The following is a 144,179-nucleotide window of genomic DNA, read 5'->3' as shown; positions in this document are numbered from 1 at the left end:
GAAACGGCACAAGCACCATGAAAGCACTGAGGATCCTTAGTTCAGGCCCTGGGCATCTCTTCCCTGGAGTAATGCAACCTAACTGACCTCTTTGATTCTGGTATCTACCCTTGCTAATTCATCCCCACATGGCTGCCAGATAAACAAAATGCCAAATCCAACCAGATCACTTAACTGCTTTGAATCCTTTAATGTGTCCTCTCTCCTTCTAGTGAAAATCTGAATTTATTAGCACAGTGTACCCTTCGTTCTCCGGTCCCTGCCCGCCTGGCAGGGATCCAATTGTCATCACTCCTCAATGGCACCCTTCATGCCAGTCGTTCGGGACCAGCTGTCCCGTGGCCACCCCTAGCCCCTACCCCAACATCTCAAAAGCCTCTGCAACGGCAGTGATTCTCTTGACCAGCTTTGGTACAATCTGATTGCATTTACGTATCTCTACATTTCAGCCTAAGCTGCCCTTATCAGCAAGGATTCCAAAATCTTCCTCTTAAGGCCTCTCATCCCCCACAACTCAACTGCACACAATTGCCTAGCAACCTGGGGCTTACTCTGTTCAAAGAGATTAGTGTGTAAGGAAAGGCAAGTAAGGAAAGACCAGAGCCATGCAAAAGAAATCTGGACAGCTTTCCTGGAGAAAGAGAATTTCCATCAGGATTTAGAAGTGTATGAGAACTTTGTCAGGTAGATTGTGTTGGCGACGGGGCTGGGAGGACCCCAGAAGTGCAGCACCCATCGCTAAGAGGTGGGAAAAAGCAGCGTCCCTGGCTCAGAGTGCAGTGACTTAAAGGTGATAAATTCCAGCCTGGTAAGGCTTTCAGGAAATGGTTGCACTCATTCAACGTTGATATTGTTCCAAATTGGTACAGTTCTTGAGAGCCATAAACATGTTCATGTCTTTGACAAGTAATCCTGCTCATGAAAATTTATGCTTAAGGAAATAATTCAGCAGAACACCAAACGCTCTTTGAACAATAGTGTTCATAGAGCTATTCTTTACAGCAGAGAACATTTGGAAGCAATCAAGAGTGCAACAACAGGAGATGGTTAAATAAAATATGAAATATCCATATAATGAAGTGTCAGGAAGACATTAAAAATGATACTTTAAGTTTTTATTAATCAAAAACAATTCAGCAAATATTGATGGAGGGCACTGTATTAATCTGCTAGGGCTGCCATAACGAAATACCACAGACTGGGTGGCTTAAACAACAGAAATTTATTTTTCCACAGTTCTGGAAGCTAGAAGTCGGAGATCAAGGTGTTGGCAAGATTGGTTTCTTCTGAGGCTTCTCTCTTTGGCTGTCTTCTCCCCATGTCTTCATGTTACAGAACAGAAAGAGTCCGTCCACCCAGCCCTAGCTGAGCCAAAAGCTAAACCCCAAGAATTGCAGTGGAGAAAGATTGGCTATTTTATTGTGAATGGCACCACCCAGGAGAAGGGGAAGCTAATGCTAAAAGCCCGAACTCCCCAGTCCAAGGTTCGGGGTGAGTTCTGCAGGGTATGTGGAGGTACATGTATGTGGAAGTGCTGGTGGGGCAAGTTTTAATTGTAGGGCCTTAGAGCTTGGCCATTTATGGTAAGCGTTGTCAGCACAGGATCTTCCTGGACAAAGGACCCTTTGCTTCTGAACAGGTTTCCGTGTTCAAGTTATGTCCTGGTCCTTTGGTTCCGTGGGGGCGGGGGGCAAGACTTTGGGTGTAAGTGCAGCTGGAGGTCAAAGTTCTCTCCTCTGCATGTGCTTCAGCTGCATGACTTGTGGTTTTGGTCTGTTGTCTCTGAAAAACAACTCAGTATCTCATTAAACAGGATAGGACCATTTTGAGCTGGTTCATGTGGTCTTTCCTCTGTGTCTGTGTCCTAATACTTTTTTCTTTCTTTTTTTTTAGACACTGGGTTTTTGTTTTTGCTTTTCCCCCTCTTGGTTCGCCTCCCCCCACCCCCGCCCCCACTCCAGTTCAAGCTGTTGTTTCTGAGTCTAGTTGTGTAGGACACAGCTCCCTGGCCCATGCTGGTATTATGAGTCTTGCGCTCCCCCCAGCTGAGGCAGTGGGTCACCAGTCGTTGGTTGGCTGCTCACAGCAGCTCATGGCAGCTCTCATCAGCTGCCAGCTGTTCATGCTGGCTGCCAGCCACTCACGCTGGCGGCTGGCCACTCACGGCCTCTCATAGCAGCCCACAGCAGCTCACGATGGCTGCTGGCCACTCACTCTGGCTGCCGGCCGCTCGTGGTGGCACACAGTAGCTCGCAGCAGCACACGGCAGCTGGCAGCAGCTCCCGATCGCGGCTGGCGCATGTAGGAATCGAACCGGCAACCTTGGCATTAGGAGCCCGGTGCTCCAGCCACCTGAGCCACTGGGCCAGCCCAATTTTTTTTTTTTTCTTAGAAGGACACCAGTCATGTTTGATTAGGGCCCACACTTATGACTTTATTTTAACTTAATTACTTCTTTAAAGATCCTATCTGCAAATGCAATCATATTCTGAGGTGTGGTTATTTAGGACTTCAACATACAAATTGGGGCAGGGACATGATTCAGCCCATAACAGGGCTTATTCTTTGTCTGGAACTATGCTGTGGGTTTGGGGGACTGATATGAAAAAGATTCAGCCAGACTGGTTGCCAAACATCTATGGACAAGGAAAAGACTGACTCTTTTTTTTTTTAATTTTTTTTTTAATTTTATTAGTTTCAGGTGCACAAGACAAAGCACAAGACGTTTATCATTTATATCCCTCACACTGTGTGAACCCCTCTCCCCCCATCCACTATCCCACATCGCACAGAGCCATTACATTTCCACTGTCTCTATTCCTAATGCTGTACTCTGCTTCCTGTAACCATATACATACATATATATACATATATAAAATTATAGTTGACATTCATTATTGTTCAGCTTCAGGTGTACAGTGCAGAGATCAGGCATCTACATCCTCCCTGAGGTGGTCTCCCTAATGAGACAAGTGTCCATCGGATACCCTACAAATTCTTTACATTATTGATTATGTTCCCCAAATTAATTTTCAAAACCCCGTGGCCGTCTTGTGGTTACCGACTATTTTCTAAACCCCTCAGTTTTCCCCTTATCCCCACCCTCCCGCCCATCTAGCAACCCTCAGTTTTTCCTCTATGTCTCCAAAACTGTTTCTGATTAGTTCATTCACTTATTCTTGTCTTTAGATTCTGCATATAAGTGAGATCATATGGTATTTGTCTTTCTCTGTCTGACTTATTTCACTTAACGTAATGTTCTCTAGGTCCACCCATGTGGTTGCAAATGGTAAGATTTATTTCATTTTTTATGGCTGCATAATACTCCGTTGTATAAATGTACCACAGTTTCTTAATCCAGTCGTCTACCGATGGGCATTTCAGTTGTTTCCATGTCTTGGCTATTGTGTATAGTGCTGCAATAAACATAGGGGTGCATAAAGATTTTTGAATTGGAGTTTTGGATTTCTTCAGATAGATACCTAGGAGTGGAACTGCTGGATCATAAGGTAGTTTCATTTTCAGATTTTTGAGATACCTCCATACTGTTTTCCATAGTGGCTGCACCAATCTGCATTCCCACCAACAGTGCACCAGCGTTCCCTTTTCTCCACATCCACGCCAGCACTTGTTGTTTGTTGACTTATTAATGATAGCCATTTTGACTGGGGTGAGGTGATATCTCATTGTGGTTTTTATTTGCATTTCTCTGATGGTTAGTGAGGTTGAGCATTTCTTCATATGTCTGTTTGCCATCTGTATGTCCTTTTTAGAAAAATGGGAAAAGACTGACTCTTGATGGAAGGATTGAACTCTGACAGGACAAGAGGATGGGGTGAGCAGTTTATGCAGGGAGCCATTAAGGCACAGGCTGGAAGTGGCCTGCAGATCACATTTGGCCTCTGTGAAGTGTTTCTTAGATATTGTACACACAGGACTTGATGGCTAAAATTATAAAGTGTCTTTATTATGTTTCCCACTCCCCTTTAAAATTTACTCAGCTGGGAAATGTCCTGCTCGGCTCCTGCTCAGAAACTCACACGGCCTTGTGACTCTGATCACTCTTAGGTAGTAAGTCTTTTGAATCATGTTAAATTGTCAAACTGTCCCAACTTAGAAGATAATGTAATAAGCAAAGCTTCCAACTTAAGTTACAACCTCTTGTCTGTCTGGGCCTTCTCCAGGTGGGCCGTCTGGGACAGGGCCTGGGTGATGCTAACCTTTCCTCTCTATTCATCAATCCTCTCTCTGCTTCTCTTTCTGGCCCCTCCTGGGTTGGAGTTGAGGGGAGGAGAAAAAAGATACACTGTTCCTATATATACATTTTCTCCATGGCTAGAATATGATTCACAGGCTCTTGGCTGGGAAGTGGAAACACTTACTTGGCTGTGGAGGGTAGAATGGCCTAAAAGTGGCTTTTCACCAGGGTTTGACCCATCAGCCAAGAACAGGGAGAACAGGGAGACATCACCTAAGATCCCGCAGCTGCTAAAGAGGTGAACAGCCTGGCCTGTGGTTTCTTAAGTGGCCGTCTTAACTTCAGTCTGCTCCAATCATTAATTATCTGTGACTGCAGCTAGCTCATATGAGAACCAGTCAGAGCAAGAAGCAAAGTCAACTTCAGCTGACGCTGCAATAGAAACTGAGCTTCTGGATGCACATTTGACTTGACATTCTCCATGGAAGTGGTAGGAGTGGTCAGAGGTGGTGAACCTCATGACAGAGAAACCTCGTCTGAGTTTTCACAGTAGACATGCACGAGGCCTGGATCTGCAGACCCCAGAGATGTGGCATTACTTGCTCAAATGGGGCAGCATCGTGTTAAGGACACAGGCTTTAGGGCCACACACCTAAATTCTGATCCTCTGTTAATTAGCTCTGTGGCATTGAACAAGTCACCTAGCCTTTCAGTTTTATTTTATCTAACAGATAGTAAGTTCTTACTCACAGGGCTGTCATTAGAATTACAACCTATAACATACACAAAAGCATCTACGCAGTACCTGGTACATGAAACTTCCTAAATTAATGTTATTTTCCCCTCCTTCATTGATTAATGTTGAAATGCACTCTTCTCTCAGGTCTGAATGAAAGACCACAATCATCTGAGATGTGCCTGGGCTGATTCCCCAGCATGCTGAGAGTTTCCAGGACCTGAAGTTAACCTAGGTAACACCAGAGGGAAGGTTATATAGTTAGGGTCCTCAAGGTGGTGACAATGCTCCAAGAATCTCTCTGCTTTCTTTCTGAAACCTCTAGCTACTCCTGGTGCCCTGGGCCCGCCCAGCTCTGGGTCACAGAAGGCCCAACTTCTAGGCAAATGGAGTCTTAATAGCCATTGGTCAAGACCTTGCAGCTGTGGCCCTAGTGACCTCATTGGAAAGAGTTCATTGCCCGTCCTCCTCCACAGGCCACCAGCCAAGTGGCTGGTTTCCTTTGGGCTTGTGGCTGTTTCTCATGTGGGCCTAGTTAGGTGGGGTCACATTCTACACTCTTCCTGTTTCTGTGAGAAAGGATAACACTCTAGGGTAACACTCCTGGTCTCTTGCCCCAGCCCTCGCTCACTCCACCTGAGGAGTAAGGGAGCGACTTACCAGATTAGTGATTTAGAAGCAGGAACTCAGTATAAGTGGTGAGACCCTCCCAGATTCTGTCTTGTGATCTGCACTCTGAACTGCTCTGTCTACTCTGTAGTGAGCTTAGGAGAACACGATCTGGCTCTTCAGAACAGGCTTGCTGTTTGGGGGTGGAAGTGGCTCAAAGTATAATTTTCAAAAAAGTTAAAAACACTACTTCCATACAAATATGGAATGAATATGTCAAAGATCTGTTTAACTCATTAACAAGGAAAGGCTAAAGCTGGTCCTTAAGTGCATTTGGTGAAGAGATTTATAGTTAGTCAGGAAAGGAATGCTGAAATAAGTTTATTGTTAGGTGCAAAACTGGCTAATATCCTACACTGGAATAAACCTATAGCCTTTGTAATTATCTTCTCTATCAAACAGAAATCACTTTCATCTTCAATGAACATGTAACGTTAATGAAACTACATAGTCAATAGAAGTCAAGCAAAGACTCATTTCTCCTAGAGCATTAAACCTGTCTTGGTGGGTCTGTTAGATCATCGTTCAGTATAACATTGAGAGAACAAGCACTCATCTGTTTGCAGTATTTCAAGTTTTTTATAATTTTGAGTGATTCTTAACAAGGAATAAATTCAGTACTGGGAGAGGGGATATTAGCAAGCACATCTGAACATTTTGTTAAAATAGTTATTTCCTATCTCCACTTTGTAATTACTGGGTCTATCTCTCATTAGTTTATTTTTATTTGAGTAGAGAAAAGAGGGGTGTTATTTATTGAGCCTCCAAAACCCCAGGGGGCATCCTCTCCCTTTGGCAGAGCCTGCCTTTGTCCTGGGAGTTGCTCCAGGCTAACTCTGGTCTGGTGATGGCCCAGATCTCCTTGCACCCTCCCCCTGCCACGCAAGGAGGCACAATCAATTCAACTGTCAGACTATGAAACACAGGAGGAAACAGACTTATTTATATTCTGCTATAAATTTGCTGAGACGTCAGTTTAATAAACAAAATAAATACCTCTTTTCAGCATTTTCTCCCATTTTGAATATGTATGAACTCTTAGAACTTTGGGAAGAGGCAGGTTTCTGGGGACAGTTCCTGGATGTACAGCCCCCTAGGCAGAGAATGGCAGAGAGCTTATCTACCTCATTCTTCAGCCCCCCGCCTTCCCACACCCATCCTGGGCCTCTTAAGATGCTGAAGAGGAAATGAGATTGGGTGAATAGCCATCTTATATAATCAATCAATAAACACTTAGTGAATGCCTACTCTTTGACCACCACAGGGACAGGACCAGGATGTATAGTCTCAACCCTTCACAAGTTCATAGTCCCCTAGGGGAGAAACCTAGAGACAAGCAAATTACAAACGCAATGTGATCAACACAGCAACAGAATCATGTATGTGGGATAAGGGTTTATCTATAAAGCTGCTTGGGGTAAAAAAAATACAAACTGTGCAACGTACTTAGGTTCAAATTTCAGCTTTATCACTTAGTTGAATGTTTTTGACAACTTATTTATAAAATGGAGCCAATGCCTTCCTTACCGCTTTTGTATCAGAAAGAATGTATTTAAAGCACTAAATATAGTAAGCAGCACCTAGTTGGCACTCAAGAAATTATAGCTATTAATGAGAGGCATTGATTTTCTTTTTAACTTAGCTACAATAAATAGCTCACAATAGAATTGCCCTTTGTAATATATAAGGTACTTTCAAATCCATTATCTCAACATTGGGAAGGAGGTATTTTTGGTCCCATTTCACCGGTGAGGAACCTGGGGTTTAGAAAGGTAAAGAGCCATGGCCAAGGCCACAGTAGCTCTTGTAGAAATCCTGGGAGAGAATAAATTTTGGTTTGGACAGAGTTAATGAGCCACTGTCCCCCAGAGGGGCAGGATATTCTGCCGTAACTGCTTTTTCAGGCCCAACTGCTGAGGGGAGGGATCCCCAGGAGGAAGGAATCAGTACGGCCTTTGCTAACATGTAGGGATGGTGGGGAGGCGGTAACCATCACGTAGACCACTTGGGGTATTGCAGTCAGAGGATGGAAGCAAGTGGGGCCCCTATCGTTCTTTGTGGGGTTTTTTACAATCTCAGAAAAGAGCTCTAGACAGGAAAGGCCAAGACTGTGTAGATGCCAACAGACTTTGGAAACTGTCACTTCTCCTTACTTGATAATTTTATCTCCCATCCATTCCTCTGAGAGATGAGTAGTAAAATCCTAATAAGGAAAAAATCACCTATCTGCATATTTTGGGGGCAGCAAGGAAACAAACTGGGGAGACAGCATCTGACTTCACGGGAAAAGGAGAACCTCAGGAGAGGCGTGGGTGGCGGCAGCTTTTCAGGGGAAAAGGAAGCAGACTGAGTCTCTGGCACATTCCAGAGGCTGGAAAGAGGAAGTGAGAAGAACACAGGAACCAGTGGGATCAAAAGTCCTCCTTAGGCTTCCCAGTGGAACAGCCAGATGGACATGCCTATGTGGAGCCAGACTGGAAACTTGGTCTTCAGAATCCAGACTCTTGTCACCACACCACACACTCCTTACAAATCTACACCCCAAATCCCAACATGACGGAAGGGCTCAGAGGCAGAAGACCCCTGGGAGCTTTCAGTGAAGTTCCGACAGGGCAGAATAGGTGGACATTGGCTGGATGTGCTGCTGGGCTGAGACAGGAGAAAAGCTGGAGAAGATGGCGTAGAGGCTGTCCTGCTCAAAGAATCAGGTTTTCTGTGGCCTGTGCAGCAACCCACTCAGGCAGCAAGACCTTGGAACAAACAGCAGTATGGGGAGAGGCCGGCGTCCTCCTATGCTGCTCATTTACACAACTTCTTGGCCTCAGTGTCTTCAACTGTAAAATAATTCCAATTCTAATTATTTTCATAGTATTCTGAACAAGAACCAACTAGGGTAATAGATATAAAAGAACACTGGAAATAGTAACAAGTTCTGAAAGGCTAGAAGAGAATTTTGTGTATTTTTGATGATGATTTTTATCACAATTTGACCTTCTAGCGTGGCTTATGCCATTTATTGCTGACTTGAAGGTTTAGCTGCTCGACTATATGTCCTCACCTAGACTGCATGATGGTGGAGAGAACCAGAAATCTTACTTCTTCATTTCTCTTCCATTCCTGTCCCCCCCCCCCCCGCCCCCACACACACACACACAAGCAGCTCAGCAGGGCAGCTGTGCCATGAGGTCTGACTGATTGAGAGCTTGGCAGCACCGACGTGCTGATACAAAACTTTTCTTCAAGCACATAGTCACTGCACCCTTGTCTGTTTGGGCACCTGGGGGTGGGAGTGGGGCAGCAGGTTAGCAGCCAATTTCCATGCCAACCAATGTTAGTGGCGCATGCTTCATTTGCAGCCTCATGGATTTAAGCTAAACGTTGGAAAGATTGATTAAGCTAGAAGGCCTGAGGAATCAAAAGGAAGAGACTGTGTGAAGTCTTGAGGATTCTCTTCTAAGATATTTTGGTCTTTTCATGAAGTATTTTAGAGTAGATTACAGATATGATTTTTCATCCCCAGATACTTGAGTTTGCAACTCTAAAAATTAGGGCATTTTTTTTTCTTTTGATTCACTTTTTAAAAAAAAATTATTAGCTTCAGGTGTACAAAACAACATAGTGATTAGCCATTTATATATCTCACAAAGTGATAATCCCAGTAAGTCTACTACCCATCTGACACTGTACAACATTATTGACTATATTCCCTATGCTGTACTGTATATCCCTGTGACTATTTTTTAAATTATAGTTGACATTCAATATTATTTTATATTAGTTTCAGGTATACAGCATAGTGGTTAGGCATTTGTATAATTTATGAAGTGATACCCTCAATAAGTCCTGTATCCATCTGGACACTATACGTGGTTTTGCAATATTATTGACTATATTCCCCGTACTCACTTTACATCCCCATGACTCTCCTGTAACTACCAATCTGTACTTCTTAATCCCTTCACCTTTCTCACTCAGCCCCCAACCGACCTCCCATCTAATAACCATCAGTTTGTTCTCTGTATCTGTAAGTCTGTTTCTGCTTTGTTTGTTCATTTATTTTGTCCTTTAGATTCCACATATAAGTGAGATCATATGATATTTCTTTCTCAGTCTGACTTATTTCACTCAGCATAATATCCTCTAGGTCCATCCATGTTGTTGCAAATGGTAAGATTTCATTCTTTCTTTTTTTTTTTTTTTTTATTAAATTTATTGGGGTGACAAATGTTAGTAAAATTACTGTTTTCAGGTGTACAATTCTGTATTACATCATCTATAAATCCCATTGTGTGTTCATCACCCAGAGTCAGTTCTTCCATCACCATATATTCAATCCCCCTTACCCTCATCTCCCACCCCCCACCCCCACCCCCCTTACCCTCTGGCAACCACTAAACTATTGTCTGTGTCTATGAGTTTCTGTTTCTCATTTGTTTGTCTTGTTCTTTTGTTGTTTTTGGTTTATATACCACATATCAGTGAAATCACATGGTTCTCTGCTTTTTCTGTCTGACTTGTTTCGCTCAGCATTACTCTCTCAAGATCCATCCATGTTGTCACAAATGTTCCTATATCATCTTTTCTTACTGCCGAATAGTATTCCATTGTGTATATATACCACAACTTCTTTATCCATTCATCTATCGAAGGACATTTTGGTTGTTTCCATGTCTTGGCCACCGTAAACAAAGCTGCAATGAACATTGGAGCACACGTGTCTTTATGGATAAATGTTTTCAGATTTTTTGGGTAGATACCCAGGAGAGGGATTGCTGGGTCATATGGCAATTCTATTCGTAATTCTTTGAGGAACCTCCACACAGCCTTCCATAGCGGCTGCCCCAGTCTGCATTCCCACCAACAGTGTATGAGGGTTCCTTTTTCTCCACAGCCTCTCCAACATTTGTTACTATTTGTCTTGTTGATGATAGCCATTCTGACTGGGGTGAGGTGATATCTCATTGTGGTTTTGATTTGCATTTCTCTGATAATTAGTGATGTTGAGCATTTTTTCATATGTCTATTTGCCATTTGTATGTCCTCTTTGGAGAAATGTCTCTTCAAGTCCTCTGCCCATTTTTCAATTGGGTTGTTTGTTTTTTTGTTGTTGAGTTGCATGAGTTCCTTGTATATTCTGGATATTAGCCCCTTATCAGAGGCACTGTTTGCAAAAATCTTCTCCCATTCAGTTGGTGGCCTCTTTGTTTTGTCAATGGTTTCTTTTGCTGTGCAGAAGCTTTTTGCCAGAGCAATCAGGCAAGAGAAAGAAATAAAAGGCATCCAAATTGGGAATGAAGAAGTTAAATTATCACTCTTTGCAGATGACACGATGCTATATATAGAAAACCCTAAAGACTCCACCAAAAAGCTATTAGAAACAATCAACGAATACAGTAAAGTTGCTGGCTACAAAATCAACGCACAAAAGTCCATTGCCTTCCTATATACTAACAATGAAATCTCAGAAAAAGAAATACAAAAAACAATTCCTTTTGCAATTGCAGTAAAAAGAATAAAATACCTAGGAATAAACTTAACCAAGGATATGAAAGACCTATATGCTGAAAACTATAAGACATTTTTGAAAGAAATTGAAGAAGACACCAAGAAATGGAAAGACATTCCGTGCTCATGGATTGGAAGAATCAACATAGTTAAAATGGCCATATTACCCAAAGCAACATACAGATTCAATGCAATCCCCATCAAAATCCCAATGGCATATTTTAAAGAAATAGAACAAAAAATCATCAGATTTGTTTGGAACCACAAAAGACCCCGAATAGCCAAAGCAATCTTAAGAAAAAAGGACAATAATGGAGGTATCACACTTCCTGACTTTGGCTTGTACTACAGGGCTACAATAATCAAAACAGCATGGTATTGGCAGAAAAACAGACACATAGACCAATGGAATAGAATTGAGAACTCAGAAATAAAACCACATAAATATGGACAGATAATTTTTGACAAAGAAGCTAAAAACATACAATGGAGCAAAGACAGCCTCTTCAATAAATGGTGCTGGGAGAATTGGATAGCCATGTGCAAAAGAATGAAACTGGACTGCTATTTGTCACCATGTACCAAAGTTAATTCAAAATGGATCAAAGACTTAAGCATAAGACCTGACACAATAAACTGCATAGAAGAAAACATAGGTACTAAACTTATGGACCTTGGGTTCAAAGAGCATTTTATGAACTTGACTCCAAAGGCAATGGAAGTAAAAGCTAAAATAAACGAATGGGACTATATGAAAGATTTCATTCTTTCATATGGTTGAGTAATACTCCATTTTATAAATGTACCACAATTTCTTTATCCAATCGTTTATTGATGGGCACTTCAGTTGCTTCTATATCTTGGCTATTGCAAACAGGACAGCAATAAGCATAGGGTGCATATATCTTTTTGAATTAGTGTTTTGGATTTCTTTGAATAAATACCACAAAGTGGAATTGCTGGGTATAAGGTAGCACTATTTTTAATCTTTTGAGGAACCTCCATAGTGTTTTCCATAGTGGCTGCACCAATTTGCAATCCCACCAAGAGTGCACAAGGGTTCCCTTTTCTTCACATCTTCTACAATACTTATTGTTTGTTGATGATAGCCATTCTGACAGGTGGGAGGTGATATGGCATTGTAATTTGCTTTTCTCTGATGATTAGTGATGTTGAGCATCTTTTCGTATGTCTATTGGCCATATGTATGTCCTCTTTGGAGAAATGTCTATTCAGATCCTCTGCTCGTTTTTTTATTGTATTCTTTGTTTTTTTGGTGTTGCATTAAAATTAGGGCCTTTTTGATAAAGATGATGGTGGTGGTAGTGGTAGTGTTGGTGGTGGTGGTGGTGGTATGTGCGTGTAAGTGCAAACAACTCTTTTCAGGAGGAATTAGATAACACTCTACTCAGAGGCAGGGGAACACACCATATGTGTATATGTTCTCTTCATATTCCTCCTAGCTTTTAGAGGCTCCCATGTCCCACTCAACCTGGTGTCCCCAAGCCATCATAGAAGGGAGGTGCTGGAGCTAGAGAGGGGAGCAGATGGGGAAGGTAGACTCAGGAGGAAAGCCCCTGTTTCTCTGACTCCTGTCATGCGTCGCCTTTCCCTTAGGCATTCAGTATCCATCACCAGCAACTCTATAACAATCTCTCACTGAGAACCTGAACAAAATTGAGTGCTGAGCATGGGATCCAAATTACAAATCAATGAAATCCAAATTAAATATTGATTCCTCCCCTTTTCTTTCAGGAAAGCTTCTTTAGAGCAATTGGCTTGCTGGTTTGGTTTCTTACTTTTTAATTTTTCATCCTGATCTTTAAACACTCCAGAGCTGAAAGACTAATCTTGCAAGGCAGAGCTCAGTCCGCCACTCCCATCCCACCCTCCTCCTGACCTTCCTCCCTCCCACTCTGGTGACTTTCCTCTCTACAGAAGGAATGCCAGGAAGTGGGAGATGTGGCTCATAGAAGGATGACTGGTGCCATCAGCCCACGAGGCTGTGGCTGGGCAAAGGGCAGCTGTCCCCACACTCGCCCTTAGGGGCTCCAGGCATGGAGGTTTAGTCCCGGAAGGGAGCATATGGCACCATCTCAGGCCAAGTAAGAGACGCAAACTAAGGCTCACAGGGGCTTCACTTCATTTGGATTCGCAGGGCTTCTCTCTTCACACTCCTTCACAAACTCTTCCTTGATCTATTCCTCCTGAAACCAAAGACCGGGGATAGGTGGGCCTGCAAGGGCTAGAGAAATACATTTAGGAGGTCCTAAGCCTTAAAAAATATTATGGTGCTTTCTCAACTGCCCTCGCAATCCCATGTAACAGAAAATTAAACAAGATAAATTAAGAGCAAGGATCTCCAAAAAATTCTGATTTTCCCGTACTGATGATTGGAATGTGAAGAAGGAAGTCACTTCAATTTTTTTTGCTACGCCTGGTTTGCTGGAGTTCCTGTAAGTGCTGCTGTGCTGGGTGTGGTAGGAAGGCAGGCCTATTTCTGAGGAGAGACTGCAATCCTTATACCCCTTGCCCGGTGGCCTGTGGTCCTGGGGGCTTCCTGGCCTCCCTGGAGAACCTGTCAGTCCCAGGCTCTAGGCATGGAGCACACCCCCTCCCCCACCCTGCTTTCTTTTCTCCTATGTGCCAGCAGCTTCCTGGGCCTCCAGCACTTCCAGTAAGCCACTGGATCTGGCTGAAGAAAAAGAAAACATCCAGGTTTCTAATCCCAGAGGACCAGTCTGGAGCAGACGCTGTTCCGGGATGAGCTTGTTAGCAGAGAAATTTAATTACTGCCCTCCCACCGGGCTGAAGTTTCTATTTCCATAGTGCCTCCCTCCTGAGCACCCCAAAGTTCTTTATGAGGAGGTCTGTAAGTCTCCAGTGAAGGTGCAAAGAATGGAAATATGTGGCTGGCCCAGAAGATTGCAAAGTTGTCTCAGGAGAAGCCAGGGCACCAGCACTGTTCTTCCTGCAGCCCTGCTCCATTCACCTCTACTGGCATTTCCTCAGTCTCAGACTCTGGAGTGGGCCAAATCTGGATTTGAATGGCAGAGAATGTATTCATTTACTAAACACTGACTGAGACCTACTGTGTGCCGGGTATGTTCAGGTAGAGGAATATGGAGATAAAAAACACACCCTGTGATCTTAAGGACACCTAGCTGGGGAGACAGATGTATAAGCACTTATAGTACGATCAGATAGGTACATTCCCTTACAAAACATAAGAGCGACATCTAAACCCACTGGGGGCTGGGTGGGGGTGCTGGGGGTCAGGACTGATTCTGAGCTGATTTCCATGGATAAGTTAGCCAAACTTGGGTGACCGGGAAGTGTGTTCTAAGAAGAGGAAATGCCAGAGACGAAAGGAAGGGAGGCTTGAGAGGAGCTGTGTCATCGGGAAGGAGGTACTGTGCTGCGAGAGATGACGAGGACCTGCAGGAGGCCTGGGGTCTGGCTGCCGAGTGTGCAGCCCGGTCCCGTGCTCTTGGTAAACCTGTAAGGCTCGACCCAATGGGACCAGCTTCAATGGGACTTGGGGAGATGATGAGTAAGTGAGGAGCCCTATAGAAAACGCTTAACACAGCGCCTAGCATGTAGCTAGCAGTCTATACAGTTTGGTTCATGTTATTACCAAAGACTTGTATAACCTTGCAAAAGTTAACAGCTAGCTCTTACCCTCAGTTTTCTCATCTGTAAGGTGCACTTGTTCACAAAGTCTAATCAATTGTGAATAGATTGAGGGACTGACGTACTGACTTTGACTCTCCAGCTCCCAAAGCAGAGCCCAGTATACACATGTTGGTCTCTTTTCCTACCCTTGCTTTCCATTCTTCCAGCCCCACGTAGAACCTAAATATGTGAAAAACGTGGTACCTATTTGTTTTTCTTTCAGTTCAGCATACGATTTGCTTTATACTCACCTTCCAAAAATAGATCTGACTTCAAGTTCAGCCCTCTTTCCACTAAGCTCCAGTTGCCACAAACTATTTTTTGTCTAACAGGGATGAATAGATTTTTGTGTAACAAATTAGCAAGGCATTTAAAAAATATTCAATGGTAGTAAGAATACCGAGAAATGGGCACATTTATACGTTGTTTTAGATGTAACATATACTGCTAAAATTCCTTAGGCTAGCTAACTGATAATATGTATAAAAAAACCTACAAATGTTTAAGCTATTTTTTCCCCCAGTAATTCTTGATTCTGACAATCAAACCCAAGGGAATAATCCTAACAACACAACAAAAAGTTTGTTGCACAGATACATATGTTGCTACATTGCTGATGCTAGGGGAAGATTGGAAACACTCTGTATGCTCGGTCCTAAGAGATTAGTTAACTACATTATGACAGAGCCCAAACTTTGGCAATTACAAGGAACCTAGAGGAGTCAAATTCAGAGAGACAGAAAGTCAAATGGAGGTTGCAGGGTCTGGGGGAGGGGAGAATGGAGAATTATTATTTAATGGGAACAGAACTACAGTTTGGGAAGGTGAAAAAAATTATGATGCTGGATGGTGGTGGCTGCACAACAATGTGAATGTGCTTAATGCCACTGAACTAGACACTTCAAATGGTTAAAATGGTAAATTTTGTGTTATGGATATTTTCAGAATAAAAACATACACAGAATAAAATACATTGAAGACTAAAAAGACATTTAAAAATTATCTTTTCTAAAACCCAAATAGAACTTTTCTGGTCTAGACTATGAGATTGAGGATGAGACAGAGGAGAACATTCATGCATTAATTTGTTCGCTTGTATCATGAGACAAGTGTGTACGCACCACGCACTGCGCTGGGTGCAAGACACAAAGACAAACAAGAGCGACCTGGCCCCTGACTCACTTTGTCCTCAATATTAATCTGAACCGGGGAGCTGCAGTCCTAGGGGAACCAGTTAAACTGAGACAATACAAACTGATGTCTTACGTGCCCTGAGTTTGCAGGTTGGGGCTGGGTCCTTTGCGGAGGAGGTGGCTGGGTCTCAGGTGGATCAGGTGGGCATAGCCATTTCCAACGAACCCCTCTGTATTGTCTCATCCCCAAGAAAACTCCTCCTTTGGAAGATGGTGGCTTCCAGGTAACTTAACTTTAGGCTTTTGAAAGCAGGTAAGACGTGTGGAATAGCCGGCACGTAAGTCACCAGAGAAACAGTCGGGGGTGGGGGCGGGGGCAGGGGCAGGAAGGGGGCTTCTGGATTGCTGTCATGGCCCCATAGCCATGAGGAGGGCATGGTTACTGCTCATGACTTAGCCAGAATTGAGGAGAAGGGACGAAGGGGTGCTCTCCCACAGGCAAGGGCCTCATTCACGCTCGCCAATAGATGGGCGGGTAGCGCTACGTGTCGTAATTGGGAGGGGTGAGGAGCGAGAGTGTGAGGCGATATGAGCCACGCTGCCTAGTGCTCTACATAGCCACCAGCTGTTTAGGGAATAGCCACTACATGCCAGGCACAGGGGTTTTGGAAGCTCCGTGGAAAAGGGGTTAAGTGCACACACAGTATAAAGGTGAGCCACCTAGTTCAAGTCCTGGATCTGCCACTGTGGGCAAATTATTTAACCAGCTCTGTGACTCAGTTTCCTCATCTGCAAAGTGAGGATAATATCTACCTTGTGGATTGTTATGAAACTGTTAAGTGAGTTTATATTTGCAAAATGCTTAAAGCAATGTTTGGCACATAGTAGGTACTATGCATTGTTCAATTAAATGAGATTCAGTAAATTATGGGCCCCGTGGAGCTCATGGAGCAAAAAGTTCTTGAAGCCTGAACATCAAACTGCAGGCTCAGACCTGGGAGTAGTCCTGGCCCTCTGTCCCAGTGTGGAGCTCTCCACACCCTCTCTCTTTTCCTCTCCTTCCCCTTAAGATCCCCTTTGTCTCCTCCTGTCCAGGCACAAACTTTTATTCAGATTCCTGAAAGGAGTGGGTGTTGGGGGCTGCCAAGCTCACAGAGGCTGGGAGCAGGGTAAAGCCAGGCTGCCTGCTTTGGCTGGCAGCCCCTGTCCTCCTGCTGTGCTCCAGGTGAGGGCACACTGATGTAGATGGGGATGGAGGCCAATTCACATCATCAGCCACACTAACCCCCCTCTTTCCCTTAATGGTGATTATTGCACTTAGTAGAGGCTCAGTGGCCCATGGCTATTTACTCTCCCCACTCCAGCATTTTAGTCAGGGATTTGCAGCTATCATTCATTGGTAAAACAAGCCTCTGAGGACCCTAGGACAGGTGCAGAGCTGGGCACTGGTACCTTTTCAAGCGGAAGAGGAGGCCCCCAGTGTTCCAGAGTCTCACAGAGCATGTAACCCAGAAACATCTGCCTCAGCCTGCTGGAGGGAAGTGGGACACGGAAGGGCCATGGCACCACCCTGGGCTTCCCTCTACAGACGCTGATTGCCAGATTTTTCCAGCTAGAGCATGGCTGGCATGGGCTCTGCTGGTGACACCACCACCCACTCCCCTAACCAGAGTGCCTTCTCTTCCGTCCTTCTCTCTCGGTCATCCAGATTCCTCACCACACACCGCTCCCAGCTGGTGCCGAGGGGTGAACTGAATAGGGCATGGTGTCTGCAGAGGCGGGAGCAGCCTCAGAGGACGGCCACGACACGCTGACTGTTTCTCTGGGGTTAGGGGTGAGAGCAAGAGTGAGTGAGCATTTGTTTATCCTCTGCCTACTATGTGTTAGGCATCATATCAGGAGCTTTGCCGATATTATTTCCTTTAGTCCTCTCATCAACCTTTCCAGTGGCACAGTATTAAACCCACTTTACACAGGAAACGGAAGCTCAGAGAATCCAGGTGACTTGGTCACTCAGCTAGGAAGGGGCAGAGGTGGGATCGGACTCAGCTCTGATGGGCTTTGTAAGTGAGGAAAACCCCATTTCACAGGCCAGTGGTGGCAGAATCTTCTAGATGTTCACAGATGTCAGTCCTGCACAGTCCAACCCCACTCTGTGCATGCACTGAGGGCCCTCGATAAGCTTTAGGGCCATCATGTACTTGAACCGAGGAGAATGAAAACTGTGTGGTGCAAGAGACACATGCCTGGGTTCTGGGGTTGGGTAATGGTCCTGGGCTGGGCCCAGAGCTCTGGCTCCTGGTGTGCCCTCCATGCGCTCTCCTCCTTTGGTGTGCTGAGGGTAAGGCTACCCTGGTCGCTGAAGCCCTTGTCCATTGCTGTCCAGAGGGCTCTTGTGGTCCCAGGGTCCTGCTGCCGTCTGGTGCCTGGAGTGCTTCCACTGCCCAGAATGCCATCCTGTCTTCTCGGCTGAGTTTGTGCAAGTCATAGCCATGTGCAGCCCCTTCAGCAAGTGCAGAGGGGGGAGTGGCCAATACAAGTCAAGTGAAAATACAGTAAGTCAAAAATATTTAACATTATGAATTTCATACACCTACAAACAAATGGATGCGTAATGTGAACATTTTTCAGTTCTATCAGAAATATTAAGTGGATTAGGTGTTAACAGTTAAAAATGATTGCAGGCCATTGTGGTTGACACTGGTGAATTCTCGGTCCTTCCTAGGCCTCATAATGGCCCTCTTGTATCGGAGGGGCCAGGATGGGCAGTGCCCCCGGCACACTTGCTGAGTGTCTGTACAGGAAATGTGTAAAAATCCTGTTGTGGGTTCTCGTCCTAGGTACAGAACTGTGCTCTAGTGCTCTTCTGATACACAGTGCCTCTACTTTCCAAGAGAGGATTGGATGGAGGATGCAGGCATAAGTGCCTCCAGGCTCCCCTGTGCCCCGGGAAGGTGGGAGGGGTCTCTTCTCTTCACAACGGGAGAGTTCCCAGACTCTCCTCTCTGTCTTCTCAGAGTTGCCTGGATCTGGTGCGATGGCAGGCAATGCTGTTAATCCTGAGCTCCTGCTCGAGTGGGAGTGGCCCAGACCCCAAGCCCATGTCTCTTCTGGCATTGGAGCCAGCCTATTTTTTATTTAAATTAGTCTGCACCTCTTTCTAGGCTACTCACTCCACCTCTTCCCCTGAATCTTTCAGAAAACTGCAGACACTCTGGGCCCAGTTCCCCACTCAGGGTGTCCGGTGTGGGTTGTCCCAGCTCCCAGTCCCCACCCTGTGACCAGCTCATGGCATCTGGAGTTCAGGCCCAACCACCGCAGGCCAGCTTGACCAGCGCGCCAAACTTCACCCTGCTTTTGCACACCAACCTCCATCACTGCCCTTCTGGAATCCCCGCAGAGGCAGCTGCCCAGCCACCCAACCACCCAGTCTTGCTCTTGGTGAGGATGCATTCCTCCCAAGGATGGCACAGCTTGGGCTGGAATCCCACTGATCGGTTGAGTGCTGTCATGCAGAGTGTCATGCGGGGGTCTCAGCTCCCGCTCACCACATAAGAACGCAGGATATGGCGAGGCCAAAAAGGAACACCCACGGAGCCATAAGTAGGGGAGTCCTATCACTATAGTCCTGCTGGTGGCTGGGTTGGAGACACAGGAAGCAGGAGCCACATGATCCACAACCCACCAGCCACTTCTCTGTCAACCAACCTCACTTGCCAACTGCAATCCACCATGCTAAGTGCAATCCGCACTTGCCAGCCACCATCCACTGCTAGCATAGCCATGGCAGTTATATTAGTGGCCAATGGCTCACTGGTTACAGTTGACGGCCAACTAGCCACAGCTGATGGCCATCCAATCACAGTTGATGGCCATTTACTACCTGAGCCAGCACCTTTCCACGTGAGGCCGAGAGCCTGGAAACTGCACTCCTGGCTCTCTCCCCACTCTCCACCCCTCCAGGATCTCGCCTCACAATCTACGCGACAAGCTTTTCCGCGAGGGGCCCGGTGCGAGGAGCCTGGAGGTAAATGCAATATCCTAGACACAGCCAGGCTCTCTGGGCACAGCCAGGGCCTCTCAGGGCACTGCTACTCTCTCTGGGCACAGCCAGGGTTCTCAGGGCACTGTGCTGAAACAATAGTGGTGTAGGGAAGATGTTGAAGAAAATTTGCCTTCATTGGTTGACATGAGCTTTTGTCTATTAGCTTTTATCTGTTCCTGTATGTGAGGTGATTTCTGTGCTGTGATCAGGGGTTGAGTAAATTCCCCCTTTGGTCTCATTCTCCCGAGCAGGGGAGACATGAGATCAGGTTTTCTATTTGGTCTCATTCTCTCAAATAGGAGAGATATGAGATAATGTTTGTTGTTCTGTCCATGTTGTGAGGTGATAGTTAGCTTAGGGTTAAAGAAATTCTTCATCGGGAGTTGAGAGAATTCCCTCTTTGTTCTGTCTGTTTCGCCCACATCAGCAGATGCAGTGAAGAAGTAGCTAAGTTATATCAGGACGACGTGACAGGCACGTTGCCAGGCTTTGGAAGACCTTGGGCTGATGGTCCCCAAAACAATAGATATTGCTTGTCCAGATGAATTGGCCCTTTGTCCGGATGGACAGCATTCATATCAGTAACTGCCGGACCCTCCCGGTACCGGCCATTCCCAGAGGGGTCGGCAGGAACAAGAAACTTGACTCTGGGGTGCACCTAAAGTGATATATAAAACAGACCTCAGGTGGATTGATTGACTGATTGCTGTTTTAAGAGATTGCTATTCAGAAGATTTGCTGCTTCAGGACTGCTTTTCAGAATTGGATTGTTTCAGAGTAAGAGATTGGAACTTGCCTCAATGGACAGTAGAGACTGTCCATTGGTGAATTTTGTTGGTGAATTGTCATCATTCTAGCATCTTTGGGAACTTGCATGTAAATTGACCAGAAGACGTCCTAACTTCTAACAACTACAGCAATGACAACAACAGCAACATTCTTCAGGTTGAAAACTTACATGCAGCTTGCAGCTTACAGCATCAGAAGACGCCTGGACTTCTAACAACAACGCCCACAGCAGCAGCATTCTTGGGAACTAACAAGCAGCGCTGTGGGAGACGCCTGAGTTTCTCTCAGCTACAGACCTGGCAAGGTTTTGATTTATGACTTTCCAGTGCTGTTCTCACCCAGTTTGGTGAGCTTTTGACATCTACTGTAATAGTTACTATCCTGTAGAGCTTATTACTGCTTTTGGATACTCCTTACTGATGTTATTTGTGTATTTAGCCAAATGATTTTTGATCAATAGCAAACAAGTGTTGGGATCTCTTAAACTTGTAAATATGTGTACTCCTCTGACATGACATTGTTATCAATGTATATAGTTTAGTCTTAACCACCTTTACTTTCTGTCATTAGCACATTCTATTAATTGCCTTTGTCTTTTGCTATTGCAAATTGCTAAATAAATTGATTAGATATTGATAAATTAATTAATTGGCCCCATTCTGGCCTGTGTCCCTCTGCCATCTTTTCCCCCACTTGTCATTACAAGTGGCTCACAGCCAAGGTGCTTACATATTCTCGATGGTAGCCGGTTGAGACAGAGGAAGAAAACATCCACTGGTTCCACTGCATGGTGGTACGTTCCCAAGCAAACAGTCAAGTGGTCCATCAAATCAGGGATGGAAGGCTATTCCCCATAGTCCACAGTCATTCGCCAGGGCTGTGTACTGGCCCCACAACGTGTGCCCTCTCTGCAGAGCAAGGGCTCCAAGTCCAACCCAACCTGGGAGTGAGGGATGACCTTGACCTCATCCACATCTCCCACGGAGGACTCAGCAAGCGTTTCCTGCTGGGACTACAAGTCCCACATCCCGGCTGCCTCAGCAAGCACTTCCCAGCCCACCGGGCCACACAACCTTAGCTTTCTCCGGCCTATGCTGGTTGGGGAACTGTCCATGTCTTCCCACCCCTCCACGGGGGTCCAGCTCTCCGGCAGCTGCTCCTCCTGGTCTTCCTGAGACTGAGTGTTCATACGCACAAACTGCTCCGCTGCCCTTCGGGGAGCTTTGGCCAGCACCGTACCCTGCTCGCTGCGCCATTTGTCATTCAGGGTGTCATGCGGGCTCTCTGGTCCCACTCCCCACATAAGAATTCAGGATATGGTGAGGCCAAAAAAGAACACCCATGGAGCCATAGGTAGGGGAGTCATACCACTATAGTCTCGCTGGTGGCTGGGTTGGAGACATAGGAAGCAGAAGCCACACGATCCGCAACCTGCCGTCCACTTCTCTGCCAACCAACCTCACTTGCTAACTGCAATCCACTGTGCTAACTGCAACCCACACTTGCCAGCCACCATCCACTGCCAGCGTAGCCACGGCAGTTGTATTAGTGGCCAATGGCTCACTGGTTACAGCTGACAGCCAACTAGCCACAGTTAATGGCCATCCAATCACAGTTGATGACCATTTACTACCTGAGCCAGCACCTTTCCACGTGAGGGCGAGAGCCTGGAAACTGCACTCCTGGCTCTGTCCCCACAAGTGCCATGCAGCAAAACATACCACCCTTCTGAGCCTTATGTTTTCCTTCTCTGTAAAGTGGAGGTAGCACCTGGGTGAAGGTATCGCTGTCATGAGATGGCGGGTATACAGCACCTAGCACATGGTGGGTGTTCATTGGCACAGGTTCCCCATTCCTTTTCCTCTCTGTAGCTAATTTGTGCTCTTCTAGCTTCCAGTTGCAGCAGGGACATGATAGTCCTGGGAGTCAGGCAGTACCTGGGAGACTTGGTGCAGGCCAGGGCTGCTGTCAGCTTGGCCTCCCCTGTGTCACCTGAGGCCTCAGGCCTCAGTTCCCACTCCGCACTCCTAAGAAGTGATGTATTTGGATCCGCATAGACCCAGGAGGTCCTAATGCACCCGAGACATAGTGAATGAGTCACAGCCAGTGGACAGGACAGGAATGAAAGGAGCCAGCACTGTGATCTTGATCTTGGTGTGATAATGACCGCAGTGAGCTTCTCCCATGAAACTCAGAAATGTATCGAGAGGCAGGCTGCTCTCAGTCCTGCCCTCCTCACTTGGGATCCCAACACAAAGAGTCTGTTAATTATTACCCACACACACACACACCTGCTGCTCCTGAGCTCTTCCTGTGGCGTCAGAGGGAAGTCTCCTGGGAAGGTAATCTTTAAGGAGAGGAGGGTCTGGGAGCCATGCTCCAGGAACTGTCCTGCAATCTCTCAGAGGCCCCAGAGCAGCCCTACACCTTGGTCACCAGAACTGCTGGCTGGACCCCAAAGGGGGCTCAAAGAGCGAGTTCAGGGCACATTATACTTCTGTTTTTCAAGCTCTGTGTGCTAAATAATGATAAGTACTATGTGTGTGCACATGATTTAGTTTAATTCTCATAACAACCTTGGGAGGAAGTCACATCCCCATTTTACAGATGATAAAAGTAAAGTACATGAAGAATAACTTACTTTGTAGCAGAGCTAAGATGCAAACACAGGTTCATGTCCATGAACTAAGCAGACCAGGCCTTATTTTGAGATTGCAGTCGAAGCCGTCTTTTCTCCCTATTTACTCCTACCGGGAAGGAGAGCAGGGGCGAAGTGTACATTCGTTGGGTAGAGTTAAGGGGACGGGCAAAGGAGGGGAGACATCCTGAAGAGACATGGGAAGAGTGGCCCCTAGAGCCTGGAGGGAGCTGGAGCTACAGGAGGGCTGCCTGGCAAAGCTCTGGCCCTCCCACACCTGACCTCACTGGAGGCTGGAGGTTTAGGGAGCTTGCTTGGTGCAGCGTTAAGAGTCGGTCTTCCGGATACAGGGTACAGAGGAACGTGGAGCAGGGTAGGGAATGTGAGGGGCTTGGGGGGGACAAGTAGACGCTAGGCAGTGCAGGATGCCTCTGGAGCTTTCTGAGAAACCCATTCTGCCTTGATGCTCCAGGACCCTCAAAAAAAGGTGGGCTGGGAAAGCAGATAGTGATGGCCCAGGTGTGAGAGTTGCAGGGGATGGTCTCTCTTCTTCGCCTCAGGAACTCAGGGGATACCCTAGATTTGAACAGGGGCCTACCTGGAGATCAGCAGGGGTGCCAGGTAGAGATGGACAGGAGTCAGGGAGAAGATGGTGACTCTGAAGAAAGGAGTGAAAGAAAGAGAGAGCAACCAAGGCAAGCCCACCCAGGAGAGGGACCTTCTTGTTTCTCTTTTTTTTTTTTTTTAATTTATTGGGATGACAATTGTTAGTAAAATTACATAGATTTCAGGTGTACAATTCTGTATGACATCATATATAAATCCCATTGCGTGTTCACCACCCAGAGTCAGTTCTCCTTCCATCACCATATATTTGATCCCCCTTACCTTCGTCTCCCACCCCCCACCTCCCTTACCCTCTGGTAACCACTAAACTATTGTCTGTGTCTATGAGTTTTTGTTTCTCACTTGTTTGTCTTGTTCTTTCGTTGTTTTTGATTTATATACCGCATGTCAGTGAAATCATATGGTTCTCTGCATTTTCTGTCTGACTTATTTCGTTTAGTATTATACTCTCAAGATCCATCCAGGTTGTCACAAATGTTCCTATATCATCTTTTCTTACCGCCGAATAGTATTCCATTGTGTATATATACCACAACTTCTTTATCCATTCATCTATCGAAGGACATTTTGGTTGTTTCCATGACTTGGCCACCGTAAACAAAGCTGCAGTGAACATTGGAGCACACGTGTCTTTATGGATAAATGTTTTCAGATTTTTTGGGTAGACACCAAGGAGATGAATTGATGGGTCATATGGTAATTCTATTCGTAATTTTTTGAGGAACCTCCACACCGCCTTCCACAGCGGCTGCACCAGTCTGCAATCCCACCAACAGTGTATGAGGGTTCCTTTTACTTCACAGCCTCTCCAACACTTGTTACTATTTGTCTTGTTGATGATAGCCATTCTGACTGGGGTGAGGTGATATCTCATTGTGGTTTTGATTTGCATTTCTCTGATGATTAGTGATGTTGAGCATTTTTTCATATGTCTATTTGCCATTTGTATGTCCTCTTTGGAGAAATGTCCTGAAGGGTCCACTGCCCATTTTTCAATTGGGTTGTTTGCTTTTTTGTTGTTGAGTTGCATGAGTTCCTTGTATATTTGGATATTAGCCCCTTATCGGAGGCACTGCTCGCAAAAATCTTTTCCCATTCAGTTGGTTGCCTCTTTATTTTGTCGATGGTTTCTTTTGCTATGCAGAAGCTTTTAAGTTTCATATAGTCCCATTCGTTTATTTTAGCTTTTACTTCCATTGCCTTTGGAGTCAAATTCATAAAATGCTCTTTGAACCCAAGGTCCATAAGTTTAGTACCTATGTTTTCTTCTATGCAGTTTATTGTGTCACGTCTTATGCTTAAGTCTTTGATCCATTTTGAATTAATTTTGGTACATGGTGACAGATAGCAGTCCAGTTTCATTCTTTTGCACATAGCTATCCAATTCTCCCAGCACCATTTATTGAAGAGGCTGTCTTTCCTCTATTGTATGTTTTTAGCTTCTTTGTCAAAAATTATCTGTCCATATTTATGTGGTTTTATTTCTGGGTTCTCAATTCTATTCCATTGGTCTATGTGTCTGTTTTTCTGCCAATACCATGCTGTTTTGATTATTGTAGCCCTGTAGTACAAGCTAAAGTCAGGGAGTGTGATACCTCCATTATTGTTCTTTTTTTCTTAAGATTGCTTTGGCTATTCGGGATCTTTTATGGTTCCAAACAAATCTGATGATTTTTTGTTCTATTTCTTTAAAAAATGCCATTGGGATTTTGATGGGGATTGCATTAAATCTGTATATTGCTTTGGGTAATATGGCCATTTTAACTATGTTGATTCTTCCAATCCATGAGCACGGAATGTCTTTCCATTTCTTGGTGTCTTCTTCAATTTCTTTCAAAAATGTCTTATAGTTTTCAGCATATAGGTCCTTCACATCCTTGGTTAAGTTTATTCCTAGGTATTTTATTTTTTTTGCTGCAATTGCAAACGGAATTGTTTTTTGTATTTCTTTTTCTGAGATTTCATTGTTAGTATATAGGAAAGTAATGGTCTTTTGTGTGTTGATTTTGTAGCCGACCACTTTACTGTATTCGTGGATTGTTTCTAATAGCTTTTTGGTGGAGTCTTTAGGGTTTTCTATAGATATAGCATCATGTCATCTACAAAGAGTGACAATTTAACTTCTTCATTCCCAATTTGGATGCCTTTTATTTCTTTCACTTGCCTGATTGCTCTGGCAAGGACTTCCAACACTACGTTGAAAAGCAGAGGTCATAGGGGACAGCCCTGTCATGTTCCTGAACGTAGAGCAAAGGGCTTCAGTTTTTCACCATTAATTATGAGATTAGCTGAGGGTTTGTTATATATGGCCTTTATTATGTTAAGGTATTTTCCTTCTATATCTATTCTAATAAGCATTTTAATCATAAATGGATGTTGTATCTTGTCAAATGCTTTTTCTTCATCAATTGATATAATCATATGATTTTTGTCCTTTATTTTGTTTATGTGATTTGGATTTGCGGATGTTGAACCATCCTTGTGCACCTGGGATGAACCCCACTTGGTCGTGATGAATAATCTATTTAATGCATTGTTGTATTCGATTTGCTAGAATTTTGTTTAGGATTTTTGCATCTCTATTCATCAGAGATATTGGTCTGCAGTTTTCTTTTTTTGCATTGTCCTTACCAGGATTTCATATCAGGGTAATGTTGGCCTCATAAAATGAGTTAGGGAGTCCTGTTTCTTCTTTAATCTTTTGGAAGAGTTTGAGCAGGATTGGTGTTAGATCCTCTTTGAAGGTTTGGTAGAATTCTCTAGTGAAGCCATCTGGTCCAGGACTTTAGCTTTTGGGAAGGTTTTGGATGACTGATTCAATTTCGTTACTGGTGATTGGTCTGTTTAGATTTTCCAGTTCTTCATGGTTCAGCCTTGGAAGGTATATGTTTCTAAGAACTTGTCCATTTCTTCTAGGTTATTGAATTTGGTGGCATATAGTCCTTCATAGTATTCTTGGATGATCCTTTGTATTTCTGTGCTGTCCGACATAACTTCCCCGTTTTCATTTCTGATTTTGTTAATTAGTGTCTTCTCTCTTTTTCTCTTTGAGTCTAGCCAAGAGTTTGTCAATTTTGTTAATCTGTTCAAAGAACCAGCTCTTTGTCACATTAATTTTTTTTATTGTCTTTTTGTTCTCTATTTCATTTAGTTCTGCTCTGATTTTTGTTATTGCCTTTCTTCTGCTGACTTTGGGTTTCACTTGTTCTTCTTTTTCTAGTTCTTTAAGGTGTAACATGACGTTATTTATTTGGGAGTTTTCTTGTTTCTTGAGATAGGCCTGTAATGAGATAAATTTCCCTCTTAAAACTGCTTTCGCTGCATCCCAAAAATTTTGGTAGGATGTATTTTCATTGTCATTTGTTTCTATGTATCTTTTGATCTCTCCTCTAATTTCTTCTTTGACCCAGTCGTTCTTTAAAAGTATGTTGTTTAATCTCCATGTATTTGTGTTTTTTCCTGCTTTCTTTTTGCAGTTGATATCCAATTTCAAAGCCTTGTGATCAGAGAATATGCTTGGTATGATTTCAATCTTCTTAAATTTGCTGAGGCTGATTTTATGTCCCAATATATGGTCTATCCTTGAGAATGTTCCATGTACACTAGAAAAGAATGTATAGTCTGATGTTTTAGGATGAAGTGCTCTATATATGTCAATTATGTCCATTTCATCTAATGTGTCATTTAGGGCTGCTATTTCATTATTTATTTTCTGTTTGGATGATCTATCCATAGCTGTCAATGATGTATTTAAGTCCCCTAGTATAATTGTGTTTTGGTCAATTTCTCTCTTTAGTTCTGTTAGTAGTTGCTTGGTATATTTCGGTGCTCCCTGATTGGGGGCATAAATATTGATGACTGTTATGTCTTCTTGTTGTATAGTCCCCTTTACCATTATGAAATGTCCATCTTTGTCTCTTGTTATCTTTTTCACCCTGAAGTCTGTTTCATCTGATATTAGTATGGCTACACCTGATTTTCTCTGGAAAATTTGCTTGGAGTGTCAATTTCCACCCTTTCACTTTGAGTCTATGCTTGTCCTTGTAGCTGAGATGTGTCTCTTGGAGACAACATATGGTTGGGTTTAGTTTTTTGATCCAATCTGCTACTCTGTGCCTTTTTATTGGTGAGTTCAGTCCATTTGCATTTAGGGTGATGATTGATATGTGAGGATTTCCTGTCATTCTATCTTTAGTTTTCTGGTAAGGCTGTGTCTCCATTATTTCTTTGCCTTTTTGTTGTTGCCTATTATTTCTGCGTGTGGTGGTATTCTATGATGTTTCCCACTGTTTCTTCTTTTATTACAGTATATATTTCAGTTCTGGATTTTTTTGAGTGGTTACCCTTAAGTGTATATAAAAGACAGTTTGATATTTAGAGTATTCCATTTTCTTCAGCACGCTTACTTTCTCCATTCCCATATCCCGGTTCAGGCCTTTACTCTCCCCCTTTTTATGTTTTGGTTGCCACAAATTGTCCCTGTTGATGGTGGTCGAATAGCCTCCTTTAGTATTTCTTGTGGTGCAGGTCGTGTATTAGAAAACTCCCTCAGCTTCTGTATGTCTGGAAAGGTCTTTATTCCTCCTTCATATCTAAAGGATATCTTTGCTGGATATATTATTCTTGGCTCATAATTTCTCTCTTTCAATAGTTTGAATATTTGGTTCCACTTCCTCCTGGCTTGTAGAGTTTCTGCTGAAAAATCTGATGATAATCTAATGGGCTTTCCTTTGTAGGTTACTGTCTTCTTTTCTCTGGCTGCCTTGAGGATTCTTTCTTTGTCATTGATTTTAGACAGCTTCAATACAATGTGCCTTGGAGAAGGCCTGTTGGGATTGAGGTAATTAGGTGTTCTATTTGCTTCTTGGATTCGAGGATCCAGTTCTGTCCACAAGTTTGGGAAGTTCTCATCAACAATTTGTTTGAATATATTCTCCATTCCCTTCTCTCTTTCTTCTCCTTCTGGTATGCCCATTATTCTTATATTGCTCTTTCTGATGGAGTCAGAAAGTTCTTGTAGAGTTCTTTCATTTCTTTTAAGTTCTCGAGTTTGGGAAGTTCTCATGGACAATTTGTTTGAGTATATTCTCTGTTCCTTTCTCTCTTTCTTCTCCTTCTGTTATGCCCATTATTCTCATATTGCTCTTTCTGATGGAGTCAGAAATTTCTTGTAGAGTTCTCTCATTTCTTTTAAGTCTCAAGTCTCTTTCTTCTTCCATCTATGTCATTTCCAGGTTTCTATCTTCGATGTCACTGATTCTTTCCTCCCTCTGGTCAACTGTACTACCTAAGCTGGTTATTTCATTCTTAATTTCTTCTGTTGAGTTAATCTCCAGAAATTCTATTTGGTTCTTTTTAAAAATTTCAACCTCTTTTGTAAAATGATCATGGTGTTCTTTGATTGTGTTTCTGAGTTCATTAAACTGCCTTTCTGTGTTTTCTTGCATCTCGTTGAGTTTTTTCAGAACCACCATCTTGAATTCTTTGTCATTTAAGTCACATATTTCCATATCTCTAAGTTCCTTTTTTGGAGACTTTTCACTTTCTTTCTGAGCTGTCTTGTTGCCTTGGTTATTCATGGCAATTACTGATTTATTATGTCTCCTCCTAGACATCTACAAGAGTGGTTTCTGCAACAGGTTGATAGGAAGAGGTCTTTCTTTTGTTTTCCAGTACTTGTTGGTAGAATGTTTTATTTTTTCTCTGACTGCAGTCTTTTTTTTTTTCTCTCTCTCTCTCTCACACGGTAGTGCTATGTTTTCTCTGCACTATTCCAGCTCTCACACAATGCAGGGGGGGGGGGGTTCCTGGGAGACAGGTTTCTCCTCTGTTAATTTTCATCTGGGTCACAGGGCGCAGTGTCCATGTGGGTATGCGGAGAGCTTTTGATGTTCCAAAGCTCTTCCAGCTCCAGATGCAGAGCCCGTATGTTTCAGCAGTTCTGTTTACTCCTGCAGGGATCCACCCAGATAGGTGGGGCCAGGGGCGGGGTTAGTTGTGAGAGGTGGTCCAGAGCAATGGCGGCGACCACCACCACAGCTGGTCCTTCTTCCACAGGCTCCCTAACCTTTGCCAGAACTAGTTGGGCTGCAAATCTGTGTCTGCGGTCCACAGTTATCAGAACAGCAACTATTCTGTTCTTTTGATCTGACACTGCTACTGTTCCATTTCTAGCACTGGTCAGGTGGGGGCATGGCGAGCTCTGGGAGGTTAGGGAGGGGTCGGTTAGTCTCAGTGCCTAAGGCTCTGTTCTCTGCTCAGCAGTGAGGGCTTAAATCACCGTTTTCAGCCTTTTCCCTCAGTCTTTTCTCTGAGGTCTCTGCCGTGAGCATTGGGTTCAGCCGTGTTATATGCTCACCCTCACCCCTGTGGGCCATAAGCGGAGCCCTAGCAGTCCGAGTTCTTCCCTCTCCTGCAGCTGCTGGTAGTTCCGGGATGCAGTGAACTCGGAGCAATGAGCTAGGTCTGCGTCCTGCGCCCACGCGGCTCCATCCCCGCACTTCTCCCTTCCCTCCTCCCCCGCTCACGCAATTCACCCATCTTTAGGTGAATTCAGTAGTGGGCCTCTTCGTCCTGCCTGTCTGCTGTGCTGGGAGTCCTTTGTGGAGTTATAGTTGTTCGATTAGTTGTGAATTCCAGGGGAGATTTACAGAGGCTCACCTCACGCCGCCATTTTGATGACATCTCCTTCACTCTGATCTTTATTGCTGTTTTCCCGAACATAAGACCTAGCCAGACAATCAGCTCTAATGCGTCTTTTGGAGCAAAAATTAACATAAGACCCAGTCTTATTTTAGTATAATATAAGACCAGGTCTTTAATATAATATAATATAATATAATATAATATAATATAATATAATATAATATAATATAATATAATATAATATAATACCAGGTCTTATATTAATTTTTGCTTCAAAAGATGCATTAAAGCTGATTGTCTGCCTAGGTCTTATTTTCGGGGAAACATTGTATTTCTTCCCTTCAACTCACTTTGGCCTTTTTTGCTGTTCTTTTTCTAGTTCCCTTAAGTGTAAGGTTAGATTGTTTATTTGTGATTTTTCTTGCTTCTTGCTTCTTGAGGTAGGCCTGTATTGCTATTAATTTCCCTCTTAGGACTGCTTTCACCATGTCCCATAGAAGAAGACAGCATATCATTGTATTTTCATTTTTGTTTGTCTTAAGGTATCTTTAGATTTCTTCTTTCATCTCATTGTTGACCTATGCATTATTTAGTAGCATGTTATTTATCCACCATGTGTTTATGTGTTTTTCAGTTTTTTTCTTGTTACTAATTTCTATTTTCATCACTGTGGTCATAGAAAACATTTGTGATTTCAGTCTTCTTAAACTTATTGAGACTTGTTTCATGGCTTACCATGTGGCCTATCTTAGAAAATGTTATATGTGCACTTGAAAAGAATGTATATTCTGCTGCTTTGGGGGTGAAATGCTCTAAAAATATCGATTAAATCCATCTGGTCTCATGTGTCACTTAAGGCCTCTATTTCCTTGTTTATTTTCTGTTTGGAATATCTGTCCATTGGTGTCAATGAGGTCCCCTACTATGATTGTGTTACTGTCAATCTCTCCCTTTATGTCAGTCAGTATTTGGTTTATATATTTAGTTGTTCCTATATTGGGTGCATAGATATTTACTAGGGTTATGTCCTCTTGTTGGATTGATCCCTTTATCATTATGTAATGTCCTTCTTTGTCTCTTATCATAGTCTTTGTTTTAAAGTCTATTTTGTCTGATATAAGAATTGGAACCCCAGCTTTTTCTTCATTTCCATTTATGTGAAATTCTTTCTCCATCCCTTTATTTTCAGTCTGTGTGTCTTTCAACATAAAATGGGTCTCTTGCAGACAGCATATGTATAGGTCTTCTTTTCTCATCCATTCAGTTACCCTATGTCTTTTGATTGGATCATTTAATCCATTTACACTTAAAGTGATTATTGGTAAGAAATCCAAAACACTAATTTGAAAAGATATGCATCTCTATGTTCATTGCAGCACTACTTACAATAGCCAAGATATGGAAGCAATTGAAGTGCCCATCAATAGAAAATTGGATAAAGAAATTGTGGTATTTTTATACAATGGAATATTACTCTGTCATAAAAAATAATGAAAGTTACCATTTGTGACAATAGGAATGGACCTAAAGGATATTATGCTAAGTGAAATAAGTCAGACTGAGAAAGACAAATACCATACGATCTCACTTATATGTGGAATCTAAAGAACAAAACAAATGAACAAACAAAACAGAAACAGACTCAAAGATACAGAGAACAAACTGATGGTTACTAGATGGGAGACAGGTTGGGAGAATGGGTGAGAAAGGTAAAGGGATTAAGAAGTACAAATAAGTAGTTACAAAAAAGTCATGGGGATGTAATGTACAGTATGGAAAATAGAGTCAATAGTATTGTAAAAACTATGTATAGTGTCAGATGGCTACTAGACTATTTGGAAAGATCACTTCATAAATTAATATAAATGTTTAACCACTATGCTGTACACCTGACAGCAACATAAAATAATATTGAATGTTAACTATAATTTTTTAAAAATAGTCATGGGGACATAAAGTACAGCATAGGGAATATGGTCAATAATATTGTAATAATTATGTACAGTGTCAGATGGGTAATATATTTATTGGGGTTATCATTTTGTGAGGTATATAAATGTTTAATCACTATGTTGTTTTCTACACCTAAAAGTAATTAAAAAATAAAAGTGATATTGATGAGTGGTCAGACAATTAAATTTGAGAATTCATCCTAGAAAAAGTGCTACATACCTCACTGCTGAATATCCCTATGGTCACTTTCAAAGTACTCCCCTTGGGAAGCGATGCACCAACACCAGTGCCGAGTCCACCCTTCAAACAATTTTGGAACTCTTTATCTGGAATGGCCATCAGAGCTGTTGTCATATGACACTTGATGTCCTGAATGCCATCAAAATGTCTTCCTTTCAATGTTTCCTTTATCTTCAGGTAAAGAAAGAAGTCATTGGGGGTCAGATAAGGTGAGTAGGGAGGGTATTTCAATACAGTTATTTGTTTACTGGCTAAAAACTCCCTCACAGACAGTGCCGCATGAGCTGGTGCAAGAGCCACGAATTGTTAGCAAAAAGTTCCGGTCATCTAACTTTTTTATGCAGCCTTTTCAGCACTTCCAAATAGTAAACTTGGTTAACTGTTTGCCAGTTGGTACAAATTCATAATGAATAATCCCTCTGATAGCAAAAAAGTTTAGCAACATCATTGCAAAAGTTCACAAATTTATTTGTCAGACCTTGTAAATACATAGTTATTGCCATTTATTTATTTATGTTTGTGTTCTTCTCCCACCCCCTTCTTCTTCTTAAAGAAGTTCCTTTAACATATTTTGTAATGCTGGTTTAGTGGTCAGGAACTCCTTTAGCTTTTTCTTGTCTGGGAAGCTATTTATCTCTTCTTCAATTTTAAATGATAGTCTTGCTGTGTAGAGTAGTCTTTTGTAGGTCCTTGCTTTTCATCGCTTTAAATATTTTGTGCCAATCTCTTCTGGCCTGCAAGTTTCTGTTGAGAAATCAGCTGACAATCTTATGAAAGATTTCTTGTAAGTAACTAGTTGTCTTTCTCTTGCTGCTTTTAGGATTGTCTCATTGTCTTCACCCTTTGCTATTTTAATTATAATGTGTCTTGGTGTGGGCCTGTTTGAGCTCATCTTTTTGGGGACTGTCTGTGCTTCCTGAACTCGTATGTCTATTTCCTTCACCAGGTTAGGAAATTTTTCAGTCATTATTTCTTTAAATAGAGTCTCAATCTTTTGCTTTCTCTCTTCTCCTTCTGGTAACCCTGTGATGCAAATGTTATGCTTGATATTGTCCCAGAGGTCTCTTAAACTTCTTTCTTTTCCTTTTCTGATTGCATATTTTCTGCTATCCCATCTTCCAAATCACTGATTTGATCCTCTGCTTCATCTCGTCTGCTGATGATTTCTTCTAACGCATTGCTTATTTCAGTTATTGTATTCTTCACTTCTGACTTGTTCTTCTTTGTGGTTTTTATGTCCTTTTTTATGCTTGCAATCTCTGTTGAAGTTCTCACTAAGTTTCTTTAGCATCCTTATAACTAGTGTTTTGAACTCTGTATCTGGTAGGTTGCTTGTCTTCATTTTGTTTAGTTCTTTTTCTGGAGCTTTCTCCTGTTATAGTTGAACCTTGATTGCTATTGGCATGGCAGTGGGTGGGGTTGACTTTTGGTCTGACTGGCTGTAAGTTTTGGCCAAGTCCATAGCTATCAGGCTGTTGTGTGAGGGGCTTACCCTGCAAAGCAGAATTCTCCCCAATGGGCTCTGGTCCCTGTTGAGACCGCCCTTTGGATGTGTTGCTTGTGGGGCTAACTAGGTGGTGCTCTGATGTGGTCTGAAGCTGACCTCCAGGAATGTTGTTTCTGGGACCTCTTAGGAGGGGCTCTGGTGCAGGCCCATGCCAGCCACTGCCTGTGATCAGCTGGGGACTCCCTGGTGGGAGCTACAAAGTGATCTGTAGTTAGTCGTTTCCTGTGCTGGACCTGGAGGCACATGGCAGTGGCCACACTGCAAACTGAGGTCAGCTGCCACCAGTACCGGGCCTGGAGTAGCTTCACAAAAAGCCCAGGACACCCCAAGGTCTGCTTATGCCTATCAGCTTCTGTAAGGCTCAGCTGGTGATTCGAGCCTCGGGCAGTATGCATGTTGGGTGAGGTGGGTCTCAGGGAGTCACCAGGGATGACTGGTGCTCACCAGATTAATGTACATTCTGGTTTGGTGCCAGTGCTGAGACTGGAGCTACTCAGCAAAAGTCTCAGGGGACATCGAGGCCAGCCGCCAACTGCCTGGGGCCCACAGACCCCGGAGAGTTTTCCAAGAAAGAGTGCAACACGGGCAGGGCTGGTTGCTTGTCATTGCGTAATTTTGGTGGGGTGGGGTCCCAGGGAGTCATGAGGGTGGAGCAAGTAGAGTTCACCAGGCCAATGCAGATTCAGATTTGGCCATGTGCAGGAGGGCTCAACACAGGGAAGGTGTCGCCCATCTGCCAGCTGCACAGGAGCAGAACTCTACACAGGGAAAATGGTGACTGTCCCTCCAGTCATCTTCCTGAAGTCACACAACTCAGTCTTTCTCTGTAGGTCTCTGAGGCCTCCCAAGTCGCAGTCCCTTTGCCAGAGCCCAGAATGAGTGCCTGCAAGTAAGTGAATCTGTGCATGGGCCCGTTAAGAAGGCCTCTGGGTCTTCTGCAGCCATCCCATCTGCAGCTGTCCTGTCTCACCTGGACAGTCAAAATCCCCACTGTTTTTCAAAGCCAGATGTTGTGTTTGGGGGGGTTCTCTTCCCAGCAACAGTATTCTAGGCTAGGTAGCCTGGTGTGGGGATAGGGTCCCTCATACCTCCAGGGGAAAACTCTGCTGCTGAGATATCCCTCTGGATGCTCAACTGCCACATGCCGGTGTGGGGCTGGCCCGTTCAGTGTCTCTGCCCCTCCTACTAGTCTTGACATGGCTTTGTCTTTATATCCTTAGTTATAAAACTTCTGTTCAGCTAGACTTCAGATGGTTCTCCAGGTTGATTGTTCTATAATTTAGTTGTAATTCCAATGTGGTCATGGGAGGAGGCAAGCACAGGATCTATATACTCTGCCATCTTGGATTCTTCTCATGTAAGATGCTTTATATCACTTTCTATCAATAGTCAATCTCAGGCTTATTGACACTATGGACTGGATAATCCTCTTGTCAGGGGCTGTCCTGGACATTATAGGATGTTATCCCCAGCCTCTACTTACTAGATGCCAGTAACAGCCTCCTAGTTTTGACAACCAAAAATGTCCCCAGACATGGCCAAATGTCTCCTGCAGAGTAAAATCACCCATGATTGCGACTCACTGCTTTTTATGATTCTGGACATTTGCTAGCAACTTACTACATTATGGTTCCAATCTCCCCTGCATCCCCTACCTCCATACCTTTCAGCCAGGATTCCTTGGCTTCAGCACTGTGATGATGAGTCCATAAGAGCAACAGTCCTCTTGTCTCAAAAGTGAGAAGGGAAAGTTAATAATATATTGAATTCATAACACATTTTTTCAGTTTTATCATTGCTCATATATGGGTGCTAGAAAATAAGATTGCCCTCTGAGAGTTAAAATAGTAAAACTCATACAGTGAATATGGGAATGAACTGAGATGTTGCTGGAAAGTGTGACTGAAGAGTTTGGAAATGCCCTAGATTTCAATAAAAATAAATTGGGCGTAACTTCAGAAAGATAAAATTGTAATTTGTTGAGGGTAAATTTAATCAATTGCACCCTATTCAAAGAAAGACTATGTAATAAGGAATGGCCCAGTTCTGTTTTGGTTTTACTCTTATAAACTGCTAAGGAAATATCCTTGTACCCATCTATTATTTATGATTATACATGGATAAGTATTCTATAGGATGAATTCCTAGAAATTGAATTATAATATAATAAAGACTATACATGAGCTTCTAAAAACTTGGTCTAAATTTAGATTTCCACTCCCACCAATGATATATGTGATTACCCATTTGCAAAAAGCATTAATTAATACTATTTTGCCTTCCAACTTTAGCCAATGTAATGGGTAAAAAATAGTAGTAAATCAGTCTGATTTTAGTTTGCTGCCTAGATAAGTTTCTAAGTTTTGTATTATTTTATAAATTACTCTTTTAAATAATTGAGTTGCTTGTCTCATTGATTTGCAGAATCTTTTATGTATAACGGAGAGTAAGTATTCTCTGTTCCACATGTGGCACATAGTTTCTTCTGGTCTGCTTGTCTTTTGATTTTGCTTATGACGTCTTTCTTCAAAAAAAGTTTCAATGTTTCTATACTGTCAAATCTGATCATCTTTCCTTTTATGGCTTCTGGTATTTATGGCTTACTTAAAAAAAAACTTTCCCTATTACAATATTATTTTCTTGTACTACTTTTATAATTTGGGTTTTTTTTCCTCCTTAAATTTAGATCCTTAATTCACAGGGAATCTTATTTTTGTATACGGTGTGAGGAGTAAATCTAATTTTATTTTCAAATTAATATTTAATAATCTCAATACCTCATCCCCAATGATTTGAAATGCCACCATGATCATTTGTAAACTCCCACTTATATAGAATTTCTCAATTATTTATTATATTTCATTTATTTATTTGTATGCTAATACCATACGAAGGCGTTATGGTGTGTTTTGAGATCTTCTGTCATTATTCTTCTCTTTAACTATTTCTTGGTTCTTCTTGCACATTTTCCCTTCACAAAAGCTTTAAAGTCTGGCATTGTATTTTGCATTGTAAACAAAAATATTGATGCTTTGCTTCCAGGCTATCTAGCATTCCACTTTTAGGGTGCAGCAGTTGTTGGCAGAGTCTCTCTGCCATGTTCATTTGCAAGAAGCACAAAAGTGTGTTTTTCCATTGAAACCTGGGGTTTTCTGTCTGTTTTAAGGAATTCTATTGGTGATTACACCAGTGACCAAAATGTTTTGGGTCAGCCTGCTTCTTAAACAGTTAGCCTGCTAGATGGTTTAGAAACAGCACTGCAGTTGGTCTGGGGTGACTACATCTGCAGGGACTCTATTTCTCAGCAAAAACTTGGGCTACACCTAACTCTCCCTTTTGTTGCTTATTTATTCTACTTCAGAAGGAAAAAATGGTTTGCGTATCAAACTCAGTGTTTGCTCTCAAGTTTGACACCCAGATCTCATTATACACTTGTCTCAGTCAAAGAATGTTTTTTTATATATATAAATTTTATTGGGGAATATTGGGGGACAGAGTGTTTCTCCAGGGCCCATCAACTCCAAGTCGTTGTCCTTCAATTTAGCTGTGGAGGGCGCAGCTCAGCTCCAAGTCCAGTTGCCATTTTCAACCTTTAGTTGCAGGGGTCGCAGCCCACCATCCCATGTGGAAAATAAACCAACAACCTTGTCGTTGAGAGCTCGCACTCTAACCAGCTGAGCCATCCAGCTGCCCCAAGAATGCCTGTTAAGGTCCAGCGCATCACGATATTTATTTCCAGGGTACACACTGAGACGCTCTCTAGAGGGGTCCAGGTTCCCTGCATCTCAGTTATGCCAGTTTCCAATTAGGAGATTCCTCTCTTTTCTAATCAAAGCATTTAACATGAGCCTCAGAAGGGACATGGCAGAGAATTCACCTGTTACAGTTTGGCAAGGTGAACTAATAATCTCTTGACACGGCCCCTAGCCGAATCAGAGCTCCTGACACTGGCGGAGCAGAAAGGGCCTCCCACAAAGGGATTACACAATTGCCCTGGAGAACATAGACTGGAGTTTGTCCCTTTCTTGCCTTGCTCTAAGCAAGGCTGTAAGAAAAAACTAACATAATCAGTTAGTCCAGAGTTTTGCAGTTGTGCAGTCCCCCAGAGGTTTGACCTTACTAAGCCAGACCATGTCAAGGTTCTAAGAGCCTGAGGGTGACAGTACCAGAGGCCACTGGTCACCTGTCCTGGAAAGAGAGGGTGTTCACACTCCCATCCACCTCAGCATGAATCCGTATCCCACCTCAGCTCCATAGCCCATTCATAGTTTCACTGTCAGTCCACTGATTACAAACCCTCTTCCTTATTTTATGTCTTAACAAATCCAAGTCCCACAGATGTGGTGTCACGAATGGTATAAGTGTGCTTGTACCACAGTCCAAGACTGTGCTGTGCAGATATCACTGTTTCCATCTGCAGTGAAAAAATTTTGGAAGCACTGTAGTAAATAGTCATTTGATTGAAAGAAATAAAATTCACTCAAACTTAGCAAAAAGGATGGGGGTTGCTTTCATAAAACGAAAAACAGGAAACACAACTGGGCTTCAGAAAGGATGGGAACTGGCAACTTGTCTGTCCCTTTCCCAGTCCTACTTGCATATAGACCGTTTCTGTTCTATTTGCTTATTAAACCAAGCATAGCTGCCTCAAACCTGCCTCCTGCTTCCAGAAAGTTTAGGATCTCTGAGCTGCCATTACAAAATCTAAACAGTTGACAGAAATAATTTAGGGGTGACAGAATTCTTCGAGTGCAGAGGGGGACAAAAGATCATTCTTCCACTGGCAAAGAGAAAGAACTGTCTACTTGCACAGTTTGGGCCACGGCTCTCTAGGGAAGGCAAGGTACTCGCTGGTCCCTCCTTCCAGACAGCTTGGCACTAAAGCTGAAAGCTGACTCCTCTTTCCTGAAAGTCTGATAGGAAAAGGCAAGGGGTTTGCTTTCAGGTGCCCCTGCGTCTGGTGTAACCCAAGACCTTAGAACCCTGGCAACTAAATTCCAGACTTTTGAGGGTACTAAACCAGGGTAATGGGGCTTGAAGGGCTAGAGCCCAGGCAGGACATGCTGTAACAGTGTGGATGCCTGAGCGCTGAGTTCCACATGACTGTTCCTGATGGCACCACCTGGCATGCCTTCCCTGACATCTGGGGCATGGAACAGGAGAGCCAGGACTACCTTTCCAGGGTCTGTTTAGGAGGGCCCAACAGGACTTGCTCTTATTCTGTTCTTATCTGTCTAGAAAATAATAGAAACAAATGCAGAATGCAAAAAGGCTAGCTTTTAAAGCCAGTTTGTTTCAGTAGCCATGATCCTTATCAAAAATGCTCATTACTCTCCTCCCTGGACAACAGCATATAACCTTGCCTACCCCACCCCCCCCATATAGACCAGCTCTGAGTGGTGGATGCTCTAAGTTTTAGGACTTTTCAGTGAGCTGCGAAGAAAGGTTCCTGGTATCAGTGTCTTTCTGTCAATAAATGAGATCTGGGCCAGCCTCGTGGCTCAGGCAGTTAGAGCACCATGCTCCTAACTCCAAAGGCTACCGGTTCGATTCCCACATGGGTCAGTGGGCTCTCAACCACAAGTTGCCAGTTCGATTCCTCGACTCCCGCAAGGGATGGTGGGCTGCGCCCCCTGCAACTAACAACGGCAACTGGACCTGGAGCTGAGCTGCGCCCTCCACAACTACGACTGAAAGGACAACAACTTGAAGCTGAACGGCACCCTCCACAACTGAGATTGAAAGGACAACAACTTGACTTGGAAAAAAGGCCTGGAAGTACCCACTGTTCCTCAATAAAGTCCTGTTCCCCTTCCCCAATAAAATCTTAAATAAATAAATAAATAAATAAATAAATAAATAAATAAATAAATAAATAAATGAGATCTATCGAATGTGCATTAAACTGCTGATCTCTGAGCCCATGGAGTCGTTCATTAATTTATTTGAAACGTGATTGTTTTCCTACTCTATGCCAGGTGCTGGGTTAGATGCTGGGGAGGCCAATATGAGTAAGACATAGTTCCTCCTCACATCTTGGAAAGACAGAAATTTACCAGCTTACTCTAATACAATAAAATAAAGGTTGCAACTTGTATTAATTTAATTTTAACTCTTTGGCAAAAAAAAAACACAAAAAAACTTAATCATAGAATCTAAGAAAGGTCAAAAATCAAAACATGGCAAAGTCAGGGAGGCCTGAGGAACAACCAGAACGAGGAATTTGAACACTGTCAGAACTGTCTCCCTCTCTCCCTCTGCTTCTGCCATCCAACTCATTCTCCCCAGGGACCAATCCTATCCACGTGTATGAAATCTGCCATCAGTCCTGAGTTTAGTGTTTTCAAAACCCCAACACCTGAGAGCACTTGATTCTTTCCTCCTGTTTGAAAATCCTGGGGAGCCACTTCGGTTCATTTTGTACCAGCTGCCTACCCTTAAGCCAATTCTCTGGTAAATAATACGCCTACTTCTAAAGAACCATTTGCATGGCAGGGTAAGTAAGGGGCTGCACAATAAGGTAAAGGAAGGTGAGTGACTTTAGATCAACCCCAAAAGATCTGACATCATTTTTCTTCCCTGGGTAGGGTTGTCAGATACAATACAGGGTGCCCAAATATTGCATGGGATATACTTGCACTAAAAAAATAATTCATCTATGTTTTTTTTAATTTAACTTGGTGACCTGTATTTTAATTTCTATTGATTGATTGATTATTTATTTATTTATTTATATTTGTATTTACAAATCTGACAACCTATTCCTGGGTCACTTCAAGGAAAAGGGAAGCGGGACTGGTTGCTGGGTGGTTTAAGAGCAATGGCTACTTAGGGGTGGGGGACTGGCTTTTGTAGTTTAGGTTCTTGGGTTGTAACCCTCAGACATGGACTTGGGTTAACTTAAGCAACAACAGGGAATGTATTGGAGGGCTTGTAGGCAAGGCCACCATTTTGCACAACTCCAGAGACAGCATATGAATGGTACCCCCTGAATTTTGCAGTGTGGCTGCTCTGACTGTGGGGAAGCTCACAGAATCAAAGGGGGATTTGGACAACGCTCCTGGGAAGGACAGGACCTGGGGCCACACACCATCATGCAGCTTACATAGAATTACCTACCTGTTCACTCTAGTGTCATTCTCTCACCTCTTCAAGAATGTGTATTGAAGTGCAAGAGAGACAGCATTTAAGGATAACCTTCAATTTATTCTAATTACATAAACCCTGGTCAGTATCCTGAGTGGTAGGAACTCATGGATCAAGACAAGTGTGTCCTAACTGCCATCATCTTGTTGCCTGAGACACAACACTGGGTTCGCAGCAGAGACGCTTTAGTCGGGTTTGGGTGCTGTGCCTAATCTTTGGAGAAGACAGACATCGATCACATGGAATGAGCAGCAGGCACTTCCCTGAAGGGAAAGCAAGATGCCAAGAGCAGAAAAAGGCAGAAGGGATGCTTGGGAGGCAAACCAGAAGAATGTCCATTCCAATGACATCTGTGTTCTGTCCACACAGAAGAGCTGGCACTTCATCGTCCTTGCCCTGTGGTGCTATAGACCATGCAGGGAAAGGTGGCCAGCAGCCGGCTTGACCAATAACTAAGCAGTCCCTCAGGCTGGTGGTTCTCCACAGTGGTGTCATGACAGCCAGGCCCACCTGTGTAAGCGTGTAAAAAAGATTTGTTACTGTTAATGGTCAAAACACTTTGGAGGAATTCCCCTTTTAAAAAATTAATTAGAGCAAATTCAAGACCACATTCTCAGTAATGTCACTTTGACTTTCTTGCATCGCGGTAGCCTTTCCTGAGTGGGGAGGAAGGGTGCAGGTAGAACCAGTATGCAGATCATTGCAGACAACCTGCTACTGCAGCCATCCAGAAGTGACTGCCACTCCCGCTCCTGCTTACTCCCCTGTGAAACTGGGGTGGGTGGAGCTATGTCAGTCCAAGTGGGTCCTTCATGTGTGCATTATGCAATGTCTGGTATGTGGCAGATACATTGAGGGCGTGGAGGATAGGTACCTGGACTTGTCCCCAGCAACCTGACCTTGCCTGGGTTGAGGAGAACGAGGAGAGAGGAGATGGATCTGGAGTGTTTAGAGTCAGCACCACATGTCGCTCACCAACTCATAAGCTTGTAGTGGAGATCAAATTAAATGGTACATACAAAACACTCAAAACAATGACAGACACATAGTAAGATCTCAGTAATTGCTGGTTGTGTTATTTGTATAGTTAAGATAAAGTTCAGTTGCCGTAACAAAGGTCATAATAATAGTGGTTTAACCAAGAAGGGTATATTTCTCTTTCAGTTACAGTCTTAGTACAAGCAGCACAAGGCTTAATTTGGCAGTTTCATCGCTCAGGAAAACCAGACTCATCCTGTCTTGTCACTCTGCCATCCTCAATATGTGGCTTCCATCTCGAGATCTAATATGACTGCTCCAGGTCTTGCCATCATTTCAATATTCTGGTCAGAGAGAAGGGGAAAGCGGGAAGAGGAGCACAGGCCTTTCCCTTTACGGTACTACGCAGAAGGGGCACAAATTCCCTTCCACTCACATCCCATTGGCTAAACTTCATCCCAAGACCGCAGCAAGGAAAGCTGGGGAATGTAGTCTTAAGCTGAGGAGCCAGCTGCCTCACAGAATTCTGAGTTTTATTACTAAAGGAAGAAGGGATAGATATGTGTTTAGGGACCCTGATCATGCCGGGTTGTGTTGTTGTTTCTGCTGTTTCCCTGCACACAGAGCGAGAATTTCCTAGAGTAAGCCCCCAAAACTCTCAGACCTCTAAACATAGCACAGAAACGTGGGGGAGCTTGGGGCAGGTAACCAGGGACAAGAACACTGTGGTGTTGTAAACCCCTCCCATCATGCTCTTTGAGCTTTGACATGTGCCTCCTTCCCCCCCATCCCCAACTACAGGGTGCCTCTGTGGCCCTCAATCAGCTGACTTCTATCCAGCCTCCTTTCTACTCCCAACCCATATGTTCACTTCCAGGCCGTACCCCCAGCCCTACCATCGTACTGGATAACCCAGGAAGTCAAAATGGCACCCAGATGTTCCTATGGTGCTATTGAAACCGTCCATTGGAAAGAGACAGCCTCCTGCAGTTACTCAGACACCAAAACTGAACTCCCCAGCAGCTGGCCCCCACAGAGGCAGGGATCTCCTCCTCATAGCTGCACAGCTTCCTTCCTCTCTGGACCCAGAGAGCAGGAGAGAAGGGAGGAGGGAGTAGTGGGCTTGGCCCAGCATCTTCCAAGAGACAATTGGACCGACAATTGACATAGAACAAGTCACTTCCCTTTGGTCTTCCCTCCTGGCCTGGCCCAACTGGGACAGCGACCATTTCACCACCATATATTTCCCTTCCATAGCCACTCCCCTCCCCCTATCTCTCACCACCTTCTAATATAGTTCTCCCTGCTCCTGGCAGGCCTTCCTGCCTGCTGAAGCACACCCTCACCTTTCTGGCTAGGGCTGGCCAAGGCTGGGTCACACCCTTCCCAAGCCACACCTTCTTAATAACCCTTGGAAAGCAGAAAGCTGTTCTGCTTTGATGAACTGACCCTGCTTTTTCCAGTCACAAGGGCAGTCTGAGGCCAAATTTTCCATCCGGGGAGAAAGGAGGGCGTGAGGGCAAGCTAGGGGAGGCAAAAAAAGGGGTGGCCCTATGTGCAGTCTGCCTCTGGCTTCTTTGGTTTGAATTAGTGGGTGTCTTAAGCAAGAGCAGATGCAGCTTTGTTCTGAGAGCTGGGCCAGGCATGGCTCAGGGAGAAAGGGAAAGAGGAGAACACATTTCTTTTTTAATGGGAAACAGATTTGAGAGGGGAAAAAATGAGAATTACAAAGGAATGAAACCCCAGAAATCGCCATAGAGCAGCTAGAGGCCTGTCTGGCATGGCCTCCCATGAAGGGCCCTGCCCGTCGCTGCTCCCAGTTCTCCTCCCGCTGCGCAGGCTGCACCTTCACCAGCACAGCCCTCTCATTCATTCCATCCCGTCCTCTCACCAACCCCGCGAAGCAGTGAGGTAGGCTGACTGGAATCACTAGCTCACTAGGTCAAGGAGAATCCTCAGATTCTGAGAGGTTATGTAATGCCTCAAGGTCAGCAGCAGAAGGAGGAAAAAGCCCTCGGGGCTGAGATGTAACTGCAGTGATGGCCTCACCAGGTCCCCTGTCTACAAGTGATTTGCATGTATTTGCTTAAGTTATGCATCAGGACAGACTCTTTGCCTATATTTAGCTATATTGAAGTAACTTTATCCTTTTAAAAACTGAGATGGGGCCTATTTTAAGGTAGCCAAAATTTCCCTACTCTGTACATGCGTGCAAAGCTACATGGAGAATTACACCGTTACCCAAACAATCCTACAACCACACAGGATCCTTTTCTACCACTAGTGAAGATAGCCAGTGCTTCTTCCCCACTGTAGAAGGTAAGAAACTGTCTCCCTCCCCCCAACAATTAAACCCTAGAGCTGTTGCCATTAAGAGCCGTTAAGCGCAGGCTCCAATTAGGGATCAAGGAATCACACAGGGCACAAATTCAGGTAGGGGTGGTCTGCAGGAAGAATAATGGCTCCTCTTTCTCCTTTTCTCCATCTGCATCCCTGGTGTCTGCAGGTGAGAGCTCACTGGATGCCAGATGCCACGCTGGGTGCAAAGGTCACAAACATGAATAAGACCTCACCCTTGGCCTCAAAGTTCTCAAAACAGATGCAGACAGTGATCAATCACTATAAATTGATACATGAGAAGACAGAATTATGTACAGACGCTGTGGGAGTGGGGAGGAACTCAGGAAAGGTTGCAGGAAAAAAAAAAGACAACAAAAAATTGATCAGCGTCTTCTTAAAGGATGAGTAAGAGCAGAGGGAGGGGGCTGCAGGAGGGGGCTGCACAGGGTATTCTGGCGTAGAAGACAGTGTGAGGGTGGCGTAGAGGCATATGACATAGAAGGAGGGAGAAGATAGGCCTAGAGATCCAGGAGGGGGCTTAGGAGAGCCTGTGTGTCTGCTGAAAGTTTGCCCTTACCCTGCAGACAAGGGCCGTTTTAAGATGAAGAGTGGTTTGTTCACCTTGAACATGGGTGTTCCTGGCTGCACCATGGGGCTGGCAAGATGGAGGGAGGGAGGCCGGTGAGGAGGTTGAGGCAAACATCAGAAAGGTGGTGAAGGTCTGAGCCAGGGCATGGTCAGTGGGGATTAGGAGGAGAGAGCAGGTCTGAGAAAGATCTAGGTTAATCTGTACGTAGCACCTGGTTAGCAGGTGGATATGGAGGGAAAGTATAAGGAGGCGGAAAAAGAGACATGCAGGGGGCCAAGGCATCTACCTCTGAGGTTACTGCAGACACACATTGTTGTCTGGGTAGGAAAGCTCTGGAAGCCAGAGAAATGGGAGTAGGGCAGAATCTTCTTTTTAACGTCCAAATAGAGCTGTTAGGCAACTCCTTGGGCTGAGGAACTTCCCCTGATTGGAGACGCCACAACTCCAGCTGCTTTCAAGCTCAGGAAACATCCTGCAGCCTCTGGAGGATTTAATTCAATTCAATAAATGCTTATTGAACAGCTACTCCTCATAAGGGAAAGGGGAAGAGATGAGTTCCAACAATTACTGAGCACTTAAATTGTGTTAGCAGAGTGTTAAATGCATTTGCATGTAATCTCGTCTTCAGTCAGTCCGCTCAGTCAGTCCGCTCAGTTGGAGAGGCCAGGTCATTTACCTTCAAGGCCCTGAAAAGGCAAGTAATTTGTCCAAGTTTAGGTGGCAAGTGAAGGGTGGTGTGAGGATGCAAACCCAGAAGACTCCTTCTATCTCCAAGACACATCGCCCCTCAATGAACCCAGAAGGGTGCAAGTGGCTGATAACACAAACTATTCTAAGCAAAAAGGGGAATGCACTGGCTTATTTAACTAAAAAGCACATGAGTCAGCTGGCTCCAGCACAGCTAAATCCAGGAGCTCAAATGATGCCATCAGATCTCTTTTGCTTTTGCTCATGAATGAATAAGGCCATCTCTCTCTCACCTGTGTTCATCTTGACTCATATCTAAGGGAGCATAAAATGATAGTTCTGCGGTCCCACAGGCAGGGTTCAAATCCTGGCTCTACCACTGAACTAGCTGGAAACTTTAAACAAGTTGCTTAACTTCTCAGTGCCCTTGTTCCCTCATTGTAAAGTGGATGTAATAGTATCTGCCTTGTAGGTTCTCAGGAGTTGTAAATGATATCATCCACAGTGTGCTTGGAATAGGGTCTGGCACAAGTCAGCACCCAACATGCCATCTATGACTGTTTCTGTCTCTGCTTCTTTTGAGGTAGGCCTCATTTTCTCCTGTTGTAGATAGCTTCCTCTATGTAGCTCCAGAACCCCAATTTACATGATCCCCCCAGCTTCTGGTCTTTATGTGTACATATAGTGACTCTCAAGGCAGACTCTGTTAGGTTCTGCTAGGGACGTGTACCACCTTGGAGGCCAGGATGGAGGGTTCTCATTGGCCAGTCTACATCTGCAGTCCGGCTTTGTGGGGCACCGTGGTTACCAGCTCTGCTCGGATCACGTAGAAGTAGACGAAGGAGTCTTTAAAAGATGGGGTGCTGTGAAGACAAAATAACATATGTCAACTCTTCTGTGCTAGGTGCTGGTGTGAAGGTGTGTGACATGCAGAGAAGTGAGGGACAGCCTCCTGTCCATGAGCGCTGATGTCAAAGTAGAGAAGGTGAGCAAACACACACATATCACGACTAGAAGGCAGATGTTAGGGACTGAATGTTTGTGTTCCCCTAAAATTCATGTTAAAATCCTAACCGCCAATATGATGATACTAAGAAGAGGGGTCTTTGGAAGGTGACTAGGTCTTGAGGGTGGGGCTTTCATGAACGGATTAGTGCCCTTATAAAAGAGTCTCCTAAATGTTCCCTTGACCCCATCTGCCCTGTGAAGTTACAACTAGAAAGCACCATCCAGAAACCAGGAAGCAGGCCTTCGCCAGACACCAAATCTGCTGGTACCTTGCTTTTGAACTCCCCAGCCTCCAGACCTGTGAGAAATAAATATTTGTTGCTTAAGCCACCCAGTCTATGGGACTTTTTGTTATAGCAGCCTGATTTGACTAAGACAGCAGATTATGACAAGTACCATAAGAGAAGGACACCTGAGATTCTCTACAATGGTCAGGCAAGAAGAAGTCACATCTGGATGGGTGAATCAGCACAAGTCTTACGAAGAGGGTAGCATTTGAGCTGAACTATGAAGTGTATGTGGGATTTGGGTTCGTAGGGATGGTGCTCACGCAATTTGAACAATTGTGTTGGAGAAGAGGGGTTCCTAGTTTGATAGCATAGGGTGTAAAAAGTCATCTTGAGTGGTAAGCCTGGAAAGCTGAGCTAGCAATAACACACAAAAAAAGCAGGCTGAGGTCAAGGAATGCTAGATCAGGGGGTTAGAAATAAAACAACTACAGGTAGAGATTGAATTACCAAGAGTGAGAGCAGGGTATGCCTGGTGTGGTAGAGGACTGTGAGTCAGGTGCTGAGGTCTTTTACAAAGTCCTAGAATTTTGAGCCTTCAGCCAGGATGGGGAAAAGCCAGGATAAACAGATGGCCAGATAGATTTTTAAAGAAGAATCTTAATTCTTAATCTCCAGTGCTGTCCAGAGACTTTGTACCTCATGTAAACTCCACTTAATCTAAGAGAAGTTGGCTTTCTAGAAGTAGTGTCATACCTGTGATAAATGTGCTACCATTCATTCATTTATGCACTCGTGCACGTAACATTTGTTGGGCATGGTTCTGAGCTCAAATGACGCAAATAAGTAAGACTTGGTCCCTGACCTCAAGGAGCTTACTGTCTGGTGCAAGCTACTACTTAGTTCATGTCTGCTGGTCACACACCCCACACTGAGTATGTGCTGTGCAGTTGGGTCCCCACTGCCCTGGGCATTCCCATCAATAAATATTTACTAACTAATTAATTATATCTCTATCCTCAGCCTCCACTTGGTATGAGAGACTAATGAAATAATTTAATTTCAATTATGTCTATTTCGTGCAGAGTCTGAGAGTCGTGATAGGAAGCAAAGAGGAAGCTACCATTGGAAAGTGCCAGTAAAGATGTGGTTCTGTCAAAGGAAAAGTTTCATTCCATGTGGAGAGAGAAAGAAGAGGTATCATCCAAGATGAAATCCACATAGAAGAGGTTCCACAAGGCCCTGTGAAAGGGGCTAATAGAGGGGTCGAGGTGGAGGGGGCATGGAAAAGGGGTGGGCCCTGGAGGGTGGTAATGATTGTACTGGGACAGAGAGCTCAGAGACAGAGACCAGAGGGAGGGGCAGATACACGGAATCAGCAGACTCAGGTTAGAAGCAGGCAATCAGGGAATGGGACGGGAAGGGCTGAGCAGGAGAAACTTATTACAGCACATGGAAAGAATAAACGTGACCAAGAATTCTTGAATACTCTGCCCATGAAGAAATGGGCTCTACTGCTACTCCCCTTGCATCTGAGCTGGACTGTGTTGGCCAATAGAATGCGGCGAAGTACTAAGGAGACTGGGGCTTCCTGCTTGGTCTCCTGGAGCCCTGGGAAGGTCCACCTTCAACCCTGGTCACCTGAGCGCCCAGCAGCTCTCAGTTGAAACCACATAGGTTACCTCAGCATTGGGGTACTCTCCCCCAGCCACCATCTCCCAGTTTCCCAGAACTACTGACCTTTTCTGCTAAGGCAGGTTTTATTTTCCAAACCTCTCCAGTAGTGATTTTCTTGCAGCCTGATTGGGAACACACCCAATCCTGCACTCACCCCGGTGTCCCGTTTGAATATTCCAGCGTAGCCTGAATCTGTATGGTTTTCCTCCTCAACAACCTTAACCCCTCCTTGAACAGGTATCTCCAGGCAGACCATGGCAGGATCCCCTGGATCTGTCCTGGAGCCCATATTTCAGAGGTGACAATAGGCTACAAGTTTGCCCCTGTCCTTCAACTAGTTGCCCATGAGTGAGGCATCCCTTGAATTCCAGTTGTGGCCCCAATTACTACTGCAGGCCTTTAATCTTCTTTCAGCCATTGTCTTCTCTTTCTCTATTGATTCATATCCTGGATTTTCCCAAGAAAGCCCCAATCCCTCTGTGGGCCCCTATGTCTTCAGTGATAAGTATTGTAGACATGGGTAAAGCCAAATTGCACGGGGTGATGGGGATAAAGGAGAGAGCCAAAAGGGGAAGAACGGCACCTCACCCAGCTGTGTTCCTGGCCCCATCTGCCCCTTGCTCTATCTTCTCCTCTGGCAGGCTTCTCAAGTGGGAGATCGACAGATAACACACATCATCAACCAACTCATCATGTGTTTGAATACAGGCTAGGAGTAAGAAGCCACTAAGCCTCTCCCATTGTACATAGAGGGGAACTGAGGTGCAGAGGAGAAATTTACCTAGTCCAAGGTCAGAAAACTATCCTGTGGCACACAAGTCTGCTAACTCCCAATCCAGTTCACTCTTAACTTTGCTATCTTCCCCTCTCTGACAAGGTCATGCATCATATCCAAGGATGGCCCTACAGTGATATTTAAGATAAATAGTTTATAGAGGGTCCCATTCTGAACATGATTCAGATGAATGAAACAGTTAATCTTGCTCTCAAGAAAGTAACATCTCAGTGGGAAAGGAGATGTTAATTCATTCTATTAAGAAATGTTTTATTAAGCACCAACTATGCATAAGATGTATATTAAGACCTGTGAAGAATATGAAAATGAGTAAAACATGGTCTCTGACCTCAAGAGCGTGAGGAGAGATAAGCACGAGAGGAGAGATAAGACATGTACAAGTGAAGATATAACTAGCAATTAAAAACGAGGACATATTCATGAACATAGGTTATAGAGAGTAAGTGCCAGGAGAGGTTAGGGAGTCTCCCCAGTCTGTGCACCCTATGGCCTAGCATCCCTATTCCAGAGAAACACTCCCACCGGTCCAGGAGAAGACATGTATGAGATGCTCGTTGCAGTGCTGTTTCCAGGGCTTGGGAGCTGGGGGCAACCTTGAAGAGATAGAAACGTGGTCCATGCATATGACGGAATGCTATGCAACATGCATCGGTCTTAAACAACTACCACTGAGTGAACAAAGAAATAGAATGGGACTTAGAGCATAAAACCAATGATGTGAATCGCGGACACAGGCACACAAAATTGTATCACAGGTCCTTTTTCAAGAATACAAATAGATCTCAATCAGCACATGGAAGGCCGACTGAAAGGATATATATTTAATGCAATAAAGTGAGTGTCTACAATGAAGGGACTAAGAGGAGTGTGGGTGTAAAAATAATGACATAGAATAAAACACAGGCCAATGACTTAAGGAAAATAATTAGCTGTGTGTATCCAAGGGGCAAAAATAAAATTAATTAAGTGAAGTAAGGGGTCCTTCTGTTTGGGGAGAAGGTTGGGCAGAGAGCTCCATGAATGAGAAAGACCCTGACTCAGTCAAAAACTCCCGAATATTTCCTTACCAACCTTGTTTCCAAAGTCTGCCGACTTCTGATTCCAGTGCCTCCACCAGACACCCTGCCTCATCACAGTGGCACACGGGACGAGTCACTGGAAGCCTCCTCTTCATCCGCATACCTGCCTACCACCCTCACTCGGTGGTTCCTGCTCCCCACCTGTACAGTCTGTCCTGCTTTCACCTCACAACTCCAGGCTTTTTCAGCCTGGCTCTTAAATGAGGATAAAAGCAGGTTATACTGCAAAGTGCTTGTAAGTACTTAATAACTTAAAGATAAGACAAACCTGAGTCCAAATCCAGACTCCAGCAACTTACTGTGTGACCTTAACAAATTACTTAACTTCTCTGAGCTTCCTTTCCCCAATTAATAAAATATGCATAATTACACTTACTTCACAGAGGGTGTTATAAGGATTAAATTAGATAATGTATAAAGCACAAAACCATGGCAGTTTGTTTATTGGTGAAATTGATGGCTCTAGAAGAGACACACAGCAGCCATGGTCTGGATCCGCATTCCAGTTTAGACACTGATCTATGATGAACACTTGGCCTCTCACTCTTCATGTCCTTCTCCCCAGACTCTGCTCTAGTCTGCCCTGTTTTCACCCACCGCTGGGCTCTGCCCGAGCAGGATATGCTCTTACCACCAGAACCCCAAGCTCTGTAACCTTGGCAATCTTATAGATTACAACTGATGAGAGCTACTCAACCCTCGAATTACAGTGTCGCCTTCCCCTGGACCACGGGCCGCCCTCATGTGCTAAGGAAGAACACCTAATACTCTAGTGCTGGACACTTTTCTCCTTAACACGCCGAAGGGCGATGACTGCAGTGGGGGCTGGTATGGAAATCTGCCTTTTCCCTTCTGCATGGCTCTACTTGTGATGGGAACTCCAAAACAATTCATCACAGTAATCATTGCTGATTCTGGGTTATCATGGTGACTGATGGCCATGCTACTTGCAGTTTGTCTTCCCAGCGTTCTCTTTCACTAGAGAGCAAGTATGCAGAGTAGTGGTGGGTGGTGATGGCTAAGGGCTTTGAGGCCAGGAGAGAGTCACAGCTCAGCTTGTCACCAAACCAAGGGTGGGAGGGCAGTGGGAGGGGTACAAAACAGTCAACTGAGATGGCTCCCAGAGAAAATTCAAACTCTGTGCATTTAGCTGCATTGTTTCATCTGAACGCCTCTGACATACCCTCTCCAGGCAAAAACCTGCCCCACTGAAACAGGGAAAGGCACCATGATAACTGCTGCCTGAGATTAGGGGAACGCTACATTCGGAGGAGTCTATTCCACATGTACCTCAAGGACAGAGCAAGGGGAAACATGGTTGAGCTGCTGCAAAGGGGATTCAGGGAGGCTTAAGAAAGGCACAGTCTAACTCAACAAGAAGCAGTTCACGGTGCAATTTATTTTCCAAGAGAACATCCTGGACATCTCCCTCTCTTTGGGATGAAGGAGGAACATCGCTGCCCGAGATGGGGACAAGGGTTAAGAGTTTTTGGTTTGCTATTTTCTAGGAAGCTCAGAATAACAAGGAGGTGGGGGAAGAGGGGTTAGGTTCTGATGTGTCCTCTGATCACCCTGCCCTTGTGACACTCCCATAATCAGGGTGGTGAACAAACTTGTGGAAGTTCTTTTACCATCTCTCGAGCTCTGGTGTAAGGGTGGAATTAGGGGATGTAGCGTGTTGAGGAGTGTCTCCACAAAATTCCTGTCCACACAGAGCCTCAGGTTGTGACTTTATTGGGAAATAAGGCCTTTGCAGATATAATTAGTAAGGATTTCCAGATGGGGTCATCCTGGATTTAGGGTGGGCCCACATCCAATGACTGATACTCTTAGAAGAAGAGACGGCACATAGGGAAGATGTCATGTGAAGATGGAAGCAGAGCTTGGAGTGATGTGTCTACAAGCCAAGGAACACCAACGGTTGCCAGCAGCCACCAGAGACTAGGAGGGAGACCTGGGACGGATTCTCCCTCACAGGCTCTAGGAGGAACCAACGCTGCCAACACCTTGACTTCAGACTTCTGGCCTCCACAACTGTGAGACAGCATATCTCTGTTGTTTTAAGCTCTGTGTTTGTTGGAAATTAAGTCGTCAGTCCCAGGAAACTAACACAAGGGAGTTGGGCAGAAGGGTTCCCCCTGGAAACCCCAAGTGGCCCAAAGTTCCCGGACTAGTATCCACTTTAATGGCCCGAACTCTCGTGTCTGCAGGGCCTCTCAATAGGTCATCTTTAGAAGTTAGAGATTCATTACTCCCCTCCAATTTCTACTCCCTCATGCCCATCCCAGGCATATACAAACCCCAATTTGAACTGCTCTCTGCACCACTCAGAGTGGGCTCCAGGCCACGCCTAGGGATTGCCCACCTCCTCTCTGTGCCACCACATGTGCTCACATCTTTCGGCTTCATTTACTCAGTCCTCCTCCAGAGAGATTTCTCAGAGGCTCAGTGTGAGAGTGAGGCCAGACAATAACTGTCCACTATGGATCCCTCACCTGTCTGACCTCCAGGAACCCAGTCTCATTCTCAACCAGGTCTGCCAACACCCAATGGTCTCTCTGGCCTGAGAAAGCAGGGAGCCAGCAGGTATAAAGTTAAGGGAAGTCAAAACCTATAGAAACCAAGATCTTAATGCTCAAAATAGGGATTCCCCACCTCCAGAAAACCCCCAAAACATGGCACCCATGGGGAAAACTTACTCTTTTATTCATTGTCCCCAGTTCCTCACATTAAAAAAACCTGGGGAAGAATATTTCCTTTAAATTGGGTGTGTGTGCATATGTGATGCTTGGGAAAAATGTTCCAGACCAAGGTCCCAGTGCGGGGACCCCTCTAATGGCAGCCACATAGTTACACTACCACTTAGGGACAAGCCTCAGCCTCCTGATGGGCTTGCCCTCCTCCTAAATACTCTATTCCTTCCTCTTAAACGCTTGGCCCTCCTCGTAAGCAGTGCTTAGCCACCTACTGGAGCATCTTAAACTTATCATATTCTAGAAGCTGCCTTGCCCATCCTCAGAGCTGTAGGGGGTTGGCAACTCTCAGGACTCAGTCTGTACTCCTGGGTGGGCTCCTAGCTCTGTTGCCCCCCGGGGAGCCAGAAAAAGGTGGACAGCTGTCCTCCCTCCCCCAGGCTCGGGCAGGGATGAGGCGATGGGGCCTGGGCCTTGAGGCTGCGCTGTTGAGGGAGCTGAGAGGGAAGAGGCAGCCAAAGGGAGGAGGCAGGAGAACCATGCCCTGGAACTTTGGTTACCTGGAGACAGAAAGCCACGCAAATCTTGGCAAACACGTCCTGGGAGGGATGGGCCAGGCAGGCATGGAGCGGGAAGGGAAAGGCCAGACTCAGGAAGGGAAGGGATCATGGTCATGGCAGCCATCTGCTCCATTGCAAATCTGCTTCATTGTCCCCGCCCACCCCACAAGTGTTTTTCAGACTGTGTGTCCCAATGTTTGGTTTGGGACCATGGCCACCAGAGCTTGGCTGTCTTCCCCCCACCCCCAGCTGGTCGGTTCCAGCCCTACCCGGAATCCTGGCCTCAGTTAGTCCCAGCCCAGCACCCCTTCCTCCACATCAGCCCCAGACTGACTCATCAGGGGAGACTGTGAGCACAGAGCCCAGGGACTCTACAGACAATTGGCTGTCTTCTCCTGCCTTCCACCTGCTCCCTGACTACATCTAACATCTTGACGAGGAAGGGTTGCCCCAAGAGTCCAGCAGGAGCTCCTCCCTGGTGTCTGGCCTGTGCCCAGGGCAGCCTGGGCGGCCCCAACTAGAGTTTCATTTCAGGGCTCCGGCAGCATCAGTTTCCTTGATTTTGAAAATGTCTTCAGAATCTCCACGATTCTGAAGTAAAGGGATCAGGGATCCAGGACAGGGCTGGCTAGACCCAGAAGCCTACAGTTTAGGAAAGGCCGGGGGCTGTTGGGAATTGCTGGTGAGCATCTTACTGGGCACCAGAGAGCGGGATCTGGTAGCACATTCGCTTGGGAGGGGAACTGGTGGTAGGGGAGACACTTTTACTAACTACTAAAAAGCGTCTTTTCTTCTTAATGAACAGTCTCAGTTTTCTGCCTCCGACTTGGTTCAGTCTCCTGCTTTCTAGGAAAGGAGCAATCCCTAAATTCAGTGGGTGGGGGCCAGGAAAGATACCCCCTCTTTGCCTCTCAGCCAGTCCTCTTCTTCTGGGGCAGAGAACCAGGAAGGAGGGGCTCTGGTTTTCCTTGGGTTAGTTTGGGAAGGGGCACGGGGTCCTTAAAGCTGCCAGAATAAGAAAGTGAGGGAAGTGGATGGTAGAGGAAGGTAAGTCACCTTTGTAAGAAAGGAGAACCAGGGAGTACAAGATTCCGCCGGAAGGCCGTTCCGAAGCCCGGCTCTTGTTCCCTTACCTGACAGGCACCTCTGTTCCCTCACAGCGGCTTATGCTTTCTCCCCTGTGCCAGGAGAGCTCTGGGACCACTCAGCCTTCTATCCTAAGCTATGTTGAAGGGGAAAGTGCAGGGATAAAACTGGGGATGGAGCCAACCACCCCTTTCTCTCTGGTTACCACTGTCCCTTCCCCCATCTGCATTTTAGGGTTGCCAAGGAAACCACACAGCCTATCTGTAGCTTCTATTTTGTTCCTGTCAAACCCAGGAAACTTTCTGAGGCCAATTCAATGAGAGCACTGTCAGAGCTGAGCTGGTTGGCAAGGAGAGGCTGTTCTGTCTGGAAGCCTCCTGTACTGATGCCCTCCCACACAGCTGTGTGCGCGCGCACACACACACACATACGTACACACAGACATGCAGGCTTGATTCACCCACACACACCCACAGCTCTAATCGACCAGTGGAACCTAATTGGAGGAGAAAAGATGAAAAACAAACAGGGAAAAAAATCCGTCTTACCTGCCCCCAATAGCACCATGCGCACCAAATGCCTCCATCCTCCTCTCCTCTGAGGCCCCCAGCAGCCCACCCCCTGCAAAAGCCCCCTCCCACCACAGGTATGGTAAGTCCAGAGGCTGCCTGAGGGGGTGAGTCCTAGGAAACAGGAAGAGGCACCAAGCAGAGAAAGGGATATGTGGGGATGAGCCAAGAGTTCCACAACAGGAATCAGAGTGATGCATGACCTTGAGAATGTCACCTAAATACATCGCCCTCTGTGAAAGGGAACCCTGGCCTCAGTTTCTCCAGATGTTCCAAAAGTGAACTGAGATACTGCCCAGCAGGGAAATCTGGTGAAAGGCAACGTGTTGTAAAGTTACCATGTTATAGCTTTCTATAACTCCAAAACACCAGAACTAAAAGCACAGTCACCATAAAAGAAGTTTTCCAGTGATTTGAGCTGTCCAGCCAAGGCACAAGCTGCTGCACTGAGTGGTGAGCTCTCTATCACTGGAGGTATTCGGGCAGAGGCTGGATGCTTACTGACAGGGCTTCTATAAAGGAAACTCCCACTTTGAGTAGGAGCTTAGGCCAAACGACCTCTGAGGCTCTGTTGGCAGGAAGAGTCCAGTGTCCATGGCTCAGCATCTGCATGCAACAGGCCCTGCCAGTGTGAGAGGGCCTTGGGGTTGAGGGCAAAGGGCCCAAACCTTCCTTCCATCCATTGGCATTCCCTGGTTACAACCGACCTTCCCACGGATCAGCCAGGAGGCCTGGCCATTGTTTTCCTGGAGGGCTTGAGTAGATTGAAGAGCAGATACTTAAGGAAAAACCCAGTGGAAGACTTCTAGGTGTAGGAATTACAGAACCACAATCAGCTGGGGGTAGAGGCCTTGTCCAGAAAGCCAATTTCTTCCTGAGGTGAAGGGTCGTGTTTTGAGAATGAACTACAAAAGTGGCTTTGTTTTCTCAAAGATCAGGGACAGAGACAGGCAGTCTCTCTGACAAGGAGAGAAGGAGGGAGGTTGATGTCAGGAGAAGAAAGCAGAGTCAGGCAATACTGTAAGCTCCTTAGGGTCGGGGGTAGTGCTGTGCGCTAAGATTCAGGTCCCTGAGAACTGCCTGTGTTCCGCACAGAGTACCCCACAGACTGAAAGAATTGTGGCTGAAATCCAGTCACCTTCCACTCATCAAGCAGTGCGTCCTACAGGATAGAGGCTGCCCGGAGGAGGTGCCTTTTGTTAAATCTCCCTCAGTAGCAGCAGTGGCCCAGCACTAATCCATCCCCTCGTTGATCTCCCATGATCTTCCTGAAGTGCAAGTCTCACAGTGGCCCCCTGACTTAAACTCTTACGCAGCTGCTCATCTCCTATGGGGAAAACTGCAAATTCCTTAGCCTGGTTGACAAGGCCCGGGCTGCCCCTCTTCTCACTCTTGTTAACTCCTTTACTTTACATGCTGCTGTACTCCATCAGCATCACCCTATTTACCTTTCCCCAAACTCTGTGCTCTGTACTTCCCAGCTTCCTCAAGGCTCTTCCAGCCTAGACCAGACAGGGAACTTGGTTGCAAACAACAGAAACTGGCTCTCCCGACTTAAGCAGATAATAAATATTCTGGAAGGCAAAATTCTGGTGGCTCAAGAGTTGAAGGCAGGCTGGAGCAGCAGTCCCATCACAGGCAGGAAGCAAGGGAGGCTAGATGACAGAGTACACTGACAGGGCATCTGGTTAAGACACTGCTGCTGGCTCTACTCTCCCTGCCCACCCCTCTACCCCTGACTAGATACTTGCTGCTGAGACTCGATTCCAGACCCATTGCTGTAAATGATTTGACAGCTGTCCCTGCCCTTCCTCTCGCTCGCTTGAGTTCCAAAGTCCCAATGGAGGCATCAGATTGGCTGAGCTCAGGTTCCAAGGCCCACTCTTACTCCACCTTTGCTTTGGATGAAGGGGTGGGGCGTGGCAGAGAGACAAAAAAATCCAGCCCCATCAGCATGTGGAGTAGAAAAGGTGCTCAGATACTGGGCAGTCAAGCACATAACAAATGTCCACTTCACCGTTCCCCTTGTCGGCTGCCTCAATTCCCATTCATTCCTCAAATGTCACCCCTGTGCTGTGTTCCCATATCACCCAGTACCTACCTCTACCAAGGTCTTCTTATTTTATTAAAATTGTAATTTTTGTCTTCCTCTCCAGACCATGAGTTCCTTTGGATCTTAGAGGAGGGTACAATCATTCGTGACCTCTTATCTGCATCCCCTGTCCCCACCCCAGTGGAGGCATTCATGGCACCTCAGTATGTTTATGAGTGACTGACTGAATGCATACATGCATCGTCAAGGCTCCTCACCTGGTAAGAGATCACCTCATAACCCGTTAATGCCTGGCTGAGTGTGTGATGAATGGGATCCTTACTACGGCGATGGGTCCGAGGAGAACTAAGAAATGCAGCTAGGTTCTTATGCTTACAGGTATTAGAGGGAAAAGCCTGTCTGCAAGTGACCCCCTTCCCTAAAGGACTGTGAGCGTCCATATTCCAAAACATACTCCAGAGAGGGACCTGGTGGGGTGTGCATCCAACTGTAACCATGAGGTCTTAGTAGCTGTAAATCTGGAATTGTGTGGGTTAAGATGAAAATGCTTTACAGTCATCAGGCCCCATTGTGAAAGTAATTACATATAGTCCTGTTGCAGACATCTGGGCTAGGATTGGGCTGGGACTACCCTGAGTGACCCCCACAGGGGAGAAGTGTAGGAGAGCAGCAACTAGAAAGATATGAAAGGATAGCAAGAGCTGCTTAAAATGAAGGAAGAAGCAAAAGAGAAGCTGAGGGAAGAAAGCAGCAGGAGAAGAGCACATGGGAGCAAAGCCAGGGACAGCGACAGGGACAGAGAGCAGGAAGGTAAAGCAGGGGCTGCAGCCGACGGCTGGAACATAAACACTGATGGGGAAAGAGGAGGCTAACATCTTGCTGCAGCCGGAGAAGAGGACCGAGGGAGGTGAGTAAGTCAGCAGCGAATGCCTACCTCAGTTGAGCAAACATCTATGAGTGCCTACTCTGTGCTGGGCACTGTGCTAAGCACTAAGGGTATAAAGATACCTAATTGTATGTAAAGAGATGCAAAACCTTACCTCCCAGGGTTTACAGAGCAGTGAGGGATACACACAGAAAAACTGAAATTTTAAAAATTGTTTGGTAGCTGTGTAGGTACATAGAAAAGGATGCAGTGTGAACACAATCAAGGGGCACCTCTAGCCACTGAGCTCAGTGTTGAAGGCTGAGTTAGCTAAAGACAGAAAGCGGAAAGGAGGTCCCTGCCAGCGAAAGAGCTTGAGCAGACACGAGGAGGCATCAGCCGGCTGATGTGGCCCGCAGGGAGATGGAGTGAGCTGGGACCTGCAGGTGATCCGAGCCATGGACGGGTTTTCTCCGGAATGACAACAAAAGATTTGCATTTTAGGGTTGTCACTTTGACTCTAGTGTGAGAAGGGGATTATCTGGAGGAAGACTGTAGTATGGAAGAACAATTAGCTGTTGATTGCAGTTGTCAAAGTGAAAGATAGTGGTGCCTTTCCCTGAGATGGAAGACACAGGAGGGGAACAGTTAGCAGAAAGGAGGGGACATGACAGCGTGTTTGAGACAGTGGCGTTTAGAATGCTTTTAGACCACTTACGGTCATGTGTGTCTAACAGGCATTTGAATATGAGCATCTGAAACTGAAAGGGGAGATGGTGGCTGGAGTTACGATTTGGGCTTTATTAGCATGTAAATCATAGTTTTAGTAAATAAAAGTAGATGAGCTCTCCTAAAAAGAAAACATACATAGCCAAGAGTGGGCCCAGACTGGAACTCTGAGAAACTCCAATGTTTTTCGGGTGCTGAAAGGAGGACCTTAAGAAGGAGAATGCAAAAAGAAAGTCAGGGAAGTCAGAGGACAATCAGACGAGCTTTAGGGCCACAGGCCAAGAGACAGATAATTCCAGAAGGAAGGAGAGGACAGAAGCAGGAGAGACATCCAGAAAGGTAAAGACTGAAAAGTGGCCCTTGGGTTTTGCAAAGTGGAGGTAATGAATGATCTTTTTTTTAATTTAATTTGTCTCTCTTGTCATCAGCATGTAATTTTTTTAATTAAATTTTATTGGGCTTTAGTAAAGTTACATAGATTTCTGGTGTACAATTCTGTATTACAGAATGATCCTTTTTTAAAATGTATGTTCTGCGGGGCAAGACATAAACCAGTGGTGAATCTGCGTAAAGAGTTTATGGGAGTTCCTCTAATATTCTTGCAACTTGTCTAAGGGTTTGAGAGTGCATCAGAATGAAAAGTTAGCCAAAAAAGGAGGTTTTTTTGTTTTGTAATAGTACAGGTTCATTGTAAAGATTCAAACAATTCTAAAAGACATAAAGTAGGAAATGGAAATTCTGCCTTTTCTCTCTCTCTGCATCCAAATCCCAATGTCCAAAAATAATTTGACTATTGTTCATAGTTTGGTAGTTTCCTTCCAGATTCATTTTATTGATTTATTTATTGTTTTTACAAAAATAGTATCATACTATACATCCTGTTCTGCAACTTAAAAATATTTCACAGGCATTTTGTCATGACAGAATACGTATTTCACCTCCATTCTTCAGCATTGCACAGTATTCTTTTGTCTGGATGCAAGAACATGCATTATTCATTTTGAAATTTTAAAACTCAAAGAAAAGTCCATATAATAAAATGACATACACCTACGTACTTACTACCTTTTTGAAATAGATACTAACAGTTTGACATACCTGTTTCAGATTCATTTTTAGACTACACCCGTAGTAGGCTTTCCTAGGTGGGATACGATTGAAAAACGCAGAGTGGCTGGAAGTTGCCTGAAAATTTAAACATGATGTCATCATGTCCCTGCTTTAAGGCTTTCAGCGGTTCCACATTGCCTCTAGGGTCAGTCCTAGCCCCATAGTCTGACATTTCCAGACCCCCGCACACCAGCCCCATCTCTTCTTACAGTCCCCTCTCCAACTCAGCCATGGTAGGCTGTTTTCACACTGGCTTTTTCACATGTCCTTTCCTTAGGCTTTTCTCTCTGGTTACATTAATTCCCCCACTTCACCCTGCTGCTCCATTCTCAAGCCATCTAGAGAATGTTTAGTCATCTTCAGGACGCAGCTCAAGAGTCACCTGGGTGTCTTTCCGGGCCACATCCATCCCTACCAAGTGGGACTGTCCTCTCCACAACGCCCTCTTTTTGTCTCCATCACGGTGCTTTTGTTCTTTGCTCTCCTCTGTTGACCTGCTGAGCACTGATAGCTACACCGTAAGTCCCTTGAGGAAAGACCCTGCCTTAGTCATCTCTGACTCCCCAGTGCCTGGTAAACCCCGCAAATGCTCTTTAAATAGCCATGTGGATCCCTGAGTCCCTGGTGGCACAGCAAAGGGTGAGGTGCCCCAGCCTGTTTCTGGAGGTCTCCAATAATAAGGGTGCCCAGGACCGATCTGGGTCTCTAGGCTCACTGCCTGCAGGAGCTCCTCCCCCGCTTTCCCTGTGTCCAAAGGGAGCTGAGCAGCCCCAGGCCTCCCCTGCCCACGCCCTGGTTCACCCACCCATGTTGCCAGTTAGAGCCCCTGTCCCAGAGTCAGCAGGGAGCACTCAGCAAGCTCATGACTTACAGGTCAATGGCCCAGACTCCCATCTGCTGCACAGCCCGCAGAGGCCGTTTGGAGCCCAGCCCCAATTCCTGTAAATGGAGAGCAATTTGCACTCATTCCCAAGATGCATCACTTTGTTTTAATTGCTTGTCCTTTTGCTGGCATTGCTGCTGCCATTACCACGGGTGCCTGCTCTGCCTTTTGGCCGTTTGTTGGCAGGACAGCCTTCCAGACCCTGCCAATCACCAAGAAGAGGGGTAAAAGAAGAAAGAAGGAAAGGGACGCCTTCAGAAGGAACAGGTTAATGCGCAGCAATGAGCCAAAGCTAATGAAAGTGACATGATTGTCCTCCTAGAACCCAACCAAAGACCCAGACAGGCAGAGAGCAGCTCGTAGCCCCCTTGGGGGGTTGCTCCAGAGACCAGATGGTTAATGTGGTGAAAGCATCCAGCCCCCCAGACCCTAGGGAGAGCTTCCCAACTTGGAGTTCTTCTGAGCTGGATCAGCTGGGTGACCTGGGAGACAAGGTGGAAGAGGCTAATAATGAACATGAAATTGCAGGACCCAGGATCAGTTCCCTGAATTTTAGTATGAAATTGGTGGTGTTCAGGGAGCAGCAAATCTACACCCATCCTTCTTCTCAGGCAGTGGTTCCAGGAGACTGTGTAGGATGGCAGCCATGTTTCCTTTCCAGCTACAGGAAGGTTCATTCTCTATCTGTGGGGGAGAACGTAGCCTGCCATCTGCAGATGGGAGAGCTCTGGCTCAGTCTCGGCCTCTGCCACAGTGCTGGCACTGGGACCCACAGGCCATGCCATGCCAAAACTGGGGCCCGGCTTCCGCACTCCCTCTGAATAGAGTAGAGTGCATGGCCTCCAGCAGTCCACGAGTGTGCTTGCCCCTCCACACAGAGTGGACTTGTAGCCTTCTCAGGTCCTGACCTGGCTGGAAAGGGGAGACATGGGGCTGGGAGGGGAATTCTTTGCCAAGGAAACAGGGAGATTGAGTGACCCTGGAGGAGCCTGACCTTCCCTGCCCAGCTTGACAAATCAAGAGGCGCTCAGGGGACCTGCAGCAGAGGGGTGGCCTAGGTGATGCTGGAGGACTCTTCCCGCCTGAGGATCCTTGGACTCCTAGATGTTCAAGGTGCTTCACAATCATGACCTAGGCAGGGAGGATGAGGGAACAGTAGTCACTCTGCAACTGGTAACTAAGCCTCAGGAACAGAAACTTCCTACACCCCAGCCCAGCCATCTCTAAGGAATCTGTGGGGTTGAAGCAAAACCTGTGTTTGTGATAACTTAAAACCCCCACTAGATACGCAGGCTTTTCTTGAGCCCTTTCAGCCTTGTCTCACCTCCTACCTCTTCTCTTCACACAGCAGGAGGCCTTCCCAGCACAGCCCTGCCTCCTGTGACCATGCATTCTGTGAGACCAAGCCTCCAGCGGCCATGTTTGGAGTTTGCTGAGAAGAGCCCGCGCCTACCAGGAAGAGGGGACAGGCCCCAGGGCCTGATGGCAGCCAGGACCCCGAGGAAGCCGTGTGAGGACAGCCAGACCTGCACTTCTCCAACTGCTCCCCACGCTGCTGGCACTTCTGGGAGCAAGTCCAAGGGCAGGAAGACCTGGGCTTCCTGGGGAAGGATGACTCTCCAAAGGAAAAAAGGAAACTCATTCAACAACTGTTTCTCGAGTGTCTACTGTGTGCCAGGCACTGTTCCAGGCACAACTGCGTACAAAACAGGCAAAGTCCCAGCCTCGTGGAGCTTACATTCCACAGCTCTTTACAGATGGTCAGAACTGGCCCAAGCCAAACAGCTCCTGAGGAACTGAAGCCTCGACAGGAGAAGTGAGTGAGGAGTGAACTGAATTTTAATTCCAGGGTCCCAGTTGGAAGAGGAAAAATGGGCACAGGTTGTAACTCCAGCCCACCAACCTTCCCAGAGGGCCTGCAAGGGTCACTGTGCTGATTGAGACCTCTCCTCCCGCCCCTTCCCGCCCCTTCTCCCCCTCCACTTCCTTCAAGCCTGGTCCACAAGTTGCCAGCTAACTGCTCCATTCCTGGCTTGCAGTCTTGAGTCAATACCGGCCAAAAGGTCCTGATAACCTCGTCCCTTGATGCAGATACCCCAAAACAGCCCCTGGGGACAGAATTCATAGGGAATGCTGACCTAAGTTCCAAAGGCTCAGATAGAGGAAAAGTAAACAGGGAGAAGCTGTGGGAAGCAAGGAGTTAATCTTAGATTGCAACTGTCCAGGTTAAACTACACAAGGTAATGTGTGTGCAAGCTTCAGGCAGAAAGCCTGATATATGTCAGTACTCAATAAATATTAATCTTCCTTCCTTTCTTCTCTCCTTGGCTCCACGAGACAATAGCTCCAATTTAAATGCCTTATTAATCATTCACAACATAACTGATAGTAATAAGATTCATACAAATTCAGATTGTAGGAGCCTTGCTTCACTCTGCTAGCTTCAAATCAAAGAGCCACACATCTCCCCCTATGCTGGGAAGGGAAGGCAGCAATATCCCTTGCAGTTCTCTCATCCCCATTTAGATGATCTCACCCCTTTGGATGTCCTTGAGTGTCAATATGAGTGTTTCATCTGCCCTGAACGTGGCTGAGATAAGGCATGAACAATGTGACCTTGTCTAGCCCTTCCTTTTTTTTTTTTAAGATTTTATTGGGGAAGGGGAACAGGAATTTATTGGGGAACAGTGTATACTTCCAGGACTTTTTTTTTTTTCTCAAGTCAAGTTGTTGTCCTTTCAATCTTAGTTGTGGAGGGTTCTGTTCAGCTTCAAGTTGTTGTCCTTTCAGTCTTAGTTGTGGAGGGCGCAGCTCAGCTCCAGGTCCAGTCGCAGTTGCTAGTTGCAGGGGGCACAGCCCACCATCCCTTGTGGGACTCGAACCGGCAACCTTGTGGTTGAGAGGACGCACTCCAACCAACTGAGCCATCCGGGAGCTCAGCGGCAGCTCAGCTTAAGGTGCCATGTTCAATTTTAGTTGCAGGGGGCACTGCCCACCATCCCTTGTGGGAGTCGAGAAATTGAACTGGCAACCTTGTGGTTGAGAGCCCACTGGCCCATGTGGGAATCGAACCAGCAGCCTTCGGAGTTAGGAGCACGGAGCTCTAAACGCCTGAGCCACCAGGCCGGCCCCCCTAGCCCTTCTAATTCTCACTTTTCTCTGGCTGCATTTCCAAGGGCTCCACTTGGCAGGCATCCGATAAGATGCCAAGGGACTCTCCCTATGCCTGTCCTGGGTCCTGGCATCTGCTCTCAGGCCCTGGCCTCCTCTCTGACCCTTTCCTGCTCTTCATTTTCTGCTAATGGATGAATGAATTCTCCCACATGAATTCTTAGCACCTGCAGACATAGGCTTTGATTTGGATGAAGCTTTTATGTATTGCCATGGATTTTAAAAATACCAATAACAGTGAGCTGAAAGTTGAATGTGATTAAACAATTGCTTCAGCTCAAGAAGACCCAGCCTCCCAGAGGAATTCTGAGCATGTAACCAGTTCTTTTTTGTGCAGGCAACTGTTGCCCGCCCCCCTCCCCAATTCTGAATTCCAGTGAAAGACAAAGTGAAGTTAATGTTTGGGGGAGAAGGAGGTGATTACTTGAGAGGGTAGGAAGGAGCAGTTAACATTTTGAAATAATCAGTAAATGCATCTTCTTCTTCTTAGAAGCCACCCACCATCATCCCCGGTTTGGCCAGAAGTGAAAAGCAGACTCCCCTCGCCAGTTTGAGTGTGCACAGGACTTGGCTCATTGCCCAGAAGACATGGCTGCAGAACCTGGCTTGCGCGCTCCCTTTGCTCTTTCCAGGGTTCCAGAGGTCTCCTGCCTGCCTCTGTCTCTTCCCCACCTCGCCTCCCAGTTCCCTTAAGCATTGATTTACTTCTCCCCTCTGCACTCTACTCAGAAGCTAGAGGCTGGGTGACCAAGGACACCTGGGTCCCCTTCCCTACCAGCCTTCCTTGCCCTATTCAGCCAAAGCTTTTGGTTTCTGCCTTGGAGAGTCCCCATTCCTCTTTCCAGGCCCTCTTGTTTGCAATGATCTGATCCTCTGTCAGGCTGCTGCTCTGAGTGGCTAATTTGCTGTCATCTGGCTCTGGGGCTCAACAGGAAGTACCCTGTCCATCCTCAGGCTCCCTGTTCTGGCTGTAGCACACCTGTCATTCTTGTAGACCTTTCCACACCGCACCCTGTCTGCCGCTCAGCCTCACTGCCCACTTTTCTTTTTATTTGATTCCTTCATCTCCCTTTACAGTGTTTGGAAACTTGCTTTAGTCAGACCAGTGGCACTTTCTATATGCACGTAGCTCCTTGTCTGACCTGTCTCCATACAGCCAGACTGAATTATTTATTAGCAGGCGTGAGCATGAAAACTGACTGTGTAAAGCTGCCAATGAGCATTTGATGAGCTGTTTCAGTACCTCTTATTGATGCTATTTTTCCAACTTGCTAAAATCCCACCAAATAGGAGTGGGGGTGGGGGACAAGCCGAGGATTGGAGACAAAAGGGGTAGACATTTGAACCCTGACTTTGTTACTCCCAGATTTGTGTGTCTGGTTAAAATGCTTGACTCTGATAGAAGAAAATGGTGATTATGTCCTCTGGTTTCCCAGACATCACAGGAGGACATATAGATCTTCATAAAATGTTATGGTGGTTTCTTTGAAGGTTTTTGGAGGAAGAAGCTGTCTGATGATGCTGCTCTATACTCACGCCTCTCCTTCCTGCCAGTCCAGGACTCCCTGCAGGAAGCAAGTTTTCTGACAAATCAAAATTATGCGCAGCCCCATTATGAAAGCAGGATATAAGGAAAAGGGAGGTGGCCCTTAGCGGTCTCTGTGCTGGGGAGATAGGGACTCTGCCCTCAGGAAATGTCCAGTCTGGGAGGGTGGACAGGTGGAGAGAAGGGCACGTACACAGGGACCCAGAAATAGCAAGTAAAGGTGGTAACACTTCTTCCGCAGAGGAAGTATAAGACAGTGACAGGGGCAAACGCAAAGGCTGTGGGCAGACGTGAGGACCCAGCCCGGCTTCTCCGGCCAGCACCGCTCCTGTGCACTGACCATCCCCCAGCCCTGTCTGACTTTGCCGATGAGAACCCACAGTTTGCATTGCCCTGGGCCACAGATCTCCTCTTCCAAAGGGAATAGATGGAAAGTTCATGACAACAGCCTGGGTCTGGGATCCCTGATTTCTGAGGCTACTACCTGCAGAGAACCACGGGCTCCCTGAAGGCAAAGGGCCAGAAGTTTCTTGCCCAGACTGCTTTTCATCCAGAAAGTCACCAAGGCCTTCTCTGATAGTCAGAGAGGTGTGTGGGATGCTGGTGTTTGTGGGCCCAGCTTGCTGTGGGGCTGGCCCATCCACCCCCTTTCCTTCATGCTTGAAGAAACCTGAGGGTCCCTCCTGTTTTGCGTCACTCAACCGGAGCCGCTGCGGTAGGAAAAAAGGAGGGATATGAAGAGAAGGAAGGCAAGAAGGGTGGTCAGCTGCACACCCGGCCGTTCCCGTGCCAGCTGCTGAGCTTCTTTGGAAAGGGAAAACTTCAGAAAAAAGACAAGGAAACTTCAGATGTCACAACTCTCTATACAGTGCCCAGCACAAAAGTTTTTTAAAATGCCTGTTGGATGAGCTTTGGTGAAGCAATCCCTAAACCACTGCCCATCCTTCTGTCCCTCCTTTCCTCAGGCTGAGTTATCCACCACCTGTCAGAGATGAAAGCAAGTCTTCTCCTCATCCACAGGGGCTGGTTCTGTCTGCAGCCCATTTGTGACATTATAGAGCAGGATAATGCAATTGGGCTCAGCCACTTCCAAGGGCCCAGATCCCATCCCTGCTCAGCAGGAGGGCTAGATGCAGCTTCAGGCCATGAAAGTGAACTCCTGAGAATGACCAAAAGGGGTGTTAATAAAACAGTAAGGAGAGGCCCTGGGACTTGTACACACACACACACACACACTCACACTCACAGACACACACACTCACACACTCACACTCACAGACACACACACTCACACACTCACACTCACAGACACACACACACACACACTCACACACACACTCACAGACACACACACACTCACACACACTCACACTCACAGACACACACTCACACACTCACGCTCACAGACACATACTCACACACACTCACAGACACACAGTCACACACTCACACTCACATACACTCACACACACACTCACAGACACACACACACTCACACACAAACACACACACGCCCATTTACCCAGATTTGCAAAAACACATCTTTTTCAGATACAAAGATACACACATAACACTCGTAAAATCAGAGAGGCACACTTTAAGATCCTGACACTTATATACTCCCCCCCACATAACAGGAAGTCCTATGAAATCACACAGCACCTTCCACCTGCCCTACCTTGCCCCTCCCTCCTTCAGAGTGGGTGTCTCCCAGAAAGCAGTGTAGCTGGGGCGCAGGCCTAGGGGAGTAACTGGCACTATTTGCATTTTTCCCAGGAAGAGAGGGGCACAGGCAGCCTGTGCACTTCACACCCCACAGATGCACAGCCTGGCGCCTGGCCTCTGGGTTGGGGTGGCTGTTCTGGGACACATGTGTCCCCTGTGTCTCTTCCCGGCCAATCTCGTCATCCCGATGGTTCTTGGCTCCAGCCCATCTGACTAGACCCTTGGTCCCTGCACACAGCACAGCCTGGGACCCTTCCTCACCCCCTCACCACTGTTCTTCCCTGAGTGTCTTCTCATCACCTCTTTTCAGTCCCTGCCCCATAGTCACCTCCTCCAAAAAGTCTTCTCTGATAAATCTGTTTTGTTCTAAATAATATGGCTCCTCAGCATTCAGGAAAAAGATTGCTTTTTAATTATTACTTGTTTTCTGCATGTGCGTCAGGTCTGACTCCCCCTTTAGATCAGGGCTTCTCGATTCTCCAAACAGTGTCCCCTCCCTCGAGGGTCCTGTAAGCCTGTCTTGGCAGTGGACTCAAGAGAGGGAATCCACTGTGTGGATGCAACGATTTTCGAGACCCCTGCTGTTGGTTTGCAGAGAAGTCTGATGGAGACCATGGCCCTTAGGAAACAGGAGCAATGACATGAGGCTGGAGCCATTTGGGTTCCAAGAGTTAAGAGCTTTTCCCGGAAATGACTGTCTAATTATAAGCATGGCCTCTGTGGCTCCCCAACTGGTTTCTGAGGTAGGAGATGCTTCTCACTCATTTCCTTGAACTCTCTGAGGAGAGGCGTCTTATGCCATAGAACAGAGGGACATGCAACAGAGCCAGCAAGGTGAGGACAGTCAGGCAGATGCCCTGGAGGGTGGGGGTCAGAAAGGAGAAAGGAGAGGGAAAGAGGGCAGGAAGGGAGAGGTGCAGTCGAAGATAATAGAAAGAAAGGTAAGGGGTGTTGGGGAAAGTAATGAGAAGAGGAAGAAACAGAAAAGGGAGGAAAGACAAAGACTGACCAAAAAAGGGGCTATGACAGAATCAGAAAGTAGACGACCCAAAAGCGCAGACTAAGATAAGGACAAAACAATAAGAACTTGTCCATCAGAAGCTGCAAGAAGGGGGCGGCCTGGTGGCTCAGGTGGTTGGAGCGCGCTCCTGACACCGAGGTCACCAGTTCGATTCCCACATGGGCCAATGAGTGGTGCTCTCTACAGGTAAGACTGTGAACAACAGCTCTCCCTGGAGCTGGGCTGTCGCGGGCTGTCGCGGGCTGCTGTGTGCTGATATGTGCTACCATGAGTGGCCGGCAGCCGATGAGAGCTGCTGTGAGCGGCTGACTGGTGAAGTGCAAGGCTCCTAATACCAGCATGAGCCAGGGAGCTGTGCCCTACAACTAGACTGAGAAACAATGGCTTAAAAATGGGGGATGGGAGGGCATCTGATATGGAAGCTGGGAATTTTAGGATTTTAGCACCTATTATGGACCATTCTGTATGGATCAGGAAACCCCAAAGTAGAGAGGTGAAGTAACACAGCTCAGTCACACAGCTGACATGTGGCAGGGCTAAGGTTCAAATCCTGGTCTGTCCAAAGCCTGTGCTATTGGTATCAGCTTCCCCAGCTATTCTGCAGCTCTGAGAACACGCCCACCTTCCTAGCATTTCAGCAAGCAGGACTCAGTGCCTGCTACGTCCCCGCACCATCATCAAAGTAATCTCTGCCCCAGAGTTTACAGCCTGGCCAGGATGACCAGAGTTCTGATGTTTGATAGCTTGGTCTTGAATCTCCACCAGGCCAATAGGAACCCTCTAAACTGTAAATAATTGTCCCTTTGCTTCAAGGTCATGCTTAAGTGACCAACAGGGATGGGAAGGAGTTTCAACCTCTTTCTCAATTACCTATTCTGGATCCATCAACCCACAGATAGGGACATTTTCTTATGGAAATTCTTAGTCAGCTCCAAGTCTCTGGTCCTTCATAAAACATTTGTCTTGGGAAGATGGAAATAAACAAGGAAAAGAGGGCGGTTGAAAAGTTGTCTGGAGTTTGTGCTTTTCTCCCAAAGGCCCATTTTCCCCAAAAGGCCACAGATGTCTCTTCCCCTGCTGACAGCTCACACAGCGGTACCAGTGGTGAGGGGGGTGAAGAGAAAAAGACTGATCTGTGAGAGGAGAGGAATCTGAGCGGTGACTGGACGAATGCTACAGAAGCCACTGCCCAGCAGCCAGAGCAGAGGTTCTCCGTCCTCGCACAGACGCAGGACTTCTTAGAGAAGTAATGCCTTCCTGTGACCCAGCTGGACGAAGGGCAGGGAGTAGAACGGGCCTGGGCTTGGCTGGGGGCTTGAGTCTTCCCTCTTTAGAGCTTTAAACTTAGACGAGAACGTTACCAGTTTCCAATGGACTGTCGAAGTCTTGCCTAGAGGCTGGGGGAAGAATTCAATGAGCTCTCAAGGTCGCTGAACAAAAATATATTACGAACTATTCAGACTTACAGAAAGATTCGAAGAACCAGATCATGAACATATGTGCAGCCCTTCTGAGCTTAAACAAATAAACCTCCAGAATACCACTGCAGACCCTGCCTGCTTTCCCTGGTGCCATGCTCCTCTTCCTCCCCCAGGTGACCACTCTTCTGAATTTGGTATTTACACCCTCTAGGGTGTTCTCCACTTCAGGATTCCTGTCCGTTCCGTGGGGATTGGGCCAAAAATGTCCTCTGTCTGGCTTTTGCATCAGGACTCCATTCACCCGGGGCTGCCTGACAGGTCTCCCCTCCTGCCCTGCTTTGCTGTCTCCCTTCCCAGGTGGCTGAGCAGACAATCAATACTTATGTGACTCCACCAGGCCTGCTGGACAGGAAGGCTCAGCAGACAGAGGCAGAGTCACCATCTCCAGTGTGGGCAGGTTTTATCCCAGACACAAAGCAGGTGACCCAGATGCCTGGTGCCTCAGGCTGGGCTGAGGTCAGCGTAAGCCAGGAGCCAACCAGGCCCTGTGGCTCCAATGGTCAGGTCTGTCCTTGTCTCACCGCAGCGTCTGCCAGAGGTTTATGGCTCTTGTTTACTCTGGTGGTTGGCAGGGTGAAACCCCTGGATGAGACCGAGGGGAGAATAATACGCAGCTTATTTCCTGCCATGGACACGGCAGCAGCATAGCTACCTGGCTGGAAGGTAGTTGGGAAGAGAGACCCACCGCACCCTAGGGCCCGGTCCACCTATCAGCAGCCCTCTCCTTCCTCATTACAGGTCACTCTCCTGAAAGGACACCTGCTCTCCAGCATGGCACAGGGGTTACCCCACCTTCTCTCAGTGTGGCCTCTAGTTCTGGTCCTACTGGCTCGGCTCCACCCTCCTCAGGGAGCCTTTCTTGGCTAAGCCTCCTTGGCCCCGCGTGCTCATCTCCCACATTCCTGTTTTCACACAATGAATTGGCACAGTGGTAATTTCCTCTTGTGAAAGTACAGCCTCACGTGCTGTGAATTATCTTCCTGCCACACTGTAAACTTCTAGAGAGCAGAGACCATGGCTGTTCCAGCGGAGCATCTTTCACAACCATTTTCACAAGTTGATTCATAAGTGTTTGTTGAATGACTAAATGATTTCTGCCTCCACATCTGCCTGAGAGTTTCTCAAGGATGGAACCATCCACATCTTATCTTTTTTGGAATCTCCCAGTAGAACCAATAAACAGACATCCATTTCTGATTGTCGGATGAGTGGAGAAAAGCCCCAGAAAATTCTCTGCACCTTGCCCCCTCAGCTTCTCTTCCCACCAACTGCTCACCTGCCCACCAACGGAATCGGCCCCCTCCCTGGGCAGCAGGAGCAGCAGCTAGTATAGCTTCGTCATGTGCCTCTGAGCCCCTGGCTGGTCCTGTTGTGGTTTGATGGGCCTGATCTGAGGGTTGGTCTACCCATCTGCCAGTCTTCATAGTGTTTGTATTGAAACCATCCAAAGACAACAAAAGCACACTATATGCAGCTTTCCTGCTTTCATACTAACACAACGCTTCCACCATATATTTGATCTTCATAGGTGTATCTGCATTCTACAGATGAGGAAACTGAAACTTAGAGAGATGGAGTAAGGGATCTGGAGCCCTCAGTTTGGACTCCAGTCTACCAGGTAGCCCTGACACCCCTGTACCTCTCTCTTCCTCTGATGTAGGCACCCACAAAGCACAACCTCTCGGAAAGGCAGTGCTGCCTCTGAGCTGGATATAAAGGGCTTTGAGGATAATTGAAAGCTTCTTGCAAGAAAGAAGACTGAGATGGCCTACAAGTCTGTGCAAGGCTGGGGTTGCCCTTGGGGTTTCTGGACAGCAGGAGACTTTTTTTTTTTTTTGGGGGGGGTACCTGGCATGTCCTGATGGACGCCAACTCTGCCCAGTCCAGGGGACACTGCTGCTGAGTCAGCACTCGCCATCTGACCAGCTCCATGCAGCCTCCCACCCATCAGTACCCAGAAGTGAGCAGCACCCAGACTCTCCTTGCCTTGGTTTCTCCAATGGCCCACGTGGTGACAGCTGCCATGTTCTGAGCACTTAGCACAGACAGGCACTTGCTAAGTGCCTGTCTGTGTCATCACATGTCTTCCCTACTGAAAGAACCCATAAGGAACGAGAATCTATTTACATATGAGTCAACTGAGACTTAACAAGTTTAAGTAACTTGTCCAAAGCAAGCTAGTAAGTGTCAGTGTGCAGATTCAAATTGATATGTTTCTAACTCCAATACCAGCAAGCTCTCCACTATACTGCTTCTGGTAAACTGTCATCTCTACTTTCCAGCTTATTAAGACTGCACCATTCCTAAACCAGGACATTTCTTTTTCATCTTATTTCTTTATTTTTAATAGAAAATATATTTAAAAAGTCCCACACTTCTATGTTACCAAAGACTATACCATGAACAGTTTTCCTCCATTCTTGAGCCTCAAAAATGTAGTTACTCTTCCCAGAAGCAACCCACGTTATCTATATCTCCTTCCATATATACATTATGCAAAAGAAGTCATTATGTATAAATATTCTTTCTCCAACCCTTTTAAAACAAATGACAGGATCTTATACACATTGTTCTGTGCTTGCATTTTTTTTTAACTAAACAGTGTGTTCTGGGAATTATTCCATATTTATACATACAGTGCTTTTCATTTCTCCTGATGACTCCAGAGTATTCCATGGTCTATGAATCTATTGAACTGAGTCCCTTAGAATGGACCGTTACATCGTTTCCAATCTTGTGCTAGGAAAAAGAATGTTGCAGCGAGAAACTGTTTATAATGACATTGTGCACATGTGCAAGGATAGCTGTAGCATAAATTCCTAGAAGTGAAATAGCTCAGTAAGTTCTGGAATGAAACATTCCCAAGGGGAAGCAGAATAGAATTGTGAAAAGTAGCCTGGCATCTTTCACCCTTGCTTTGCCACCTCCAACAAGATGTGTAACCTCACTAATTCTTGGTTTCTAGTCTGTTATAGCATTTGCCTCCTTGTAGAGTAGCTTTGAGGGTTCAAGTAAGAGAGGTAATGTATATAAAATACCCAGTACAAAGCCCGGCCGTGGGGACATTGATGAGATGCAGCCATGATCATTTCCCCTGCTCACCCCTTTGTGGGACAGGGCTTCTCCCACTGACCTGACCCTCTCGCCCTCTCCACCCCAGCCTCTAGCGATACAGGATGCTCTATCTGCCTGCTATCCCAGTTCTTTGTATAGTTCCATGTGTCCTTGTCCCTGCAAGACAGAGACCCTCCTACTCATTTCTGAGACACCCTCACTGCCATCAGTGATCCTGGCACAGAGCAGATGCTTGGTAAACATTTGCTGACTTTCAATCAGTTCAGGAAAGTAGCCCTCACGGCTCAACCTCTCAGATTCTTTGTACTTGAGCAAAGAGAGGCGAGGGTCACCTCCAGCCAGCAGGCTGAAGAGGCGGCCAGCCTCCCTCTCCAGCTTGCTAAGGCTTGGTAATCAGGAAAAGTTTCTGACTGTGCCATATTTAAAACCCCAGCTTCTGCACCCCCATCTATCACAGCCACCCACACACCGGAGCCTGGTATAAAGCGTTCTGATACTCTACCGCTGGGGAGGGGGTGGAGAATCCTCCCTGGCTCCTGGCCATCCCCTCCCTCGCTTGTCCCCAGTTTGGGCTGCACACCAACAGGGACAGCATCGCGAGGGACTGTTGCCCAGAGAGTATAGGGAGGTGGGAGGAAAGCATTTTGATTTCTCTGGGAGCACAAATACTTTTTTAATTGCTGTCAAAGTCGGCTCCTTGGAAATGTATTATTGACAGTGATTGAAATGAAAGAGGGGGAAATGCAGCAATCCCTCCTTTGCTGGTAGCTGTCCTCCCTCCCCTGGCCATCCGACCTGCACGCTTCCCTCCCTGATAGCCTTGGGGCCTGAGCCTCCCACGCCTCAGGGCTGGGGGCATGGGTTTCCTCCTCTGCCCACCTTCCCTGTCCCACTTCTCTCCTCAGCTGCCTTCTCTTTCTTGTCCCCCCATTGTTCCCTGTGCCCCTACCTTTTTCCTTTCTCCTTGGTCTGTCCCTTGTCCTGTCTTGCAGTAGCTTTGTTGCCCTCACTCTGCCTCTCCCATCAGCCTGTCTCTCTGGCTCTCCAACCTCACCTCTTGCTTTCCTTTTCTTTGCTCTACATACCTTGGCTCCCCGCCGTTATCCTAAACTTCCGCCATTAGCCATTCTTCACTTTCTCTTCTCCCTTCCTTTCCCATTCTAGCTCCTCTAACCACCCGTTCTCTGTCTTGGCCTCTCATTCTCTCCTTTTCTGTTTGGGGCCCTGGACCCTGTTTCTCTCTCGAGTCAGGTGCGTCCTAACCCCCAAGCCTGGGGTACAGAAATGCTTATTGCCCCCTCTTCTCGTACCCAGGCCTCCACCCATTCCGCAAATTCCCAGCCTAATCCTTGGTTTGTGCCAACTGGTCAGGTGAACTTCCCTCTATCTTACTGGCTCTGTTTGGGGCCAGTACTAGCAGAGCCCAGATAAACTAGCTGTCCATGAAGATGCCGGGTATAGAAAACCCTAAGCTCCTTCCTTCCCTTAAGCGAGGAAGCGGGTGGGGGGCAGGGCAGAGGCGGAGGTGTCTCATCCTTGGCCGTCAGCAGGTTCTCCCTGCAGAAGGTCTGAGCTTTTCACCCCTCACCTTTGCACTGGAAGCTGCCAAGGGCTGCAGTGTGGGCTGGATACAGGCCCTCCAGCGCCTGTGCCTTTAAGAAAGCACGAGGCTTCAGGCACCAGCAGCTCCTCTCCTCCCTTCCCCCAGCTGGGGGGAAGGGAACAAAGACGGAGATCCCCGCTGAGCCCCCTACAGACAAGCTCATAAATAATGGCTTATCTTCCCAAGGGGACTGGAACTGTTCTGCTCTCGAGGAGCCTGGGAGAAAGCAGACAGGTCATTTATCTATTTCCTCCTGTGCTCTCGCCAGCCAGCAAGCGAACACGCCTCTTTCTTCTTCTTTCCTGGCCCATTTCTCCTTCCCAGGATCTGGGAGAAAAATAAAATGGGGTGAGGAAGAGGAGGGAGTCCTGGTCTCCTGCTTCCCCTGAGGCTTTCAATCATCAGGCCCCACATGGCCACCCACGAATGTTTGCTGAGCAACTACTAAGTGCTGTGGGCTGAGAGCAGCAAACCACACCCAAGCTGCCCCAAGGTCACCTTTCACCCCACAGAGCAGGGGCCTTGATCAGACCCTCATCCTCACACCCCAATGGACAGAGCTGTGGACCCAAAAGTAATTGCTGCAAAAGCAAATCTAGTTGCTTATGCTAATACCATGGTTTTAGGTTTGAGACCAAAATGCAGTGAATTTCCCCAAATTTTTTGACAGTCCCCCAATTCCTGCTTCTCCTCCCCTGTGCTGGGCCTTCAGCAGTCCCGTCTCTCCTCCCAGAACAGCTCACCTCTGGATACCCCATGCCCTACCAGTCTAGCCAGGTCACAGTGCCAGCTGAGTCTGGTTCAGCTCAGCTGGGTCTGACCCTCCTGACTTGGTTCTACATCAGTGCGTCAACCTGCTTTACCTCCATGGCCTTGGCAGCTGGTGCTTGAAGCTGTGGGATCAGATTCCTCCCGAGTCTCTGAGGCTGCACCTTCTGGCTACCGTAAACCACAGTCCCACCCTCCCTCAGCCAGGCCATCCTCAAGCCTACAGCTACTTACCTGAAGGACATACCACTGCCCCACCGCCTAGCCAAGGCCAAGGCAGACTGGCTGGGACCCTAGGCTACCTTAAACACCGCTATGGGGTTCAGCTAAAACCAGGCCTGGCTCCTCATGAAGACGTGCAGAGGTGGGCAGGAGTCTGGAGAAGCATTGCTGTCTCTGTTCTAATCGTCACTGCAGCAGATAAACAATTACCAAGGGCATTCAGCAGGTGGCTGGACCTGGGCCCACCTGAGGGCACCTCTGTTGTCACCCTGTGCTTCACCCAGCTAGCACCTTTCACCACCAACAGGACTGCTAAGAGTTACTGCCATTCCAGTGACAGTTGATTGCTCTCTCTGTCTCTCCTGCTTGCTGTTTTTTGTCTCTTTCCCTGAAACTCATTTCTGTGCCTCTGTATTTTCTCCCCATTTCTTCATTTCTCTCTCCCTCAGACCATCTCTGCCTCCTTTCTTTCTCCCTCTTCTCTCCCCCTCCCATTCTCCCAGCTTCCTCTGGCTTCTCCCCTTCCCCCAAATCCACATCACCTTCCCTCCTGTGACTATATTTAGCTCAGAGCTAGGGGTTTAGAATGGAGCTGGAGCTGGCGTCTAGTCTTGAAGGGTCTGGCAATGTTTCCATAAGAGGCTCAGCTGGGATGAGTTTATAACTGAAGCTGATTCCTTTCCTTAGGCAGCAGGCATGGAGGGGACCTCCAGTGTACACTGGACTGTTCCCCCAGAGGTGGGCAAGCTCTTCAAAAGGTAACTGAACTGCAAGTTAATTCAGAAGGTGGCTCTGGAGCCCAGGAGACCAGGCAAGCCAGGACTGTGTCATGGATTAGGGCCTCCCTCCGGGAGCCCGAGGACAGAGCCCTTCCTAACTATAGATGGAGCCAGTGGTTCTTCGTAATGTGACCTGAGGAACTTGGAAAGAGCCCTTTCCCCAAAGCATCTCACCAGCCTGCTGTGGTGTCTGTAATCCCCACCACAATAGCCAGATCTTTATGTTAAACCAATCAACCCTCTAGAACTCCTCTTATAGAATCATATCCAACATCTGAGGAATACTTTACATTTAACTGCGTGGTTTGAACACACTATAGCTTTTCATCCTCGCAATTATGAGATCAGGATAGAGAACTAGAATGTTGATGTAATTTGCTTGAGAAACCCAGTTTAACAAGTGGTAGAGCTTGAACTTGAACTCAGATCTTTCGTCTCTAACTGTTGCACTCCCTTCACTGTAGTGAATGCTCCCTCCGCCCCCACATGACCCACCCCAGTAGGCCACAAACCACCAGGAGCCCCAGCTGTAGGATCAGAGACCTGCTTGGAATCCTGGTTCTACTACTTAGTGGTACACCACCTTGAGCAGGTGGCTTCACCTCTGAGTCCCACGGAGGATTCTTGTGAGAGTTAAAGGAGATTATGTGCACAAAAAAGGGACTCTGTAATAAATCTGACAAGTTCAGTGACCAAAAGTAATGTCACAGAGTGATCTGATCATAAATTCCTAACTGGGCAGGTCTTGGTGAGTAGTCACGCCCCAGGCCTATAACTTCTTTAGTAAAAGGTTTATCTTGGCCTTGAGCAAGCCCTGTTCATTATTCTTGTGTATCTAGGTTAACACACCTTTGAAATGCCAGAATAAACCTCTTTTTCAGAATGCTGGGGGTGTAACCACCCTCAAGGATAACAAGGGAGCACACGATCTTGTTACCTGTATACCATCCCTATTTCTGTAAATGTTAAATATTGACTATCTTGTACCCACCAATGTGAAAGTATATGTCTTCATTTTAATTTTTATCCAATCATAGAGATGTCCCTGCCTTGCTTTCTCTGCCTCCTTAATCTACTACAAATGGATTTCATGTAATTTTCCTTACATTCCCTACTTTGGTTCCAAATGCATAAAAAGAACTGCCAAGCTGCCATTCTCCAGAGCGTTTGAGGTCTTGCTTCTGGCATGTCCTCAGTTTGGCGCAAATAAACCCTTATAAAACTTTCTATAGGTTTGTACATTCTTGTGTCCACATTCTAAATCCTTGACACATGGTAGGAATTCAAAAAGAGTAAATAGTATTACTGGTATGTTAACACAGAACACAGATCTCTGAAGGTATGGGACAGGGGACAGTCACGTTTTAAGGGAAAGGATAGCGAGGATCTGGAGAGGTGTGGAGTGTGGGAGGGGTGGCTGAGCAGCAGCTCTGGTTGACATATAGAGCAGGTGCATAGGGCAGGAGGAGGCAGGCCATTCAAATGTCAACTGTGTAGTCCCAAATGTGGATCCAGAACATTATGTTGTATAGACACCATTTGCATCTATCCATTCATCTGCTCTTAAGGATTGGAGGATGGCTTGGAGTGAGAGACGGGGCTAGTATTATAATCCCCCTTTTACAAATGCGGAAACTAAGATCCGGAAAGGTCATAGCTAATTATTTCATTAATTTACTCACGCTTTAATCAGATATTTAGTGAGTGCCTACTATGTGCAGGTACTGTGTTATATACCAGGCATACTCAGTGACAGTTAGAACCAGATCCCAGGGTCAGTATGCCCAAGCCCATGAGTTCTGTATGATAAGACCACTGTGCAGCCTTCAGACAAGTTACTGGTTCAACTGGTGGTAAGTGGTAGTTGACTCTGAGCAGGCAGCTAAGACACAGCCCTATATGGACCATCTCCAACCCTTTGGCCTTTTCCATCTCTGGCTTCAGAGGAGCCCTGTCATGCAGGGTGTCATGCGGGGTCTCAGCTCCCGCTCCACACATAAGAACGCAGGACATGGTGAGGCCAAAAAGGAACACCCACGGAGCCATAGATAGGAGAGTCATACCACTATAGTCTCCCTGGCAGCTGGGTTGGAGACTCAGGAAACAGGATCCACATGACCTACAACCCACTGTCCGCTTCTCTGTCAACCAACCAACCTCACTTGCTAACTGCAATCCACCATGCTAACTGCAATCCGCTCTTGCTAGCTCAGCCACTATCTTCTTGCTAGCCCCCCATTTGCTGCTAACGTAGCCATGGCAGTTATATTAGTGGCCAGTGGCTCACTGGTTACAGCTGACGGCCAACTAGCCACAGCTGATGGCTATCCAATCACAGTTGATGGCCATTTACTACCCGAGTGAGCACCTTTCCATGTGAGGGAGAGACCCTGGAAACTGCACTCCTGGCTCTGTCCCCACAGGCCCCATTGCAATGTTTCTTTGAAATGTGGACAAAGAACAGCAGAATGAAGGTGTTGTGCGGGAGACCCTGCTCGCTGCGCCATTTGTCAGGTGGGGAGGCCTGCGGGGTCTCTGCTCCCGCTCCCCGTACAAGAGCGCAGGATATGGTGAGGCCAAAAAGGAACACCCACGGAGCCATAGGTAGGGGAGTCATACCACTATATTCTCTCTGGCGGCACTATACTCTCACTGGAGGCTGGATCCACACTGTCCGCAAACCGCCATCCACGCTTGCCAGCCCAGCCACCATCTTCTTGCTAGCCCCCATTCTTCCTCTCTTCTCCTAGCGTAGCCACAGCAGTTATATTAGTGGCCAATGGCTCACTGGTTACAGCTGACGGCCAACTAGCCACAGCTGATGGCCATGCAATCACAGTTGATGGCCATTTACTACCTGAGCCAGCACCTGTCTATGTGAGGCCGAGAGCCTGGAAACTGCTTTTTGGGGTTCTGTCCCCACAGAAGGGAACTTGAGTCAGGAGAGTTCTTGGCTTCTTGGACCCTTCTAGGTTTGTCATGCGGGAGACCCTGCTCTCTGCACCATTTGTCATGCGAGGCGGCCTGCGGGGCCTCTAGTCCCGCTCCCCACATAAGAACGCAGGATGTGGCTAGGCCAAAAAGAAACACCCACGGAGCCATACGTAGGGGAGTCATACCACTATAGTCTCACTGGTGGCACTATAGTCTCACTGGAGGCTGGAGTCACACCAGCTGCAACCTGCCGTCCACTTCTCTGCCTGCCCACCAACCAACTCGACTCTCAACTCTCCAACCAGTGCAGCCGCAGCGGTTATATCAGTGGCTAATTGGCTAACTGGTTACAGCTGATGGTCAGTTAGCCACAGCTGATAACCATCTACTACCCGAGCCAGCACCTTTCCATGTGAGGCCGAGAGCCTGGAAGCTGCTCTCTGGGACGCTGTCCCCACAAGGTTCTTCACCTTTCTAAGCCCAAACCACAAAACCATATATACCACCCGGTGCGAAGATGGCTGTTCCCCTGGGCTTAGAACCCCAGAGTTTAGACTTAGTCCAGAGTAGGGCTTCAGAGACTTAAGGTCAAACAGGGGACAGGTGGAGAGAGATATTCCATTCTACCCTTTCCTTTACCTTTCTGGAAAAAGGGAAGTTACTTCCCAACGTCTCTCTCAATGCTACCCCTATATCTTTCTCCTGGGCTGGGAATGTCATTTATAACATGAGACAATGTGGATGGGCTAGAGGGCAGGGGAACAAGAAGAGTTCTTCAGGAGTTGTAAATAGGATCAGGTGTGGGGACAGAGCCAGGAGTGCAGTTTCCAGGCTCTCAGCCTCACGTGGAAAGGTGCTGGCTCAGGTAGTAAATGGCCATCAACTGTGATTGCATGGCCATCAGCTGTGGCTAGTTGGCTGTCAGCTGTAACCAGTGAGCCATTGGCCACTAACATAACTGCTGTGGTTATACTAGCAGAAAATAGGGGCTAGCAAGAAGATGGTGGCTGAGCTAGCAAGAGCGGATTGCAGAGAGGCGGATGCTGCTGGTGAGAATTTAATGGTATGACTCCCCTATCTATGGATCCGTGGGTGTTCCTGTTTGGCCTCACCATGTCCTGTGTTCTTATGTGGGGAGCGGGACCAGAGACCCCGCCTGACACCCTGCATGACACCATGCATGGGGGCATGTTGCCTGACTAGATGTGTAATTTCCCTAAGTCTCATCCATCCATCCATCCATCCATCCATCCATCCATCCATCCAATCATCTAATTTATTGGGCACCTAAAAAAAAAAGTGCTGACGTCTGTTTTCCCTCATCTCTTGCTTCTTTCTCTTCACCAGACCCACAGGTAGGAAGTGGGGAGACTTTCTAGAAGTCATCTCTTCCTTCATCTAACGCTAGGAAGAACTGTGGTCACTTCCTCAGCAGATAAAATTATTTCCCCAGGTAGTTTGTGCCTGTAGTGAGCAATCTTTGTTGCCCATAAGCTTTTATTATGTTTGACGTGAAGATCTCTTGCACCATCTAAGCTGCATTAACCACCCTTCCCCAAACCCGCTATTTCTTCTATTTGCTGTTCAAGTTTTTGTTTGCTTCCTTATTCACATGGCCTCTTAGAAAGAACTGTGCACCTGGGAGTCAGAAAGCCTCATTTTGAATTCCAGCTCTATCACTCACAGTGGATTGACCACAGCCTTAAATTCTTTGAGCCTCAGTTTCTTCATCTGTAAAATGAGTACAATAATACCCAGTTGTTGTGAGGATCAAATGAGATAATGGATAGGAAACAGTTTTGTAAATTGTAGACTGCCACACTCTTGTGAAGGCTTATCATTAGTTTCTCTTGTTTGTCGGACTCTAAAGAAAGAAGAGCTGGGAAAGCAGCAGGACTCCAGATCAGAGTCCAGACTGAGTCCTAGCTCTGCCCTCTGGCTCTCCAGACGACTTTGGGAAAGCCACATAGCCTCTCAGCCTCGGTTGCCCGTCAGTAAGGGAGGACTCATTAGAGCCATTTGCCTGCTTCAGCCCAGGAGAGGAGTTGCTCATAAACAATGATTGCTCACTGTCTTTTTAGAGACTCTTTGAGCTCACCACCGCCAATGACTGTTTATTGAGCACACATGAGGCACTCTCCTGGGCTGGATAAACAGACCTTTCAAAGGCGTGGGCCTTGCCCAGGAAGAGCAGCCAACATAGCTGAGTCCTGCCAAGGAGCAGAGCAAGGCACCATCTCACCACACGTGCGCCTCTGCTCCTGAGCAGAATGACAGCTGGGTCTCACCCCTGGCACAGGCCACTAACACCCAGTGGGACCCCAAGTGACCAGAAAGAAGGAAGGGCTTCTTCCTCATGCCTGGGTCTACTCGGCTGCCTAAGGCTGCCAATGTCTGCTTCTCAACATCTCTGGCAACTGTCCGTTTGAGCTCGTGCCATCCTTGCTTCTCTCCCATCCATCCCACTCACTGCTGTCAGGTTAATCTTCCTAAAATACTACGTTAGCCTCAGTGCCTTGGCACCATCAGTGATTCTCAATTGCCTAAAAGGGAAAGTTCAAGGTGGATACAGTAGGACACTTCAGAATCAGAGGAATCCTGGCGCTGCCCTCTATGAGTGTTAGTTTTCTCAACTGCAAAATGAGGCCAATAGTACTGATATCTACTACTATGGTTAAACTTTAAAATATATGTAAGGCACTGTGCCTGGCTTGTAGAAGTTGTTCATTATAGTAGCCTTCTTACACTTTCCTTGGTGTTCCTTCCTTTCACATCTCTTCCAGTAAGAGGTACAGTGTGTGCCTAATTGCACAGCCACCTGGGAATTCTGGGAGACTGACACTGATAACAAATACGTCATATTTCTAAGGGCCAGGAGGGCACTGAGAAAGAAGCTTTGAGATTGATGATCAGGCTTAAGGCTTCAAACAAAAAGGGAAGATGAAGTCTGCCCCACGCACTGTGAGCATGGGGAGTCCTGGGAAGGCAGAGGACTCACACTGAGATAAGGACAAGGGTTCTTGATGTTTAAGAAAGACTTTTTTAGGTAACTGAGCATATCTCTTAAATGACCTTGGTTCAGCCCTCGGAGAACCCAGTCCACACTCTTCTAAAAAGGAGACTATAAAACCAAAACAACAGGCAGCATTAGCTGCAGAGCTCTTGCTCCAGCAGCTGTGAAGGACAAGAACATGGGGACAGTGGCATGGCAAAAGCAGCAACAGCAACAACATCGAGATGACTTCATTTACCACATTATTAAAAATCACAATGTCTGCCAAGAAAAAGTATGCGTCACCAGGACCCACAGGAAAGAGGGGTCAGGGATGTGTGGGGTGCGGGAGGCAGCAGGACACGGTGAGAAAAGCAAGTGTTTTGAGGACCCACAAGTTCAGATCCTGACACAGCTCTGGGGCCTTAAACTCTCTAAGCCTCAGCTTCCTTATCTTTAAAAATGGGGAATAATAATAATGCCAATTATGTGGCATTGTTTTGGTAATTAAATAAGTTAATCTGTGTAAAAGGTTTTATTATTACTTTTTAAGATTTTATTGGGGAAGGGGAACAGGACTTTATTGGGGAACAGTGTGTATTCCAGGACTTTTTCCAAGTCAAGTTGTTGTCCTTTCAATTGTAGTTGTGGAGGGCACAGCTCAGCTCCAGGTCCAGTTGCTGTTGTTAGTTGCAGGGGGCGCAGCCCACCATCCCTTGCAGGAGTCGAAACAGCAACCTTGTGGTTGAGAGGACGCACTCCAACCAACTGAGCCATCCGGCAGTTCAGCGGCAGCTCAACTCAAGGTGCCGTGTTCAATCTTAGTTGCAGGGGGCGCTGTCCACCATCCCTTGCAGGACTCGAGGAGTTGAACTGGTAACCTTGTGGTTGAGAGCCCACTGACCCATGTGCGAATCGAACTGGCAGCCTTCAGCGTTAGGAGCACGGAGCTCCAGCCACCTGAGCCACCGGGTCAGTCCCAATCTGTGTAAAAGGTTTTAGCAATAAATGTTATTTGTTTGATAGCAGAGTTCTTGATTTTCCCCAAAGTTGGAGAAAGAAGAGTCACATGTTCTCCTCATCTTCTGCTGCCCCTGGCAAGAAACTTTGGCTTCAATTAGACTGACCTCAGTGCTGATATTCTTCCGGGAAAGGATCTCTGGGCCTCAATGTCAGCCCTTACTCCTGGTCTAGATCCTTGAAAGCATCCAAATCTGCATGAACTACTGATGGACTTTACCGACAACCCCAGCACCCCATCATCTTCCCACCCTCTCAATCCCCACAGCACTGCCCTGTTGAGCCACTCAACAACAAATCACCGACCACTCTGGGACATTCTCATATCATTCACATCTTTTATTATGTTGTTCTTCATGGGTGTAAGTTTTCACACTCAATAACACCGTAGATTTTCATCGCTCTTCCTGCAGCTACAACTAAGCACTAAAGGCACGTATTGGTGCTAAAGCTACTTTGAATGAGCGGATGAGCTGAGCTTGAAGCACTGAGATAATGACATCAGGGCTTAGAGTCCAGGATACAGATGGTCTCAGAGGCCAGGCCACCCGTGCTGCTGCTCTCTTACTGGTCTATCAGGGATGGGATGAGCAGGCATGAATGAGCCCCCTATCACACTAGCCAGATGCCCTGCAGAGGAGGCCCAGAGCCTTTTCCATATCACCTTACTGCTTCCCATGATCTAGTTCAAGGTGACTTGGGCCTGCCGGAAAGAAAATAACCAGATGGAGCCAGACTAAGACAGGTGAGGCTGGGGAAAACCTCAGACAGGCTAGGAATACAGTCCAATCAACTGTGTCTCTGTGCTAATGTGAAAGCAGATAGTGCTGGGTATCTAATCAACCTGATAGAGCACGGCTGCAGGGAACCCAGGGGACAGCCAGTTGTCTGGAGTACATGAGGGAGGGGGGCCACCACGAGCAGTTCAAATGCAGAAGGATCCCAGCCAAGGCAGCACCAACCTGGGAAGGCACCTGTGGACTGGGCCATGACCAAGCTAGAAAGGCACTGGTTCCCATTCTGATTGGAAAAGGCTGTCAGAGGGGACACAGGAGCTGCAGGGGCATGGCTGCCTCATTAGTCCCAGGTTGGAACGTTCTTCAGCTTCCCTCCCTCAGGCGTTTGCTAGTTAGGATGTTCCTCTCTCATCTAAGCACTGAATCTCCAGATAAAGAGGAGGCCAGAGGGGAAAAATATTGCAGAGCTGATTAATACAAGTCCTGCTTCTCGCAATGGCAATTCAAACACTGGGCTGGTCAGAAGCCCCCAGCACCAGAAAAGATGGAGGGAGAAACTGAGATATCTGTCTGCAATACACCAAAGACTAGGGTTCTGTTAGTCTAATGCCTTACAATAATAGCAAGAGAAATCCCCTAACGGTATGAGCTGTCTAAAATATGACCTTTAGATTTGATATGAATACCTACTGAATTCCAGGTCCCTTTGCTCTTGTGGGTAAAGTCACCCCCAGCTGATTCTCTGAACGGTGGAACCTTGGGTACAAAAGGATAGGAGCAAGGAGTCCACATACACCAGGGTTTTGAGGCAAAGAAGATAGTACCTCAGTCTTAGGAATCAGAAGGTACAGTGTGAACAACTTCTCAGGATGTGCGCTTAACCAACTGCTACTCCCTCACTCAGCCTTAGCCACCTAATGTCCTTAGGGCTATTCCTGGGATTTAATGTAGCCTGTCCCTCCCCCTCGCCCAACTGAGGGCTCCTAAGGCACACTGCTTTGCGTCTGGGTCCCTCTATGGCCTCACCTACCCTATCAAGACAGTACTGTCTAGAGGCTTGCCCTTCCTCCATTATGGACGCAAGATAACATGCTGATCCTGATAAAATCAGATTAAACCAAGCTCTGGGGGCAGCTTTGAAGTAGAAGTGAAGTTTAAAAAGGCCAACATATAACAGGAGATGTAGGAGGAAGAGAAATTCACTCCTGTTCCCTGGGGCTAGTTGGAAGGAGCAACTTTTTTTTTTTTAATGAACATGGGCCTCAGATCCAATATTGGTCAGGATTTTTCTCATTGCAATTTAAAAAACCCCATATACACCTGGCTTGAGCTGAACGCATGAGTATATCAGGCCTGGCGGCATACAGAGCTTTCAGGATGTGGTCAAGACTGATTTCTCTCTACATGTAGCTGCACTTTCTACTTTGGCTCTACTCTCAGGCAGCATTGGCAAGATGGCCCCCAGCAACTCCAAGGGTTAACCCAACCAACTTCAATTCCACTGGAAGAGAATTTGACCAAAGTCCCATAATTGAGTTGCTTTGCCTAGCTTGGGTTACATGCCCACTCCTGGAACCAGGGGTGGGGTCAACTGCTCTCAAACTGCAAGATCTTAGAGAGCAGAGATTTTTCTAAGAAAAATCAAAGTACTGTTACCAGAAGCAGACAAAGCAACATATGACTACTACAGACCCTATCTTGAATCAATGGGTCAGGTTTCTTACTATGAAGACATCCAATTAACCATCAAAGTATGTGTCAGGGCGTGGGGAAACATTTAAACAGATAGATGAATTAAGGAACCACAGACAAACTTCTGGCCTCCAAGAGCCAGTCAGTCTTCTCTGCCTTGGTCTCTTCAGTCTTAAAACAGAGCCTGACACAGGTCAGTACATTTGACTTGAACTACCTCCAAGGCATTTAGGAAAACTTTGAGTTCGAGAAAAAATGAAGACTGCTTATCAAAAATTTCATCTCCGCAGGGTGTCCAAGAGGTAGAAACTACTTGGAAAATTCTTGTTTTCATAATTCAGCGGACCTGATAACTTCAGATTGAGAATTGTGATGAAAGCCAAGGTAACTTTGCTGCCGAGAGGAAGTTTTATTTCTTCTGTGACAGGAGAAGGTGAGAGTAATATCCCTGCCTGTGGACTAAGATGGAAGGAATGGGAAGCTAGGAGAGGGAACTGGAAATGTAGCTGTGGAAGCTGGTGTGTAAGCAAGACCATGCCAACCTGTCCTGGTTGTTGGAGACAGCAGACCTACCAGTGGGCTCGTTAGGGTTGTTTGTCCACCAAGATGCCAGACCCAGTAGTAAACTATTTTGTGAATTCTAAACATCTGACTAAATGTTATGAGAGGACAAGTGGAGGCAGGTGCTAGTGATGGAGGAAAGTTCCAGGTCCAGGAGCCATGGCCCCCAGGCTTTGGAAGAAAACACATGGGCTTTAGAGTGAGAAAACTAGGTTTGAAACCTAGTAGTGCTACATGTCAACTGCGTGATTTACTGAACCTCTCTGACCTTCAGTTCCCTCTTCTATAAAATGAGGATAATGATACTAACCTCTCAAGTGGTCATAGGCTCAAATACAATAACATAACTAAAACCTTTATCTGGGGTTTCAAAAGTATATGATCCATGGGGAGTATTGACTCCACCCTAGATTTCCCATTTCAGAGGGTTTTGAGCACCTCAGCATTTGTTCTGCCACAGGCAGCCTCAAAAACAGATGAGGGAAGAGAGTTTGTGTTCCTAAAGGGAGTCATTGACACCACTCTTCACTTCCTTGCCTCCAAGGGAGTCAGAGACTAACAGCCATGTTTCTAGGCCTGGCAAAACCCAACATTAATCCAGACCAGGAAGATAGTATGTTGTTCCTTCTTAAGACCTCTAGGTAACAGATGTCTTGGCCTACTTGCCTCTGAAATTCTATTAGTTTACATTTACTCATGTATTCACTCAACTGTTGATTCATTCTTGCTATAATAATTATTGGGCACCTATTATGCCAGGCACCATGCCAGCTGCTAAAAATACAAAAATGAGTAAGATAACTTTGCCTTCACTTTGGAAGCCCAAAGAGGCACCTAACCTGAGTTTGGGAGATGGGACTCAGGGAAGGCTTCTCAGAGGAGGTGACATTTGAGCTGAGTCTCAGGGGGCTGCTGAGCAAGTAGACTTAGGCAACAGTTAATCTGTGACTACTGTTCCTCAACCTTTATCATGCAAGAAGCCTAGCAGGTGGGTTAGTGTCGGGCTGATTATCCACTGAGATGATATCACACTGACTGCACTGGGGTAATTACCATATAGAAGTTACAGTCCAATGCCTGTGATTCCAGGGTAATGACAATTTGGGGACTAAGACCTCTTGTGGTGAATGATGCCCTACAGTCCTGGAAGCAGGTGGTTCAGTTGGGATGCACCATTGAGGCTGTTGCAGTCTCCATGTTCAATGGAAAGTACAGGAATGGAGGCCTGGTCCTCGCAGAGATTGGAAGTGGTGGCCCAACAGACAAGAGTGTAGAATCATCTTTTTCTCTTGATCCAGAATCAGATACTGTTTGGATGCTGCGTGGAATGTGGCGGGAAGGACCAGATGACCTCTGGAGGTCCCCTCCTGTCAAAGGAGCCCATAGTTTCAGAATCTGGTTCTATATTTCTAACTTATCCCAAAGATGTTGGCTCAAGGTGCTGCCCTTGGCCCTCAAACTAATTAACCAGTTTCACTCCACCACAAGAAAGGCAACCCATGCCTCCACTTCCATGCTCCCAAGCTGCAGATGTGGGAGCCCACAGAAGTTGAGCACTTAGCAAAAGGCACTTTGCAAACCAAAAAAAGAATACTATCTGTAGCCACTAGTACTGGTCAGATAAGCCACACCTCTTCAGGCAATGAAGCTTTGCCTGCCCCACCACCAAATCCCAGAAAAAAACTAAGAAGATGAATGAAGCCAGACTGGAGCAAGCAGTTGAAGCAATTCCTCTCTTCAGCTCTGGCAGGCACCCTCACTCTCAGTTCCAGAGACAGAGGTGTCTTTAAGGTAGAACTTCAGGCCACACCAGTCAGTGTGGAGGGGGTGCTGGGGAAGACTCAGCAAAATGCCCCCATCTTAGCAATTGTCCTTGTTCTGTTTCTGTTGAGTGTCCACCCGAATCTGCCATAAGAAGGTCTCAGGTTAGACCTCCTGAAGGATTTACTCACTTCTAATAGACAACAGCAGGGAGGTATGACCTGAGGCGGCAGCAGAGTCTCCTCAAGGGGCTTTGAAGGAGCGGACTCTCCACCTGTGATACCCTCTGCAGGTCTGCTTCAAGGCAGAAGGATGGGCTGAATGCCTTCCCAGGAGCGCAGGCTGCCTCCTGCCCTTGAAGTTAGGCTAAGACCCCAGGGGTCGGGAGCAGAGTGAGGCAGACAGTCCTGTAGCCAGCGGTTTTTGTCAAACATTCATCACTCCAGCTCTCCTGACCCTTCCCTTCACGTTGGATCTGTGCTCCATTTGCCTGCTCTCCTCTCCCCGCTGTCTCCCACCCCCTACTTCCCAGGTTAGATGTTACCCTCTTCCATCCTCCTCCTCCCTTAACTAAGAGCTTTTTGGTGGGCACAGAAATTGACCATCCTCAATTTCTGCCTTCTGGAAGCTGTTGAGCTGAGATGGACACACAGAGTAGCCAGACATTTAAAATCTCTTTCTTTCCTCCCTGCCTGTTCACTCTGGCTTGAGTCTGGATACCGCGCACTCTCATGTGTCTGTTCAGGTAGCACAGAGGGGCCAGGCATGGGCCCAGAGTCAGACTGAGTAGCGCTGGCCAAGCTCTTCAACATAATGGTGATCTGCTCTGAGTTTCATTTCCCATGAAATCACTGTAAGAACACCTACTTCTTAGGACTGCCAGACTGAAAGGAGATCATGCAAGTAAAATGGCTTGCTCATTAGTTGGCATATAGTGGGACTCAATAAATATTAGTTGGATGGATGACAGAAAGGTAAGTGTCCAACCTGAGCATTGGCCCAGGCCTCAGTGCGAAGGCTTCAGTTCACTCACTATGTGTTTGGAAGGAGTCATGAAGATGGGGCTAAGGAGCTGCTTAAATAATGGAAGAGACTGAACAAAAGGACACAGCCTGAGCTTTCCCTGCAAAGTAAATTCCACTCTTGGTTTCTGTGAGGCCCACCTCCTGTGGTCCTTTTCAGGTGAGAAGGTGAGGGCAGGGGAATTTTTAGAATCTAAGATCCAACGTCAACTTGAGAGCCAGAAGAGCTAGAAATCAATTCTGGAAGAGAGGTAGGTTCCAATGCCACCGTCCCTTCCCACAGCCCCTCCCACCCAGGGCTGCTGTCTCCTCAGTGCTCCCCACTACTATACATGCTACAGCCTGAAGAACTGGCCTGAGGTGAGCAAGCCTGTCTACTCAAGAGAGGGGACAAGAGCCACGGGCCAGCTTTCAGAAGACCGCTGTTATATTCCTGACGTGCGATCTCAAGCGAGTCAGTCAACCTGTCCGAGCTTCAGCTTCCCCAGCTGTAAAATGTGAATAGTAAATAACTCACAGCCTGTCCTTCTTCCCATATAGGACTATTACAAGGATCAAATTGAATAATCTTTGCGAAAAAACACTTTGTAAACTGTAAAGAGTTATTAAAGGCTCTGGAACAAAAGACCTGTTAGATGGCACAGGTTGGAAATTCTTCCTGTTTGACATGGGGGCCAGGAAGGATCCTTCCAATTGGCTTTTCTTTGATCTTGTTTGAAACTTAATATGCACGTAAGGCATTGCTGAACTAGGATTGAAAATTAAATGTGAAAGTCATCACTTGTTTGCTTCTTTCCACATTCACTTCCTCAGCTCTATTGAGCACAACTACTAACCAGAAACTATTTTTAAATGGCACTAATTTGCTGTACACTGGAACAAATGACAAATATTTTGTCAGAAAAACAAATCACAAATCAAACTTCAATTTACGTAAATAAACCTAACTCCTTAACTGAGGAGTTCAAAGTGAAATTAAAAGCAAACCACTGCAGTTTCCAAAATAATTGAACCAGAATGAAATCAAAGCAGCAGATATGCTCCCAGTACATCAAACTGATCCCCCATATCATCGAAGGACCTGGGGCCAAAAGAGCTTCTGGTCTCAGCTCCTCTGGGTCTGCTTTCCCACGTCAGATTCTGCACTCCATCTAACAGTGTGCCCCAGACGTCCTTATTGTGCTAAGTCACCAGGAATGCAAAGATGAGGAAAAGACAACCCCTTTCTACAGGAGCCTATGGCCCAGCACACAGGGTTTGCCTATAAAAACAAACTCCCACTGTCCAGCTCAGATGCCTCTCTCCCTAACCTCCTCTAACAGGTCTGCCTGAGATAGAAGAGTAGAATGCAACTTGGCACCCCCACTACGCCTCATCATTGTCAGAGCATGAAAACAGCAACACAACAAAACACCAAAAATCCAACAAACCAAAGGTGAGCCAAAGACCTGTGTGGTGCCAGACCAGTGATTCTCAGAAACCAGCTCCTCCAAGCCAGCAAAGAAAGCATCTTTTGACTTAATTCTGTATCGCACTCTTGCAGATTCTGACATGCTTCCTAATGATCTCAGTAAAGGCTGTCCCATCCAGTCCTCTCCACAGAATCACAGGAAGTGGGAAAAATGAAATTGTTGCTTGTTGAGGTACAGATGACCACCCACGCTCAGCAAGGGTGTGAGCCGGAAGCCAGGCCTCCTGTGGAGGGCCCAGCAATGGAAAATTGCTGGGCTTGCTGCTACTATTATTGCCAAGACAGCTGCTGTGATCTGCTTATCTCATACTAATACTGCCAGAACCATCTATCCCCTATCTTCCTTGGACCCTCCCAGTTGAAGTCACTATTGTCTTCCAGGAGCACAATCCTCTCTATATGGTTCCTGAAGCAATGCTCACCACAGACTTGAGAGTTAGTTGTTTGATGGTAGATGAGCTTGTCTGGGAGGGTGAACCTTGGGTATCTGTGTTTTTATCTAGTTGCAGCCTTCTTTTATCTTCTCTCGTCTTGGCCAGGCCAATTTCAGATTTCTGCCCTGTATCTCCACTAAGCACTTTTACCCCCAGCCCCTTAGCAGGTACTCTTGTGGGCCAGCCTGCAGCTAAATTAGTTTCCCAAGCTCTAACTTCTTAGATCCAGCTTCCACTCCATCAGTAGTCTTGCCCTGGGTTATGCATGATAAGGACAGAGAAAGGTCTTGAGGGCAGATGCTGTTTGGATAAAATATCTCTTGTCCATTCTGCCTTCAGTCATCACCAGACCTACTCTTCAGGGGAATGAGACGATCGAGACACTTGGACGAATTTCAAAGTCTAGTTGGAGTCCCATCAACTCTAAGAAGCCTTCCTCAAAAGCTTCAGCCCATCTTCAGCTTCCCCTTCACTAGACTTTCGTTGGATTTTTTATATGGTTTCAAGTTTTAGATTTAATCACACACTTTGTTTTGTTGTTATCTGTTTTATGTGTCTCCACAACTAGATAGCGGTTTCTAGAAGACAGAGACTATGTCATATATGAGGTAAAAATGTCCAATCCTGTATGAAAATGTTATAAATGTGTATTAGCGTTTATCTGAGCCAAAGAGAGGATATACCTGGAAGTAAGATCTCAACAGGTTGCAAAAATGCTTCCAAAATGACAGTTTGCAGTTTCTTTTATATATTTGGAATTAAGGAGAGAACATAAGAAAGATTACATGAAGATGGGAGAAAGTAAGGCAGTGAAATCTCTATGATTGGATTACAAGATAGTTAACAAGATTATGTTCTCTCTTGAGGGTGGTTACCGTTCTGAGGGGTCTCAAAAAGAGGCATTTCAAGGGTGTGTTAAACTAGGTGCACAAAAACAACGGACAGGGCTTGCTTAAGGCAAAGATAACCTTTTACTAGGGGATTATAGGCCTGGGGAGTGACTACCCACCATGACCTGCCCAGGAAATTTATGATCAGATCAACCTGTGAGGTTACTTTTAGTTAGATTTATTACAGAGCCTGTGGGGGCAGAGCCCCAGAAAGTAGTTTCCAGGCTCTCGGCCTCACATAGACAGGTGCTGGTCAGGTAGTAAATGGCCATCAATGTGATTGGATGGCCATCAGCTGTGGCTAGTTGGCCATCAGCTGTAACCAGTGAGCCATTGGCCACTAATATAACTGCTGTGGCTACGCTAGCAGAGAGAAGAAAAAGAATGGGGGCTAGCAAGAAGATGGCGGCTGGGCTGGCAAGCCTGGATGGCGGTTTGCGGACAGTGTGGATCCAGCCTCCAGGGAGAGTATAGTGCCACCAGAGAGAATACAGTGGTATGACTCCCCCATCTATGGCTCCGTGGGTGTTCCTTTTTGGCCTCACCATATCCTGCATTCTTATGTGGGAAGCGGGAGCAGAGACCCCGCAGGCCGCCCCACACGACAAATGGCGCAGCGAGCAGGGTCTCCCGCACGACAGAGCCTCTCTTTCGTCCACACATATATAACTATAAAGTTGCCTTGCTTTGCATTAGGCACAGATTTTCCCCACCTGCCACCTAGGTTTCCAATCTACCCTATACACTGCGGCCACAGCCAGTTTGCTAACTACAGGCCTAGTGAAGGCACTCAGCGCCCTTGAGAGTTCAGTCCTATCCCATTTCCCCAGCCTTCACTCTATTTTTCTATGATCCCGTCATTATGCTCACTGTTCCATCCTCTCATCCCCTGTCCAAAACAGTTTAAAGCTGTCATGCAGGGTGTCATGCAGGGCCTCTGGTCCCGCTCCCCACATAAGAACACAGGACATGGTGAGGCCAAAAAGGAACACCCACGGAGCCATACATAGGGGAGTCATGCCACTATAGTCTCACTGGCAGCTGGGTTGGAGACACAGGCAGCAGGAGCCACACTATCCTCAACCTGCCGTCCACTTCTCTCTGCCAACCAACCTCGCTTGTTAACTACAATCTGCAATCTGCACTTGCCAGCCACCATCTTCTTGCTAGCTCCCATTTTCTGCTAGCGTAGCCACGACAGTTATATTAGTGGCCAATGGCTCACTGGTTACAGCTGATGGCCAACTAGCCACAGCTGATGGCCATCCGATCACAGGTGATGGCCATTTACTACATGAGTGAGCACCTTTCCACGTGAGGGCGAGAGCCTGGAAACTGCACTCCTGGCTCTATCCCCACAAAAACTTACTCTTCAAGATTTTACAGGTATCTCCAGATATGATCCCCTTTCTAGAGCCTTCTACTGTTCCTGTCAGAAGGAATCACTCCTGGGATTTCTATTCTTCATCTTTCAATACGTACTAACAAGCTCATAGTAAGCACTCGATAAATATGTTTAAAAGAATAGCTATAACACCTTCTATTGTGGTTATTTATACTATGAATATATCTTTTTCCTCCACTAAACTATAAGCTTTTCTTACTTATTTATTTTTTTAAGATTTTATTGGGGAAGGGGAACAGGACTCTATTGGGGAACAGTGTGTACTTCCCGGACTTTTTCCAAGTCAAGTTGTTGTCCTTTCAATCTTAGTTGTGGAGGGCGCAACTCAGCTCTAGGTCCAGTTGCCAGTTGTTAGTTGCAGGGGGCGCAGCCCACAATCCCTTGTGGGAGTCACGGAGTCGAACCGGCAACCTTGTGGTTGAGAGTCTATGGCCCATGTGGGAATCGAACCGGCAGCCTTCAGAGTTAGGAGCACGGAGCTCCAACCGCCTGAGCCACCGGGCCGGCCCCTAAACTATAAGCTTTATTATCTTTGTATACCTGTTCTGGGCCCAGTAGATGTTGAAACTGTAGACATTCAAGAAATGCGTACTGAATTGAATAGTAAGTATTCAGCAATGAATAAAATTCACTGAAATTGATACTGGCCAAATGAAAGGGATTCTCACTACAGAAACTCTAAGTTTTCTTTCTTTAGTGTTTTAACTCCATTAGTTTCTTAATCATAAATAATAGATTGTTTTTAACCTGAATCATAGAAACCTCCTCCCCCTGCTTTAGATAATTATCCTAAAACTTGTGATTCATACTTGTTGATTGTAATCATTGAAGCCTAATGTTCTCTCCTACCCATTCTGGGACTAACTCCTGGACAATTAATGACACCTGAGTGACTGGTTGAATGGCCACAGGCTCTATAGAGCTAATGGATTTATTAATTAAAATCTATTTTTCCTCATTCGGGGGTCTTGGGGATACAGAGGATACCCCAGCAAAATTGCCAGTCACAACCAAAAAAGCCAACCAGGTCCTCCAGGCGGATTTCGAGACCACTTCCTCTCATCTAAGATCAGATAGGGCGAGAGTTCCATGAATCCCCCAATAGGTAGGGACAGCTCTGCGCCCCTTTCCAGCGGGAAGCAGATACAGAAGAAAAGAGCTTCTGTCCCTCAACCTCCCATAGAGATTTTATGGGGATCATGTCTCTCAAAGAGAAAACAAGGCAGGCAGTTAGAGACAGGCATTGGGTCTCTGCGTTCCTGCACAGCCCACAGAATGTGACCGCCCAAAAGACCTCCCCTCTCAGCCCAAAACTTCTTCTTTTCATTGTAATTATCTACCCCTATGAGGAACAAATGGGTACAAAATACCCAACTAGATTAAACCGGCCACTCACACCTGCGCAGTAAAGGCCACAATGACCTTCATTTCACCTGGGCCTCATTATACCGTCATTATAATATCGTACATATGCCCGGAAGTTCATTAACATTATTATAACAGACTGAATTCTGGGAAGGAACATGTGCAGTCTAAAAAGATGAGGTAATAGCCTCTTGTCAATCACAGGTGTCAATCAAGTGGTCCCACACCCAGAAAGAAATAGCCCATTCTAGAGGAAAAAGGATAAAAAACTCCAAGTCCTTGCCAGTCAGGGCCTTTTGAGCCTTTGAGCCATGGCCAGCTCCTAACCCTTTGGAGTGTACTTTCTCTTCTAATAATGGCCTTGAGCCACTGCTTTCTGCTCAGGCCCACTTCTACCTCTTTGAAGTAGTGCTTCTTCTTCTAATAAATTGTTTTTTCACTACTTTATCTTGGTATCTCATTCAAGTCTTTGCTCGAGACGCCAAGAACCTGGACATGGCACCGAAAAGGGCCCACTGTCCTGTAACAACATGAGTACCTAAATGGTGGGTACCAACTCAAAGTGTTTCTATATCCTCCTCTATATTACATTTCTATATTATTTAGGACAAGTGACAAAAAAAACCCCACACAATTTAATCTAGCTTATGCATGCATAATGAGTCATGTAACTAACTCATTGTAGAAACAGCAGGATATGAGGTACAGTTGGCTCAAATGCTGACAGGACTCACCCTTCAGCTTTCTTCTCTGCCTCTCTCCACATGTTAGCTTTACTCTTTCCTACTGGCAAGCTTCTTCTATATGACCGGGAACATGGCCCCTGATATTTCCAGTCTCATTCCTCACAGTGGTTACTGCAGGAAGAATACTCTTTGGTCTTAAGTTTAAAAATCCCAGGAAAGGATGTAATTAGCTCAGTTTGGATCATTTAGGGGTGGGACCTCTAATAAAATGACAGTTCCTATCTTAAGAGTGAGGAGAAAGACCATCTTTAAAAAGCCCTGGATCTGGGTATGGGTAGAGAGTTGCTGTTCTAGACAGACAAAACTGGGGAGAGATGCAGTTTGTATTCACAGGAGGTGGGGAGAAATGGCAAGGGTGGTTTGGGGAACTCGAAGTGGAGCTCTCAAGAGGCCAGAGGAGCATATTCTGTTAAACACCTAAGGGAGAGTCAAGGCTGACTGCATTTTCTTCAAGTGAGAGATGGCTGGGGACAGGGTCCACAGTGATGGAAGCTACGCCGAGACTGACCTGCTGAAGGGAGTTCATGACACCCAGGAAAGAAGAGCCAGGATAGAGCTAAAGAAGCAGGGAAACTGTGAAGTCAAGAGGACAGCAGGTATAAGAAGGCAATGGGGCTATTAAGCTGCTTGGGCAGCCAGCCATACCCAACGGCCCAATCAAGGACTTTGATGGAGGAGGCAGTGCCCTCCCTCTTGCCATGGTTGGGAAAGGGGCACAACTCCACTTTCCCACATTCAGTGGTTATTTTTATGGGTAGATTTATTCTTATCCATTTAGACCTCAAGCCTGCTGCTAGAAGGAGCAAGGCACTGAAGCTTCTGGATTTCCAGGGAAGGCAAGCTTTGGCAGTGGGCTCAGCTACAGTTGGCAGGCTGCAGCCGCCCCTGGAGTCACCACCTTGACCCACCTCTCACATCCTTCTCTCCTGTCTATATGGAGCCTAGGGGTTGGAATGGGGTGGGGTGCCTCTTCTCTCACCCCACAACCCCCACTGGGAATGGGGGAACACTGGGTTCTGAGAGAAGGGAGGAGCTACCTACAGGCTCCCATGCAAGTCAAACTCCCGGCCTGCTCTGAATCCCAGCCAGCCAGAGGTGGGGCAGGGGCATCGGAGCCTCTTCGGCAGCACCTCCCCTGCAGATCCTGCCTCCCTGGAACCCAAAGAGTTTGAGAAGAGGAGCTTGCTTTTCAAATACTAACCAGGCATCATTTCCAGCTCCACATGCCAGCAACCAAAGCAGACTTCTCCTTTAATGGGACCACACATATGGCCTAAATTGTTATTCCCCTAAGACCAGTTTACTGAACAGTTAGGCAATGGCTCCCCACGTAGTCACTGCAGACACGCTTAAAATATACTTTAATACATTTAAAACACCATGTCAGAGACTGGCTTTCTCACAATAAAGATGCAACTGACACTCATTAGGAGCTAAAATGTCAAATTGTTGTAATCTAGCACAGAGTTTAACAAGCCATCAAATCTGAAGCCCTGTCCAGTTGATTCCTTTCCATTCATTCTCTGTCTTCACTAACAATTGATCTGGGCTCCTGAAACTGACATTTTGGTAGGACCTTCCAAGCTCTAACAAGGTACCTTCTCTATCCCTGCCATCAGTTCTTCCACTAAAGAACTGGGAAGTGGGGTGGGAAGGACCAGAGACGTTTGGAGAGGGGCAGGGAGTGGAAAAAAAATCTCACCTTTGGTGTCCTCCTAGTATGAGACCTTCAATTCCAAGGAAGAAAAGCCTGCTGGAGAACAATCCATGGATGGCTTCCATAGAAGGTAACCCGAAACTGCCCTCCCTCCCTTGCAACCTTCCGTGGGCTGGGCTGGGCTGGGGAGAAGGGGCACAAGATCAGGCAGGGGCTTATCTTGGGTTTGGTTCCCAAGTTAGATGGCAGCAGGCAATCTCTAGCACCACATGGGGAACTCTGAGTTCTGAGCCAAGCCCAACCACTCTTAAAAAATTTCTTCACTTTTGTCTGTTTAACTTTCCCTCACTCAGAAATAGCATGTGGATGAGTTGTTGAGAAATAGTAGGATAGGAAAGTAAAAAGAAGAAAGCAAGGACCCAAATGTTAGGAATTTGGGAAGGATGCTAATGGGCAGAGGGAAGCCAGAGCCCAGGGTCTAATTCACAATTCTGTTTCTCAGTGTGCATGAGGTCCTTCGTCCTGGGGCAAAGGAGGACCCTGTGGTGTGAGGTGTCAGGTTAGAATGGCAGAATCAAAGAGGCCTCTTCCCAAACCCCTGAAGTTGTGGTGGGTCACCTTCTTCACAGCATAGTTTACAACTCTAACCTGGCTTCCATAAGCATATGTATATGACCGCGTGTGTGTGCTGAGGTAGGTGTGGGAATAGCTCAGTCAATGAAGATATGGTGTGCGAACCAATTATGGTACATGTTTGTACTTGAAAGCCATAAAGTTATAGGCAAAATCTATGGGTGGCACTGTTGCACAATGCTGGTGGGTGTGTGGCTGCAGGGCTATGATTAACAGTTTATAGGCTGTGTATCAATGTGCATGGTATCTGAGTGTGTGCAAATTAAAATGGAAATGCATGCCAGAGTATGACACAAGCACAGGAAAGTACAGGAGACTCTGCCTTGGTTTTGTTTCTGGCTCTGTTATTAACCAGATGTGTAACCTTGGGCGAGTCACTGATCCTCAATTTCCTCAACTCTGAAATGAGGATGATAATAAGTACCTTTCAAGATTGCCATGAGCATTAGAAAGGAAACCATATGTACAAAGCTTCTGGTGCCATAGCCCATGCATAGTAGGACTCAAAAGTAAGCAGCTGTTATCATGTGCTGGGGATGTCCCTCTGTGGGGTACAGAGGCCAGAGGGAGCAAAACATGACCAAGAATGGTGTGTGTGAAACATGGGTGAAGGCTGTGCACTAAGGTGTGTGTATAAGCAAAACCGTGTAGGTGTGTGTGTAACCCAAGCAAGTCCTTATGCTTCTCCAGTGAGCGCCCTATTCAGACAGGGGCCAGAGGGAGAAAGTGGATGGTACAAGTTTCCCCAGGCACCTTGGGGTTTTGGGTTTCTGGGTCCTGGGTCTAAGTGAGTAAGAGGCTGAGAGGCCCAAAAAGAGCTGCAGGAAGCCAACTGCCGGCAGAAGCTTCCTTTTTTCCCTCCACCCAGCAACGGTTAAATACCGCCACCCACATCCACTCCCCACCTCCATCCCCCACCCTACTTTCAACAAGTGAGAGCAAGGGCGGGGAGGAAACTCCGAGAGAAGAAAGGATTCCTCCCCTTCCTTTCTCCATTCCCCCTTAAGACGAACCAGGAAGAAGCCATAGATTGCAATCGGACCACCTTAACAGCGGAGTGCTAGTCTGGCCTCTCGCCAAGTCCCACCTCCCTTCCACCTCTTGCTCCTCCCCTTTCTCCTCCCGCACTGCTGGGGTGAGCTGGTGAGCTACAGGCTGGTCGAATTGGCTCGAGCTGTTGCCATGACAAGCGTTTTCTTAAGAACGCTCTGCTGTTGAGACCATCCAAAGCTGGGGGCTGAGGGGGAAGACACGAACTTCCTGGGTAACCATCCTTCCGAAGAAAGCCAGATCTTAGACACCCGCCCAGCTCCCTTGCATTATTTTCTTCCAGGAACCTGAGAGGTCCTTCCTACTGGGAGGACCGGGGGGAGGAGACCCTGCCCACTCCCTGGCGGTGGCTGAAAAGGCAGGAGATTAAAGCCAGATTCTGTAGCGTGACTGCCACACTGGGGAGACCAGTGGTGGTCACCCTCACCCTGCCCTGTCCATGGAAACCCGGAGGGAGCGTCCTGCTTGGAGAAGCCTGGATCTTTGCTAGAAAAAGAGGTAGGCTTGCAGAGAATGAATTGACTCGCGATTTACAAACTTTGTTTCTTTCTTTCCTCTCAATGGCTTCTAAAACTCCCGAATTTACTCTTCCTGGCATATTTCTTGCGACTGTGTGTGTGTGTGTGTGTGTGTGTGTGTGTGTGTACGCGCGCGCGCGCGTGCGCGCGCGGGCGCACAGATTTGTCAAATACTGTATTCCTTTCCTAGACTCAGTTTTGAGAAACCGTATAATCAAACAAGTGACTTCTTTTCCTTTTCCTAGTTTTTGTTATTCCTGGGCCGTGGGGGTAGGGGAATGGAGGGACTGTCTTTTTCACACCAAAAATGAGCTTTTGGAAAATGCACCCCTCTTCCTTTCCTGCTTTTCCCCTCCCCCTTGGCTTGGGAATGAGATGCCAAATGGAAAACTGTTGCAAAAATATTTTCCGCGTCTGTTCCCTTTCTCGAAAGCCCCAAAGAGAGACGGGGGGAAAAAAAAAAAGGAACCAAGTAGGAAATCTTCAACAGGAAGGAGGGGCTGCAGTGAAGACTAGGAGAGGGGCTCACTGGGGGTTGGGTGGAGCTAGAAGTTGGGCGGTGAGGAAGAGGAGCACACAAATTAAATTTCTTTGGCTTTATACAGAAACCTCAGCAGTTTCTCTCTGCCACTTGCAAAACATCCTCAGACTTTCACGTCTATAATTAGCTGTGGAAAAAGCTGGGAGTTCCCTGTACTGCTGTTGTTTGAGTGTGAGCGGAGCGTCAAGAACCAACTGTATGAGTGTATCTGAGGGCACCGCCCATGTATCTCTGAGAAAGGAGGAGTGAAGTTGGAAAGTTTGCAACTTCAAGGCTGTTGACTGTAGGGGTGAGTGTTTGGAGGTTGGGGTTGGTTGCAGGCCTCTTTGGGAGTGTCCCCGAACGTCTTGGGGCCCAACAGGTAGAAATTAAGGCTGTATTGTTCCTCCTAGCCTCCCTTCACACGTATGCTCACTCACATACTTGGCTTGCTCTTGGGGTGGAGGAAGCTGGCTGGCATCCTCTCCCGGACGAGTCCAGCCTCACACACTCCTCCATCACAGAAGGACCAGGGCGCTCTCTTGCTGGGTATGGAGGATGCGGGCGGGGTCAGCCACAGCCTGGGAGGCACCTGCTGGCCAGAGGCATCTTTCTCCTGGGCATTCCTCATGGACTTACAATAACTTGCAGAGGCGAAGTCTGCGCGGGCTGGCCTGGTAAGGGGAATGTCAGATGAAGAAATAGGCGGGCCCTCAACTGACGCCGCTAGGGGGAGGGGAAGTAAAATCCCTTTCTACAGCGCCACCTCGCCCTCTGGGTGGGGATCCTCCAGTCTTAAGGTCCTCCCCTCGCTCCTGGAGCCCCTCCCCAGAGCTGTTCCTTCAGGCCTTCCTGTGTGGAGGTCCCCCTCCAGGCCCCTCAGCTGGGCCCTCTTCACGAGGAAGAAGGGAAGAGACCAGGGTTCTCCTAGGCTGGGAGAGGCCTTGGAGAGGGGCCTGGGGTCAGGAGAGACGGCTGGAGGAAGGTTTATGAGAAGGAGGGCAGGAAGAGGTGATGGCTCTGATGGTTAGTGAGCAGCTAGGCTGGGGGACGGGGGGAGGGGGACATGGAGCGCTGGCTCTGGGAGGTTGTCCTGGACCTGAAGCTGACACGTCTGTAGGGTTCAATCCAGGGGGAGAGGAAGCACCTGCCCTTTGCCCCAGCTAGTTTGGTTGGAGGGGGTGGTAAAAGAGGGAGCTTAGAAACTGGAAAGAAGGAAGTAAATGACTTGGAGGAGAGCTTCAATGGGGGCTGGGGAAGCAACAGGAACCTGTTTTCATTTTGAGGTGTTGGACGGTTGACCTGACTGCACCCTAGGGCTAGCCAGCTCTTCCCTCCCTCCCTGTATTCTGATCAAGAAGGGAATGAGGCCTTCCCCAGTGGGCTAGGAGACCCAGGATAGGATCCTGCCCTTGTTCTGTAGGAAGGAGAGGGGGAGAATCCATTTCTTGGCACTTGCACCAGAGCCCCATCCTCCCTGCCACCATCTTGCGGAAGGACACCCCCTAAATCACGCCGCTCCCCAGGCCCCTCCCCGCGCCCTTCCCTCTTGGGGGGTGCACCATTCCTGCAGCCGACCTTCCAATTTTCAGTGCTCTGACTAGGCATAGATTCTGGTAGGTTCGGGGAGAGTTCCCAATTTAGCGCGCACCCATGCGCCTGCTCCGGTGGCAGTGAGCTGTGGGGTCGGTGGCTGCGGGGCTGTATGCGGAACGCAGCGAACCCGCGGCGGCTCTCCCGGTGTCTGTGCTGGCACGCGCCGCCGCCCCTCCCGTAGCGCCTCAGCTCCACTCCCGGCTCTTCCTTGGTCCGAGGGCTCTGTGCAGAAGGTGCTCTGAACCCAGGAGGGGGCCAAAGTCCTTTTCCCTGCCAGTGTCCACCTCCGCGTCCCGGGCTGAATTCAAGGTCAAGTCGAAAGAACACAGCTCTGGTAGCCCCGGCGGCTCCCGTACTTAACACAGTACCTGAGAAATTAAAAGGTGCTTGGACAATGTTTGTTGAAAGAAGGAAGTGGCATTTTGGGGGGAGCCTGGGAATCAACCTCATCTGGGCTAATGCTCCCACAATAATAGTGGAAGGGAGTGGCTGAGTCAGACTTGTCAGATTTGTCTAGTCTTTGGATGTCAGAAGAAAGTCTGACATTTAAATGGGAGGGCACAATGAGGGGCAAAAGTAGAGCAGTTAAGAGTTTGCCCAAGGTGTGAGTGCTGGAAGAAGTAAGGTGGTGTGTGTGGGAGGGGGGGTTGAAGTCTCTGGGCAAGGGTATGGGGAGCTTTACTCCCCCACTCCCAGTGACTGGAGGGTCTTGATAGGAGGAGGAACCTGGCACTGCTCAGCCCCGAACTAACCCAGCTGCCACCTGTCAGCAATTCAGCATTCCACAGGACACTGCCACTTATTCACAAACTTAGCTTTTCTTCAGTAACTCCCCACGCCCACCACGCGGGCCCTTTTCTCTCTTTTTCTATGCTCCTGGCCTGGGACCCAGCACCCAAAGACATGAGTAAGCCCTGCCTGTCTAGGGCTTTGCAGATCCACCCAACTTTGGGAAAAAGAGAGGACGATGTTCATTCTTTGTCCTCTGGATCCTAAGAAACGTGTTTAGCTTAGATTAATCCAGGTGTTTGATTTGATCTAGAAGAGGAATGCTCTGTGCTGGGCCTCACTGCCTTTCCTGGAGGAATTCTTCCTGCCCTCTGACCTCTTCCCCCAAGCCCAGCCCTTAGACAGACTCCCTTCCCAGCGCAGTTTCCTGCTCCTCAGACACACATTGATTTCTGTCATCCCCAATCGATATTTGCTGGGTAGGTGTGAGAAGCAGGGAGGGATGAGACCAGACCTCTGGGCCACAAGCAGGACCCCTGAGCCCCCTCAAACTGGGATGGTATCCCTTTCCCACTCATTTTTTCCCTTTCTGTAGAATGGGTCATAGCAAAGCAGGCTCTGGGGCTGGAGTCCAAGAGGCTTGTGTGGTATTTTTTGTATTCAGCTTCCTTTCCCAGCATTTCTCTTTGTCTCCTCTTTCCTCTTTTCCCTTGTATGAGCCATTTTTGTTCCACTGACTTATTTCCTCTGCACATGTTAAAACAGAAATGACAGGGACTTTCGACTTCTGCCTCCACCCTATGCCAGTCTTCTGTGTTCAGTCCACATGAATGTGGGTTGAGGAGGGAAACCTGGCAGGATCTAGTTAGAACCAGAACCAAAGGCTCCCAGTCAGGGGAGGAGCTATTGGAGGCAATTTGTGTTGGGAGGGGTAGTGGAGAGGCCAAAGGAGAGAAAAGGGAGGTGGGAACTTAGGTGTCCCTGCTCTCCTTTGCCTCTCCTCCCTCTATTCTTCTCTGGCTGAAGTGAAGTTTTCAGCCTCATCACTTCCCTCTGCTCTGGTTCCCGAAGTGGAGTACAGAAATCTCCGGGACAATTCAGGAAGATGAACTGGAATGGAATCGGTGAGACCCCTTTGTTCTTGCCTTCCTACCAGATCACTAGGGCAGAGGGAGCTTGGGGTAGTGTGTTATTGGTGGGAGGTTAAGAACTCTTCGGTAGGCTGGGGAAACTCAGAACAAACACCTCATAACAAGATCCACTTAGATTGCAAAATCAATGCCAGGCTTGCAAACCAGTACAATCCCTATGGAGGGGAAATTAGCAGTATCTTAAAAAAAAAAATAACATATGCATTTACCCAGCAGTCCTATTTCTAGGAATTTATCCAGAAAATGCACATTCACAAATACAAAAAGATACACACAAGGCAATTCTATGAGGCATATTTGTAACAGGAAAGGAAATCATTGGAAATCACTCAATGCCTATCCTTAATAGACTGGCTGATGAACAACAGCACATCCACACAATGGAGTACTATGTAGCCAAAAACAATGAGTAGGAGACCTGTGAACCGATGTCATTTTTAGGAAATGTTATTAAATGAAAAAAGTACCATGCAAAAGAGTATATGTAGTATACCACCTTGGGATTGAGAAAGCAGGAGAAATACGAATATTTTTTGCAAACACACAGACACACACACACACACACACACACACACACACACACACAGACACAGGAAGGATAAACCAGAAATTAATTAAAACGTTTACCTATAGGGGATGGGTGGAAACAGGGTAGAGAACACAAGAATGAGAGTGAAATTTTACTGATTATACCATTTCAGACAGTTTTGATTTTTGAACCACATAAATATTTTATGTATTCACAAATTAAATTAGATCCAAAAGAAAGAAAAAAACCCTAAAGCTGACCACAGCAGAAACAATGAACCTAACTGTATATCAATTTTATTACTTTGCAAAGAAAGGAATTAATTCAAGTAACTTTTTAATTTAATTTCCTGACTCCGTATCCATAGAGGAATATATATTCTAAGGATAAAAAGAATTGCAAAAACAACCTTGAACTTTACTTTGTTAGGTGTGTTATTGGTCATGGTATTGGTGTCACAAATTGGAAATTGTTTTTTGTAGGGATAGATCAAATGAGTGACTATGTTGATATTTCTGGAAATCAGGGCGTTTCACTATGGGAGAAGAGAGACAAAAATATAGAATGGGGAAAGGTGAGGGAGAACCCTGTGCTTATGTATCTCCTCTGTCTGTCCACTGGAAGAGTCTAGAAGCAGTGCTACACAGTAGCAAAATGAACACATGTCGTGCTCGTGTTTCCGTTTGTAAGTACTACTTCTCACTAAAAGAAAGCAGTTCTTCTTGGAGATATGGCTGATTCCACATCTGGGACTGGGAAAATACAAGTGAGTCATGTAATGCCAGAGCATGCTCATGGCAAAAGGACACAGGAGTTGGCTTAAAGGGGCTCCCACTGGGCAAATTTGGGACACACTGAGCATCTAAAAGAATAACAGTAATAGATTGTAAGACACTGAATAAAAGATTCCACGAGTCCATTCTGACAGTTAAAATGGAGCAAGGAGGGAGAACTCTTAACAGAAGGATGCCAGCTAATGAAATGTAGAAGTAATGACAGAGCTAAATTTACCAATTTGCAGCCCCCAACAGAATAGCTGATTCAGGCTCGGCTTATGAGTACTAATGGATGCTAAAAGCATTGGGTGAAAGGTTGGTCTCATTGTAATCCTCACGAATTATTACTTACACCTTACAAAACGAAAAACCTGTCTTTACAACCGGGAGAGTCAGCACTGTTCACCTTAACCAAGTAATGAGATAGCATGCGTGGGACCACCTGGCGTTAGCTCCTCCGGATGTGCTCTAAGAATTTCAACCTCATCACCTGTGTTCTTGTCAAAATGTTATCCTGAATCTAATCATGAGGAGACAAAAGACAAATCTAGAATGTGAGCCATTGTACATGACAACTGGGACTTCAGAAGATTATCATAAAAACACAAAAATTGTGTGCTGGGAGGAGGGCAGGGAGGCAGAAACTAGTCTTTTAAAGAAACTAAAGAGACACAGCCAAATGCAATGCATAAACCTTAGTTGGATATTGGGTCCAAAAAAAAAAAAAAGACCATAAAAGACATCCTGGGACAATTGGGAAATTTTTAGCACAGATATTAGGTAATATGTAATTATTATTAACTTTTTAAGATGTGGTAATGATAATGACGATGGTTTTGTAGGAGAATATCCTTAATCTTAGCAAAAGTATTTAGCAAAGTGTCTGCAAGTGATTTTCAAACGGTTCAGCAAAAACAAGTATGTATGTGCATCTGAGAGAAGTCAATGCCCAGAAGGACTCCTAGATTCCTGGACTCCGTTCACTTATCTCCCAAACTCCTGACCAGCGAAGCTCCCTAGTCCCCACCGCAGGGACTAAGGGATCTGACCATGTGATTTCCTTCAGGGAGTCTTCCTTCTCTCACTGCTGCCAACACCAGGCAGGGAGCAGCAGGCATTCCCCACCCCCATCCCCTGCCATGGTCAGCTGAGGAAGCCTAGGGATAGAGGGCTTCCAGAATCATACATACATTTCTTTTAGGAAGGGTCTCATGAAGAATCTACCAACAGCCAAGAGATATCCCTTCTGAATTCTATAATTAGGTGATTCTGAGAGAACCTGGCTATGCCTGCCCTGAGCTTTCAAGCCTGGGCTAAGCGAGGCCTTTTACCCCTCCCCCACCCCCCTTGGCAGGGATAGCATACCAGCTGCACTGTCAGTGACCCAAATCACCATGCGGCCCACCCCCACCTTCCCAGCCTGGTCCTAGCTCTGGAAAGAGATCAGATTTCTAGGACCGCTCATCTCTCTCTCTCTCCTCTCCCTGGAAACCCTAGGGCCAAGTCTAGCGTGACTCAGGCTCTTTTCATGTAGGAGAAGGCTATTGATCCTGTAGTCAATTCCTCTTCTGTCTTGCTAGGGAGCCTGAAAGAGTGGGAGCCAGAAAATTGTAAGGGGCAGACAGGGAGGAATTTGTTCTGTGCTGCCAGGCCTGCCAGAAGAGCACGGGACTGGAAGCCAGAAAACTGGTGATCTGGGCTGCTGTGTGGCCTTGACCTAGGCAGGTGATATCTCTGAGCCTTCATTTCCCCACTGTAACATGCAGAGAAGCTTGGACAAACAAGCATTTCTGATTCAAGACTCCTTTTCTACAAAGAGGCAAAACTCTCAACGCCCAAACCAAACTCTTTATCACAGAGTCTAACTCAATGTACAGTTTGTAGCTAAATTCCATCCTTCTACTCAGGATGACCAGAGGTGAGGAAACTTAAAAGGATCTGCCATGTGGACAACCACCCTTGAGGTTTGGGGGTAGGACATGTTCTAAGATTTCCCATCTCACGAGTCTGGAAGTTCAATTAAGAAGTACCTACTCAACACTTTCCAAGGCCACGACTCTGCAATGTCCTAAGCCAAAAATTAGGAAAGATTAGCTAGAGATACAGAGGTCCAAGCCTTCAGGGAGTTGGGAACTCCTAGGGAACATAATCCACAAAAGAGTTACTAGGTCCAACCATATGAAGTTGCTAGTATGCAACCACTTTTGACCTATAAAAGACATTTTAATAATAGTTCAACCTAATAATATATTTAGACATTGGGAATCAGGGACCACAGTCAGTTCTGTGAGATGGAGAGATGAGGTTTTCATCTGAACTGTAGGTTGGTTTGGAGAAATTTGGGTAAAGCCACCAGCTGCTAGGCCAGTCTGCCATCCCTCTCAGTCCAGACTTTTGGCCCTTTAGGCAGACACATTGCCTGAGCGCTTGTCCAGACTCTGGTAGAGATCCCAGCTTTAGCCTTTCTGGTAATTAGCCAGCACAGCTGCCCATGTATAGTCCACTATTCCGGAGCTGAGGCTAGAGGAAACTAAGAAAGAAGGAAATAGGAAATATCCATCCAATTCTTCTCCCTATCTAGTGGCAGACAAGAGCAAGGATACACACTTGAAGCCACATCTGGCACAGGGACACATGACCTAGTGATTCTGGGAGCTAACTGGGGTGTTAGGTGGGAATGTGGAGACCAGAATTTGGCAGGGCTCACCTGAAAATTACCCTTGGAGGAGGTGATTGCCAAACAGGATATGAATGAAGAGAGAGGACAGATTTGATGGAGGAGAGGGTGGGGAGGGGAAGCAGGTTGGGAGGAAGGGCTGTGTTGCTGCATCTGGCTGAGAACACTCTGAGCATAATGGAGAGTGAGATCCTCTGGCAGGTGAGGGAGGCTGTCTCCTCTCCAGCCCTGCCCACAACCTATGCTGGATCACCCCCAGCCTTTATCTGCGTCAGCACTGGTGTCACAGGCAGGACGGCATCTGCCCCAGCAGCAGCCTGCCGCTGCCTGCTCTCCTGGTGTTCATGGACCATTAGGATGATTTCTTGATGTTTCCTCCCTGCTGTCTACTATAGTGTTCTTTGTGGGGACCACTCATGGGACATCTGTTAGGATGCTACGGCAGGCACAGCTGGCATCCTAACTTCTAGGGGCTTTCTGACCTTGGTACAAGGGAGGTCAGTTAATAGGCTTTGGGCTGGGGGTTAGATCATTTTACTGAGCCAGGGCATTTGAGATAGCGTTGGAGAAATGGTCCAATTTCCCCCTTTGCAAGTGAAAAAACTGAAACCTATAGACTTGCCCAAGGACACCAGACTAGTTTGAGGCTGAGCCAAAGCTGGAGCCCCATTCTCCTTACTAGGTCTGTGAGTGGCCCCTGACCCCATCAGTGCATCGGTGTGACCCAGATCAATGTCAAACCTTCTGAGTCCCCAGTTTCTCTACCCATCTAACAGGGAGAACCATTGTAGCCCCTACAAGGATTATATGTGGCATGGTGAGGTCATTTGCTAGAAGCACTTTGGAAGAAAGATGCTAGGAACCATAAAAGTGCTGTGCCATGATTGTTATTGTTGCTGCTATTATTAACAATTAAGGTCATTAGCACTAGAGAAAATGCAAAGGAGAAGCACTGTTGGCACCACCTTCATTGCTGTGCAGCTCCTAATGGGACTGTCTCTCTTCTCTTGGTCCTTCCCCAGCCCTTCCCAGATAGGAGGCTCTGAGCTGGGAGAAACAGGGTAATTGAGATGGAGCAGAAGTCCTGGAAAAGGGTGGGTAGAGCCTTCATCCTGCCTGGGCATCCCTGGCTCTGACCTTGTCTCAGGGTGTGGCCACTCTGGAAGGTCAGAGGAAGTGTGGAGGGGAAGCACTCTGACCAACTCTTCTTCCTTGACAGCTGACTAGGAGCTCTGATTTGGGGGCTAAGAGTCAGTGGGGCGGGGCTGCTGTAATGTGACAGCACAGGCCAATTTTATTGCCAGAGCCAGTCTGTCATTGATTCTCTTGTTCATTTGTTCATTCAATAAGCATTGAAGTGGATACAAACTGTATGCCAGGCACTACGTTGAGATTTGGGGAGAAGCAATGTCCAGGAGGCAGGGAGTGAACAAGAATCGCCTACTTTCCGCTCCAGGACAAGTGTCCTGAACCTGGGGGCACAGCAAGCCTTGATTGTGGCAGCGTTCCAGAGAACTTGCATTTGTCTCCGTGGAGAACACTTTTCACCCCTGACTTCAGGAAGCAAAGGCCTGGACTCCATACAACATTGAGCTGGGAGGGCCTTTGGAGACCACTGCAGGGCAGCGCATGTTACCAAAGAGACGGTGCCCTGATGGTGAAGGACTTGCCGTTGTCCTTTGCCAGAGGAAAGCTTCTCCTGGGCCTGGTGCTGAAGCTGTGTGTTCTTCCAACCTGCTATAAATCCTATCCTTGGGCTGGCATCCCAGTGTTATCTGACTTTGCAACCCCCTGCTTACATTCTGGGGCCTCTGAGTTTCTGGGATGCCCAGAAGGAATCTGAATGGAACCTTGGAATGAAAAGAAACTCTCCAGTTTCTCGTCTAATTCAACCCCTTTATCCTACTTTCCAGGGGCAGTGTAGTGTTACAGGATAAAAGAGCGCATTGAGATTTGGTTGGTACATATTGCACACCTTTATTGAGCCTCAATTTTCCCATCTATAAAGTGTGTATAATATCACCTTTCCTTATCTACCCTATAGTGAGTGTCGTGATGGACAAATGAGCTATGGTAGGTGACAGCTTTGTATGAATGCTAAAATGCTAGACCTATGTGCCCCTTCTCAGGTCAATCCCTTCTCTCCACTGCCCATTTCTGTGACCTCACTCTCCAGTACATGTTTCTCTCTTCTCTCACTATTTGCTCCAGATTCTGTTCTTACTGTGTCTTCCCTTCTAGCCTAGATCAAGACCTAAAATAAGACTTGTTGCATCTTAAATAATAATAAGAACAGTAGAAGTAATAGTCTGAGCTAACATGCATTAATTATGTGCTAGGTATTAAACTTTTCTCATTTAATATTCCCAGCAAACAATAAGGTTGGTACTAGTATTATCTTCATTTTACAGGTGAATAAAGATATTCATAAAACAGAAGGCTGAGGTCCAACCCTAGTCCAGCCCATATATGGATTTCCTCTTTCTATTGCTGGTTGATAAGTACAGAGAGAGATTCAATAGCATTTACTGAATGTCAACTAAATGCCAGCTGCTTTCATATCATGTCACAACAATCACCTTCTGAGACAGGTACAGGATTTGTCTTAGAGATCACCTTGTTGCAAGAACAGAAACCCACTCAAGGAAGCAAAAGTAAAAGAAGGCTTTACTAGAAGGTTACAGAGAAATATCACAGAACTTAGTGGTGGGAAGTGTAACCTGTGTGTGGACTGTGCCTCGTCCCTGGAGCCGCAAGCACTCTGCTCCCTCAACCACGTGTGCAGGACCCATTGTGGTTGGCCGAGCAGCAGCCTCAGTCTCCAATCTTTGTGGCCTTCCTGCTTACTCCTCCAGAGTCTCTCAGTCCAAATGCCATTAGATGCTGATTCCAGCTTAGTTCCCATATCCACCCCTGCTAATTGTCTGGCCTGCTGGAGGGGAATAGGGACTAATCAGACATGACCACCTGAGCCGATACCTTCACTAGGGCCTATGGGTAGGGGTAGGAGCAGATGTTTCTAGAGGGGAGATTCCTTGACTGTAAGTGGAGTCAAATCCAAGTATGCACTTTACCCCACCAGACTATCTCTAGGACATTGTGGAGATGATGCTCTGGTTGCAGCCCCTAAATAAGAGACCATGTGAGTTGTCCCAGAATCTGCGGGTTCAGGTGGGCTTGGAAACATTGTTTATCATTTTGAACCCTGCTCTATGCCAGGCATCTTATATATATTATCTTTAATCCTTACATCCCTACAACATGTTATTGTTTCCATTTTATTAGGTTGGTGCAAAAGCAATTGCAGTTTTTGCAGTTATTTTTAACGTTTTAAACAGCAATTACTTTTGCACCAACCTAATACAAATCTAAAGCTACCATTCAGTGAGTTAAGTGGCTTGCCCAGAGGTCATCTGGATGATTAGGGTTGGTCTTTTGACCCAGGCTTGTCTGACACCAAGACCCATTCCCTTTCTGCTAACCAGTACCACCTCAAAACAAATGAAAAAACCCAATCGTCTTTTTACTTGATTTTGCTGGAATGTACGCTCCACGAGAGCAAGGAACTTAGTCTTTTTGTTCACTGATGTAGCCCAGGCACCTACAATAGTACCTGACACATAGTAGGTGTTCAATAAAACATTTCTGAATGGGTTTTGCTTTGGTATCTTCTGCACTCCTGGGCTTCCCATGGTCAGAGGGGAAAGAGTAATAGTCTAGGCCTTGGAGAAAGAGCTAGTGAAATACGTTGGGGTAACCCTCTGGGTGTGCCTCTGACCCCTGCTCAATCCCCACAATTGACTTTGATCAGGGACATTAGGAACAGTACTTCAATGGAGAGGCATCTAAAGGAAGCTATGGCCCTGGATCCTTGTATGTGTCCTGTCTGTACAGCTGATGCTCAGCCCTGTGAGGGCAGCAGGTGAAGGAGAGCTCCCTCACACCGGCACATCCCTTCATTGGGACAAGGAAATGTCGTCTAGCACTGGAAGAAAGAGTCCTAATTTCCATTGCGTTTTCAGCCCCAGGGCTCAGAGTTTATCAAGCCCTGAGTCTCTTCCAGTGCCTTTCTCTACAGCAGTGGCGTGTCCTAAGTCACCCTGGTCAGCCTTCCAACCCCAGCAGCATGGCGATCTGTAAGAGCACAGATTTAGGGGAGTCAGCAGAACCGGGTTCAAGTCTGTCTGGCCAGCTGTGTGACCATGGACACAAGTTATTTAATCTCTCAGACTCAGTTTTCCCTGGAAAATGGAGATAACACATGAATAAAGAGTGATACATGCTTCAAGGGTCTGGCTCATAGTAGGTGTTCACTGAATTTTAACTTTTCCTCTTCCATTCTTCCATTTCTCTCTTCCTTCTCCATAGACACTGGTACGAGCCGGCCCACTTATTCCCTGTTAACCTTTATACATTTATAAAAGGGTTATAGTCCATTATCCTCTTGTCTATACAGAAAGGCCCAGAGGCCTCAGCCTGCTATAACTCTCCACCAAAGGGCTTGCAGAGGCCGAGGGGGGCCTCCATCATTTCTACCTGACAGGTTACCTTCCTGGGGCCAGTTCTGCGATTGTGTTTGATATTTGCATATCAAGAGTCATGGCAAAACAAGGCAGAGTGGCAGACGTGGGCCAGGCCTAATCACCCCACCTTGTTTGCTCCTGCCCTACATTCCCCTCCCAGGAGTAGATGTTTTAAGAGCCACTAGTGGGGAGTTTCTTGTTGACGGGGAGAACCAGACTGGGTGACGATGCTCTACTTGATTGTAGAAGCTGTGGCCCAAGGATGCCATCACTATTTGGTCACCCAGGTAAACCGTCAGCTGCCACTGGAATTGAGCAGGCCACTTGAGAAACAGACAGGAGAGTCCTGGTGTGGGATCCCCTCTCTCCCCAGCACATACCCACACAGAAACTTCAGCTGGTATGAAGTGGCAGCTTGACGAAGGTAAAGCATGAGCTGGAACGTACCTTCCCTGAGCTGAAAGGGGCTTGGCATTGAGTGACTGCATTGGGTCCCTGTTCTTGCTCCAGCTTCTGATGGGTCATTTAAGTGCTCCAGGCTTTCTTGGAGTAGGAGAAGTGCTCTGACCCCCTCTCAGTTTCTCAGGAATGACATCCAGTAATGGGAGATGCTTAGAGAAAGTGAGGCTGTGACTATTAGCTGAGGGCTCATGTGAGCAGGCCTAAGGCAGTGTGGTTGACAGATGCGTCAACAGGTAGGTTCTGGCTGTAGCATCAGTCCACCCACTCACAGCCTGTGAGCTGCTTGAAAGGAGAAGTGGTACCTTTGTCATTTCTGCATACCTAGTGTTTAGCACAGTCCTTCGTTCATAGACTCACCATCTGTAAACGTTGGATGGATGGATGAATAACAATAAACAAATTTTTTTTTTTAGACTAGAGTCAAGAGCACAGCAAAGTTTACCTTCTTCCTTCCCAGAGTCACCATCCCTGTTCAGCATTTCATCATCTCATGTCTGAATAATTGCAAAGGCCTCCTAATGACAGGCAGGGTAGCCTAAAGGAATGAATTCTAGATTAGAAATTGGGGGACATGAACCTTTCTGGGCTTCGATTTGTTCATGTAAAGTGAATACTTTGACCTAAATGTACTTCAAAAACATTTCAACTCAAATTTTCTGTTTCCTCCTACTCCCAAACTCTGCAGATTATTGTTGTTTACCAAAATTTTAATATAAGAAGATTTCACATAGAAATCTGAATTTCCTGATTTTTCTAAAAACCCAGAAGCTCTGGCAATATTGGCCTACCTTTTTTTCATGGCAATGGTTAGTAGGAGCTGAGTAACTGCTGCTCCATTCAGACAAGTGTGCCAGTCTCCTCTTCTCCTTGTCGCGTAACACTCAGCCTGCTTTGTTCATTTTTGTGCCTGCCTGGTCCTGGTAGGCATTTGAATTTGCAAAGAAAAAATGGGAAAAATAAAACTTCTAAGGGTGGAGGCAAGGACACTTAGGGTGGGGTGAATGCCCTGGGAAGCAGCTCTCTTGCTCAGCTGGTCTTATGTGGCAGAGACTGGGGGGATCTTCCTGGGAAGTTGTGAAAACGTCCTGGATTGTGAAAAGACACAGTGGTCAGTGCCACAGGAGACGGCTTAGAGACTTGGCCTCCAGAACTGTTGAGCCCTTGGCTGATGAAGCCATCCCCTCTTCACCTGTCTCCGCCTCCTCGGACCATGTTAGAGCTTGGGAGGCTCCCTGGGGCCTCCTCTGTATAACTTTGTATAACTCGGTATAACTCCTCTGTATAACCACTTGGAGGTGGGGAAGAGGGCTGGGGTTCCATTATTGAAGCTTGGCAATGGTGGTAATTCCCCTTTCACTTCTTTCTCTTGTCCAACCTCCACTAGTGTCTTTGGCACAAAACAAGTCGGCTGTTGGAAGGCCATACTGCTTAAGTACAGTGTGAGCGGATCCAGGGCCACAGTTATATTCAGATGGGTGAAGTGCACATTCTCCTGTCATCTTACTCAGCTCACCTCATGGCACCTGCTGCTGTAAACACCTGCACTTCAGAGCTCCCGGGATGGGTTGGTCCCAAAGTCCCATGTCTCCCTGGGAGCTAACTTGTGTCCACTTAAAGTCAGGGCTGTTTCTCACTCAGCTCCTCAATCATTCTGCCTGAGGACTCACTCAGCTCCTTGGGCAACTCTGCCTCTGTAATCCCCTAACCAGGCAGAATATCCTTGCTTACCCCATCGCAGAATCTTTTCTTTGTACTTTTCTTAAACTTGTTATTTGTAGTTGAATCAATTATTCTGTGGTCCGATCTAGTCCTCTGTGTTTTTTTCTTCTAAAAGCATCTATATATTTTTTTCCATTGGGCTTGCATCACTCACAATCATCGCTCGTCACTTGCTACCCTTCCCTCCCTTGTAATATTCCCTTGTCACGTAGACATTGATATCGAAACCCTAGTTTATGATGCTCCTTGTCCCCGTCACTTTGAGAGACCCGACATGTTCAGGAGGGCTTTTGGAGTTTTCCCAAAACCCATTTTGAGCAAAGTGGGTCTTTAGGTTTTTAAGGATATTTACCTTGTTCCCTAAATATAAAGCAATACATAAAATATGTAACATTTACAGCGCACTTACTATATATCAGGCACCATGCCAAGTGCTGAAATTGCATGACCTCATTTCCTCTTCAAGATAGCTCTGTAAGGAAATCTTTTCCAGAGAAGAAACTGAGGCTCAGACAGAAAATATTTTACCCAAGGTCCCATAGCTACTAAGTGGGGGATGTGGAATTCAAAGCATGTCTCTTAAATTCCAGAGTCTGAGCTCTGTACTCCTTCCATATAAGATCATTCTAGAAAGTTTGGAAAAATCAGAAAAGTACAAAGGAAAAAATAAGATTTCCATAAGTCCAGAGATAACGGTCAACATTTTGGTGTATTTTCTTTTATTCTTTTACATATGTGAGTGAGTATATACTTTAACAAAATTGGGACATGTTGAATATTGAGTTTTTGATTCAGAGTTTTTCCTACCCAATAGTATATCATGAGCATTTTCCTACATCATAAGGAATTGGCCAAAAGTCAGTCCCAAACGTGGTCACGGACTCCAATAACAGAAGGCAACCAGAGGTAAAAGGTCATTGTGATTTTAGAAGGGAAATAATGACACTGATGCCCACAGCCTTTGCCTTTAAAGCATACAGTCTGAAGCCAGCTAGGGTGGGGCGCCAGGATCTGAACGTGGGATGAAGAGATCAGAGAGGGCAGAGAGCTTAAAGCCCTTGAATTGCCTTTGAGAAGTCCCTTCCCTCCCTCTGTGTGTCTGGATCCCACGGGAAGGTGCAGGCCAATTGTGTTTGAAGTGAGTTAAAAATGCAAAGTGGCTTTTTATACAGGCTCAGCTAAGGGCCAGTCTTTCTGGAAGCTATGGGACACTGTAAATCAAGCCCCCTATAAACCTGTGAGCAGAATTATTTATTAAGGTCAAAGAGGCTGACTCCTCCTGCTGGGTCTGTACTCTCACACTGGCCTCTGGTTGGAGAGAAGGTGGGGGAGGGGCTTTCCTGCTTTCATTCTCTGAAATGTGTATGTAAAGGCTGAGTATATTTATCTGCAGCTATATTTTTTAGGAAAAGATACTTTTAAAAAATCATCCAAGAAAAGAGCAGAGAGGGGCAGAGAGAAAGGAATTAGGAAGAACAGGAGGCAGTCACCACCGGTAAGATGATTAGTAAATGTAAGTCTGGGGGCAAAGACTGCCTAGTGTATACGAGTATGATCGGGTTGACAGGGACAGTGTCCCTGTGGTTGTGGTAGGCGACTCGACACTTTGGAATGACATCCTGAGGTGCCAGCCTCTTGGAGGTTGCACCAACCAGCTCTTGTACATTTGAGAGTAAGTCCTGGGAGCTTCCATGTCAGATACAGGCTTGTCTAAAGAATGTTGGCACATGTTCAGTGCAGGTTCGTGGGCTAGGACATGAAGTCTTGGGTTCACACACAAGCTGGTATCACCTCGCTGTGTGACTATGCGGAAACCTTCCACCCCTCTGCTCAGTCTGGCCCTGGCCCACGCGAGGTTTCATACCTGCACCTTCTTCCTTCCTAGGCCATCTTAGGGAGGTAGATGAAAAAAGTGGAGGGACATGCTTTGGGTTTCCATTATGAAAATAGAGGATTCTGTATTACTACATTGGTTACCCTAGAAGCTCCTGCGACAACACAGGAAGAGAACGGTATAATCATTGCACATGTCACTTAACTGTTAAACTTCACCCTTTCCACTGCTGAAGATACCAGATAATATCATCTTGAATACCTTTCAGGGTTTTTACAAGAATCACATGGGATAATGGATGTGAAAATGCTCTGTACACCACAGAGTGTCTACAAATACACAGAGATGGTCACGACAGAGGGATTGTAGTTGTGGCACTATAGGTCTTCTATTTTGAGATTTGGAGGGTATAATTTGATTTATACCAGAGGGTATAATTAATTAATTAACCAGAGGGTATAATTTGATTTAACAAGTGTAATTTAGCTTGGGACTTTTTGAAAGCTTTCTTTGCCTCTTAATGATTGTTTCCTATACGTTTTCTATACATGCAGACCAGTTTCAATGTTTCTATTTGCTTCCTCCCAGTGCTGGCCCTGCAACTTGGGAGAGGTTTTGCCTTTGTATGGGATCCACTCCTGGCTCCAACTTAAATCTACATAATATATGCAAAGCTTTCATAACCGGCTTTACTTCACCTTCCCCCACCCCCAACTACAGTCCAAAGCAATTTGCATCGTGGTTAGAAAATATAAAACTTGAGACAAAACAAAGATTCGACACAGTAGTTTGCAGTAGTTTCCAGCAGACTCTGCCCAGCCGACCCTTCTCTTACTTTAACAAATCTTCCTTCTATATTTCTACCTGACTTCGTGAATTCTTTCACGGCCCGCGAGTGAGCAGACACAACAGAGATTACATATGAAGATTCTTGAATAGGAAAGCCCCTGCTCACTCACCTGACTCCTCTGAGGTTTGGAAGGCCATTTCTCCAGCTCATGTAAAAGTGTAGCCCTCTTTGTTGGGTAGGATGGACTCTTTCCATGCGGTAGATGTGGAGCCAGGGTTTGATGAAGACTAGTAGTCCCCAAAGCCTATTGTATCAGAACTGGAAGGGGCCATAACTCGATGCCCTCAATTTTACAGACCAGAAAATTTGACGCCAAGGAAACCACATCATCCGCACTTACGTCCTGACCAAGTCACGCTCTACTTTAGAGCTCAGGTTCCCCACATGTACAGCAGGGTGCCCTGCAGTTTACCACCCCCATCCCAGCGACACTGAGTGAGGACGAATGAGATTCACTCTGTATATACTGTAACATACTATGTGAATGCCTCTCAGATTGCACCGGATGTGAAGTGTCTTTCATGCTAACATCCCAGAGTCACCCCAGATTTTGTTCCTGGTTTCTGACATCATATACTGGTCATCCACATTTATGAAGCATGCATGCCGGGTAAAGTGCGGGACGAGGCCCTGTTCCCAGCGGTCATGGCAGCTCGTGGACCGGGTGCTCTGGAGGAAACTGCTGAGCAGTCGCTGAGCACTGAAACCCCCGAGTTTTGCTCAGGGAGTGTTCAGGGAGGCCAGGTGGAGGGCGGGGTGAGAACTGGGCGGGTTCCCGGAGGCTCGCAGCAGACAAAGTGTGGAGATTCCTCCCCAGGGTGTGGCGCGGAGGAAGACTAGGGTCCTGGGGCAGGGAGGGGCTGCTGGGCCCGCTGGGCCGCCTGAGTCACTGCTCCGCGGTGAGCAATCGCTGGCTGGCCGGGGTGGAGCCGCCGCCTTTGTTGGCTTCGGTGCGGAGCCAGCCTTAGAGAGGGCTGAGGGTTTGTTGCCCCAGCTGCTCCACCGCCGCTGGGAGGTGAGCTGCGCCTGCAGGTCGGGAACCGCGGCTCGGCGAGGCGGGCGCAGAGCTCCGCGGCGGGGCTGGAGGCCGCAGGCGAGGCCCGGAAGAACAGCCTTAGGGCTGCCCCCACCTGGGCCGCCAGTGCAAAGCCCAGCCCCGCCAGTGGCCCCGGGTCCGCTGCAACCGGGGGCGGGACCTCTGAAGCCCAGAGGCCTGGTGTGCGTGGAGCTGGTGTGAGCCTTAGGACCCAGGAAGTCTCGGCGGGAAGGGGTTCGGGTTCTCCCCAAGCTCTTTTACTCTGGGCCCTAGAGGAAGAGGGCGCTGGCTTGTGCATTAGGTTGCTAACATCCTGAGTCTCCCTCAGGTGGGAAATGCGATCCCTGTCTTCTGTCTCTCCCCGCCCAAAGACCAGGCCGCCGCCCCTCCCAGCTTCTGGCCCCCTGCTCCCCAGAGGAATGATGCATCTCGGTCCATCTGCCCTGCTTCCCTTCACTCCCCCCTCCCCTCTGCCTCACCCCCCAAAATAAGAATTTCTAAGTAGCTTGGTATTTTCTTATTAGGCTAATATAGTCAATTCAGTATATTGCCTGTCGTTAAAAGACAATTTTGGACCATGAAGTTGACAGAAGTTCTCATCTGAAAGAGTCTTGCTAACTTTTGGCAAATCCATGGCTGTCTTTGATCGTGCAGATTAAAAAGTGTTCCTGGCAGAAATAGAAACCTATTTTCTTTCTTCCCCCCCCCCCCCCATCTCTAGTTTTATCTCTTCTTTTTTCTTTATTTCTCAGGTGCACAAAGTTGGATGAATCAAAATTCATGCTTCATGATGCAGTTTCTTCATTAGTTTATGCATGTCTCTTTTGCAGCTTATTTATATAGGTTATTTACATATTTTAATAACCTAACGAAGACACTTGAACCCACCACCCAAGCCAAAAAAACGAGATCACTATCATCTTACGTCCACCTATGTGCCCTTTCTAGCCTATCCTCCCACCTCATCACCCATCGTAATCACTATCCTGAATTCTGCATTTACCATTCTCTTGATAAACATATATATGCCTAAACAAATACATTATTTAGTTTTGCCTTATAGTCTATATTAAATATATATACTATGTCAAGTCTTCTAAGACTTGCTTTTTCGCAATATTATAATAGTAAGATTTATCCCTGTTCGTTTATTTTCACTGCTATGTAATATTCCATTGGTGAAGATAGCACCCTTTTTCACCATTTTGAGGAGTGTGGGCACAGACATTCCTGTTCATGTCTCCTGGTGTGCATGTGTAAGTCTCTCCAGAGTAAAGATCTCAGAAGGGAACTGCTAGGTCTTAATGTATGAATATTCAAATTTACAAGATAATGACAGGTTGTTTTCCAATACATTTGTAGTAGTTTTGACCCTATCAGTGAAGTGTAAGAGACGCTGTTGATCCATGCCCTCCAAGTGCTCGATATTGACAGACTTTTTAATTTTTGCCAACTGAATGTGTAAATAGTATCTCTTAGTGGATTTGATTTGCGTTTCCCTGATTACCAATGAAGATGAGAAGCAGAAATAACATTCCAGAGATCACACCCCAAAAAATTGCAGATGTTGGAGTGATTGTATATAGAAATTTTAAAAATATATTTAATGTGTTAAAAGAAATAAGAGAGTATTAAGAGAATGATGAAGGGAAATGAAACTCAATTGACCAGATTGAGTTCTCTTTGGATAGCTCTCAGATGTCAGATGTCCAAAGAGAACTTCTAGGAATGTCAAGATACAGTAAAGGAAATTAAAACGTCAATGAAAAGGTTAAAATAGTATATTATAGCTGATGATAAAATTAGTGAATTGCAAGATATTTCTGGAGAAATTATATAGAAGATGGAAGAGATGAAAATGGAAAATGTGGAAGAGGTAGAGTAGAGAGACATAGAAAATAGAGTAGGGGTTGGCAAAATTTTTCTGTAAGGGAACAGATAGTAAATATTTTAGCCTTTATGACCCACATGGTCTCTGTCATAAATACTCAACTCTGCTGTTTTAGTGTGAAAGCAGCTAAAGGCAGTAAATAAATACACGGGTGCAGCTGGGTGCTAATAAAACTATATCTACAAAACAGACAGCAGGCCACATTTGGCCCATGCATTATAATTTTCCCACCCCTGGAATAGAGTAAAAAGATCCCAATATTCATTTAATGTTTCAGAAAGAGATAAAAGAGAGAATAGGAGTATGACAATATTGAGGAAGCAATGGTCAAGAATTGATGAAACACAATTATATTTATGAGTCCTAAGGAATCCCAAGAGGGATAAACTTCACCCCTGGATACATCATAATGAAACTATAGAACACCAAGAATAAATGATTTTAAAGTCAACTCAAAAGGTAAATGGCCTTCAAGGGAATGACAGACTGACAACTGATTTCTGAACCTCAACAATAAAAGCAAGAAGCTACTCTTTTTTTTTTTTTTTTTTTTTAAGGAGGGCGCAGCTCACAGTGGCCCATGTGGGGATCGAACCAGCAATCTTGGTGTTATTAGCACCACGCTCTAACCACCCGAGCTAACCGGCCACCTAAAAGCAAGAAGATAGTGTAATAATATTTTCAAAGGGCTGAGATAATAACTGTTAATACAGAATCCTATCATCAGTGAAAATCTTCCAAGAATGAAGGCAAAATTAAGGCCCTGTGCAAATGGACGAAAACAGAGGTTTCTACCAATAGGCCTTTCAATAAAACAATTTCTAAAGGAAATAGTTCAAGAAGAAGAAACATTACCTAAAAGGAAGGTCTAAGATTCAAGAAGGAATCATGAGCAAAGGAAATTGTAAACATGGCCCTAAATCTAAATATTAATAGCAAAGAAAATACAGACAACAATGTCTAACTGACAGATAAAATGAAGCTCTAATTAAAATCCCTACCATATTTCCCCGAAAATAAGACCTAGCCAGGCAATCAGCTCTAATGCGTCTTTTGGAGCAAAAATCAATATAAGACCCAGTTTTATATTATATTATGTTAGATAAGGCCGGGTATTATAGTAAAATAAGACCAGGTCTTATATTAATTTTTGCTTCAAGAGATGCAGTATAGCTGATTGTCCGACTAGGTCTTATTTTCGGGGAAACACGGTAGTAACAATAGCATATAAATTGAAAGGTGAGTAATTGGAGTTTAAGTGATCTAAGGTCCTAATATTGTTTGGGAAGAGGTTAAAGGTTTTTATTATCAGCAATTTTTAAGTTAAATATACATGTTAATATTTCTAGGCTAACACTAAAATAACTCAGAATAATGTAATTTCCAAAGTAGTGGAAAGGAAGAAAATGGAAAGAAAGAAAGAAAAGGTAACAAAACATGAATGAAGATGATAGGAAATGTGGCAGTTAAAAAATTTTAAGGCTGTGATACAGAAGAAAATAGTAACTATTACTACTTATTGAGTTGCTACCATGTTAGTCATTTTGAATCATTAATGTTAATAATTTCATGTAACATAGGTAAGAGTGCCAGGCATAAAGTAGGCATAAAAATTATAGTTTCATTATTGACGTACCTTTGTATTTAAAACAAGTTCTGGAACTTGGTAGGCATTCATTTATTGAAGAGTGACTTAAATGGTAATATCGATTCCTGTCTAAGGATGAGCAAACTGAGAGATAGCGTGATATGAAACTAGCCTCTTCTACTTAGAAACTTTGTGGTATTGAGCATAATATGCGCCTCAGTTTTCTTATCTACAAAAATAAGTCAAAGGGTGCTTGACACGTAATAATGCTCATTAAATGCTAGACACTCACTAAATGGTAAATGTTATTGGTGGGGAACTTTCTCAAAGTCAGAGCTTGGATTCCAATCCAGGTATTTGGAATTCAACCAAAGCTACTTTCCCTGCTACCAGAGGATAGACCTGTCCTCTCTTCTGTAAGGCAGACGTATTATATAATAGCTGAGAACGTGAGCTGTGGAGTCAGACAGACCTGGGTTCATGGCCCAGCTTGACCACTAGTTAACTCTAGGACTGTGGGCCTCATTCTCTTCAACTGTTTAAAGGGGATAAAAATCGCTGTCACCAAAGGTGGTTGTAAGATTGAGAGACTGCCTGCCAATCACTTTGGTGGTGGAGATTAGACAGTAGGTCCCAGTTTAATACAGGCATACCTTGGGAATATTGCGGGTTTGGTTCCGGACCACCACAATAAAGCACAGACCGCAATAAAGCGAGCCACACTCTTTGCTGGTTGAGGGGTCTTGCTTTCACTTTGTTAAAAACGCAACCTCTGTGGGGCACAACGAAACAAAGCGCAATAAAATGAGGTATGTCTGTCTAAGAAAGAGTAAGAGCTAATGAGTAGGCTCTGACGGAACAGTCAGAAGAAACAGTTTCTAATATTAGAAAAGAGATTAGTCTACATGACTGCCAGTCCCTTCCAACATTGGGATGTTCATTTCTTCCTTATGCAGAAGCAAGGGAAATAACAGTAGAATTTCCCCACTCACATTGTGACTGGTGAGCAGGTCCCCAGTGGCTCCAGACCCTAAAGGTAAAATGGGCTGATTGATAGCATTAAATAATAACCACAATAATTATATTGATTGCTTACCATGTGGCAGCACCATGTGCCTTTACGTGGATTAATTATCTCAGAATCTTCCGAAGTGTTTTAAATGGGGTAGTACTATTATTATGCCCATTTTTATCAGTGCCAAAGCTGAAGAACAGAGACATTGACTAGCTTTCCCAAGGTCAAACCGGTAGTGATGGTGGATCTGAGGCTTGGGTCTGTCTGCCCACAGGGCCTGTGCTCCTGATCACTTTAAGAGGTGAGTGGTCCCTGGGAAACAGTTCTCGTTTCTGGAGAGTACCTTCCTGGCAATCTTGTGGAATGAGTGTGGCCTTTACTAAACTCTGGTTTGAATTCTGGCTCCACTTCTTACTGTGTGGCCCTAGATAAGGTATTTAACCATTTTGTTGGGGACAGTATTACCCATGTCCCAAGTTTGTTGGGAGGATCGAATGAAATAATATATGAGGTGCTCAAAAAGAGTGGAGACGCTGTATTTCTATCATGGAGCAGGAAGGTCTTAGTGGCACCTGCTCTAAGCAGATGCCTATGTGCTTTGAGCTGATGATGGGGTGACTTTGGGAGAGTGGGTAGACGAAAGCTGACTTTTTTCCTGCTCCTTGAAAAGATGGCCTGTCTATCACCCTCAATGTGCTTCCACTTCCACCACCCCCATACATACAGAGCATAATCTTCAGAAGTCCAGTCTGTTTCCCCTCCCCTTGGCCTTGACACTCAGCCTTGCCAGGTCACCTGTTTAGTTGTTTGATTTTGTGCCAAGCCTTCTGTGGACTTCCAGCCCTGGGCATGTCAGAGGCCACTGTCTGCAATAAGTGACTATGTCACTGGGCCACCACCTCCAATACCAAGATGGTTCTGAGTAGGTGACTGATAGCTGGGCTCACAGTTCTGAATTTAGTTCTGTTCTTCTATTCTCTGCCCTTTTCACCTATCTGTACCAGGCGTATTCCATTTGCTTTCCTGCTTGTTTGTTTTTAAATGTTTCTTATGCTGACAAATGTATAATTCAGTGGCATTAATTGCATTCACATTATTGTGCTGCCATTATTACTATTCATTTACGGATTTTTCTTGTCGTCCCAATAGAAACTCTGTTCCCATTAAACAATATCCCCACGCGCATCCTTCTCCACCTCGTCCCCGACAACCTCTGCTCTGTCTACTTCCTTCTGAATCTGTGCCTCGAGTAGGCACTTCGTATCGTTAGAGTCATGCAATATTTGGCCTTTTGTGTCTGGCTGCTTTCGTTTAGCATAATGTTTTCAAGTTTCACCCATCCTGTGGCACATATCAGAATTTTATTCCTTTTCAGGCTAAATAATAATATTTTCTTGTATGGATGTACCACGTTTTGTTTATCCATTCATCTGTTGATGGATGCTCTCTTTAACCAAACTTCTTTGGGCATATCAAAATTTGCAGTGATATGGACAGAGCAGCCTACTCTTTCTTTGAAGCAGGAAACTGAAGAGAGTCACCGTCCCGGGTGGTTAGGAGTTGCAGCCCAGTATGCTGTTTATAAACTATGCTCTGTAGCCTCTTCTGAGATGTCACCCTTCCAGAGGTTTCTCTTCTCAACAGGTGACACCACCTAGACCTGGAAGTGCTAGTTGGAAAGGAGAGAAGGGATTGTCTGGGACTCCAACCTTGCCTTTGCCTGCCTTTCTGGGGACAGAGCCTGTAATTGCCCAGGGGTGCTCTGTTTTCAATACTATAGGCAAAGGGTCTAGAGATTAGAGCAACTTTTGTTTTCCTTATTTATAGTTCTGACTTTTTGTTTGTTTTGTTTTGTGTATTTCTTCTCCTTGTCAACTCTGTTATTTCTGGTTTCCTGCTTGGCTTTGACGCACTTGAGTATTTCTGTACTACTCCATTGTAATCATAGGGCTTCCTAATACGGCCTGTGTCCTGTCTTCTTTATTTAGACTGTCTGGGAGTTCCTGGAGGGGAAAACTCTTTCTTCCTTTCTTTCTTGCCAGTGCCACTTATCAGGGAACCTCAGGCAGACCGATTCCCCAGATATAGCTGCAAAAGTTGGAGATTCTGGAGAAGTCTGCACATGGCAGTACCAACCTCCGCCTGGTACATAAAGCCCAGGCCTGGAAAGTATAGGAACACGGGGGCCAGAGGCACTGGGAGCCTCTGATGAGGAGCAGCCTCAGTTTACCTACATTGTTCAATAGCTTCTTAATGCAGTTGATCTTCATCCAAGGGCCCTGGGCCTTCATACACACACAAGAAGTAGTAATCCTCGCAGCTTCCATTTGAGATTGTTCACTCTCATTATCTCCATTTTTTTGGAGGAGGATGTGCTGTGAGGAAGGCAGCCTAGTGCTATTTGGGAAAAGCTGTGATAGGAGAGCCTGTGAGCTGTGAGGGGTAAGAACCTGGCCCAAATTGGGCAATCTGGCTCCCAGGCAGAGGTCCCTGGGAGCCTGGGCCCACGGGCTTGGCTGCTGTGGCATCTTCCGCCCTTCTGGTGCATCCCCTGACCAAACCGGATTCAGTTCTGGTTTTCTTCCTGAGATATTTCTTAGGGGCTGTAACTCACAGCAATGTACCAGGTTGACTGTTAAGTACAGCTGCTGGCCCATAAAGTAGCTTATAAAGACATTAGAAATATGCTGCCTTGTGATGAGTACAGCCCATGGGTGCATGGCCTAGCTAGCAAAAACACTTCGGGTGTTTCATTTGCTAACAATCTTCTTACCTGGAGCCCATTGTGGAGAGGACCGTGTTTTGAGTGAGTTCTCCTGCAGCAGCCTAGTGGCTGCAACTGGCCTGCGGGACAGACCCTGGGAGTGTCATGTCGAATGCACATGGGTGATCTCGCTCTGCATTTCACTTTCCATCATCATGTCTGCCTATATCCTGCTTTCCAATCTACAGCTTAACTTTTTGTCCCAGTGCCCAGTACAGTGTTTGACCCATAGAGACTTCACTGTAAAATGTAATGCAATGTAAAATTGTATTAGACTTTCCCCAAAGTTCCCTGCATGGCTTTGATTCTGGGATGTTATGAGATGTTTGATACAGCTGGTAGGAAAAGCAGGGGATCTGCTCCCTGAAAAGGCCAGGAACTTACTGGAAAGGCCATGCAATTACTAGTGATGAAATAGTGATCAGGCCTGCCCTGCCTCCTGGCTTGTGATCAGTTGCTCCCTGCCCCCTCTCTGCTTTGAGATGGTAGCAGGGTGTATGTAGTACTTAACCTCCAGTGGTGCCATAGTCGCTGCTTCTGGTTGTAGCAGAGTCCTGAGCAGCTCCTTTCCATCTCACCAGTGGGAGCCAAGCTGGCACCAGTTCTGGAAGTGGTGGTGGAGGAGGCATCCAGGGGGTTCTTCTACAATGCAGAGAGCTGCCCCAGGAGTGTGAAAGGGAATTCCTTGGCCAGATGGTCCCGTTCAGTGGGCAGCTCCTGCCGGGAGGACATGGTGGCATTTTGGCGCTTGTGCTGTTCTGCCCATCTGGCTCCTTTAGAACGACAGTTGAAGAGTCCTGACCGGGGACCTGGGAAGGTGATACGCTGATTCCAGCGTAGGGAGTAGGCAGTGGGGCAGACCTCAGTTCTGGGGAACAGCACCTTTACACATCTCTTCTGAGGATAGTTCTCTCACCTGCCCTCTTGCTTGCAAAACTCAGAACCTTTGGGGGTCCTTGCCATTCCCAAAGCCGTTCAATTTAGCCCCTGTTCTCTCTGCTTCCTACGTTGTGTTGGCTGAGCATCTGATAGAGGGAGGTTGCTCATTTTCCTATTTACTTCCCAGGTTTATCTCACCCCCTGAGTGGTGCCTTTTCATCCTATAAATGGGGCCTTCCATCCTGGCCTCCCCAGGAAGAATGGGAACTGTCAAGACTATTTTCTTTCCCCTGTAACCTTCTGTAATCTTTTCTTCTTTTTACCGTATCCCCCTCCTGTCTTGGCTCTTGAAACTGTTCCCACAGGAAGAAAAAGGCAGTTTACCCTCCCACCCCACTTTAAGGCAAAACCTCTGTTTGTTGTCTTAGAAACTATGGCAACCTGGCCTAAGAGGCTACTTCTGCCATCTTGGAAGTTAATGTTCCAGAGCCTTGGACTCTCAGCTGTGAGCTTGCTAGCACTTCTTTTCCAAAGGGAAACAAGTACCTCTGATTTTTCAGGTTAACTAAAAGGAGAATGTTTCAAACCAACTAACCCCTAAATGATCCCTTTACAAGGGTTAAGAATGGGAGCAATCTTCTAGGATCTGGAGTATGAATGTAGTAACATTAGCTGGGAATCTGGAAGAGTATTCTGGAATGTGGACTACACTTATTTCCTGTGTTCTTTTCTTCTTTCCCCTTCTCACGCTCAATTACTCAGAAAGCTGGTGTTGGAGGTGGTTACCTTTCAGCTTACACCAACTGTTTTCTTTTTCTCGTCCTCAACATGTTTGCCCTCCTTGCTCTGGTGCTACGTTTTAAAGCCCCAAGTTGGGAATCCAGGCAGCTGGGATGATTAACTGCAGGAGCCCGACAGAAGAATTCCACAGCCTTAGACGGCAAAGTTTCCATAGCCTCACTGCTGTGGGACTTCCCCAAGGAAGGAGTCCTCTTTCTTGATCTGGCTGTTGGAGGAGGGAGGGGAGAGCAGGCTGGTGTGTCCTTGGCTTTTCTTTGGACTTGACTGCTTGCAGAGGGGAGGGTTCAGTGGCTGAAACCCTGAAGGGAGGGCACTAACACCTCCCCGCATTCTGAAAAGGCTTGTTCTGTGGTGATGGAGATCTTACTAATTTGTAACAGCTGGCTAGGGTGTGTGAGACTGGACAAGCGGGGAGAAGAAGAGTACTCCTGCAAACATTGGTAGAGGCAAATAGTGTGAGATGCCTACAAAGGTCTGGCTGTGCTCAGTTAGGAGGCCTTTTGAGACTCTGTGAATCCTTGAATCCTTGCACAGTAGTGGGGAAGGATATAAGAAGGCAGCCATGTCCCCAGGGAGTTGGATTTTAGCGTCCCTATGCCTACTCCCTACCCAAGCTTCACAGGCTCAAAGTAGAGTTGAAGTGCCACAGTGGGGCCATGTTGCAGCTTGTAGTTGGGTAGGGCTACCTTATCGTGCTCGGTTGCTGAACTTTCAACTTCCGTGGGAGTCTTGGAAGGACCCAGAGTTAGATTGTAGCCCTTTTACATTTATCCAGTCTCTCAGCCCCTTCCTCCATCAGGCCACTTCCCTATTTATGCTGGATTGGAAACGTGGCTGAACATACTATAAAAAATCCTGACTTTAGTTTTTAATCTGTAAGAAAGTCTTATATCCTTCCTCTTACCCCATCTCTAGTTTTATCTCTTCTTTTTTCTTTATTTCTCAGGTGCACAAAGTTGGATGAATCAAAATTCATGCTTCATGATACAGTTTCTTCATTAGTTTATGCGTGTCTCTTTTGCAGCTTATTTATATAGGTTATTTACATATTTTAATAACCTAACGAAGACACTTGAGCCCACCACCCAAGCCAAAAAAACGAGATCACTATCATCTTACGTCCACCTATGTGCCCTTTCTATCCTATCCTCCCACCTCATCACCCATCGCAATCACTATCCTGAATTCTGCATTTACCATTCTCTTGATAAACATATATATGCCTAAACAAATACATTATTTAGTTTTGCCTTATAGTCTATATTAAATATATATACTATGTCAAGTCTTCTAAGACTTGCTTTTTTCGTGCAATATTATAATAGTAAGATTTATCCCTGTTCGTTTATTTTCACTGCTATGTAATATTCCATTGGTGAAGATAGCACCCTTTTTCACCATTTTGAGGAGTGTGGGCACAGACATTCCTGTTCATGTCTCCTGGTGTGCATGTGTAAGTCTCTCCAGAGTAAAGATCTCAGAAGGGAACTGCTAGGTCTTAGTGTATGAATATTCAAATTTACAAGATAATGACAGGTTGTTTTCCAATACATTTGTAGTAGTTTTGACCCTATCAGTGAAGTGTAAGAGACGCTGTTGATCCATGCCCTCCAAGTGCTCGATATTGACAGACTTTTTAATTTTTGCCAACTGAATGTGTAAATAGTATCTCTTAGTGGATTTGATTTGCGTTTCCCTGATTACCAATGAAGATGAGAAGCAGAAATAACATTCCAGAGATCACACCCCAAAAAATTGCAGATGTTGGAGTGATTGTATATAGAAATTTTAAAAATATATTTAATGTGTTAAAAGAAATAAGAGAGTATTAAGAGAATGATGAAGGGAAATGAAACTCAATTGACCAGATTGAGTTCTCTTTGGATAGCTCTCAGATGTCTGAGATGTCCAAAGAGAACTTCTAGGAATGTCAAGATACAGTAAAGGAAATTAAAACGTCAATGAAAAGGTTAAAATAGTATATTATAGCTGATGATAAAATTAGTGAATTGCAAGATATTTCTGGAGAAATTATATAGAAGATGGAAGAGATGAAAATGGAAAATGTGGAAGAGGTAGAGTAGAGAGACATAGAAAATAGAGTAGGGGTTGGCAAAATTTTTCTGTAAGGGAACAGATAGTAAATATTTTAGCCTTTATGACCCACATGGTCTCTGTCATAAATACTCAACTCTGCTGTTTTAGTGTGAAAGCAGCTAAAGGCAGTAAATAAATACACGGGTGCAGCTGGGTGCTAATAAAACTATATCTACAAAACAGACAGCAGGCCACATTTGGCCCATGCATTATAATTTTCCCACCCCTGGAATAGAGTAAAAAGATCCCAATATTCATTTAATGTTTCAGAAAGAGATAAAAGAGAGAATAGGAGTATGACAATATTGAGGAAGCAATGGTCAAGAATTGATGAAACACAATTATATTTATGAGTCCTAAGGAATCCCAAGAGGGATAAACTTCACCCCTGGATACATCATAATGAAACTATAGAACACCAAGAATAAATGATTTTAAAGTCAACTCAAAAGGTAAATGGCCTTCAAGGGAATGACAGACTGACAACTGATTTCTGAACCTCAACAATAAAAGCAAGAAGCTACTTTTTTTTTTTTTAAAGATTTTATTGGGGAAGGGGAACAGGACTTTATTGGGGAACAGTGTGTACTTCCAGGACTTCTTTCCAAGTCAATTTGTTTTCCTTTCAATCTTAGTTGTGGAGGGCGCTGCTCAGCTCCAGGTCCAGTTGTCATTGTTAGTTGCAAGGGGTGCAGCCCACCATCCTCTGCAGGAGTTGAGGGATCAAACTGGCAACCTTGTCGTTGAGAGCCCACTGGCTCATGTGGGAATCGAACCAGCATCCTTTGGCGTTAGGAGCACGGAGCTCCAACAGCCTGAGACACCAGGCCGGCCCCTTGGTCCACATGCACTTTTTTTTTTTTTTTTTAAGATTTTATTGGGGAAGGAACAGGACTCTATTGGGGAACAGTGTGCCCTTCCAGGATGTCAAGTCATTGTTTCTTCAACCTAGTTGGGGAGGGCACAGCTCACTGGCTCATGTGGGAATCGAACCAGCATCCTTTGGCGTTAGGAGCACGGAGCTCCAACAGCCTGAGACACCAGGCCGGCCCACACTTTTAATGTATTTATTCTTAATCTACACTAAAAAGAGTATAGCTTAAGAATAACTATATTAAAAGTGTGGGCTGGCTCAGCCCAATTGCTCAGTGAGCCATGGTAATATGAAATTTTGCCTCATCAAAATGGAGAGAGAACAAAATGAATCTTGCTTTCTCACTTTTGCCTGGTTTCAGCATCTCTGTTACAGGTTCTTATTTGGTCCTGTCAGTCAGGCAGGCCATGATAGAGGAGCATGAGATGGAACAAAGATTTTATCCTTTAGATGCCTTCAACCTCTTGAGGTATACTATTCCTAAGCCTTCCTTGGAGACCACATCCTATTTCTTGCCTATTCTAAGAAGTTTTGACCCCTAGCCAATGCTATAAGTTAGTGACTTGGAGTCCAGACTCTTTAGAATTTAAAAAAGAGAGAGGAAAAGAGGTTTTTATCTGATATCTGTACATAGCCCATGTCTTGTTTTCTTTGCAATCTGAGAGAGCTGCACTACATGTTTTCTTTGCTTCTAGAATTCAGTTTCCTGTCATATAGGCTTTGAGTTCAAATACTAGTTCTACCACTTACTAGCTGAATAACATTGAAAAGTTTACTCAGCCTCCCTGAGTTAGTTTCTCCTTTGAAAATGATACGTAGTGCATAGAGTTATTGGGATTAAAGACTGTAATGTATGTACAGCGCTCACTTATAATGGGGATTCAATGAATTAGTTGTCTCAGATTAAAACGGAGTCCATGTGTCTGAAGATATTTGCCAGAATATGCGTGCCTATGGAGTGCAGTATGTTATTATATCTCTAGAGGTTACTGCACGTGTAACTGCAACTACTGTCCATTTCCTCCAGGCACCTTTTGATGTCAAAGAGAGATCTGGTTAAGATGGCAGGGCTTAGTTGCTTTCATGTGGCTCAGTCTTTGCCTTATGGCTGGTATCAAATGACTGCCCTTTGGTACTGCCTACTTATTGTCAGTTAGACTTCTTTACCACTTTTGTAGTAGTATTGACCTTAAAGAGAGGCTCTTCCTATTACATTTTCACTGAGATAATGCACCAATCAGAATTTAGACAGATCGTTCTTTTTCCCTTTCTATCCTGTTATTGATCCCTTTGGTCAGTTGTTTCTCTCACAAAGTGAAACTCAGGAGTCCAAATAAGCTGGAACCTAGGAAGCTCCTAATAGCAGGATCCAGATTTTCCTCCCAAATTTCCAAATCCTTTCTCATAGCTCCCACTGTTTGCTTTCTGATTCCCAGAGAACTTCCATTCCCAAAGGCCAACATATGTTCTACTTTAATTTCACCATCAGGTATCAAATGTTAATACTCTTAGATTCTTTCCCAGTCTTGGTTTCAGAACTACAGTTGAAAGCCTCCCCTTCTGATGGCAGGTGCCGCTGTTGCCACAGACCCTGGCCATGCCTATATCTTAGTATTTCTACCATTGACATAGTTGTCCATTGCCATTCTGCTCCCTTAGGTCACAGAAATGTATCCTGATTTATTTCAATGTAAGACTTACCATGGTCCTGGTCCTTGAGCTGGGGAATCAGAGAGTCGGAAAAAGTCTTTTCCATGAGTGATTTTAGCTCCCCATTGCCAGCAATGCCCTCCTCGTGTCTGCAAGAGGAATGAAGGGGTCGGAAAAGGAGGCACCAAAGAACTTTAATACAGGAGTCTCTCCAGACAAGGGTGATGCTGAGCCGTTTAGCTGGGCAGGCTGAGAAGAGAGCATTGATACCCAGGTGCCCAGTTAGCTGGTCCTGTAAAATGCCAGCCTGTTCACAGAAGACCACACTGAAGTGACTGACAGCCTGGCATGGTTTTGTCACCTGTGGAAGGTGCCTGCAGACTAATAATAAAAATAAAGAAATTTACCTGCTGCTTGAATTCTGTTGGTTGGAAACCAGAGTGAAGTAAGATTGGGATGATTGGTTCCTAGAGTATGAATGAGCCTTCTCCTTTATTTTCTGTTGGGTTGATAGCGTCTGTAGTACAGATTGACAGATTTTTTTTTTTTTAAACCCAAGCTACAAAGGGGCCTTATGGAACTTGGAGTCTATAACATTTCTGACACTAACATGTTTTTTATCATGATAGATTTATGCAGTTCTAGAGGCAGGTGGGACTTCATTTTACTTCGTATATTCTCTCTCTCTCTCTCTCTCTCTCCTGGAAACCCTAGGGCCAAGTCTAGCGTGACTCAGGCTCTTTTCATGTAGGAGAAGGCTATTGATCCTGTAGTCAATTCCTCTTCTGTCTTGCTAGGGAGCCTGAAAGAGTGGGAGCCAGAAAATTGTAAGGGGCAGACAGGGAGGAATTTGTTCTGTGCTGCCAGGCCTGCCAGAAGAGCACGGGACTGGAAGCCAGAAAACTGGTGATCTGGGCTGCTGTGTGGCCTTGACCTAGGCAGGTGATATCTCTGAGCCTTCATTTCCCCACTGTAACATGCAGAGAAGCTTGGACAAACAAGCATTTCTGATTCAAGACTCCTTTTCTACAAAGAGGCAAAACTCTCAACGCCCAAACCAAACTCTTTATCACAGAGTCTAACTCAATGTACAGTTTGTAGCTAAATTCCATCCTTCTACTCAGGATGACCAGAGGTGAGGAAACTTAAAAGGATCTGCCATGTGGACAACCACCCTTGAGGTTTGGGGGTAGGACATGTTCTAAGATTTCCCATCTCACGAGTCTGGAAGTTCAATTAAGAAGTACCTACTCAACACTTTCCAAGGCCACGACTCTGCAATGTCCTAAGCCAAAAATTAGGAAAGATTAGCTAGAGATACAGAGGTCCAAGCCTTCAGGGAGTTGGGAACTCCTAGGGAACATAATCCACAAAAGAGTTACTAGGTCCAACCATATGAAGTTGCTAGTATGCAACCACTTTTGACCTATAAAAGACATTTTAATAATAGTTCAACCTAATAATATATTTAGACATTGGGAATCAGGGACCACAGTCAGTTCTGTGAGATGGAGAGATGAGGTTTTCATCTGAACTGTAGGTTGGTTTGGAGAAATTTGGGTAAAGCCACCAGCTGCTAGGCCAGTCTGCCATCCCTCTCAGTCCAGACTTTTGGCCCTTTAGGCAGACACATTGCCTGAGCGCTTGTCCAGACTCTGGTAGAGATCCCAGCTTTAGCCTTTCTGGTAATTAGCCAGCACAGCTGCCCATGTATAGTCCACTATTCCGGAGCTGAGGCTAGAGGAAACTAAGAAAGAAGGAAATAGGAAATATCCATCCAATTCTTCTCCCTATCTAGTGGCAGACAAGAGCAAGGATACACACTTGAAGCCACATCTGGCACAGGGACACATGACCTAGTGATTCTGGGAGCTAACTGGGGTGTTAGGTGGGAATGTGGAGACCAGAATTTGGCAGGGCTCACCTGAAAATTACCCTTGGAGGAGGTGATTGCCAAACAGGATATGAATGAAGAGAGAGGACAGATTTGATGGAGGAGAGGGTGGGGAGGGGAAGCAGGTTGGGAGGAAGGGCTGTGTTGCTGCATCTGGCTGAGAACACTCTGAGCATAATGGAGAGTGAGATCCTCTGGCAGGTGAGGGAGGCTGTCTCCTCTCCAGCCCTGCCCACAACCTATGCTGGATCACCCCTAGCCTTTATCTGCGTCAGCACTGGTGTCACAGGCAGGACGGCATCTGCCCCAGCAGCAGCCTGCCGCTGCCTGCTCTCCTGGTGTTCATGGACCATTAGGATGATTTCTTGATGTTTCCTCCCTGCTGTCTACTATAGTGTTCTTTGTGGGGACCACTCATGGGACATCTGTTAGGATGCTACAGCAGGCACAGCTGGCATCCTAACTTCTAGGGGCTTTCTGACCTTGGTACAAGGGAGGTCAGTTAATAGGCTTTGGGCTGGGGGTTAGATCATTTTACTGAGCCAGGGCATTTGAGATAGCGTTGGAGAAATGGTCCAATTTCCCCCTTTGCAAGTGAAAAAACTGAAACCTATAGACTTGCCCAAGGACACCAGACTAGTTTGAGGCTGAGCCAAAGCTGGAGCCCCATTCTCCTTACTAGGTCTGTGAGTGGGCCCCTGACCCCATCAGTGCATCGGTGTGACCCAGATCAATGTCAAACCTTCTGAGTCCCCAGTTTCTCTACCCATCTAACAGGGAGAACCATTGTAGCCCCTACAAGGATTATATGTGGCATGGTGAGGTCATTTGCTAGAAGCACTTTGGAAGAAAGATGCTAGGAACCATAAAAGTGCTGTGCCATGATTGTTATTGTTGCTGCTATTATTAACAATTAAGGTCATTAGCACTAGAGAAAATGCAAAGGAGAAGCACTGTTGGCACCACCTTCATTGCTGTGCAGCTCCTAATGGGACTGTCTCTCTTCTTGGTCCTTCCCCAGCCCTTCCCAGATAGGAGGCTCTGAGCTGGGAGAAACAGGGTAGTTGAGATGGAGCAGAAGTCCTGGAAAAGGGTGGGTAGAGCCTTCATCCTGCCTGGGCATCCCTGGCTCTGACCTTGTCTCAGGGTGTGGCCACTCTGGAAGGTCAGAGGAAGTGTGGAGGGGAAGCACTCTGACCAACTCTTCTTCCTTGACAGCTGACTAGGAGCTCTGATTTGGGGGCTAAGAGTCAGTGGGGCGGGGCTGCTGTAATGTGACAGCACAGGCCAATTTTATTGCCAGAGCCAGTCTGTCATTGATTCTCTTGTTCATTTGTTCATTCAATAAGCATTGAAGTGGATACAAACTGTATGCCAGGCACTACGTTGAGATTTGGGGAGAAGCAATGTCCAGGAGGCAGGGAGTGAACAAGAATCGCCCACTTTCCGCTCCAGGACAAGTGTCCTGAACCTGGGGGCACAGCAAGCCTTGATTGTGGCAGCGTTCCAGAGAACTTGCATTTGTCTCCGTGGAGAACACTTTTCACCCCTGACTTCAGGAAGCAAAGGCCTGGACTCCATACAACATTGAGCTGGGAGGGCCTGTGGAGACCACTGCAGGGCAGCGCATGTTACCAAAGAGACGGTGCCCTGATGGTGAAGGACTTGCCCTTGTCCTTTGCCAGAGGAAAGCTTCTCCTGGGCCTGGTGCTGAAGCTGTGTGTTCTTCCAACCTGCTATAAATCCTATCCTTGGGCTGGCATCCCAGTGTTATCTGACTTTGCAACCCCCTGCTTACATTCTGGGGCCTCTGAGTTTCTGGGATGCCCAGAAGGAATCTGAATGGAACCTTGGAATGAAAAGAAACTCTCCAGTTTCTCGTCTAATTCAACCCCTTTATCCTACTTTCCAGGGGCAGTGTAGTGTTACAGGATAAAAGAGCGCATTGAGATTTGGTTGGTACATATTGCACACCTTTATTGAGCCTCAATTTTCCCATCTATAAAGTGTGTATAATATCACCTTTCCTTATCTACCCTATAGTGAGTGTCGTGATGGACAAATGAGCTATGGTAGGTGACAGCTTTGTATGAATGCTAAAATGCTAGACCTATGTGCCCCTTCTCAGGTCAATCCCTTCTCTCCACTGCCCATTTCTGTGACCTCACTCCAGTACATGTTTCTCTCTTCTCTCACTATTTGCTCCAGATTCTGTTCTTACTGTGTCTTCCCTTCTAGCCTAGATCAAGACCTAAAATAAGACTTGTTGCATCTTAAATAATAATAAGAACAGTAGAAGTAATAGTCTGAGCTAACATGCATTAATTATGTGCTAGGTATTAAACTTTTCTCATTTAATATTCCCAGCAAACAATAAGGTTGGTACTAGTATTATCTTCATTTTACAGGTGAATAAAGATATTCATAAAACAGAAGGCTGAGGTCCAACCCTAGTCCAGCCCATATATGGATTTCCTCTTTCTATTGCTGGTTGATAAGTACAGAGAGAGATTCAATAGCATTTACTGAATGTCAACTAAATGCCAGCTGCTTTCATATCATGTCACAACAATCACCTTCTGAGACAGGTACAGGATTTGTCTTAGAGATCACCTTGTTGCAAGAACAGAAACCCACTCAAGGAAGCAAAAGTAAAAGAAGGCTTTACTAGAAGGTTACAGAGAAATATCACAGAACTTAGTGGTGGGAAGTGTAACCTGTGTGTGGACTGTGCCTCGTCCCTGGAGCCGCAAGCACTCTGCTCCCTCATCCACGTGTGCAGGACCCATTGTGGTTGGCCGAGCAGCAGCCTCAGTCTCCAATCTGTGTGGCCTTCCTGCTTACTCCTCCAGAGTCTCTCAGTCCAAATGCCATTAGATGCTGATTCCAGCTTAGTTCCCATATCCACCCCTGCTAATTGTCTGGCCTGCTGGAGGGGAATAGGGACTAATCAGACATGACCACCTGAGCCGATACCTTCACTAGGGCCTATGGGTAGGGGTAGGAGCAGATGTTTCTAGAGGGGAGATTCCTTGACTGTAAGTGGAGTCAAATCCAAGTATGCACTTTACCCCACCAGACTATCTCTAGGACATTGTGGAGATGATGCTCTGGTTGCAGCCCCTAAATAAGAGACCATGTGAGTTGTCCCAGAATCTGCGGGTTCAGGTGGGCTTGGAAACATTGTTTATCATTTTGAACCCTGCTCTATGCCAGGCATCTTATATATATTATCTTTAATCCTTACATCCCTACAACATGTTATTGTTTCCATTTTATTAGGTTGGTGCAAAAGCAATTGCAGTTTTTGCAGTTATTTTTAACGTTTTAAACAGCAATTACTTTTGCACCAACCTAATACAAATACGAAAGCTACCATTCAGTGAGTTAAGTGGCTTGCCCAGAGGTCATCTGGATGATTAGGGTTGGTCTTTTGACCCAGGCTTGTCTGACACCAAGACCCATTCCCTTTCTGCTAACCAGTACCACCTCAAAACAAATGAAAAAACCCAATCGTCTTTTTACTTGATTTTGCTGGAATGTACGCTCCACGAGAGCAAGGAACTTAGTCTTTTTGTTCACTGATGTAGCCCAGGCACCTACAATAGTACCTGACACATAGTAGGTGTTCAATAAAACATTTCTGAATGGGTTTTGCTTTGGTATCTTCTGCACTCCTGGGCTTCCCATGGTCAGAGGGGAAAGAGTAATAGTCTAGGCCTTGGAGAAAGAGCTAGTGAAATATGTTGGGGTAACCCTCTGGGTGTGCCTCTGACCCCTGCTCAATTCCCACAATTGACTTTGGTCAGGGACATTAGGAACAGTACTTCAATGTAGAGGCATCTAAAGGAAGGTATGGCCCTGGATCCTTGTATGTGTCCTGTCTGTACAGCTGATGCTCAGCCCTGTGAGGGCAGCAGGTGAAGGAGAGCTCCCTCACATCCCTTCATTGGGACAAGGAAATGTCGTCTAGCACTGGAAGAAAGAGTCCTAATTTCCATTGCGTTTTCAGCCCCAGGGCTCAGAGTTTATCAAGCCCTGAGTCTCTTCCAGTGCCTTTCTCTACAGCAGTGGCGTGTCCTAAGTCACCCTGGTCAGCCTTCCAACCCCAGCAGCATGGCGATCTGTAAGAGCACAGATTTAGGGGAGTCAGCAGAACCGGGTTCAAGTCTGTCTGGCCAGCTGTGTGACCATGGACACAAGTTATTTAATCTCTCAGACTCAGTTTTCCCTGGAAAATGGAGATAACACATGAATAAAGAGTGATACATGCTTCAAGGGTCTGGCTCATAGTAGGTGTTCAATAAAACATTTCTGAATGGGTTTTGCTTTGGTATCTTCTGCACTCCTGGGCTTCCCATGGTCAGAGGGGAAAGAGTAATAGTCTAGGCCTTGGAGAAAGAGCTAGTGAAATATGTTGGGGTAACCCTCTGGGTGTGCCTCTGACCCCTGCTCAATTCCCACAATTGACTTTGGTCAGGGACATTAGGAACAGTACTTCAATGTAGAGGCATCTAAAGGAAGGTATGGCCCTGGATCCTTGTATGTGTCCTGTCTGTACAGCTGATGCTCAGCCCTGTGAGGGCAGCAGGTGAAGGAGAGCTCCCTCACATCCCTTCATTGGGACAAGGAAATGTCGTCTAGCACTGGAAGAAAGAGTCCTAATTTCCATTGCGTTTTCAGCCCCAGGGCTCAGAGTTTATCAAGCCCTGAGTCTCTTCCAGTGCCTTTCTCTACAGCAGTGGCGTGTCCTAAGTCACCCTGGTCAGCCTTCCAACCCCAGCAGCATGGCGATCTGTAAGAGCACAGATTTAGGGGAGTCAGCAGAACCGGGTTCAAGTCTGTCTGGCCAGCTGTGTGACCATGGACACAAGTTATTTAATCTCTCAGACTCAGTTTTCCTGGAAAATGGAGATAACACATGAATAAAGAGTGATACATGCTTCAAGGGTCTGGCTCATAGTAGGTGTTCAATAAAACATTTCTGAATGGGTTTTGCTTTGGTATCTTCTGCACTCCTGGGCTTCCCATGGTCAGAGGGAAAGAGTAATAGTCTAGGCCTTGGAGAAAGAGCTAGTGAAATATGTTGGGGTAACCCTCTGGGTGTGCCTCTGACCCCTGCTCAATCCCCACAATTGACTTTGGTCAGGGACATTAGGAACAGTACTTCAATGGAGAGGCATCTAAAGGAAGGTATGGCCCTGGATCCTTGTATGTGTCCTGTCTGTACAGCTGATGCTCAGCCGTGTGAGGGCAGCAGGTGAAGGAGAGCTCCCTCACATCCCTTCATTGGGACAAGGAAATGTGGTCTAGCACTGGAAGAAAGAGTCCTAATATCCAGTGCGTTGTCAGCCCCAGGGCTCAGTGTTTATCAAGCCCTGAGTCTCTTCCAGTGCCTTTCTCTACAGCAGTGGCGTGTCCTAAGTCACCCTGGTCAGCGTTCCACCCCCACCAGCATGGCGATCTGTAAGAGCACAGATTTAGGGGAGTCAGCAGAAGCGGGTTCAAGTCTGTCTGGCCAGCTGTGTGACCATGGACACAAGTTATTTAATCTCTCAGACTCAGTTTTCCTGGAAAATGGAGATAACACATGAATAAAGAGTGATACATGCTTCAAGGGTCTGGCTCATAGTAGGTGTTCAATAAAACATTTCTGAATGGGTTTTGCTTTGGTATCTTCTGCACTCCTGGGCTTCCCATGGTCAGAGGGGAAAGAGTAATAGTCTAGGCCTTGGAGAAAGAGCTAGTGAAATACGTTGGGGTAACCCTCTGGGTGTGCCTCTGACCCCTGCTCAATCCCCACAATTGACTTTGGTCAGGGACATTAGGAACAGTACTTCAATGGAGAGGCATCTAAAGGAAGCTATGGCCCTGGATCCTTGTATGTGTCCTGTCTGTACAGCTGATGCTCAGCCCTGTGAGGGCAGCAGGTGAAGGAGAGCTCCCTCACATCCGTTCAATGGGTCAAGGAAATGTCGCCTAGCACTGGAAGAAAGAGTCCTAATTTCCATTGCGTTTTCAGCCCCAGGGCTCAGAGTTTATCAAGCCCTGAGTCTCTTCCAGTGCCTTTCTCTACAGCAGTGGCGTGTCCTAAGTCACCCTGGTCAGCCTTCCAACCCCAGCAGCATGGCGATCTGTAAGAGCACAGATTTAGGGGAGTCAGCAGAACCGGGTTCAAGTCTGTCTGGCCAGCTGTGTGACCATGGACACAAGTTATTTAATCTCTCAGACTCAGTTTTCCCTGGAAAATGGAGATAACACATGAATAAAGAGTGATACATGCTTCAAGGGTCTGGCTCATAGTAGGTGTTCAATAAAACATTTCTGAATGGGTTTTGCTTTGGTATCTTCTGCACTCCTGGCCTTCCCATGGTCAGAGGGGAAAGAGTAATAGTCTAGGCCTTGGAGAAAGAGCTAGTGAAATACGTTGGGGTAACCCTCTGGGTGTGCCTCTGACCCCTGCTCAATCCCCACAATTGACTTTGATCAGGGACATTAGGAACAGTACTTCAATGGAGAGGCATCTAAAGGAAGCTATGGCCCTGGATCCTTGTATGTGTCCTGTCTGTACAGCTGATGCTCAGCCCTGTGAGGGCAGCAGGTGAAGGAGAGCTCCCTCACACCGGCACATCCCTTCATTGGGACAAGGAAATGTCGTCTAGCACTGGAAGAAAGAGTCCTAATTTCCATTGCGTTTTCAGCCCCAGGGCTCAGAGTTTATCAAGCCCTGAGTCTCTTCCAGTGCCTTTCTCTACAGCAGTGGCGTGTCCTAAGTCACCCTGGTCAGCCTTCCAACCCCAGCAGCATGGCGATCTGTAAGAGCACAGATTTAGGGGAGTCAGCAGAACCGGGTTCAAGTCTGTCTGGCCAGCTGTGTGACCATGGACACAAGTTATTTAATCTCTCAGACTCAGTTTTCCCTGGAAAATGGAGATAACACATGAATAAAGAGTGATACATGCTTCAAGGGTCTGGCTCATAGTAGGTGTTCATTGAATTTTAACTTTTCCTCTTCCATTCTTCCATTTCTCTCTTCCTTCTCCATAGACACTGGTACGAGCCGGCCCACTTATTCCCTGTTAACCTTTATACATTTATAAAAGGGTTATAGTCCCTTATCCTCTTGTCTATACAGAAAGGCCCAGAGGCCTCAGCCTGCTATAACTCTCCACCAAAGGGCTTGCAGAGGCCGAGGGGGGCCTCCATCATTTCTACCTGACAGGTTACCTTCCTGGGGCCAGTTCTGCGATTGTGTTTGATATTTGCATATCAAGAGTCATGGCAAAACAAGGCAGAGTGGCAGACGTGGGCCAGGCCTAATCACCCCACCTTGTTTGCTCCTGCCCTACATTCCCCTCCCAGGAGTAGATGTTTTAAGAGCCACTAGTGGGGAGTTTCTTGTTGACGGGGAGAACCAGACTGGGTGACGATGCTCTACTTGATTGTAGAAGCTGTGGCCCAAGGATGCCATCACTATTTGGTCACCCAGGTAAACCGTCAGCTGCCACTGGAATTGAGCAGGCCACTTGAGAAACAGACAGGAGAGTCCTGGTGTGGGATCCCCTCTCTCCCCAGCACATACCCACACAGAAACTTCAGCTGGTATGAAGTGGCAGCTTGACGAAGGTAAAGCATGAGCTGGAACGTACCTTCCCTGAGCTGAAAGGGGCTTGGCATTGAGTGACTGCATTGGGTCCCTGTTCTTGCTCCAGCTTCTGATGGGTCATTTAAGTGCTCCAGGCTTTCTTCGAGTAGGAGAAGTGCTCTGACCCCCTCTCAGTTTCTCAGGAATGACATCCAGTAATGGGAGATGCTTAGAGAAAGTGAGGCTGTGACTATTAGCTGAGGGCTCATGTGAGCAGGCCTAAGGCAGTGTGGTTGACAGATGCGTCAACAGGTAGGTTCTGGCTGTAGCATCAGTCCACCCACTCATAGCCTGTGAGCTGCTTGAAAGGAGAAGTGGTACCTTTGTCATTTCTGCATACCTAGTGTTTAGCACAGTCCTTCGTTCATAGACTCACCATCTGTAAACGTTGGATGGATGGATGAATAACAATAAACAAATATTTTTTTTTTAGACTAGAGTCAAGAGCACAGCAAAGTTTACCTTCTTCCTTCCCAGGGTCACCATCCCTGTTCAGCATTTCATCTCATGTCTGAATAATTGCAAAGGCCTCCTAATGACAGGCAGGGTAGCCTAAAGGAATGAATTCTAGATTAGAAATTGGGGGACATGAACCTTTCTGGGCTTCGATTTGTTCATGTAAAGTGAATACTTTGACCTAAATGTACTTCAAAAACATTTCAACTCAAATTTTCTGTTTCCTCCTACCCCCAAACTCTGCAGATTATTGTTGTTTACCAAAATTTTAATATAAGAAGATTTCACATAGAAATCTGAATTTCCTGATTTTTCTAAAAAACCAGAAGCTCTGGCAATATTGGCCTACCTTTTTTTCATGGCAATGGTTAGTAGGAGCTGAGTAACTGCTGCTCCATTCAGACAAGTGTGCCAGTCTCCTCTTCTCCTTGTCGCGTAACACTCAGGCTGCTTTGTTCATTTTTGTGCCTGCCTGATCCTGGTAGGCATTTGAATTTGCAAAGAAAAAATGGGAAAAATAAAACTTCTAAGGGTGGAGGCAAGGACACTTAGGGTGGGGTGAATGCCCTGGGAAGCAGCTCTCTTGCTCAGCTGGTCTTATGTGGCAGAGACTGGGGGGATCTTCCTGGGAAGTTGTGAAAACGTCCTGGATTGTGAAAAGACACAGTGGTCAGTGCCACAGGAGACGGCTTAGAGACTTGGCCTCCAGAACTGTTGAGCCCTTGGCTGATGAAGCCATCCCCTCTTCACCTGTCTCCGCCTCCTCGGACCATGTTGGGAGCTTGGGAGGCTCCCTGGGGCCTCCTCTGTATAACTTTGTATAACTCGGTATAACTCCTCTGTATAACCACTTGGAGGTGGGGAAGAGGGCTGGGGTTCCATTATTGAAGCTTGGCAATGGTGGTAATTCCCCTTTCACTTCTTTCTCTTGTCCAACCTCCACTAGTGTCTTTGGCACAAAACAAGTCGGCTGTTGGAAGGCCATACTGCTTAAGTACAGTGTGAGCGGATCCAGGGCCACAGTTATATTCAGATGGGTGAAGTGCACATTCTCCTGTCATCTTACTCAGCTCACCTCATGGCGCCTGCTGCTGTAAACACCTGCACTTCAGAGCTCCTGGGATGGGTTGGTCCCAAAGTCCCATGTCTCCCTGGGAGCTAACTTGTGTCCACTTAAAGTCAGAGCTGTTTCTCACTCAGCTCCTCAGTCATTCTGCCTGAGGACTCACTCAGCTCCTTGGGCAACTCTGCCTCTGTAATCCCCTAACCAGGCAGAACATCCTTGCTTACCCCATCGCAGAATCTTTTCTTTGTGCTTTTCTTAAACTTGTTATTTGTAGTTGAATCAATTATTCTGTGGTCCGATCTAGTCCTCTGTGTTTTTTTCTTCTAAAAGCATCTATATATTTTTTTCCATTGGGCTTGCGTCACTCACAATCATCGCTCGTCACTTGCTACCCTTCCCTACCTTCCCTTCCCTCCCTTGTAATATTCCCTTGTCACGTAGACATTGATATCGAAACCCTAGTTTATGATGCTCCTTGTCCCCGTCACTTTGAGAGACCCGACATGTTCAGGAGGGCTTTTGGGGTTTTCCCAAAACCCATTTTGAGCAAAGTGGGTCTTTAGGTTTTTAAGGATATTTACCTTGTTCCCTAAATATAAAGCAATACATAAAATATGTAACATTTACAGCGCACTTACTATATATCAGGCACCATGCCAAGTGCTGAAATTGCATGACCTCATTTCCTCTTCAAGACAGCTCTGTAAGGAAATCTTTTCCAGAGAAGAAACTGAGGCTCAGACAGAAAATATTTTACCCAAGGTCCCATAGCTACTAAGTGGGGGATGTGGAATTCAAAGCATGTCTCTTAAATTCCAGAGTCTGAGCTCTGTACTCCTTCCATATAAGATCATTCTAGAAAGTTTGGAAAAATCAGAAAAGTACAAAGGAAAAAATAAGATTTCCATAAGTCCAGAGATAACGGTCAACATTTTGGTGTATTTTCTTTTATTCTTTTACATATGTGAGTGAGTATATACTTTAACAAAATTGGGACATGTTGAATATTGAGTTTTTGATTCAGAGTTTTTCCTACCCAATAGTATATCATGAGCATTTTCCTACATCATAAGGAATTGGCCAAAAGTCAGTCCCAAACATGGTCACAGACTCCAATAACAGAAGGCAACCAGAGGTAAAAGGTCATTGTGATTTTAGAAGGGAAATAATGACACTGATGCCCACAGCCTTTGCCTTTAAAGCATACAGTCTGAAGCCAGCTAGGGTGGGGCGCCAGGGTCTGAACGTGGGATGAAGAGATCAGAGAGGGCAGAGAGCTTAAAGCCCTTGAATTGCCTTTGAGAAGTCCCTTCCCTCCCTCTGTGTGTCTGGATCCCACGGGAAGGTGCAGGCCAATTGTGTTTGAAGTGAGTTAAAAATGCAAAGTGGCTTTTTATACAGGCTCAGCTAAGGGCCAGTCTTTCTGGAAGCTATGGGACACTG

General features: G+C 46.1%; 1 long non-coding RNA gene across 1 annotated transcript; it reads right to left on the bottom strand.

Moving 5' to 3' along the window:
* Positions 1-41,592: 41,592 nt before the first annotated feature.
* LOC141569352 (uncharacterized) lies at positions 41,593-98,066 on the bottom strand. Its single transcript, XR_012492894.1, has 3 exons — positions 97,559-98,066; positions 46,834-46,963; positions 41,593-42,016 (listed from the first exon to the last, which is right to left on the bottom strand). It is a non-coding gene; the product is annotated as an uncharacterized LOC141569352 (long non-coding RNA).
* Positions 98,067-144,179: the final 46,113 nt, after the last annotated feature.

This window comes from Rhinolophus sinicus, linkage group LG17, assembly GCF_036562045.2.
Source record: "Rhinolophus sinicus isolate RSC01 linkage group LG17, ASM3656204v1, whole genome shotgun sequence".
In the NCBI taxonomy this organism is placed as follows: domain Eukaryota; kingdom Metazoa; phylum Chordata; class Mammalia; order Chiroptera; family Rhinolophidae; genus Rhinolophus; species Rhinolophus sinicus.
Note: the sequence above shows the minus strand (reverse complement) of the source record. Positions and strands in the feature narration are given on the sequence as shown.